This window comes from Strix aluco, chromosome 1 (assembly GCF_031877795.1).
Source record: "Strix aluco isolate bStrAlu1 chromosome 1, bStrAlu1.hap1, whole genome shotgun sequence".
Taxonomy (NCBI): Eukaryota; Metazoa; Chordata; class Aves; order Strigiformes; family Strigidae; genus Strix; species Strix aluco.
In genome coordinates, this window is record NC_133931.1 from 49,083,557 (window position 1) to 49,227,735 (window position 144,179).

At 36.2% G+C, this 144,179-nt stretch overlaps 1 long non-coding RNA gene across 1 annotated transcript; it reads right to left on the bottom strand.

The window, feature by feature from the left end:
• Nucleotides 1–17,551: 17,551 nt before the first annotated feature.
• Nucleotides 17,552–86,996, bottom strand: LOC141933197 (uncharacterized). The gene is made up of 3 exons (XR_012626022.1): nucleotides 86,896–86,996; nucleotides 22,438–22,516; nucleotides 17,552–17,686 (listed from the first exon to the last, which is right to left on the bottom strand). It is a non-coding gene; the product is annotated as an uncharacterized LOC141933197 (long non-coding RNA).
• Nucleotides 86,997–144,179: the final 57,183 nt, after the last annotated feature.

Sequence of the window (144,179 nt, forward strand, 5' to 3'; positions counted from 1 at the left end):
AGATCGTCACAATGGTAATCTCTTCTTTCAGAAATCTCAGCCCACGCAGTAACATCCAGAGAGAAACTCTGCCTCAAGAGTTGAATCTAATCAGAGACCAAGCCAGAGAACAAATTCTCCTGCTGCTCACACAGCTATTTCTAAATGCAGAAGCTTATGTGACAAAACTAGCTACAAAACAACATATTTTTCAAAGTCTGATCACATGCTAAGGAAAATAACTTGGAGGGATATGTAGAAAAGCCTTGCTGCTGCTTGTTATTGTACTGTAAGCACTGAATCTTGTTGCAAGTATTATGTACTGTAAGAAATGTCAAACTGTGAAAAAGCCTAGGAACCAAATGAGAAAACACTCATGTAATATAAGGGACATTCCTATAGTGAGAATAACTTTGTCTTTATTTTCCAGGCTGGCAATACTGTACTTCCATTTCATGGACCTTTTTTGTGTTCTCTTGGTCTCCTCCAGAGTCTCTGTAACAGCATTTTGTGCGTGGTATGGTTGTTTTGAGGATTCCAAACTTTGATCAGCTTATGGCACTGTGACATACTATTGCCTTTTAGCATTGGTGGGAGTTAAGGGCCACTGGAGTACAAAACATAACTGTGAGGAACATCCTTTTCCCTCTGACTCATACAATATCTATAATCATTGCATGTGAGTTATGATGTCATCCTCATCTTTCTGCCCAAGTTAAAGGGCTTCCACTAGAAGTGGAATCTTCTGTCAAGTAAAGGTCCACCGCATTCATGTTTAAAATTTATAATTCAAATTAATCTCTAGTATGCTGCTATCAGTGTCCAAGCTTACGGTTTCTTTTTATGGAAATCTTCTCCTGAGCAACTGATTATCAAGGATATCCCACCTGTGTGGTCATTATATTTTAAAGAGCAGACATGAAGAAACCTCAGTTATACACATAGATCTAAATCCATACTTTACATATACACATATATATGTGAGGATAGGTATATACATATGCTTATATAATATATGAATATTGTAATATGAACTCTCATCTGTTTGCTCAACTATATCATTGATAATCCAGAATGAATTTGAGCCTTCTGGGCTATATAGATAATGATTCCATTCCGACATCAAAAATCTCAGGACAGAGGTATTTTAAGACTTCTTAAATGATTATGCCTTAGCTGAAGTAATTTTATTAAAAGCCATTTAAGTAAAACCCAGAATGTGAGCTTTATCATTTAGAGACTTATTTAAAATTTAGATAGTAACAATTCAAAGGAAAGGAGAAACAGCCATCAGGGATTTCTAAAATTCTTTTTATTCAAGAAAGGGTAAATTCTGGAGGATACTCTGAAAACCTGCAACAAAAAGAGCATTCTGGTAGTGTTGTTTTTCCTACTTCTTGTAACATTCTTAGAAATGACATATAATGAGAAACGAAGAAAATCTTGGTAAGGGCTTTCAAATCCTCCAAAGAAAAATGGAGACATAAATATTCCCAAGAATATTTTTTTCATCAAATTTCATTCACTTTCTCTGTATTTTAATAGCTTATCAGAATTTCATACTTATGATAGAATATTGGTACCATCTGAAATGAAAATTTAAATAATAAGATATAGTTTGAACAATTTTTGAACAAAGGGAAACCTATATTAACCAAATTTTTAAAATCTATTTTCTTGATGAAGGATACTATTTCAGAGCACAATAATTATACCGAAAAATACTGTATACAAGAATGTGATCAAGACAAGGCAGATTATCAGTAGTAGAAGCAGTAATAGCAGTAGTAGTAGTAGTGGTTTTAAATTATGATTTGATTAGCCAACAGTTACACTTTAAAAAAAAGGATGACAAACTAATGAGTAAAATTTCACTGTTATGCAAGTGAAGCACTAGATGATTCTTTTATGGAACTGTCCCTAAGATTTCTAAACAGTGGATAGTAAGGGTGACAGCCAAGTCTCAGTTGTAGATGACTTGAGTCAGCACTCGTTCCCTAAAGGCTCTTCTGTTTTCTTCTTGCAGACAACTCAGCTGATGATGACTCAGGAATGTCATCAGGCAAACAGCTGACTGTCAACTCTTGAACACTGAAGGTGAATATCAGCACACCAGCTTCTGTCTCACACTCACCGTCTGCCAGGCTGTCACCTCACTCTTGCTGAGCTGCAATGAGATATTGCTCGCTCTGTCACTCCACGTGCCAGGCATCCTGTGACCAGGTCCCTCTGACACTTAGGTCACTTACAGGAAGAGGGAGCTAGGGGTTTGCTACTTAATGGGAGAGTACAGTCCAAAGATCCTTGGGGAAGGTCAAGACAGCAGTATCTCAGACCCACCATGTAATTCACCTGAATTTCACCTCTCGTCATATGGCCCAGTGCTGGTGACTCAAAGGTTGAGAGAGGAGAAATTAGGATATCTTGAAAGTGTGTGCTGCAAGTTATTTCTTTGAGAAGTACTGAAATGAGAGATAGGACAGCATACTCCTGTGACCTTAGAAGCAGCATGTTTAAATATTTCCATGAAGCAACTTGTAGATTACTAGTTTAATATATTCAAATATGATTTTTTTTTTTAATGATGCTGTTTCTTAGTTTGTGGGGTTAGTTTCACTTTTTTCTCTACAAGTCACAATGTGATTTTGTTTGGTTTTGCTTTTTGTATTGGTCCTCAGCCTGTACAAACTACACTACAGAATCAGAACTTGTTTTTACAATGACTGCAACCTACAAAACCGGGCAATTGCAAACACTTCTGGAGTCAGGACTTGAGTTCTAATCCAGTCTCATCATTGAATGTGAGAATTATTCATGGGTATTCACATATCTGGGTTACTGTTACTTTTGTCAGCTTTGTTTGTTTACAACAGAAGCTCACTAGAAGAATGATTCAAATCTGATTCAAATCTCCTTGACTCTAATAGATTCCATCTGGAGGGACTACATGCTTGTAAAAGATTTAGTACAATTGGGAGGACCCTTTATGCAGGTACTTTAATGTAGCCTTCTGAAATCTTTAAACATTTCCAATACAGGTCTCTATTCCATTCACTTTCAAATGAGTTATTCATTTCAGTGAGATTACTTCAAGCCTTGCAACATCTTTTGCATGACAAAAACTAAGCTAGAAATCCAGATAGGAACCACATCACAAAACAGCATAATGTTTGGTCTAATGATTAAGCTAAGAGCCAGAAGGAGCTGGTTATGCAAGCTCAGAGACAATGAGCTCTCACTATTCAACATCCCACTTCTTCCACTGATTTATGGCAATAATTCTGTTATTTGGTTTTCAGTATTGCCATTAAATTTGTCCTCAAAGTTGGGCAACAACTCCTGTTAATTTACTGCAGATGGGGTTATTGCATGTGCAACCTTGCTTCTACATATCCTGGATCCTGAATAAAGTATTGACTTCATAACCACACTGTTCTCTTATACACTATATCTCTATAAACGTGAGCTTCTTATCTTAGGACACTTAATAACTTGAGACATACTTAACTCTCTTTAGTTCCCTGAGGGTTTAATTAGTTAGTGCATCACAGGAATAATCAAGTCCAAGACAAGAAAATCTAAAAGCAGGGAAACCATACAAAGACAACAGTGTAACAATATAAAGATACCAAAAAAAAAAATCTTACTCTCTGAAGTAAGAGTTTAGGATTTTTCCTGTGATAAACAGATAAATAAATATATAAATAAATAAGCCTGTAATCCAAATACCTGAAGAGCCTTACTCAGACCTATAATTTTTTAACTCACATATTTGACAAATACTTTTAAAGACTTACACTTAAATAGAGTGTTGTGATTCTCAAAAGAATTTTTGATTAAGTACTTCCCACCTGCTTTTATTTTTTTCTTATAACTAGCAGGTTGCATTCTATCTGTAGCTCAAGTGAGCTCTTCAGATCTAGAAGTGTCAGAATTTAAATCAAATTGTTCATTTCTGTTTCCTTCTCTCCAACAGCACAAATAAGTATTCAATGTGAAAATATCTTCTTAGGCAGTAGTGAACCCTGACTGAGCTGGAAGAGCCTGGAGTTGCAGAGGAAATCACATCAGTCCAGAACACCTAGGGTTTGCAAAATACAACCAGCCTCTACATATCTCTGGAGTCCTGACTTCTGACTTTCCAAGCCAGGAACCTTCTCAAGAGTACACTGTGACTTCTGTCCAACCCTTTTCTGAAAAGAGAAGAGGTGTGTGAACAGAAGGACTGGCATGCATACTGATATTAAACGGATATGGAACTGGGTCTTGTCCAGGGTGTATACCCAGTTCAGGTTCTCAGCCTTTTGGAGCCAGTCAAGGTCTAGATCTGAAATCACCAGTCCCTGAACACTTGTGTTGCTTGTTCATGACACGCTTAGATGGTGCCAAGAATGTACCAAGGACATGTTTCAGTCATGGCATCCCCCTGCAATGGAAGGATTTGGTCAGAATGCAAGTCTGAATGAGAGATTACTAATATTGGAGATTGCAGCCTGATGTAGAAAAAATTGTCATGAAATGCCTAATCCCTCTTTACCTGTGTTGTTTTACCTGTCAAGTTTTATCAGTGAGATTATGATGGTTAGACTTAAAAATGTGTGTTTATATATGTTATGAAGTATGTGTTTTGATCAACATTTGATTGCCTGTGATACTGTAGCCTCACTGACTATGTCTAGTCAAAAGCTAACAGCTATTCTGGCTACTGTTAAACACCAGCTCTGTTTCACTGGTTGTCTTCCAGTAATTACCTTTCTGAAACCTCTAATAAACAGTACAATCAACGTTTTGTATAGTATCACCACAACTCTAAACATTTTGGGAACTATTGCTTTGATTTTTTGTCTTGACAACTAGAACTATTCTACCTTATAAACAAGCCACAAAAACTGATATCTGTGTAAATGTTCTCTAAAATTTAAGGAGAATTGAAGGAATTGTCCTTGATAGACTTCTTTCGTATGACTACAGAAATAAATGTGGTCATTACTGCACTAAGAACATTGCAATTATTGCCCTGTGTGGGGGAAGTGTTCAAGTAACATTTATGGATACAGATAGACATACACATAAACACACATATATAAATCCATATTCAAACTATATACATATATATATGTAATATGTACACACACACAATCTGGTTTTGCAGAAAACATCTGTTACTGGTTGTGGTTTGACTTGCTTCCATGAGGCATTAAGTTCTTTTATCATAACCATCTGTCATTTTTGCCGTGTACACTGAATTAATTACAGAATTTTAAACAGCTCATTTAAAACAAACCACAAATAAAATTACTATCTGGTGAGAGCAGTTTATGAATAATATGTGTATTCCTACTGTGAGAACAGTAGCCACTGTTAAAATTCAGTCATTCAACTTGTCTCTGAACTTGTAGGGATATAATATTAAGTCCTGTAATGTAAAGAAGCTCATGCTGTTACAAGCAAACCCCAAATCCTTGACAATTGCAGAACTACAAAAAAATCAATGTAAAGGGAAAATAAACTTAATCCTTAAACTCCATTTCTTCATGCAACAGTGGAACATCAAGCCTTTGAATGGTACTTTGATGACAAATTAACTTTTGGCATAAGTAGGAATAATCCTGAGTCAATAGAAGTATACCGTTTGCCTTTGCTGATGTAGAGCCCTGGATTTACTTTAAAACTCCTTTTTCAGCACAGGTACAGGAGTCTTGTTTTTAGAAAGCTTTCCCATTTTAAACCTCTGTACATTTTAGGATGATTTTAAGTCTTTTTATTATCTCCATCAATGCTATAATATCATGGGGGAAAGAAGCATATTGGTCCCTGTACAACACTTTTTCATTCCAGTTTCATGCAGGACAAAATGGAAGCAAATGCAAGAACTGTGACTGTGTCTTCTATGTGTGAACATTCTTGACTGTATAATAAATATTAGAAATGGTCAAGCTATTTTGTTAAAAGAGAAGACACATCATTCTACATTAATTATTTCTGAGAGAGTACACAGTGGAAATATTTGAGTAAGTGCTTGCCAAGAGTCAGGGTTGAACAGTCTAACTCATTATACTAATTGTGTTCTTTATTCCTTTGTTTTTATAGTCTGTACCAATTACAGAGACATTAGTAAGATTAGATGTCCCCAGTTGTGCCAGTTATGCAACAGTACATCCTGATTTTTGATATGAATATGGTTTCAGTTGAAGAACATATCTAGTGGCTGTTACCCTTCCACTTTTCAAGACATAGCCTCTGACAGGCTATAAACATGTGGTTGGGCTACTTTATGTCTTCATTTTCTCTCTTATAAAAGCTCTCCACCTTCCCACAAATTGCTAAACAAGTAATTGTTTATCATCTGCAATGTGCATTATAATTTCATCACTTTCATTATGAATTTTTGCTGAAAATCACGGGTTCCTTTGATCTTTGAGATAAAAGTAAAATTCTTAGTAAGTATGCCTTTACTGGCATCTTTCCAGCTTTCTTTTCTTGTTCTCTATAACCAAACAACTGCAACCCAACATTTTAAAATATAGAGCTGTCATTATTTTAAGTACTCAGTCCCATTTGCTCTTAATTATTACACATTTAAACTGAAAATTCTCCATTTCTAAAGATGATATAGGCTTGTATATATTCTAATTAGGCAAACTAAATTGATTTTGACTACATAATAAAGTAAACCAAACAAAAATAATGCTAAAGTAGGAAGTAAGTGCACAGAAAAAGCTACTTTATGAGTACATTAAGAACTTTTAATACTAAAAAGTTAGGAAATGTCATAATTGAAGTTGCCTATTCAACAAATAATTTATAGTAGTCTTTAATTGCATGACCTTACAGTACTTTTTCTGCAACTGTGGGAAACACACGCCTTGAAGATATTACTCTGATTCACCTGTTAAAGGCCTGATGCTGTTTATTCAGTGATGCAAGCATATTTTTGGAAAAAAAAATAGTGTGACCATGTAATTAAAAATTGTATTGTAAAGTGTACCACAAAAGCACAACCCTAATTTAAACACCTCCTTTTTTGAATGACCTCATAACCCTGACAGCTGTCATTAACAGTTTTATTCTGGTATGTACTGTCTTTATTTAAGACTCTCCTTTTCAAGACTGATATAAAATTCTGTCATATAAAGTTCTATACAGATTACAGGAATAGTGTGAACTTTTATAACCATTTAAACTATGGTCGCTGATGGCTTACAAGGGTGTCATTGTCTGTGTAGGACATAATCAGATTTTGCCAGAAGGTGTCAGAAATATTTGCTCATTAGAGAGCAATTCCACTGGCTTTTCTTACACTGTTTTCTTATAGTACTTTTATCATCACATAGAGGCCAAGTTCTCTTGCTGGCTTAGTCAGTCTAGGTCTTAAGGTTCACTCAGCAATGTCATGAAAACGACATAGCTATTCCACCTGAACATCCTGACTGGTCCACTGTGCCATCCTGTGCAGCCCATAGGCTTCATGGGTGTGTTCATACCAAGGAGTGTTGCCAGCAGGAATTTTCCTGGACTGTCCACGCTTATCCCAGGAATCGGGTCTGTGAGGTTTACAACACCTCATCTTCACATTTCAGTTTTTTTGAGTACATGGCTTATCTGTAAAGCAAGCCAGCTTCCAATGCCACCAAAAGCTTGCCAGCACAAGCAGCACTCCCAGACCTTCCCATTTTCTACACTGCTTCTTCTGTCACAGCAGCTACAGGTTTCTTCTCTCCAAAACTCTTCCACATGAGACCCACTAAAGGAGGTGACACATACCCACAGAGGACAGAATATTTGTAATCCTTCTCCCAGTGGTTTAGCTTTTATGCACTGCTTTCATCTGTAGCCTGTGGTCTGACTTTGCCTTTGAGCACTGTAGCCACAAATACTGAGAGATTCAAAGTTACCAGGCAACACTGGTCAAACACAATATATGTGCCAGTCAGCATCATACACAAACACTATAGCCCTTAAGCCAGATACCACTGAGACCCATGGCAGCTACTCAACAGTCCCTGCTGTACCTGCCCAAGCCAGTCTCTCCCTGATGGTAGATACTGAACAGCCCAGATGAACTAATTTTTAACAAGCAACAGCCCACACCTGCAATGGGGACCCGCTCTCCCTCACCAGATGTACAAGAAGAGAATGGTCTGATGAAAAGCAGGAAGAAAACTCCTTCCAGAGTGTGCAGGCACTGCTGCCAAAACCCCAATCCTATGTTAACAGTGCTAATGCAAGCAATCTTGTGCTAACAGTGTTAATGCCAGCAATCCTGTACTAACACTGCTGTTGATACAAGGAGTCAAGCAGAGTCCTGAGGTGGCACAGGAGTGGCTGGATGAACACTGAGTACCGTAAGAGGCTCAGGAAGGCTGAAATTTCCACAGATTCTGGTACATAAAAGACAGCCAAAATATAGACTAAACATTTTCTGAAATGCAAAACTCTCCTGTCTGACTATTCCAGATGAAAGAGTCTCTAGCTTGAAAGAGGGCACCTCCGAGGAAGTTGAAAACCTGACTGACTCCATCTCTCTGTGTTGTGCAAGACTAAAAAGACCATTCTTTCAGACAAGGGCAGCCACAGTACAGTCGTGTGCATGTGGAGCATATAGTCAGCTATAAAAGACAATGGTAATGGAGCTTTTTAGCCAACAGGTCATTATCTGTGCACACAATTAATATAATCTGTATGAACTGTATATTAATATAACCACCATGACAGTGGGTTGTAGTTACAGAAGAAATATTTGCATTTTTAACTGACAGATAAGTAGTGAAGGTCTTCACCTAGAACTGATTTTATTTTTCATGTTCTATTTATTTATAATTCTGTTGAGATATATAGTGCATAATGACTTTACATTTTGCTCTCAGATAAATATATTATGAGGCTGCACACTGACATTTGTACAATTTTATACCACATGGCACATACAGAATAGACTAGGGAAATTAGTCTCAGATTTATAAACAAAACTTCTTACACAAGTGACTCATTTTAGTTGAATGTGAATGGTCTTTAATGGGAACACATATGTTTATGCTAAATAACCTGTATTACCAACTGAGGTGGCACAATTCTCTCCACCATTAGGAAGATTGATTTTGCCTTGGAGTGCCTCTACTCAACAGAAGTACCCTTCAGGTAAGTTGAAAAAGTTATCAGGCATGTAGTGTAAATGAGCAGTGGAGATTCTGAAGATGGATGAAAACTGTAGCATGCCATTAAAAAGCATTTTCTGTTCCCTAAGATGCTAAACATTCAGACATTAAAAAAAATATAAAAAAATACTATGTAGCTGTGATGACTAAATGTTTCTTATAAATTGCCTAACAATTAAGGCATGGAAGAAGAATTCTGAAGTTGAGAAAAAAACAAAACAAAACAAAACACCAAACCTCAGAAATACTGAAATTTAACCTTTCAAATCATAAAAAATAGAAAGTATTTAATGACAGGTATAGGCAACCATAGGACAAGATTAATTCTGCTAAATTGCTAGCAATACCCCACAATGAATCTCACGTGAGATCAGATTAAGTTTAGATTAAATATAAGGTAGTTGTCAATATGGAGGATCTTGGAAGATGGTTTTTGGTTAATAAAATGCCTAAATGAATATGGAAAATTTGACAACATAATTTTTTTGGAGTTGTTTTCAAACACTGTAGTCTAGTTTCAAATAAGACACCTAATAATCATGCAAGGTCAAAATTGCTAACAAAAACCATAGGAAGGTAGAGAAGAAAGAGAAAGGAAGGACTATTGTACTATTTGTTTTTCATTTTTATATATTTAAATTAAGTTATTGGATTCTAGTTCTTGCAACCACTTTCTCAGAATCTCCTATGTCCAATCTTATCTCTCTGAGACCTTTTGTGAATTCAAAGGATGAAGTGTAGATACCCAGAGGGACTTGATATATATTTATACATACATATCAGACACATCTTTGAGATATAAATGTATTCCACAGGGCTGAATTACGCTTTTCTGTATGGAGTTATCAGCACTTTGATTCAATAAACTTCAAACTCTAAACTAAACTGTAAACCCTCTGTTAAGAGATATGTCTGAGGTTTTATTTATTTATTTACTTACTTTTACCCTAAAATGTATGCACAAATTAAAATAGTAATTTTATCTCACTACCCTGTTTAATTTAGGTCCATGAGGTTTTGGGTGAGAATGGAGGAGCACATAAAGAGGTAAAAATCATGTTCAGGCATTAGTTTGTTCAGACCAAAAAAAGTGTTTTCTACTCTTTCAGAAAACAGTCTTTTCTTTTAGCAGGTAACACTATTTTTTTTTTTCCTCTGTTCTAAATTTTTGAAATTGTTTTAACTTATGTTAAAACTAAGTGGTAGGAAAATAAAATACTCCACAGGTCTGTCACATTCTAAGAAAGTAATTGAATTCTGTGGAGGCATTTTTTTAGTTTTCTTGAGACATAGAAACCATGTATTTATCCTATTGCAAGAAAAAATTCCCTTTGCTTCTTGTTTTTCCAAGTATTCTCACAGAATGAAAAGGGATTGGGGTACAAGAGCAAAGAATGGGAAACTTGATGCAATCCCACAACTGTCCAACACAAAAATAAAGATCTTCTGTCCCAGGCCAGTTAAGTCAAACCTTATTAATTCGTGAAGATGGACTGTAAAGTCTACCTGTTATCAGACAGATCTCAAAACTGAATATAAGTCAAGACAGTCTCCATAAACCATTTATCATATATTGAAGAGCATGATTATTAGTTCAAACATAGACACCAAATCCACTTAGTGTTTGGAAATGTGATGGATAGGAGAAAAAAAGGTAATCTAAGCAACCAGGAAGCAGACCATATCAGATATTGAAACTCAGTTGTCAAACTTTGTAATAATAATAGTAATAGTAATAGTAATAGTAATAGTAATAGTAATAACAGCAACATCCTAATATGTCGGTGTAGTCTTTGAATGGTACTGTAATGTATTCCTTATGCTAATGCCTGTAAAATGTTGACTGCTAACCATCAGTCATTGGCATGTTCATTTAAGACACAGACATACAGGACAAGGACAACAGCTCCGAAGTCAGGAATAGGGACCATCTATATAGGGTAAAAAATAGACATAACAGAATGACAGATTTTTTAAAAAATCTTGTTTATTTGTATTAAAGAGGAACAATCTTTTCCAGACATGGAGGTCTTCACGCTGTACTGCTGATATTCACTTGTTATTTATTTATTTAAATCAAAGTGTGCCTTTGGACCTAAAACATATCTGCATCCATACTATCTTCAAGTTTCACATGCAAAAATATGTTTCATTTCTAAAAAGGCAAAGTAGCCAAGAAATTAGCAATAATTTGCTGGACACCACTGCTCTCCTCTGCACCTCTTTGTTGAAGCACACATCAGAGCTCTGCCCTTTTGGAACTATTCAAAGAATTGTTCACAGAATTGAATCTGTATGTAACCACAGTCAGTCATGTAAGTAGCTGCCTGGCAATTTCAATGAGTGAATATTATACAATATATTTGTTATTATTTCTCATGGAGACTTTTCCTCTCATCTTCTAAGGGGATTACTCACATTTTTACACAGAACAAGACAAGATCTGTGGGTAGGAGTATGATCCTTTCAACATGCAAGCTTCATCTTGTATATTTCTTTAGAGTATTCCAAATACAAACAAGTCTTCAGAACCCAGTGGAGCATTGCATTAGAGACCTCTGAGCAAGCTGGTATGTCTACACAGTGAACTGGCATGCTGAACATACATATTTTTCAAAACAGCACAGCAGGATCAGCACAGTGTTATGTTCCAGATAAATAGATCTGCTTGTTAGCAAGGCTTATTAGCTCTGAGCAATCACAGGCATCTATGCATTTAAACATCTTGCAGCTCTGGAGTTTAAACATCTTCTACTAGCTTGGGGACCTCTGTACTGCAACCTGCAGCAAAGAGTAAATGCACCAATCTCCTTTGTATGGCCACAGAGCTCTAATACAGAGCCTGCAGAGCTCAAAACGCAGAAGCACCTCAAAATTTCCAAGCTTATTTCCCCTGCCAACAAAAAGCAATTTAAAGATCTCCATGATTAACGAACTCCAAAGACTCAAGTTAGCAAGTTGCTAGTCCTCAAGTTACAGCCAGTATTTTGCAGTGTATATTAGAAGTGCTACAATGTTTAGATCTACATATAAGATGGTGATCTGCTAGACTAATAACATTCTCTCCCTGTGAGACATCATTTTTCCATCCACAGAAAATATTTGATAAAAATGTGCAGATATCTACCATAAACAGCTATACACTGATTGTGTCTAGAGGAAATTCTACCTTTAATAATTATCCTGTATATAAATGTTAGTTCTAAAGCTCAACTTAGCATCAGAGAGGACCTTGGGTCCTCCCACAGTTTTTCTTCTACATCTATAAAATATGGATCTAATATAAAATGCATTAGAAAAGTTGTATCTCCCGACTCTATATGGCTGACTTTTACTAATAAGATTTTTTTTACCCTTAGCTCTTTTGGTTTAGCTTTTGGAAGATAACATGATGTACTTACTGTTATCATTGCTTAGTGTGAAAAACTTACTCCGCAATTTCAGAAGCAGCTATTGAACATATCAATTAATGTGCACATTTTATATCTGTATATTTCTGGGTCTTTCTAGTTGATTTATTCAGTCTGCACTCTGCATATCTGCAAGGAAATTGTTTTTCAACAAAGACATGCACCCTGATCCTCTGAACAACCACAGTTCAAAGGATGTGGGCCAAAGACAAGGAGCTTCAATACACAGTTGCCAGATGTGCAAGTATTTTCAAACACAACTGCTGCACTTTCACTCATTGTTAGACAATTATCTCAGAAATCTGCACTAGTATGTATTAAAGAAATGTAGTACCTTTCATTCAGTGTTTTTTTTTTCTGTATCCATGGAGTAGGACTAGACAGATACTGAAATATTCAACTTCTCTTGCTGCTTGAGTAGTTTCACAAATACATAACCCAGACACAAGAGCAGTAAGCTATTTTTCTTTCTGAGAGCACTGCCTCTGAAAGGTATCACTTGCAGGAATAATGTAAAGAGAATGGGAAATCTGTTCTGCTTCAACTACCAGCTCTAATTCAGCTTTCTAGAGCTATTGCTTTGATAATGCATTGGGATGGTGCTGGAATGCTGAGCCCAAGTCCCCTTACTGCCAGCAGTAGACATTACTGTGGCAAGTTGGTATTCAGTTTTGCTCAAAAACAGCATAATGAAATTGAACTTTTGGTAGGCAATGTGAACAATGTGAATGCTGATGAGTAGAGGTAAAGACTGCAAACTAGATATTTCTCAGCAAAGGATGAATCTATAAGATTGTTTTTACACTTCTTCCTAAACTAGAATGGAACAAATTAAGTTTCTAAAAGTCTTTTCTAGAAACATAAATCCAGTGTTCAAAGTGGCTATTCAACTGTTTTGTCAGAGGTTATAGTAGAAAGACCTGCACATTAAAATTATTGTCTTCAGTTTCAGCAGAAAATATCCAAAAGAGAATTAAGTATTTGAAAGAACTTTCTGTATTTGACAGTAAAACAGATGCTGAAGCCAACTATGGCAGTATTTTTACTTCTCTAACTCTGTCTTGTTTAAAGCTCTTCTCATCTTCATTTACTGGCATGGCCCTTTGGGCGTCCGTGAAGCTCTACTGATTTAAGTGACAGGCACAGAAGTCCACACTAGCAGATCCAGAGGCAAGATCAGGGCACAAGGTGGTTCATAAATAAATGTAGGAAAGTCAGGTACCTCTTGGGCCTGTGAGATTTGCAGCTACCAGTTTCTCATTTGGGAGAAAAAGATAAGTCTTAGCTTTCAGTAAATACAGAAAGTTAATATAACTGCTCTTCACAAAAATGTAGGTATACAACATAATGATGAAAACTGACTTTAGTCAGTGTGGTGGTTTGACCTTTGTTAAATGCCAGGTACCCACCAAGTTGCTCTATCACTTCCCCCCCTTCCCCCTTTTTTCTCAACAGGGCAAAGAGGGGAAAGAAAATTAGATAGGAAAAAAAAAAACCAAACCAACCCTTGTGGGTAAAACAAAAGCAGTTTTAATATAAACAAAGCAAAACAAAGGTCCACGCGCGGAAGCAGAAAGAAAACAGATTTATTCTCTGCTTCCCATTAACAGGCGATGTCAGGCCTTCTCAGGAAGCAGGGCTCCAATACATGTAGTGGTTGCCTCGGAGGACCAAGGGTGACCCTGCTCCCTTCCTCCTTTTTCCCAGCTTTATACTGAGCAGACGTCATATGGTCTGGAATATCCCTTTGGTCAGTTCGGGTCAGCTGTCCTGGTTGTGTCCCCTCCCAAGATCTTGCCCACCCCGTCCCACTGAGGGGGGAAAATGTCAGAAAGAGCCTTGGTGCTGTGTAAGCACTACTCAGCAGTAGCCACACCACCAGTGTGCTATCAACACCCTGCCAGCTCCCAACATAAAACACAGCACCATGAGGGCTGCTACAGGGGAAAACCAATTCCAGCTCAGCCAGACCCAGTACAATCAGAATGAGCTAATTATATGCTACAGTTGAATAGGAGTCCTGGACACTGAGGCTGTGACCTTTCAGCAGGAACTGTGCTGTAAGGTACACCAGCCCACCCTCACCCCCCAGGCTGTTTGTGCTCCAGGAGCACCTGCTCAGCACCAACACCAGTGTTTATGCAGCCACAGAATGGATTGGATTGATTAACTAATTTATCCTAAATTATCTCTGCAAAAAATGTTTGAGCTCTTTTATAGCTGGATCAATTCCCCAGTTTGCTGCATAAACAGCTGGATGCAACTGTGAGTAGCAGCAAACACAGAAGCCAGCTTGATGGTGGGAAAAAGCGCCTGGCAACAAGGTCCATATTAGCTTACACAGCCATGTCACAATGTGAATCTGCAACCTAGCAAAAGAGAAATGCAACCTAGGAAATATATGATAGATTAAGAGGCTGCTGTGATAGAAAATGTGATACATCATAGCTTTTTTAAATTTAGTTATCTTAACTAAATTCTAAAGTTGCAACTTCTTTTGTAAATCTTAAAGAAATTTAGGATTAAGTTGGATTCAGTCATCAGCCATAACTACTACTGTCTGTTATTTGTCAGGTAACAATGGCTACATAGCATCATTCAGTAAATACAAATTTAAACATATAAAAGAAAATTGCATATAAATCAAGGTATATTAGGACATAAATATTTATATTACTATTTGTATTTGCTCCGTAATGTTACATATAAAAACAGTGCATTTGAAAAGAAAAGCAAAAAAAGGACAAAAAAATCTTCAGTGAGGGAAGCTGTTTATGGTACTTAAGTAGTAATGTGATAATTATCCATGCATAACCACTCCATTATAAATATGGAAATATTTAATTAATATATTAAATTAATCATAACACAGAAAGATATCAAAGGCTACATTGCTGAATATAGCTAGAACTTTGTGGTTTGTGTACAGTTGCACTGATCCTGGAAAAATTGAAGGTCAAATCATAACTAATGGTACTACAACTTCTTATCCAAATCCTCCGATACAGAAGGACAGTACTGAGGCATGTGTCCCCTCACACACAGTGTTGAGGTGTTTTATGTTGGTTCTGAAGGGAGATGGGACCTTGGCTTTTCCAGATTAGTTAAACACTTGCGAAACACTTTTTTTTTTTCTTTTGTTTTTCATGTTCCCAACTGTGGGAATGCTGATTCCTCAAGGTCCTCAAGAAGAGAGAAGTTAGGGTAAAAATATTCTACATCTTCCATACCTGATGCTTCTGCAGGGAAATCAGGAGAATGCTATGAATGAGCTATATAAATGTTATTTACATTGTTCTTACAATTTTAGTGAAACTGATTGATTTCTGCTCTCAAAAAATCTGCAAATACTCATTTACATCTTGAAATCAATCACTGTGCCTCCACATTTGCTTCATTTGTATCTCTGTTGCTGTTCTAACTAATGATTTTGTTGGAATGAATATTCGTGGAAACAGAGTTTTAAGTAAACATTAGGGAAAATTATAAAATTTAACTTTGTATTCATACTTGTACGCTTATCCCGACTGTCTGATTCCAGGACAGTATTGATTCATATCCTCTGACCTGTCTAAATTGACCAACTAAAAATTTCACTATCAAGACCTTACAAAGAAATGCCAAAACAGACACTTCAATAAAAGATGTCACTGCCAGCTGGTATGTTGTGCTTGATTTGGGTAGTGCTTGCATGAGACTGGTTCTTTAAGGTGAACAGGTTTCCTGAAGCTCAGCCAAGGCAAGACTGAGGCAAGAAAGCTGAGGCTGGAGAAACAGGATGGGAGGGAGAAATATTGCTCTCATTGATTTAATAGTTAATTACCATGTTGTAGTTAATATCAGGAATTACTAGTACTTACAACAGAGGCATGATTTTAGACTTCCAGCTGGCATCTGAATTGTTATACAAGTGTTCCAGTCATGTTTTTATCTTCTGCAGTTAAGTTTGTGATACAGATTCAGTTTCACATGCTTTTATTTTCTATACATTGTACAACTGCACTGTACAAATTATACCATGCATTTAACACACTCTACCATATAGTTTATGTATTATTCTATTACACATAGTACAGATCGATACTAGAATACCAATGTAATGGAAGTATGCCAAACAATGTCTTTGACTAAAAACCACCCAGCACTATACCATACCTTAGTACTATTCAAAAGGTGAAAATAGTGAAATGCAAAACAGATGTTCAGAGATTGTCAATGATTGTCCATTCATCTTTTCATGGAATATAAAGACTTGGTTATGATATATAGCAATTTGAAGTGGCCTGAGATTAGTTTATAAGAGAAATCACTTCACTCTCCCAATACTATTACCCATTGGGTCAGCAGAAGTGCTTTAGATTATTTTCTTTCTTAATAAAAGAGCAGAAGGTCAGTAGCTGGAGCTTTATGAGGCAGACTGGACTTTTGAAACTGCCTTCCTTGCTTGAACACAGTCGTTCCAATATTGTGATTATTCAGGAGAAAAAAAAAAAAAAAAATAGCAAGTGTTGAAGTGTTGAGGGTCTGTTTAATAAATTATGAAATAAGGATAATGATTTGCAAAGTTCCTACAGAACAGGTCATTTTTTTATTTCTGAGATTTACACTAATTATACTTATTCCACAATGACTAACAAGTCTTCATTATTACAGAAAGTAAACAACTCAAAGACATAAATACTAAAACTTAATTTAAAAAAGATGAGATTTGATGTATTTTTTAAAGTTGCTAAATGATTCAGAAGCCTAAATCTTTTCCTGATACTGCTGTTGAGAGTTATTTTCCATGATTTGCAGTAAGATTTATGCCACAAATTGAGTAAGTCATATGTCAGAATAACACATGGTACTTTAAGTCACATAATTTCATTTCTTATCATAACAACTTATGAATTTCAGAAAAGATGACACTGCTTGTTAAAGTCAGAAATTGTCTGTAGTAGCAGTAGTAGCAGCAGCCATTGCTATGACAGCAACATTGTCAACTTTTGCAGTTAGTTTCATGTTGTTAGTAGTCTGCTATGCTCTCTTCAAACCCTTCTGGGCCACCAAGCTGGGGCCATGATATGCATAGTTGTGTATCTGCCAAAAGAGTGCCCTTTCCAAAGAAGGATGTGTGAGTCTCGCTTTACACCTTTATTGCTGGAAAAGAAAGAAAAAAAGTAAAAATCATGTAGAAATAAATTAATTTAATTTGATTCCCAGACCTCAGAAAAGCACTATGAATGTGTGATCTTCCTCATCATACTGGTCTGATGATAGGCAAGAGGTGAAAGTCATAGTTATCTAATATGCTGTGTAACAATTTTTAGAGCATTCCCATTTTTACACAGGCCCTTCTTGAGGACGCTGGTTTAATAATATCATTATCTATGATTACTAGAGTTCCAGCTATACAGAGAGAGCACTAATAGAATCCTAATATGATAATATAAATCAAGGCAGCTATTAAGGGAACCTGCACTTTCCTTCAAGAAGAAATGAGTTTATACATATGGTGACTGTGTACCTATTGGGTCCTACAGAGAGGCAGGGATCTCAGGGGGATCTGAGATGGTAAGGTGTGGATAGGCAGCAACCTCAGGGAAGGATCTATGGGAGGGCCTAAAGCAACAGCCCTACAGGGGATAATCTCAGGGTCTGTGCCAGTCAGATCACTAGAAGCCCTTTGGCACCATCAACTGCCAGTCACCTCTTTCTCCATCAGGATCTTCACCTCTACTAGGCCAGTACATGGATGACCCTTCATTAGGGTAAGCAGACCAGGTGAAAGTACCTTTGTTGCACGCCCTGGCTGTAAATTCATGCTAGAGGTTCCAGTTGAATACTGTCCATGAAATGATATATGTCAGTGACATACTTTTCAGACAGGCATACATGAGGCAAGATGTCAAAACCCTGTAATTTTTGGTGTTGAAAGGTAGCTCTTGAATTGTTAACATAAATGTTAACAATACGTTACATTAAAATGCATACATGTTACACGTTACAATAAAAACCATAAAGACAAATAGTTGTCTGTGGTAAAAAAAAAAAATCAGTGCTAAAGAGATGAAGTTTATGGAATATTTTCATTGCTACAGATTTGTGAAAAACAAGTACAAGTTCTCAGTCCACCACATAAGATATTATTGTGGCTTTTTGGCCTACACGCAACTTCAGTGACAGTTTTCAGGCATTTGTACTTCAGTACTTGCTAAATTAGGCTGAAACATTCAATAGCCTTAGTATAGGCTACCTGCAGTTCCAAATTCTTACAATGTTCTATTTTAATTATTTAAAAAAAAGTTATAAAACCATGTAAATTCCCATGTTTTGCTGTATGTGGATGGCAGTTATCAAAATAAAACTGTAGTCTCATTACCCTCAAATGATCTTTCTCGAACTAAGTACTCCCAAAAGAAAAGGGTTTCAGTAAAAATCACTCTATTTTCACAGTGTTTCCTTATGCATGTAACTTGCATTACTTGAAACTCATTGAATCCATATTCAAAAGCTGTGTTCAGAGCAGCATTCAGAAAAATTAGAATGCTACATGAGAAGATGAAAACTCTACATGCACTGAAAATAATCAACCAGTCTGTGGATACTGACGTGAAATTTTCTGTTGTTTAATGTACAAGTTAGAGATGATAGCAAAAATGAAGACCAAAATCTGATATTCAAAGAAGTCATAAATAAGAACACAATTAATATAAAACCAAAACAAAACAGAAAGCAAAACAAAAATATACACCAAAAAAAACACACACACACAAAAAAAAACAAAAACAAAAAAAAACAACCAAACCACCAAACCAAACAAAACGAATTGGGATTTTTTTTTTTCTCACTTATTTTACGATATTTTGAAAATTGTACTTCTTGGAAATTACAAGTATTATTGGGTTATAAACTTGTAAGCAAAAGACCTTCGTTTATTCATATTCATGAGAGATAACCAAAGAAAAGAAAGTTAATACCATTTCTTGTACTGAGTTGTCTTAGTGTCATCTCAAAGCTGGAAAGAAATCCTAATTTTCTTTATCTCAAAGAGTAAACACATTTTCTTTGATTTTTCTCTTATCTGAATAGTACTGAATACCCTTAATGGCATACTATGATATGGATTGTATGAGATACTTGCCATTCTGCAGTTATTTAAGTGTGTCATTATAACTCTGAAATTAGCTGCATTAATCATATAAATCTTAGAGAATACAACACTGTGATATGTACATTATGTTATATGTCGATTAGCTTGGAAACAGGGCCAATGACCATTTGCATAGTAATGAAGCATTCTTTCATAAAGGTGTCAAAAACAATCTAAAAGGCTAATGAAATTTTATTCAAACCACCTGCTGGTCACCTTCACTTCAATTAAATGCCTTTGGTGGAAATGGGAGAACCTTTCTTATTAAACACAAATTAGAATGCAGATAAACAAAAGGCAAGCAATAAGTAATGAACAGAATACAATGTGAAGAAATAAGACCACTTGTGCTGTATAGAACATTAACCATGATTGCCCTATAACAAGAACCACATTTTGTTATTGTTGGGGGATTTAAAGAACAGTAAAGCCACTTCTGTGTGTCTTCTGTCAGCAGCATCACTACAAAAATGGCTAAATCCAGAACAATAATTCTGTCATCCTGGATTTTGCATTTCAAACAGGATTTTTGGTTTCTGTAAATGGGTCAACGCCAGATCACAGAAAAGTACAAAGAACAGCAAAAGAAAGAACAGAACAAACAAACAAACAACAACAAAAATATTGAGAATTCAACCTTTCCCTTATAAACAAGAGAGTGTTTTCCTGGCTAAGACATTTTCAAGGACACAGATATTCAGAACTACAACATCTTATCACAGCCCATAGGCTAAGAAAAAATGTTGTGTACTTACTGTGTCCTTTTAGAGATATTTAGATTTTAGGTGGGCAGCAACATCAGTAATTTCCCATCGTCATATACTACCATCATGAGTCAATTTTCACTCAATATGAATTTTATCTAGGTATTTAAAAGTACATCATATCTTAACACTGAAAAACTTTGAGCAAGATCACTCAGTAAAGGTTCTTAAGATTTTGTGGATTAATAGTCAGCTAAAGGACTTGGGAAGAAAGGGGTAAGTAAATTATCACTTTTCAGGCACAGCCCACAGGGATTTGTGCCTGAACTTTCACTGTTCACCATATTGAAAAATAATATGTAGAAGGGTGTAATTAGAGATAACAAAGTTTCCTGGTGGTTCAAAATTACTGAGGATAATAAAAACAGCTGGCTCTAAAGAGCTACAGAGAATATCATGGTATCAAGAGACTAAGTGATTAAGTGGCAGATGATATTCAAGAATGATAAATTCAAAGTAACATACCTGATGAAAAGTAGCCCTAAACATATGCACTGGGTGACATGGTCTAAGCTACCTACTTTACACAGGAAAAAAGTTGAGTAATTGTGAACAGTGTTAATCCAAAAAATGGTCACAGTGTAAAAATTATTCAGAAAAGAATAGAGAATAAAACACTACACATTATTATACAACTGTATAAATCTGTGATGGCCTGTGTCTCGAGTGCTGAGTAATGACAGCTTGATCCCCACCACTTCCAGGAGGAAATAATTGCCTTTTCATAAGTAAAGATCAAACTGGAATAGGATGTTGAAAAATGAACAGTGAAGGGGAAACAACTATATAGTCACGGCAGGTGTGCAGAAATGGAATGATTATGCAATATTTCTGATAATGAAAGCACTAAAATTAATACAAAGAAATCATTATGTGGAGGTTTAAAACAAAAGCAAGTACTTGTTCCATACTGCAGATAGACTGTGGAAGAGCCTTGTAGCAAAAGGAAATAGTTAATGTCAAATTGTAAACAGATACAAAAAGCAATTAAACACATTAATGAAGGAAAAATTATTTAAAATTTTAAACAAAAAGATAATATCCATAACTTAAGAAGCTTCTAAGCCAAAGAGTGCTGGAAGATGGGTAAGCATTACTATATATTTTATATTCTTTGCTTGAGGACTGCTATCGGCTGCTGCCGTAAAGTAGATAACAGCCTTTCCTGGTCCAGAATTACTTATTTATGGTTCTTTATACTAACAAGTCATACGCCCTTGAGAAGAGAATTTATATATTCTTGTGGGAAGCAATTGTGAAAGAAAGAAACAAAGGGCCTCAACTTTATACGATCATGGAAAAACGTTTTTCTTCTTTTTGTCATTTACCTTTACACTTTGGCCATTTCAGAATTTTATCCTGTAACAGTCTTTATGAGTACTTTTAAAGTTTAACATCTATTACTACTGTGTTATTATTGTTTATATATAGAAAAAAACCCACTTATTTTAAGTCTTAAGTAGTGAAGTACTATAACATTTAGGGAAGCATTTGAATATGAACATTTTCCATGTTCTGGCTATGCATTTATGACTGCAAAATAAATAGCACGTGATTCAGTTAGTTTCCTTGTGTGCTTAAAGACCTATTATTTACCTATAAATAGTTTTAGTAAAGAGATGCATATCTGAAATTTGTGTGTGTAATTTGGAGATCTGGAACAATTACATATTTGTTCTTTACTTTTTAAGTAGTTTGAAAATTCCTTAATCTGAATTTGGAAGAATTTACTGTAAACTTTTTCAAGTTATTTTGTTTGTTGCCCTGTTTGAATACATGAAAAGAAACAAAGCATTCCTTAGAATTTTAGAGAGAGCTTAATAAATGTGTACTATTATCAAAGGATTCTAGCCATGATATCAGACATGAGATTAAAATAATTGAGAATTTATAAATATTAAAAGGACAAAATTGATCTTTTCATGTTTTTAAGACACCATTACAATTAACAGAAAATGAAAAAGTGTCAGCTTGTAAAACAAAATGACTTTTACCTGGAAGCTTGTTCAGTGCTCCTTGAAGGGGAAGGAGAAGGAGAACATCCTGTCTTATAGGAGTTCTGAAGGTTGGTATCTGCATGAAAAAAATATTCGATTTTGCAGGCTGTAAGCAGAAGTTTAGGTGTACTGGATTTGTCAGACTACCATGCCTTGACATTTTGCCCAGAGTTCAAGGGAAAGTTACCCCAGACTAAAAAAGTGTTTTAAAATTTCTGATGGAAAGAAAAGAAGAAACCAATGATTCTTTCTAGCTCTATTAAGGCTAACTTCAGAAGCGTGTAAAGAAAGATAAGTACTTAAATCTCCTTTTGCCTGTTTCTTAAAGTACTGTCCCGATAACATAGAAATTATAATAAAATTAACATAGTAAATGGCATATTTAGTGAGATAGTTTATTGGATTGGTTCAAGTATCATTTCCAGTTCTTCTTTGTTTATTTTAAATTGCTTCTAAGCAAGCATTTAATATGATCCAATACTGTGTCCAGGCACCAGTTTTCAGAGCATTCCCTAAATTCAAGTCTGATCCTGAGACTGAATTACTGACAGGAGAAAAGAAGGGGTGTTCCCACCATTTCCCTTATCCTGTCATCTCTGCTCAGCAGTTGCTCCTTAATGTTGCTTAGTGTCCTTCCATGGTTAACTGATACACACACACACCATCTGAGGCACCAGAATACAGTTTTCTTTGTCACAAATATTCTCTCACAGGCTTGTACAAGTTTCACTACTTAGTAATCTTGCAGCCAAATCATCGTTAAGCACAGTCCATTGATGCAAATGCCACCAATTTAATTCACTCTATTTGCCCACTATGAAAATGTCACCATAATCATATTGTGATAGTGGAGATATTTACAGAATATCTATCTACATTACAGCCTACAACAGAATGGAAACTTTTCCCTCAAGTATGGAGAACACTGACCAGAAAATACAGAAATCTGTGTGCTCATAGCATTATAGTTAGTATGCCTGCTCTGTAGAAAAAATGACATTCTTCCTGTCTACGTTTATCCAGGCTTTACAAATGCTTGCTTAAAGCAAAGGAGAAAGCACATAGTAACTCACTGGACTTTTGGTAAAAAAAAAAAAAAAATCCACAGGATTTATATTCACCTGAAGCACAGCAGCACATCTCTCCAGTTCAGTTGCAAAATATGTAAATTCCAGGCAACAGAAAGCGATTGGGAGATGCTGGGATTACCCGCATTATGAGCCTACTGAAAATTACATTAAGATAGACACATCGGTGGTGAGGAATATTAATGGATTTACAAAAGAAAAATACTACATATTTCCCTCAAAATTATTCCTCAGTTTAACAGCTCTGAAAGGAGTAAGAGAAAATATAGACACAATCCATTAAAAGCTGATCACCAATATAGAAGAATATTTAACTATAAGCTTCTATCTAGCACAGAAGTTTACTGAAAACAAGCCTAATTAGCACTGGGAAAGTTTTCTTCCCTAGAGGTTACTTACATTAATGGAAAAAGAAACAGAGATATCTGGAGTATTCTCCAGAAATGTTGCTCTTATCAAAAGAGCAACAAAATCAAATTATGTTGTGGTTCAGTGACTGCAGAAACTCTTAACTAATCTTTAACATCTGTTTTACCACTGTCTCTTCCAAGGCATTTTTCAAAGCCTGTTCTGCTCATTCTGAAAGCTGCTCTGAAAACAACATGAAAGACTCAGTCCTGAATTCATCAGCTGGATTCTCTTCTCTTACCAGTTTTACATCACTGTAACTCTTGTGATTATACTGGGGTTGGTTATGAATTGAAAAAACATGCAGACCGAACACACTCTGACATATTTTCTATTTCTGTTCCCTTTCTTCCTCATATTTGTTACATTACTCCAAGTGAGATGGGGGATTCCCTTCTCCTCTATGTACGGATGGAAAAGAGACAAACAGTATACTACAGATTTTACTGTCTGAGCACATAAAGGGTGCTGGAAAATGCATTACCAACATTTAACAGTTTTCTATCCAAAGCAGAGATAAGAAGCTAGATAATTTTTAGTGATTATTTAGATGCTTACTTTCCACTGACATTTCAATATTGGAATAATTTTAAATTTGAAATTAAAACTGAACTCAGATCACCTAATGTTTCTTCTCTCAATATTTTACTCACCAGAAGTTTTCATTAACTAGAATGATGACATAGTGTATAAAAATATCTTTCATGGCAGAAATAATTAAGGAAGGAAATAGAAATATTCCAGCTTCTTCATAAACATAAGCTTTTGAAAAATTATGGCTTGGCATCTAAATTAATTTTTGGAATAGAGAGACAACAAATAGATATAGAAAAACATTTGAAACTGACTTTTTTTCTGCACTGGATTCACCACATAAATAGTATCTCCATATCTTACATGTTTTAGAAATGCCAATAAATCTTAGGCTTAGTTGAGACAGATTTGCGTTCTGTGGTTCTACCTCTGTCATGTACTTCCTTTCAGTACTGAGCACTAACCAATACTTTAAGCCTAAAAAATTGCTGCTGATGATATCACCATTAATCAGGAATGATTCAGTAATCCTGGCACCTTCACTCACACAACATCGTTGATCAAACCAAAAAGGTTAGACGTGTAGCAGATGAAAAGAAGTATGTTTCCATTGCATTAGACAGACACATTATCTACAGTAGCAATAGGTAATATCATTACCGTCTTCACAAGGTAACATACTATCTTCTTAAAAAAGCCTGGGAGTTTAATGCTGCCAGTAGTCATTGCTTCCAAGGACATCCAGTTACTACAAGCTGGTTTGACCCCAGCTTGTGAAACCACATACTGCTTATTGTCTGGGAGAAGGATGTATGTCACCACTAAGCATTCAATTTCTGGTTCACAAAAGAAGGATCTTACAGTGTATTCACATACTAGAAAATTACATGTTAAAAACTTGGCTGGCAGCACCTCCCTTTTTGATCATTAACTAATTGCAGTGTCTTTCTTTAAGGAAGGCCTCCTACCTGCTTTTTGCTTGTTTCTTTGCTTTCTTGGTTTTTAGCAGAGAAAGAAATTCAATGTTTTCTTTCTCTTTCAGGAAATAAAGACTAACCTGCAAGTTATGCTCAAACAGGCCTCTATATCTGTACTTGTACAGTGAATGAGAAGGGAGCAACTTTTATCTGCCAGATAGTTTAAGAAGTTCATGGAGCTTAATGCCTGATTATCCCATCATTTACACGTTGAAGATCTTAAATTGTGTGTAAGTGGTGACACACAGATGGGCTACCTTCATGTTAAATCAGTGGGTCTGTGTAGAAGGACCATTGCTTACCATGCAAACAAAAAACAGATGCAGTTTTGAAGTTTCAGTTGTATCAAGGAAGGGGATAGAAAACGGAAGCCAGAGTTCAAAAATACAACCCCTGAAGTGAAAAGTCAGTGGGTGCATATATATGTATGTATGCACATGCATGAATTCATGTGTTTACACAATAATGAGATGTAGTAAAGTTGACTCATTATATAAGGTGTGCATTATTTTACTATAATTCACAAACTTCAATAACATCAAGGAAAAAGCAAAAACAGAATCACGTTTTTCTATCATATTAATGAAAATAAACTCCATCACAGAATCCTCAGGAACACCTATCAACGACAGGTTGCAGACTTCTTACTCCTAAGGAGCTCCAGTTAGGGTCTGGTGTGACAGAGTAGCATTGGCTCAGCCTGGGGCATTGTGGGGGGGTGAGCACATTTCTCTTCAGGTTTTTCCAGATGTATGTCCATACACATATGTTTCTTATAGGGTAGGCTTATGTTTTTCAATCCAGGGTGAAAACCTAAGATGACAAAAGAGAAAGGTCTTCCCTTTCATAAGCACTCCTAGTGTTGACCTCCGACACTGAGAGGCACTTGAGGCAGGACCCTGGCCAGCCCAGTGACTTCCCTGGAATAATGAGGAAGCAAGAGGCAATCCCAGTCTGGTTCAGTCAGTGTCTTCTGTATCCTGGCACATTTATGTGGCCCTGGTGTGATGTCACCCTGTCCTCTTGTCTTCACTATCTGTACAGAAATCTAGAAGATTTCAGATTTCCCACCTCTAGCAGGCAGGATCCACTGCACGAGTAGAAATGTAGTACTTCAGCTGCCTGTTGCCTATGTCCCTACCCCTACACCAAAGAACTCTACACAGTCCAGCACAGTACTATGCACAAGCTGGGAGCTGGTTGAGAGTCAATACACAAGCTGTAGAGCTGTTTCACCATATAAACCTACAGCTTCTTGAGTATACCAGCTATAGGGTGATCATTTAGGTCCCTTGACTCTACATACAGTAACCATGTAGCATGTAATAGATAGTAAATCAGCTGAAGGTAGACTATTAAACACACAGAGGCCCTGAATTCCTTTACACCCTCCTGAGAATACACTTAGGCAAAATGCTGGAGTGGAGGAAGAAAAGGCCAGGTACAAGACACTCCTTGTAGCCATTTAGTGTGGGATCATGTTTCTTTCTTGCTCAGTCTTCAAGTATTGCCAAATCCTTTACCAAATTCATTATTTTCTTCTGATTTTAATTAATGCTTTATCATGAAACACACTTTGTAAATTTTATGTTCTATTAGTTAATGTTACTTATTACTGTTTATTACTGTTGAATGGGCAGCATTTTATTAGACGCAACAGATCCAATCCTGCAACTACTATGGCCATGAAAAAGATAAAAAGGGGTTTAAGAAACATGCCTGCAATAACAGAGGTCCTCAGAGGAGAAGGTAACTAATCCACCTGACCACTTGCAGTTTCTTCCAGCTCATGTAGGTAGAGAAGGTATAACCATGCTATGTTGCACTCTGACCATCCTAAACAGTAGAAAACATATTAGGGTATATATAAAATACTGTTAAACTTGGAGCTCAATGCAGCTGATCTGAATTGCACTGATGGTCAGATCCTGAAAATTTAGAGGCTCAGTGGCATGTGGGCAAAAAATGGTTTCCGATCATCTACTTTAAAATTGCATGTATGTAAAGGATAATAATTTAAATTTGACAGCAGACTTAATTCTGAAATTTCCTAACTTTAAAACATTTTACAACCATAGTGTTCATTTACCGTTCTTATCTTTTTGGTAAATTCTAAACATAACAAGAAATGTTCTAGCCACATATACAATGGCACATGAAAAACTGCAGCACTGAGCAATATTCTGCTCTGCTTTACAGTATACACTCTACAAGGAGAAAGCAGTAAGTGCTCGTTAGCAAGTTCTTAGTGATTTATGATAGTATGCTTAAGATGAGAAAAAATAACAACCCTACAAAACAGCTATCTGCCATGGAATTAAAAACGACCTGTTCATGAAAAATAATTAAGGCACTTTCTTATTCTTTGTTTCTGTGAAGTCATCTGAAAAATGAAAGGACATATCATGTATAACAACTTACAAGGGATTCCGTTACACTTGCCACAGAGACACTCTCCAGACAGTCTGGCACCTTCATAAAATGGTGACAAAAACATCCGAATGGCACCTTTAACTGGGGGTGAACTGGGGCACAACAGACACCAACACCCATAGACCCACACTCAGAGAAAATGTTATCACCTGGAAAATGTTTTGTGTCACAGGGACGTCAGTCCAGTCCAATGATTTGGTCACTCATTGTGCCCAATTTCTGGAGCTGGAACTATCTTTTTGCTGTTCTTTTTGAAGTCTTTGTTCCACAGTCCAAATACCTAAGGATTAAAGAGATCAGGAAATTTCTCTATAAATGATTGATGATTTTCTGACATTTAGGTCTGTGATACGCAGTACTATCATTTTCTCTTTCAGCAATATTGGTAAATGAAAATACAATATTCCTTAAAAAATTCATTGCCATCTTTTTGGCATACATCCATTTTTTGTTTTAAAAGGTTGCTTAAAAATTTTAAAAAGTTAATCTTAATTTCTAGGGATATGTTAAACTATTGGAAGCATTGCAGTAAGTAAGCAGAATTTTTATATGCTTGCAAGGTATCCTGCATCAAATTTTGATGCCACCAGGCACATAGCAGTCTGACATTTCCCAAGAAATGGAAGAAAAAGGCTTCTTGCTTATAAGTCAATTTGGGTTTGGGGCTTTTTTTGGAGTGGGGATTGGTTATGTTTCCATGATGTGGAGAAAAAGAGAAGAGAAAGCTAAGTGGAAAAACGTAAACACTCTTTAGAGTCCCATATGGGCTTCTTTCTTACTGTAAATGATAAATCTGGGAGATTTGTAAATATTGTACAATTTTCTTTTTTCCTTTTTTTTTCTTTTCTCTATGGAATAGCTAAATCTTTAATATGTCAGAAGTACATGCACTTTCCCACAAAGAAATAAGCATTAAGCTTTGAGTACATTTACAGCCAAAGCATTCAAAAGCTATGACATGGAGTAAGAACAATTATCATGTTAATGATAATGGTGTAGAAAGTTTATCATGTGTCTGTGAGTGGTGGAATTTTAGGACAGACAAACACCAAGTTATCTGCACGAGACTAGCCTCTAAGCCAAATAAATTCCTTTGTATGACTTTACTAATATTAATGGAGTTGTATCAACAGTGAATATGATCCTCTTTATTTTGGTGCCTCAAGGTCAAACAAAGCATCCTTATCATGCAGCAGACACAAACTGTATTTCCCTTGTTTGTGAAATTTGTGGTTTGCTTTTTCTCTATACTTTAATTTCCTTGCAATCTTTGGATGCTGATTCTCATATCTGAGATATAGCTTTCCCAGGTACTATACTAAATTTTCTCAAGCTAAATCATATGGAGCAGTGGAAGTTCAGGCTGAAATGTAGTAGAACAAGCAAGGGAAAGTCGAGTAAATATAATTTTGTAATTACTAGTAAAAGGCCACAGGCTTTTACTAACATTGCGGGGTGTCAGGACTTGTACAGTAGGGCTGATGGTTGGACTTGATGATCCCAAGGGTCTTTTCCAACCTGAATGATTCTATGATTCTATGATTCTATGACTTGTTGGGCTTATCTGGGTTTGAATTCTTTTTAGCTTGTTTTAGCCATGACAAGTGTGCAGTGGTTAGATGACTATTGTCTGCCCTTGTTTTAGCTTTGGGCAGTTATGTGGTGTAACATCTTGTTAATTACTGGATTGGAATAATAAGTAGTTAGTCAGTGTGGAGCGAGCTGTCTATGAACCTAGAACAAAAACGCAGTGCAGGAAAGCAAAGATGCCACATGATACCAGGGACCCCAAACTGTAAGCACAAAGCACAAGTGGTCAGTTACTGATTGCTAAAGGAGTACAGCCTTGTAGGCCAGTGACCGTACATGGACCCAAGTGTGAAGGAGAAGAAATCCCTGTCATATTTCTCCCAGCAAAGGAGTCAGGATGTTGATAACTTGCTGTAACTCCCATCCTACTGCTTCTTATTGAAGCTGTTGACTTTGAGATCTAAGGAGACATTTAAAGGGTGAATTTACACTGGAGGAAAAGATTAGATACCTGAAAGCTTATATATAGAAATCTTCAGTGTATGATTAGCTGTAAGAGTTAGCATCATTGTAATTGTGCTAATATTAACTGGTAAGCGATTTGGTTAAAATGTCCAGACCTTATTAGACTAGCAATAAATTCTTGGATGTGTTCCCTTTTCCCTACACAAGATCAGCAGCAACTTCTAAATTCTCATACGCAGTAACTGTCGTAAAAGAACTGTGAATCATATCAGAGGATACAGAGGAAGGCAGAGATAATTCAGTGCACCAGAGGTCTTTATTTTGTACAGAAATGATGATAGCAAGAATGATAATTTAGGTATATATCCACTGTCTATTTCCATCTAGTCCTCCTACTCCTTTCTCAATTACTGTAGTGCTTTTCTGCTTAAGGGTTAGTCACCCATTTACCTAGTTTTAGTTAGTTTTAGTTTAAAAAAAATTTCATCAGCTCTTCTCTGGATTATTTTATGTAATGTCAGAAGCATCCACAGTGCTGAAGTTTAATATGTTTTGTACTTTCTGTGTTGATATAGCATGCTTTTTCACCTGCACAACCATCTTTAACAATTTTGGCTTGAGAGAAAGCACAAAAACTTAAAAAGCTATAGAGACAGCCACACATTTTTATACTTACACTCCCCTTGAGACAAAGGGAGATTGGAGGAGTCACAGATATATGAACTCTGGTTGTACCTCCACAAGGGATCCATATCAAATTTGGAACTCCTTAGGTTCAACTCCCAATGGCCTTACCAAGACAGTGAGGCAAGCAGAGATATCAAGGGGCATGAGCCTGAAGAAAAGAGTTTTTAACAATAAAAGGTTTTATTTTAAGAAACAATGCTGACAGCAAAAATGTATGCTAGAGTTTGCCAGTGGTGATGGTTATTGCTGCTGCCTGTTATAGCTACAAGTTGGCTGTTTCTCTCCCAGATCTCACACAGTGAAAATAACATCACTTATTTTTATGCAGTGTGCACTGCAACTACAAAGGAAATATGGACATAAACGCATGTTCCTCAAAACTCTTTGTAGCTATGATGCTCACAGAAAAGCTAGATGATGATTATTTGAGTAATTTGCAAGTATTGCTGTTATCAGGTTGATCAGTATTAATTTAATATTTTCTTGTGCTTCAGCACATGTATTTTATCCATCCGTTGTCAGTCATTTTTGGCTGAAAGGTTTTAGAGGAGGAACTGTCTTTTGATAATTTATTTTCATTGGATCTTATACAATGAAGGTACTATTATCGACTCAAATAAATGATAACACTTCCAACATCACTGAAATAGCTGTTACCCACCCAAACAGACTGCAAACAAGTCTTAATATACCAAACTACATATTAATCTACAATTTGGCAGCCTGAAGAATTCTTCGTATTTTTCTGCTTACTGAAATGCATCCTGATGTTTTTCCTTATGCTTCCTAGCTTAAAGAGGATTCTGTACAGAACTGCTACGTTCTGCTATGCCAACAAATATTGATAAATATTTATGCCATCTTGCCCCTTCCCTCATTTCATAGACTGGCCCCCATGGTTAGCAACCATTGTGTCATTGGTGGCTGGAATCACTGAGACTGAGGCTAGTCATCTCTTGTCCTCCTTTTGCAGAAGCCTGTGTTGATAACATCAATAGAAGATTCCACTGAATCCAAAATGATTCCTCATGTGAACATAGGGCTGAAATAATCTCTTAAACTAAGTTTTCCTTAACTTTACTTTACACAGTGTATTTTTGTTCTTCCATAGAGATATCACTCACTCAATTTTTTCTCTTTATCTGTCAAAATTCAAATGTGTTATATGTTTTAAAGAAATTAACTAAAGCATCCTATTTAATTTCCCTAACTGTGTTTCAAGGCTAAACAAAACTCCCAGTGTTCTCTTTTTTGATCAAAATTATATTTGTCACTGTTCCCCATAGTTTCCTAATCCAAGCATCATGAAAAATCAGTCAAGATTTGACCAGTAGAGTTTACATCCTGACATATAAAAATAAAACAAATGAGCACTATAGATGAAGACTTTTACCAAGGTAATTGAAAAGTGTTGAACTCTGAAAGTGAGAAGCTAACCCCTAAACATTTACGTGCCTCATTTTCCTCCTTTTTTTTTTTTTTAATAGTAATAAGATAAATTGTTACTAATACCCTGACATCTTTTCTATCATACCCAGAACAACAAAATATTCTTCTCTAAATAGTTTTTTCAGATGAAACTGAATGATGGAGCACCTCAATTTTTTTTAAGAGCGCTTAATTTTGAATGTAAAGAATTCTTGGGAAAAAGTGACTGTTCCCCCAAGATGCATCTTGCCAAGCTCTATGCACACAATTATTTTGTCAGTCAGAATTCTACTATTTTCAGTATCCACGCTTTAATTGTGGACAAGACCCTGTTACCAATCATAGTTTATTTTACAATAGCTGTGTTGCCCCGCATGTATTATTGTATTATACTGTCAAATAAGTACATCGTGTCACAAACCCATTTTCAAATTGCAGACAAATTGCTATCTTTTGGACAGCATCACAAGTACTGTGGTCTGCAGAGACTGCAATTGTGGAAGCAGAAGAATATATGTCTGCATTACAGTTTGCTCTCTTTTTTTTTTTTTTATTCTGTGAGCACTGATGACATTGTGGCTGAAGTCAAGCAAGCTTCAAATGCCAGTATTGAAGTTTAACCAGTGCTTTGATTCCCTGACTATCACACATGGCACATAAAACAAACATACAATATTAGCTCTTTCAAGCTTTTTCAAAGGATTGTAGAAAGCCAAAAAATGATTGCTGAACAGATTCCAAATACACAAAACAAAAGTAAATAAAAATAGAGCTGGGATGAGAATGACTAACAATTTACTCCATTGAGAAAAATGATATTTAAATAATAGTTAAACCTCTTAGAAGAAAAAAACAGCCTAGCTAGGATGAAGTTTGATATACCTGTCTGAACTGCTGCTAGGTTTGAAATCATAAAAAGAATGCAGTGTAGCCCAGTTCTCTCTGATTTTTCGTATTCTTGGTTAAGAATGATTATTAGGCACTCTATGAGATGTTTTTGAAAGTCTCTATACTGGAAGAGACTTCCTTCTCATTAAGAGGTTCACAGCCTCCTGAAGTTCTTCATTTTCTAAATACATTCAGGTCCATTAACAGCTCTTGTTTTATACAGCTACACTACTACCACAGTTGCAGTATAGAAATACTCTAGCTGAGTTTTCTCTAGATAGTTTGGAACCAGTATGCAAGCTAGAATCACAGAAAAGAGATGAGTTCATGATATTTTAACATAAATATTTGCAATTTTGAGTCAACAGTCTGTCTTTCATTCTTCTAGGCTGTATCAGTGCTGAGAGGAGTCATTGGATTCTGCAGTAATACGAAAAAGGAGCTTTTCCTCTTGTGAGGGTATTAATAATATTAATAACAGTTTTTCTGGTCTCCTCTAACCTGCATTCCATATTCCTGAAACTTACAGAAACTCAGCATCTTTTAGACTATTAATGTGCTCTGAAATTTGGTTAAAACTAGCAATTTGACTTTAAAATTATGAAATGCAATGAACAGAATGGCAAACGCATGAGAAGGTAAAGAGCACATCTCTTAGACTTGACTAGAGGAAGGCAACAAGTTAAAACCAGCAAAGGGAGCAATATGCTGTGATAACAGATCCTTCAACCAGAAGCACCTGATCTGCTGAGCTGAACACATTAATTAATAAGATATTAGACAAAGAACATTAGCAGAAACAGGACATGTAATTTAACCTACCCCCATGTGTTCTGCAATTTTTAGGAATTTGTCTTTCTGGTGTATCAGCAGTGACACATACTTGTGTTTGCATTGTAGAAGAAGAGAATGGGGGTTTGATAAGAATTCCAGATTTCTGAATGGCAAGCACTCATCTAAAAAAAGGTCTCAAATGCACTTTATTTAGACTTATAAACTTCAATATCCACAAAGGGTTTTGAAGATGAACACTGCTTGACAAGTGAAGCTCTCTATATATGTCATACAGCTGAGACAAAAGAGCAATTCCATTTCACAGAGGACTTCAGCATTCCAGAAATTGAGCTTCATGTTAAATCTGAACAAAACCTCTCCAAGATTCCAGAAAGTGCCTATTCAGATTTACTTAAACTTTAGGAAAACCAAACCAAACCAAAAATCAAACACACACTTAAACACACACAATATACACTTATCCCATACACTTTTCAACTGTAATTTCATAATATAGTAAAATACCTGGGAAAAAAGCTTACAAAAATTTTTCCATAACAAACCCCTAAACTCTTTCATTCTGAATATGTCACAAAACAATACTTATGTATGTTTTATGGCAAATTTGGCATATTTTTACAGAACTTTTTACCTTTGACAAAACATTCCATCAACATAGCCACAAGCAGTTCTAACAACATGGACCTTTCCTAAAAAACTACATGATAATTTACTTTTACAAACAAAGACAGATAACCAAGCTTAACCATTTTATCTCAGAATTTTCTTCCTAGTTTTAGGATGTTTTCCAAATCAGTTCACATCCTACAGCTTTACCGATGCTGTCACTGGGAACAATTGAAGATACTATTGCATGATAACACCAACCTCAGATTATAGGGTGATTTCAATAGGTGACTATTGAAATAAACGATACATTTCTGGTAAACAATTATGACCTAATATAAATAGAACTAAGCTCACTTCCTCTCTTAAACATGTCAACAAGACTAAAGTTGAAAACAAATGAAGAAAATTGAAGGGTTTTGCCTGTTAAAGGCAATGTGTCTTGGAGTGCTTGTAGGAAACAAGGCATGATTCATAGGATGACATTTTGTAGCAATGTCTCAGAACAAAACTGTATTTTAGAATGAAAATACAAGTCTATCTGCAAAAAAGCATATCATCCATATAATCATTTTACATGCTGGTATGGTCTCTATAGGCTTGTAGTGAAATCCTTGGAGTGTCATCATATCACTTTGGAACCAGTAATGGAACCATTGCACGGCCTCTATGGATTTGCTGTGAAAGTATTTTGCTATTGCAGCTTCATATTGTAATGGTTTCATAATGGAATCCCCTTAGGGTGATATTGAAATCATCTTGCCATCATTAGCTCACATTGTAAATGGCACCATAATAGGGTCTCCATTAAAGACTTGCATTAAAATCTTATTGAAATTGTTACTATGTTATAGTCCCACCAAACTGTTTGGGGATATAGCTTGGAAAACTACTAGTAATGTTCACTAGTTAGTTTTCAAAATGACCTTTACTGTTTTTAATACAACACATTTTGTTTGCTCTTTTTACTGTTTCTGTTATCACTATAATTTGTATTGTGCCCTAGTACACTTTAAAGACTTTGTCTTTTGTTAAAATAGTAGCGGCTGTTTTTTTAAACCTATCTGTAATTTTTAAGTGGAAGATGTTTCTTTTAAGAAGCACCGATAACAGTCTTAAAGAAATATAAAGGAGGTTTTCAGAGTACTGTCAGAAAAGCAAAGCTTTGTATAATTCTTTCTTCTCATTCATGTGACTGAAAAATGTGACAGTTCAAATCCAGTTCTGCTGAAAGAGAAGAAAAAACCAAAGCAGTTCAACACAGACAATCTCCTGAATCCCAGACTACTGAGCTGTTTGTTTTTATATTACGGTAGTTGCAATCCTGCTGTTAAAGAGACACCAAATCTCTCTGGGCTTTGAAATATTTGAAACATCCTTACTGAAAAGGGTGTGGCAACCTTGTTTCAATTAATGGTGCAACGACCTGAGTAGTAAAGGAGAGCAAGAAAGAACCATTATTGTAGATATAGCTAGCTGAGATACAACTATGGAGAGACGAGAACCCCAGCTACTCTACCTACATAACTGCTACTTGAATATAGATTTACTAAAGGTTGAAGTGAGATGTTTACCCATATGCTTTACATACAACGTACAGACAGATATGTTAGCAGTTTCAGGCCTGGGAACAGAGGGTGCAAGATAGGGATCACAGTTTTATTTGTGTCTATGTTCAAGTACATTCAAAACTGTACTGCTGCCAGGCTGGATGGGTTGGGGTCAGGGCATTCCTCCAGCTGTGTCATAAGGCTTCAAGTGTTTGACTGACTTGATGCAGTTCCACATCCACAGGCGTTCCAGTTTTCAGTGTCAAAGAGGCCTAATAGCAGTACCTCACTGGTGTATTTTTCAAGATGTGCATTCATGGTTAATATTAATCAGAAATGAGGAATGTCCCAGAGGATCCAGTATTAGACCTTCTTGTGAGGATTAGTTGTGGCAAATTACTCAAGGGATAAATAATGCATTTAAATTACTTTAGATCTGAGTAGTGGTAGGGAAATCTTAGCGCTCAGTAGCGCTGTCTGGAAATATGTAGTATAACCTTCTGACTACTAGAGGTAAAAGGAGGAAGACACTGGAAAAAATCAGAGATGCTAGTAAGAAAGACAATAAGCACTACATTATTCAGGTTTTGGTGATGCTTTACTGTAGGTGGAAATTAATTAATGCTAAATTACAACAGAATTCCTAAGGGATTACGTTTTACAACCCCATGAATACCAAGAGAATTCATCATGATTAATGGTATTACTGTAAATACCAGAGAAATGAAGAGATATTTGTTGCCTGTTGCATAGCTTTGCAATATTTCTTTCATTCCATTAGGGGGTCTATTTACAAATACATACACAGATATCACACAAAAAATATGTTTGTGCACATATATATATAAAGACACACATATATATACATACATACTTATGTGTGTGCATAATATATGCATGTATGTATATGAAAGAGCTGTATTATTTTTATTTATATTTAGTATATGAAGGAGGGGTCTTATTTTTATTTATATTTAGTTTTCACATATTTCTAAATGACAACTGTATCTCCAAAAGGAACATATCATGTTATACACACACTTCCTCGTCCTATCAGTCAGTCCAAAAGTGATTCTAGCAAAAGCAAGTGTTACTAACACTTTTAGCCCTGTGTTAGAGAAAGGCCTGCTGGTAGCATGAAATGACTGATCTTGAATATGACAGCGTGAGAGAGCTTCTGAAACTTTTTGTCACACAGCCAGACCTGGAGATTTGGGAGGTGGAGGAGAAAAATCTTGTAACTCAGAAAGAAATTCCTGGAATCTACACCTCAACAACCTGGAGTTTTGAAGGAAGAAAACAGGATTCATATTCAGAACTGTATATCTTTCATTTCTTTGCAAAACCCATCTGTCTAGAAACATGAGTTTTGGTTCTGCTTTTAACAATGTCTTGAGATCTGTTCTTAAAAAAATAAATAAATAAAAAAAACCCCAGACAACCTGCTCACCTTTATGTTCTTAGAGTTGGTTTCTGAAATTTATTTTTCTAGACAGTATTTTTCAATTACATTTAAAAAAAATTCACAAAATCCACTATTTTATTTCCTACCAACCACCTCTCTTTAATTTTTTCCTCCCTTGTCCCCATGTTGTTAAAGTGCTGTATAGTCTAGGCTTTGTGGAATACCCTCAGCCAGTTGCGATTTCCTGTCCCTTTTTTTTCTTTTTTACTGCTTCATGATAACAAGGCTGGTCTGAAGCAAACTAAGTGATTTAAATAATGATTGTTAAAATTATTTCAACAGTGAAAATTGAGTTACAAGAATTTATCAGATTTGCAACATGAAATGAATTCTTTCTTATGGGGTTTAAACCGAATTAAAACACAAATGATATAATTTTGGTATGCTTATCAGGCAGAATATTAATTCTGGTTTTGGTGTCAGTATTCATTTTTCATTTGTATTCTTTACAGAGCATTGGGCTCAACAGATACTTTTCAAGAAAGAGACCCAGTTGTGTGATACTTGTGCACAGTGGAAGGAGTCAAAATGATGAGGGTACAAGCTGAGGCTCTCTTGAGGTACTTAGCTCATCAGCTAATAAAGAGGTAAAGGAGATTATAAAGCTCACTTGTTACTTTTGTTGGCTAATTAACATTTAGAAAAATTTTATTCCCAAAGGCAGGTACAGCAATGATTAATTATCATATTTTGATTAAGTCAATGATATGATGTATTTTCTCATTATATGTAGTAATATTCAGCCAGGCTTCACAGTTAACCCCAGGCTAAGGTCAGAGACCAGTTACCTCAACATGGATAATACTTGTAACCTGTATTCAGTCTAACATATCCAGATTACCATCTTTCAGTTTTGTTTAAAATTTTATTTTGCAAGAAATAGTTAATTTTGTTTTTAGATTTTCATTTGAAGTCATATGAGTTTCTCTTGCAGTGTAGATAGGTTTTCATCGAGCACTGACAAGATTATAACAAGATTATACTATGATTTTTTGTTTTGCTTTCATGAAATTAGACATGGCTCTAATTTTACAAAGTCTGTGATCATTTGGACACTTTCTTAGCTATCAGAGTTGAAAAGTGCACTGTTAAAAAAGATCCTTGGCCTTTCAATTCTTCTTGCTTTAGAGCCCCAGGCTGGTCACAACTGCCATTATCTTATCAACCATGAGATTATTTTCAATATTTTAGCTGGTAGGACTAGCAGTGGATTTTTTTAGCCCATAGAAAGATTTTAATTCAGCTGAACATAGTGGCAGCTGCTACTTCTGCCTTCAGCTACAATTGCTTTAGCCCTAAGAAAGTCTTTTTTGCATGTTAAATATACAACATGAGTGCCAAGTTATCTTCAGCCTTTAACAAGGTTTTAGTTTTTTCCCTGTTTATTGTAGTGTAATATAACTCTCCATACAAAGCAATATAAGCAAAGCAGAGCTATGAATGGTATCTAGCCAAAATCATGAACTTCCATCATGCAAATGAGAATACCTAATTAAGAGCCAATGGTCAAAATTTCCATAATGATGTAGCCAGATGAAATGTGTTCCAGGTTCCCGCAGGAATCTGGATAGTCTGTCTTGCATTAATGTTGATTACAGAAAAGCACCTTGCATGAAGATATTTCTTTATAACACTAGGGCTAAGACTTCTTTCTGTTTTCCTGGATTTTATTAAGTAAAATCTTTAAAAGTTAGTTGACTTCTCTCCCTGAGATCTACAGCAATCTTGAAATTAATGAAATGTCAACATCATTATACAATAGGAATGACTAAATGGATTCATCAAAGCTGTTTATGTATTATGTAACATTTTAAAATTGTGTAATTTGGCAACTGGAACAGAATATTTTTATGCCTTTTTAAATTATAGATTATTCCTCAGAGTGAACTATTTTGGATATTGTATCCAACAAAGGTTATCAAAACAAACTCTAAAAGAGGCAGTTTTAAATTAATATGTTAAAATTGAAAGATTCATGCCAGTGAGATAACATAATGATTTAGTGAACAGAACAAATGACTATGACCGTATCCAATATGAAATCTTTTCCAGATCTACCACCCTTCATTAATTGTAATGAACTGAATCATTTGAAGCTGTGATGTAGACCATTAAGTGATTTTATGGAGCTCCTTCAGGTCAGTGTAGCAGTGAACATTTTATATTATCCCACACTTAAAAGCATGTGCCTGGAATCATACATATAAAAATAATTTTGAATATCTATTAGTTCTGTGTTGCAGTGGTTCATTCATATAAACATAAAGTTTATACACCACCACCCACCCACTCACTCAATCAACCCCCAAAATTATAGAATCATAGAATCATAAATAATTTGAGTTGTAAGGGACCTTTAAAGACCATCTATTTCTAACCTCTCGGCCATGGGCAGGGATATCTTCCACGAGACCAGGTTGCTCAAAGCCCCGTCCAACCTGACCTTGAACACTTCCATGGAGGGGGCAGCCACAACTTCTCTGGGCAACTTGTTCCAGTGTCCCACCACCCTCGTTGTAAAAAATTTCTTCCTTATATCCAACCTAAATCTAACTTCTTTCACTTTAAGACCATTGTCCCTTGTCCAAAAAGCCTCTATCCATCTTTCTTATAAGCCTCCATTATATACTGAAAGGACTCAATGAGTTGTCCTCAGAGTCTTTTCTTCTTGAGGCTGAACAATTCTAACTCTCTGTCTTTATAAGAGAGGTGTTCCAGCCTTCTGACCATTTTCGCCCTCCTCTAGACTTGCTCTAACGGGTCCATGTGTTTTTTATACTGGACACCCCAGAGCTGGATGGGTGGGGGTCTCATAAGAGTGGAGTAGAGGGTCTTCTTTTTATGCAGCCAAGGATACGATTGACTTTCTGGGCTGTGAGCACACATTGTTAGCTCACATCCAATTTTTCATCCACCAGTATCCCCAAGTCCTTCTCCGCAATGCTGCTCTCAATCCATTCATCCCCCAGCCTGTATTGATACTGCTGAGTGTCCTGACTCAGGTGTAGGACCTTGCACTTGGTCTTGTTGAACTTCATGAAGTTCACATGACAAACATTTCAGGTTTTCTTTTTCAACATATTTACTGTGGGTGTTTGTGTGAAGGATCATTGGATGCCATTCATGTGTTATTCTCAGTCTGTTAAATTAAATTTTGGAAATACAGGAAATAAATTAATGTGATTTGCAAAGATGTCTCCTCCACAGCATAGAATATAGATCTTGTTTCCAAAGCCTACAAAACTTCTATCTATTTTCCCCATGACCAGAGTCTAGGGGAGTCACATGCATAACACCACATGATTCAATAAAGTGATAACCGTAAATAATTTATTCTCTGTTCTAGTTACTAATGAAGTAAAGGACTGATAAGAAACATCAATCATATTATTTGGAATCATAGTAGGTTTTTTTAATTACAGAAGACAGTAGAACTTTTCCTCTGTAAAATATATATCAATCTATCATTACATATTAACAGTATTACTACTGGTGTTGTTTATAGAGCCAGTCACAGACCATGACTGCTCTAAGACAGAGAACATAAAAAAATAGAAAAAACTGTCATGAAGAATTTATTATCAGTATTTGTGAAGCTAATACACTTACATGGATAAAGTAGCCCATGCTGATCACCATTTACTCTCAGCAGGTTGTTTCAGGTACTTAAGATGGCTGTGCTTTGCAGGCAAATTTGAAATATGAACAAGAGACAGTGTGATACAGAGAAAAACATGGGATGCTCAGAAGACAGTGATAAGCAGTGGTGACCCCTGCCAATACCATAATGTATGCCGAGTTTTGTTTGGGGCATTTCTGCAAAAGTGTCCTGCAGGAGAATTAAAGGAGAACAATGAAGTAGTTTTCCTGATGTTTATGATGGTGATATTCAGGAAAAATGTGTATAGAAATGTATTTGATAACCCTGCTAGACTGAAGCTGGCAGAATGGGCTAAACACTGGTCTCCCAATATTTATGTGAGAGATAAGTAAATAAGGTAGTACTACGTCATAAAAGACTTTGAAAATGAAGACAAGAAGTTATATATCCACTGAAAATGTTTACAGAAGTTCACTGAGACTGTCACTGTATGTGCTGTTCAGCACATACAGCATGGAAAATTCAGACATCAGAACAGTTAAAAATGTGCTCGCAGTGGAATATTAGAGGAACTATTTAAAGATTTCTCTTTCCCTCCTAATCATGTTGTAATATACAAGGAAAAGAAAACCTAATGACAAATACAGAAGGGCTGATGAATATAACAGTAAAGCAGAAGAACATTAACTGCGGGAAAAAATAAAACAAAACAAAAACCACAGGTATATCTACTAAGACAGATACACTTCTACATACATGGATAACAAAATTGCAAAAGTTTCTTATTCTTTGGCCGATATCTCTTTTGATTTAAAATGTACTTCCATACAGTATTCCAATGGCTGACTGTAAAGTTTCTGTCCATATAGGCTGCACTTGAAATTGATGTTTTTAGCATACAAAGGCATGGGGAAGAAATATATTTCTATGTATTTAGGCTGAAACTGCAAATCTCTAACAATACACATCTTAATTTTACCACAGTATTTGCCAAGGTTTTCTCTGTCATTGGCTGCATCACTATTATAGTGTTTACTAATAGCTCTATAGAGGAACAGCATTTCCATAGCAACAAATGAACAATACTAGAGATATTAATCATTTCTACATTATCTGTGTACGGTTTGCTGTAAAGCTACATTTTGTAGTTTGATAATTGCTAGACTGGAGTGATTGTACATTATGAGATGATTAGCATAAACACTTAAGAAGATGAAGAATGCCTGTTGAAAGGAGAGAAAACTGAAGAAAAAGAGGTACTATATTGCAAATATTACCATTAAGAACCACCAAGAAGAACTAGCTTTAACATTAGTCACTTCCTTTGGCATTAGCCATCTGCTATGGACTCATCCATGGAAGAAGATCTTTCCTAATATTCACAACATGAAGAGATACATCTTATTCAACCACCCAATTTCTCACTGAAAATATCTCTTTCAGTGGAAAAAAGTCAGTAGCTGTCCATCTTGGTGAACTCTTTCTGGTATTAGGGCACTTGAAGACACAGAGTCATCAATCATACATTATATAACTGTAATCCAGGGCCTTAATATGTGATATTCCACAATAATTTTAAGTGACTTTAATTTTTTGTAAGCAATCCATAATACTGAAACTAGCAGTGTTGTGAATACAGGAAGATACATACTTCTAAGGCTATATTTTAGGTTTGTGTTTCTCAAGATATTTAATTGGGAGCACTGCACCAAGTATGTTTGATATCATGACCTTAACGCTTACTAAATATGGTGGATTTCGCTGTAGTGTGTTAATGGTAGAAATATCTAAGTTTAAATACCTTTTTTTATTATTATTTATACACATCTGGAAAATAACTATAATGGACTACTGTAGAGATTAAATGCAAACTACTACAAGTTTGAAAAGAAATACTGCAGTCACAAATACGTAGTGCTGCAGAGAGAAGATAATTTTAAATGATCCTACCGTGATTATTTTAATGTGGGCTATGTTAATTACTCAGGAACTTGTTAGCTGTATTATCTGAAAGTGTGGAACAATGAAGAAAAAGGAAGGGAAGGGAAGGGAAGGGAAGGGAAGGGAAGGGAAGGGAAGGGAAGGGAAGGGAAGGGAAGGGAAGGGAAGGGAAGGGAAGGGAAGGGAAGGGAAGGGAAGGGAAGGGAAGGGAAGGGAAGGGAAGGGAAGGGAAGGGAAGGGAAGGGAAGGGAAGGGAAGGGAAGGGAAGGGAAGGGAAGGGAAGGGAAGGGAAGGGAAGGGAAGGGAAGGGAAGGGAAGAACAAAAGAAAGAAAAAGGAAGGAAGGAAGGAAGGAAGGAAGGAAGGAAGGAAGGAAGGAAGGAAGGAAGGAAGGAAGGAAGGAAGGAAGGAAGGAAGGAAGGAAGGAAGGAAGGAAGGAAGGAAGGAAGGAAGGAAGGAAGGAAGGGAAAGAAATAGCTCTATAAACATTCTGTGTTTACAGGTTTGGCAAAATGACTGACCAGTATTAACAATGGCCCTCTGGGTACATGGAGTCTTAGGAGCAGATGCAGCAGATTTGTAAGGCAGTTCTCATATCCTTTATAATGGTGCAAAACCATAGCTCCTGTGCCGTGATCAAGAATATGACATGATTGAAAGGGAAGCAGAATCTGGACCATGTATTTTATTTTTATTCTAATCAGCATTGTTTATTAAAAATAGGGTATTGGGGTATAATACAGAAGAATAGAATATTGTTCACATGCAGCTGCTAAGTAATCAGAGCCTCATTGTCTGAACTACGCTTGAAGATTTCATATGTATGTAGAAAACAAGTGTGACATGCTCAACATTTAATAGTTTTGCAATAAATATCCTGCCTGGGTTTTTAAGTTCATTAAAACCCAAGCCCAGGATTGATTTAATGATGAGAATTTAATAATGAGACCAGTTTAAGTCTATAGGAACTTCGATGATTGTAATGAGCCCTGCCAATGACCAGAATAAATCTCATACAGCAAAGTTAGAACAGTTTTCCAGGTGCAAGTTAACCCTACTAAACCTTTCTACGCAACAAATCACCCTTTTATCATTGCTATCTATTGCTTTCTAACAGAGCTCTTTAAAGACAAATGTACAAAATCAACTGTGTTCTTTTAAAAATTTACATATTTTTTATTTACTGTCTTTGGTTTTGTGTTCTGGATTGCTTCTGTTCTCCTCTCTCCTGCTCTCACTGTGATTTGTATAAAAGGTCTGTGACTCTTCCCATCCCTGATGCACTTCTCCCATCTGCATTTTGCTCCCCATGAGTAAAAATTTTCTGGGAGAGATGCATCAGTTGAAACTCTCTTCTATGTTACTAACACCTTGAAGAATATACAGTTTCTAAAGTCCCTGAAACTTTTCCTGCTCATTAAAAGAAAAGGGATAGATTAGGGTTATTTGCCTATTAATATTCACTGTTTTGATGAGAAAATACAAAACATTCAGTTACTATTTATTTTCAAAGATACAAAAAATAATGCTATATGGCTTGACAAGGGTTAGCTATTTAGTTTAAACAATCAAACAACAAAAGCAAAATATAATTTTAGAAAATACTTGTTGATCTCCTTTTATAACTGGGGAACTAAAGTACGTAACTGTGAAATTACTTGTCCATGGCCATTTCAAATTACAGAGCAACTACAAAATGAAAATTTACTTCTGATATCATAAACCTAAGATGATATTTTTGTTTTCACAGTGCCTTAGAGCTGTCCCTTTCTCTTTGGAACATCTCTAGCATAACCTATGGTTTTAAAGCATTACCCAGGTTCCCTATATAACAAAACAAAACGACAAAAGAACCCCAACCAACCAACCAACCAACCAACCAACCAACCAACCAAAAGAGCATTCAATAAAGCATCTTCTGTTTCAGGACTAGCATACAGAAAAGACAAAGTAGAGGTTAAACATCTGGCCAACAATATTTAAATCTCTACCTGATGTTAGTACCATTTAAGAAAGTTAGTAACTGAGGCTTTGAAAGGTTAAGAAAAGGTCATGAGAATCTTACAGTCTTATTTCATTACCTTGTTCAAATGGAGCTATCATTCAATGAAATAAGTGTCATGAGGATGTAAGTTTTGTGATCAATCCATTGTTCCTTTCATCTAGTCTTTTGCAGACAGTATTTATATGAAAGTTTTATAAAGTTTTTTATCTGAACTTTGATATCTGTCTACTATGTGACATTTTTTTAAGCAGCTCATGTGACCAGAAGTCTGATATTACTGTGCACTGCAAATGCCTTTATGAAACCTGGCAAAAAGATGTTCCACAAGGAGCTACTCAGTTAGGGACACTGCGTGTTGACTACATTGATACAGGTTTTCAGGTGCTGCATTCAGCCTCACATTACAAAGTCAGATTAAAGGGTGGATTTTCCAAGAATAGTTTGATCACTGATCTAGCTGGCTGCATGGATGAGTGTATTTATGCTTGCTGCATTTTTATTTGGGTTCCTCTGTCTTTCACAGAACTGCTAAGCTTGGGATTTTCTTGGGCTGTGTCATCAGCTTCCTTCATGTATGTCTTTAGTTTTCAGTACAATAGCTGGATACTATTTTAAGGGCTACTATAGTAGATATTAAAAACCTATCAGCTGTGTTAAACCTGTGAATAACCCCTTTCACATACTAGAAACATGCAATTTACTGTAAAAATGTATATGGATACATAAGAATCATGCAGTGTAACTTAATTAACTTTTGTTTATATGCCATAAAATTTAACTGTCAGTGTACATTTACACTCATTCAAAGCTGCTGTATGAGAGAACTATAAATTTGTTTATCTCTTCAGAAGTCTCACATCTCATCTTTAGTATATATTTTAAAGCTAATTTTTCCATTTCTTCATGGTGCAATTTTGCCAATACCAGAACAAATTTATTTTTTTTTTTTTGCAATATTATCCCTTTAATTGATGTTTCTTCTTTCACTTATAAGCATTTTACTGATTCACTGAGATTTTGGCAATTCCCAAAGTTATATTACATAATGCTCCCCTTACCTTCATACCTGATGTCATTACAAGATATCATTGACTTTTAGCCTTGCAGAAAATCATTTTTTCTTTTTCTCTTTTTTTTTTTTTTTTTAATATACTTGTCTTTTAAGGATCAAAGCTTTCTAGTAACACAGTTATGCAAAGATTTCACTAAGAAATTTGATAGCTTTTCACAGCAAATGATGCACTAAGGCATTGATTTGCTTTTCTCACTGCCATATGTTAAATTAAAGGATAACTAGCTGAAACTGTGTTTTCTTTTAACCATTGCTGGTAGCATCTGGAGCTGTTCCTATGGTGTTCAGAATCTAACCCCTTCTCCATGGAATCTGGGACTCCCCAGTGGTACCTCATCAAAGGCTTGTTCTTCTACTTTTGAAAATTTTCTTTAAAGCTACTTATCTGCATTAACACAATTTTAAACTAAGTCTTCTAGTATATAATGTCAAATCCAAATATCATTAAGAAAAACAGCATTACACTTTTGGGATTTAATGCACATTTGTCAATGTTTAACTCTGCAAGAAAATAAAAAAATAAAACAAAAATAATATTTATAATAATTTAACAAAATCTATCTTGTACTTGCTCATACCCATACTCTTTATTTCTTCCTCTTTCACCTTCTTACTATACATCCAAATGGATCCCTCACCAAAGGCACGAGCTGTTGTCCTAATTTGAACCTCCCATCTCCCTACACAAAGACTCCAGTCCTAAACCCTCACTCTCAAACAGTTTATCCCTCCGCTAACTCAAAAAATGTATCCTTAGGATTCAAACCTTATCCCAAAAGACCTTGATACCTAGCATGTAATATGGAGAACAGCTGATCCATGCACTTGCAGTGTGTGTATATTCAGAACAACAAAATCACAACTGCTGTAAACAAATTCTGCATTGCCAGAATGGTGATCCCAATTCAGAAAAATCATGAGTTTTCCATCAAAATAGGTGTCTTTCACAAAACTCTTATTTTAAAGAAAATGCACTGAAAGACAGGTTTCAAATTCACAGATATATTTTGATTCGAAGCATTCATATGAACTAGTTCCAAGTCAGAAATAGGCATCACTTCAAAATCTGATTATATTTTAACTTTTTCTTAAATATAAAGCCCTTAAAATAGAAATTTTAAAAAGTTAAAACTATTGAAATGATCAATTTCAAAAAAGCTTCAAAAAGCTCTTTCTTTCATGTTGCTTCCTTATTAAGCTTTGAGATTTTTTTATGTTTTTATGATTTGGAAATGAAAATATTTCTGAACCATCCATAGCTGTCCTTATTATATTTTTCTAACCACTTTCTGTCTATCTGTTCAAAAAAATATAAAAAGGTTTCATTATTTCTTTCATTGTCACTTTGGAAAAACAACATTTAAATTAATATAAAGAGACATCAAACAGCTGTAGGCACACCTGAAGCCTGCTTTTCGTATGCATTTCCATGGCTTTCCAAAGAAAGCTTTATTTTAGTTAACTGGGTGATAGAGTAGTAGACCTGTGCTGTAGAATCTCAAAACCAGTGGAAACATTTTGAAGGACTTTGGAAAAGTAGGCACAATACCACTGAAGTTAATTGTCAAGAGAAGTTTAAACAACCATGATAACACTGCTTCAGTAGCTGAATCATCTAGCAATTGTTTACTGTCTACTGGCAGAAATACATGTTATTACAAACCTACAGGAGTTTCATTCTATCTACAAATATTGCACTAAACATTGTACCATATTGTTCTCCTGGCCAATGCCAAGACAAATTTTAAAAAAACCCAGTATCTCCAGTCCGTTTCTTTTCCCCTCAGTGTGCCTTTTCTACCCACAGCTTCCTGTTTCCACAACTGTCCATGGAAAAAGTACTTACACGTCCATCTACAGCCTTCACAGATATGTTTTCAACTTACAGTATATCAACACCATGTAGTCCCTTCTTTCCACACAATTGTAAAGATTCATACTGTTATAAATATTTACAGCAGAATAAGTGCCATTGCTGACTCAGTCTATCTGGCATTTTACTTGTACATTCTCTGTGAAAACACAAATAAGTTCTATAATCATGCATTGCTTTGTTAGTGCAAAGAATAATTCTAAATTCCCAACTATTCAAGGTCTTTTAGAAGTCCTGTTGAGCTGGCAATGCTTCATAATGTGTTTTCCCCCTCCTGAATCTAAATATTTTTATTATTACTCTTTAGAGACATTGCTGCTGGGTTTTGTTGTTGTTGTCGTTGTTGTTGTTGTTTCTGTTTTATAGTGATGCTGAATTTAAAATGAAAATAGATTTCATTATTTATTCATAGGATTTGATTCACCCTGATTGTTACATTATTTTCAATGTTGACAGTTGTTGGTGAATAGTGTGGAAAGCTAGAGGGCATTTATTTGACCATGAAATGCCATAAACAATAAACTGATGTTGTCTTGTCTTCAGCTGGGGTTTTTCCATCTTCAAAACAAGAAATTCAAGTAAAAATAATTAAATGAATCTTTGAGTTTTATACTGCCCATGTGAACTTCATGTCTTGCTATACCACCTGTAGTGTACAAATATTAAATCTTACTAGGGGAGTTTGGATAATCCCTGTCAAGATGCAAAAATAACAGAAATTTGATATCAAGACTTATCAGTAGATTTTTTTTTAAAGTCTCTTCTGTCTTTTTTTTTAAAAAAAAAAATGATGCATGGACAGGAAGCTTGGATAGTGAATGCGGAGAATTAATAAATATATGTAATAAAAAAAACAAACATAGAAGTCAGGAAAAATAACAGTGTGTATATTAAACTTTACTATTTAAGCAAAAGGAATGGTTGGTTTCTGTTGGATAAATAAAATGTGACTTTAAACCATATTTTTATTATTTCAATGGATAGGGAAACAATACATGTAAGCTCCAGAATATAACTTTTGGACTCTAGCCAAAGAATAAGTTGTTCAGCAATACAACCACACAGTAATATATTTAAATATAAGAGTTACATTGTTGATTGGTGGTTTTAAGGATGAATGAGACTACAGGACACTTTAAATTTTGTCTCAAAGCCACTGCTTAGATTTGAACTTCCTATTTACATCTGTCATGGTCAAAAATCACTCACGTAATTTAAACCAAAGCAGTATTTTGAATTATTAATGACACATACTTAACAGGCAATCAGTAAACTGTACATTCAGGACCAATGTAATATAGCAGATAAACCACAACGCTAGACAGTTACAAATCATGAATAAATACTTATGAATTTCTAAATGCCTTTCTTTAGCTAATCCCAGGTGGTACTTGTCACATACACACACGCAGCCACACACACACACATGCACACCCAGACACATTCTCTAATGGGCAGCCTGCGCCACAAGCACCCCTCCTTGTTGGGCAGTGTGGGTTCCCCGACTTGCAGACCTGCCAGGGGCCATACCCAGAACCCCCGCATCATGCCCTGCGCTGCCCCTCTGCCAGCTGGATGCACGTCCCCTCCTGGCAGCCATGCTGGTGCCACAGGGCAATGGATGGCAGTGCCAAGCCACAGCCAGGCAGGGGCTTCTCCAGCTGCTATGGCTGGTCATCTTTGACACGGGCAGTTTTGACCAGACACCTTCTCACAGGGTTTTGTTTACCTGATCCACATACACTGTTTGTGCTTGCAGTTGTAACTTAACAGTATGGGTTTTGCCAGGGTTAGGCCATAAAAGCACCCCTGTAATATCTCTCATATTTTAGGGTGTTTGTAGTCTGAAAACAGTACCCTTTTGTGTTGCAATACAAACTAAGTGCCCACAATAAGAGCCACCATCAGTAATCATTAATATTATGAAATTACACTGGTAATAAATCATGAAACAGAGCTCTTTTATGTTTTGTTTTACCAGTTAAAAATTCTAGGAAAGCTGTTAGGAAATGCCATAACTCTGAAATTCTCCACTTGGATGATATGCTCAGACACACCTGATGCACAAATAACTCCTGGAGGAAAAAATCCCAATACTTACATCATTCCATGTGGAAGCATGTTTGTTCTGCGTAGGAGTCTTGTTAGTGGAGGGCCCATATCAAAATATTTCACCCTGTGGTTTGACCCTGTCTTGTTGCAGTGCAACTTTGGCTTCAGATGAAGTTGCATAATTCATGCACATTTTCTGAAGTGAATGGTGGATTTAACGTGCCTGGTAGCCTTCATCTCAATGAAAGGTAAGTTTACAAATGTGGACACCTGTAAGTAGGCTCCACCTACGGCTGCTCAAAAATGTTTCAGCAGAACAATGTTCAACTTCAAAAACGAAGTTTTGTTGAAATCGAGTTCTTCTAAAGGAACGTTTCAATTTTGAAGAAATTTTCCACAGGAAAATGTCAAAATGAATCATTTCATCTTTCTTGTTTCATTCTGATAATGCCAAAACATTTCATTTCAAAAGTATCACCCTGTTTCATTTAATTTGACATTTAGATTATATGATAATATTAATTTTAAGACAGTGTGTTTATACACTAATACATACACACATTACATATTTTTAAATATGTCTGTATCTGAATTTCTGACATTATAGCATTTCTATGTTATCAAAACAAAGAGTTGGGATGTTGTAACTGGAATTTATGATTTATGTGCTAGAGACAAAAAGATTAAAAAAATAGGAAAAAATATTGCTATCTCCAATTTGCTGTGGTAGAATTTTGCAAAAACTGTAAATTGATATTTCTGACCAGTGGCACCAGAGAAGCCCATTTTTTAATGCAGTGGATGCTGGCAAAACCCTTGCAACGAGGTAAACAGCAAGACAGTTACATCTGCAAAGCATAGCACAAAGAGAACGCTTTGGGTCAGTATGTCTCAGTTTAAAATAATCTGCCCACAGTGACCAGTCACTTTTAAGTCATGGGGAAAACGCTCGATGTTTCATCAAATTTCAGAGCTTTGTAGATCCAGAAAAAGGATGAATTCATGGACATCATGTTTGTTTACCTTTCTCATTAGCTTAGCTAATTAGGTTCAGATGTTAATATATATTAAATTATCCTTTTTCTTTTGAATGCCTGTGAAGAACACTCAAGAGACATGATTAGAGTATGAAAGCCTTTATGCACAAAATGTCTGCGGTCATGACCACAGCAATTCAAGCTCACACATATCAGCCATCCGGGGAATCTCACAGCTGCCTGACAGGGATCAGGCAAGAGGATGTATTAGGCAATAAAATCTCAAAGGTATATTCAGTCTTTGGCTCCACTCCCTCTGCCAACAAGAGTGAAAATGAGTACTAGTTCCACTGTGGTATACATCTGCCCACTGGTTTCATAAACAACAGGTCAGAGAATAGCCACCACATTTGGAGGATTTCACTGACTATCTGCTTGGAGCCAGTTTGTCTGCTGATACACACTACAGCAATCGAGATCATAATTAAGCTTTTTTTATAGTAAAGATTTTACAGTTAGTTAAACAATTTGGAAACTGCCTGATTGATTGTTTAAGGTAGTTGCTGGAGTGCTCTGACGTCTCAGATGAGACATGACATTTTTATGCTCAAACCCAATGAAAGTGCTAAGGAAAGTTCACACCACCCTGAGTGTTACTTTCTTCAGTCTGACTTAGTCACAGAAGGAAAGTGACTTGCACACAGTGTAAGCTGCCGCCAATTGCTACATCCTCCTGAAAAATTAAACTCTAGCTAATATTTTCAAAGGCCATAGCAAAACACCTCCCCTTTAATTCCATGGCTCCTAAACTATTGACTAATTCTTCAGGTACTGTGGCAACATTCAGCCACTCACATTTCTTAAGCACTGCATTCTAATTGGGTATACAAATCAAATACATTAATTTTAAAGTTTGATCAATCAGATTTGCTTGTGTAATAACTAAAATGTTTCTCCAAATAGCCACGAGGCTAACTCATGGAGCAAGTTAACCTCAGCAGCAATTCATGTTTAATTTCTCTCACTACCCCTCCTAACATTGTTATGAAAGCTATTAAATTAACAGATTCCTGTGACAGTGTTTCATTTCTCATTGTAACTAAAAGACAAGCAGCTAACATTGCAGAATTTTCATCAGCTAATGCCTTGTAGTAAATCCATTAGAAAGCCATTGGTACCTAATTGCCTAATCACAGCAAAGGCCTAGGAGTGACATGACTGTAATGGGATTAAAGTAGATTGTAGTGCACTGCCTGCATTCTCTGATCCAGACTGGAGATAGCAACAACCTTGCAGGTCATTCCAGTTAATTTAACCAGACTCGAAAGAAAAGAAGGGAAAACTGTTTTGATTAAATAGGTAAAAAAGTAGACACTGGTATGTTTACACCTGGAAGAGATAAAGTGGACATTATGGGTGGAAAAATACACCATTAACTTGAAAGTAATCTAACATATCAGTGAAGAGTTATTGACAGAATCGAAGTTGGTTGTGTACAAGGAATGGTTGCATGTGGTGTGGTGAAGCAGGCAAAGTTCTAAGTGTGCAGAAGACACTGAGTTATCAAGAATGCACCCCTTCAGTCCAGAGTAATTTGGCCTCATGATCTGTAGCTCCAAGGCCAGAAGCAGCCTTCTGCCTGATGAATGCCATCCTCTAAAGTTATACAAACTGGAAACTTAAGGAAATGGACTTACAAACATTGATTCGGTGACTCTGTGAACTATTAGACTTCCTTGCAGTGGATGCTATGGAAAAATGGGAGCTGTTGCTTTGTGGAAAGCTTTTCAGGCAGGAACAGTGCTTTGAAATCTGTTGTGCCAAACACAGATGGATGCTCTACCCTAACCTTCTTCTTAATATGATAAATATTCTCTACAGACTTGCTGAAGATGCCCAGAAAATCAATTTGCCCCTTTCCATCAGAAATCTCTTTCGGAATTTCTCTTTAGTTACTAACATAAGGTGACTGTGTCATGGTCACCAAAATGTGGAGGATACGTGTGAGCAAGGCATAAGTGTATGGCTGAAAAGTCACAACAAATGTGCATATATTTAATTGTCGTAACTACAGACTCTTGGTTCAGCTTCCTAGTGTGGACATATCCAAAGTGATCTGTCAATGAGGCATTATTATTCTAAGAACTGGGAAGAGACCCAATCTTAAAATAAAACTGTGGTATCACATGGTGACTATTCAAAATATTTCAATTTATTTAAGTGAGGCTGCAGTGTTTAAGTTAATTACTGAAATGTATTATAGTACTTTCAGAAGAGGAGCAGACTACAAATCTGTCTTTCAGTCTGAGCAACATTATTTAGACTTGCTTCTTATTCCTTTTGCACTATAATGGCAGCTGTGCCTTGATCAGTGCTAGTTTCAGAGCCTGCTAAATAATATTTGTAAAAATATTATTTTGCAGAATAGGAAACTAATTTAAACACTGGCCTTCACCTACATAGGCCATGTTCAGATCTTTTAGGCAAATGTCACCATTGTTTCTAGCACATGTTGTACTAATACCCAAACTGAATGTTTCACTGAGTATATTTTTCCATTTTTCATATTGTACCCATCTTGGAAATTCAGAAAATCACAAAATAGTTCAATCAGGTCATTTCCATTTGATGGAACACATCTCAAAATTTTAAAATGTTTTTAAAAGGTGAAGAATCAATGTTTTCTGAATTTTTGGCAGGCCATTTTACTTGGATCCATCAGATAGTGCCTTTAACCATAAAGATTCAGTGCAAAACTTGAGATTCTCCACTGGGCAGAAATTATTTCTTTAAGAAAATACTTTTCTTAAAGTATTTTCTTTAAGAAAATCAAGCACTGAATGTATTTTATCAGCAATGCTAGTCTATGATGAAAGGAGTAGAGATACATAGTGGTTTAGAAACAAGGAATTAAAGGCAAACAGTGGGACAGAGTGAGACATATACAGAATATTGTCTTTGACAGGCTGTCTCAAACTGGGCATGTCACTCCTGCAGCTACTGGGACCTTGTGAGAGCATGTCTTCAGAAGGAATTCCCTCTTCTAAAGGCTGTGGGACATGTTAGACCTATTCTGATTCCACGCTGGTGTAAGTGACATCAAATATTTACTCCTCATGCAATAGTCAAAACAAAATTACATCTAATGAGTAAGACTTGACCAGGTTGCACCTGCTGGAAATCTGCTTCTATAGTTTTAAATTACTTCTTTGTTTACTTCAGCAACTGAATAATCTAAAACAGGCACTCTGGAAAGAAACATGAAAGATTTAACTGTACATTTATGTGTTCATCTCCAGTCTTCAAAAGCTTGAAACTGGAAATTTGTGTGCAAGACTCAGTGCACTTCTTCAGAGTAATTGGTTGTACTAGATCTGAAGAGTCCAGGTGTCACGCAGTGTAATTTGTGTCTATGGGTGATATTATTGACTATGCTTATGCTCTAAATACAAACTGAAGTGCTGTCTAATGCTTTTATCATGACATCTCTCTTCATAAATGGCCTCATTATTTCTTTTCTGTGCTTAAATATACAGAAGCGATATCCTTAAGTGTACTTGTCCAGTAATAGAGATTCCCATACCATGGAAGGAAGAGACTGTTTTCCACAATTTATATTATTTTATTTAATAAACAATAATAAGAAAACAATTTTTAGGTTGTAGCATATATTAAGATGATAAACAATAGTGGTAAAGCCATCTATATAATTTTCTTACCTTTCAGAATAAAAAAATTCAAACACTTTTAAACTTTCCTCCTTACAATAACAATTTGGCAGTCTGACAGTGCCTCTGGATTGTTAGAGATATAGCTCTGAACACTGACAAAGATGTACCTCAAAGTTAATCTGAGTAGACATCAAAATATATTATGAGCTCTTTATATTTCAGAGGTATCAATAAACTATAAGCAATCCTCCAGCCCTACAGCTCACTATCAAAGGCCTCCTCACCAAGCAGAGAGTAGTGCTATCCAGTATAGGAAAGGATAAAACAGGGCAGCTGGGCTTGGCTTTGCTCCCAGTGACAGGAGAACATAGAAAAAACATTACCATTTTTTTGTCTCAAAGTCATTTGGGTCACAAAATAATAACAATTTAAAAAATCCTACTGGGAAGCAATTAATTGGACTGATTTCAGCCTTGGGAAAGAGATCTGTGGAGATGCTATTTCAGAAATCTGGAGTTAGCAGATAAAGATACAGGCTGGTAGCAGAGTTGAAAATAAATATCTGCATTTCATTCAAAAGAAGAGAAAGGAGATGAGAGGAGAGGAAGGGGAGAGGGAGAGGGGGAGGGGAGGGGAGGGGAGGGGAGGGGAGGGGAGGAGAGGAGAGGAGAGGAGAGGAGAGGAGAGGAGAGGAGAGGAGAGGAGAGGAGAGGAGAGGAGAGGAGAGGAGAGGAGAGGAGAGGAGAGGAGAGGAGAGGAGAGGAGAGGAGAGGAGAGGAGAGGAGAGGAGAGGAGAGGAGAGGAGAGGAGAGGAGAGGAGAGGAGAGGGGAGGGGAGGGGAGGGGAGGGGAGGGGAGGGGAGGGGAGGGGAGGGGAGGGGAGGGGAGGTTAAACTCCCTGGAAAGTTTATCATTATGAAGAAAGATATTCAATCCTTTGCTAGCCTTTGAAGACAATTAAATAGTTCCTTAGCAAAAATTGTATGATAAAAAGTTATCATTGTTGCAATTATGTTTTTTTACAAAAGATATGTAATTAATTCTGAATATAGGAGGAATCTTACAAAAAGGTGTCCCCCCACTGTGAAATGTAAAGCACTTTCATCCTGAAACATCAAGATCTTACTCTTGATCTCAGCACAATAACTTCTAATTGCCTGTGCAACATCCAGCTCTCTATTTTCACAGTTGCCATGTGCTCCTTCTTACTCGCAGATTTGGAAACTGCACTGGGAAAAGATACTCTATCCAGGCTGCACAAATTTCAGAGTTAATACACAAATTCCCTTGTTTTGGTTGGTGACATGCACCTGCATTTTGCATCTATGTTTAACATCAGTAGTGACTGTGACCATATCCACCAATGTATTGTAACCTCCACAAAAGAACTTCATTCCTTCTTCCCATTTTTTTTCAAAATCATGACTGAAAAGGTATGCTTTGCAGCATGCTGGGGAGGTCAGTAGCTTCAGTCACAATTACCCTGGAGACAAAAATTAAGAGACTCTGATGCCTTACTGAGAGTGCATATTGTTAGCATTGTCATTAGTTCATGGACTTGCAGGGGAGATCATACCCTTCTGTGTAAAGTCACATAACTGACAAAGAGCCCCCAGCCTCCTCATACTCTCTATACTATATCACTGTGTTATTCATTCAGCAGTTCACAGCTGGCCTCTGCCGAATATCCGTTAGCAACTAACCAAAGGCAGCAAGAAGAAATCCTTTTACGGTATCCCAAAGTTTTAAAGGTTAAGCACCATTGTGTGACAAAGAGAAACAAGACGGAGACAGTATGAAGGTATAGTGGAAGTGTGCTTTCTGACTAATGGACTACTATATTTTTCACTAGCTGGACTTTTAAAAGTCATTCAGGCAGAATGCCAGATAGAAATACAACGAAGTGTGAAAGCAAGGAAGTTACAGAGAGCAACCATGAGAATAGATGTTGCAAAGGCAAAAAGATTGTGTGTCATTTAGTCAAAATATCTCAACTGGCCTTTGGGAGGTTCTTCCATGTCAAGTCTGTATTGGAGCTTTTAGTGATGATGGGTCTTCAGTATGACAACAGATAAAAAAAAATATAGGGGAAAATAGCTTTTAAAGAGAGGGAGATATTTTTATTTCCCTTGGGCACCATGGTAAATAAATGTTATACAACATTTATTTCACTCACATTACCTACCATCTTTTTGGGGGGGAGGGGGGGGTGGGGGGGGAGCTTGGGAGCTTACAGTCTGTTGTCTGATGAATTCCTCTGTCAAACTCCACTAACATTTGTCCAAGCACAACTGAGGCACAACATAAGAGCAGGAGACTCACAGGTTGAAGGGAGAAGGCAGGACTGATTAAACTGGTACTCTTACTAAGGGAAATGTCCATGTCCCCATGGAGGCTGCTAGTAGATGACTAAGTCACTAGACTTCTTGTAGAAGTCTGAAACATGAGATATATTTACTCTTTTTTAATCTTTACTATATATTTAAAACAAGATGAGCAAAACAAGGTAGAATATGATCCAGCTAAGGAACCATCATTGGTAATGGAACTGCTGAATCTTTCTTAGCAAGGAACTTATATTGCACAAGCAAAGAATCAAAAGAAATTACTCCAACACATAGTTTGCAGGGAGTCAATATTGGTCCAAAAAGCAATCAGCTGGCAGTTTGTTAGTCACTGTGGAGTGCCTGAAGTCAATCTAACCTAGATATGTTATTCCTCAAGAATTTTATTTAGCACCATTTTCTCAGAAGTGAGAATCATCTGAAGGGCAGAGACAAAAGATTTACATATAATGAAAGTCACCAACATATGCAAAGCTTAAACTGCATATGAGCCTAGGAGGACTATAAAGTAGGAGGTGGATTCAAAGAAATGTAATTTGTTCTTTCTTATTTTGTGATGAATAGCTAGACAGCAGTTAAAATACTCTACAGAACAGAATTTAAGATTTCACTTGTGGTCACACTTCATATTAAGCAGCTGTAAAAGTAGAGTTTATAACTGACTAAGAGTAATAGATAATTCAGTAAATTGGCTTATCAAAGAACAGATTTTATAGAATGTTTATAATTACTATGACTTTTTTGATATTCTTAAAGAAACTCTGAAATGTCTGGAAGATAACATTGGTTTATTATCTCTGGAACCTTAACAGAAATGGTAATCTTTCTTGTTAAACCTAATATTTTTATAATGAGCAATATTTTTAAATGAGTTTAGAATTAGCAAGGTATAGTCATTATCAAATAAACTACAATTAAACATTTCCAAGACAAGCCTGTCAATGGTCTTTGTTATGAAATGAGGGGAAAATTGTAAATATATTCTTCAAAGCCTAATCTTTCAGCAATTTTTCCCCATCAGAATACTCAGAATCAAAACAATTCCTCCCACTCACCCCCCCACCCCTCTTTCCTTCTCAAAAAAAAAAAAAAAAAAAATCCTATGAAAAACAACCCTTTTTATATTCCATGAAAGAGAAAAAGAACTAAAAAAAGTTAATAGCTGAGAAGACAGTTGGAAATTATTCAAGGTTTTTAAGTAAACAATTATTATTTTCTAACTGAATAGATTCATTCACATTTTGAGGAGGGGAGAAAAAAAAAAAGAAAATGCAAAAAATACATAAATTCCTATTCCCAATGCCAGGAGGCTTTCACAGTAATGCTCTTTGGTCTCAAGAGTTTCTCATTCTTTTAAGACATATTTCTTCATGCTTCCTGAAACCTTCTCTCCCTCCTTGCCTAATTTTAACAAAATGAGTTAATATACTACACTGAAACAGTGTCATTTATCATATTGAGAATAGAGAGGGATGTAATTTCTATTTCTTGAGTGTGTTTTCAAATAAAAACCAGTAAGGACAGATTTGCCCAAATAAAATTTTCACTAGGTTATACATTCAGAGGTCCGGAGGAACATAAAATTAATAGAGAAGACTCAATGAAAAGACATATAATAATATTTTTTTTTAAACTACTGCACTTTTATAGTCTTCTTTTGACTGAGAAAAAGCCAGTACATTAATCTGAATAAAAGACCAAGAATTAAGGGCTGTGGGAAACAGAGGAAGGACCATGTGAAACTCTTTCATAAATGTACATGCCAGTGAAACTATAAGAATGTTACTGAAATGAGAATAGTGAATCTGCATCTGCAGTGACTGTGACATTACTTCTGGTTCTTCTATCTCAGAAATTACGAACAAAAGGTGCTAAAAGGAAAAAAAAATCCACTTTAGCACTGAGGAACCCTTATTCTGACCTTGGAGGGAAAGGAAGACAAGGGCTACATCTTCACAAAAATGGCAAATGCTAAGGCTGAATGATAATTTCCCACATCCTGTTATAGCTTCATTAACTTCTGTCTCTCTTCCATAGTTATGTTTCAAACAACCTGAATGCACACTTTCTTCAGTCAATCTCTGGATTCAGAGTGGAAATAAATTAAAAAGTATGGACATGTTCTTTTGGACAATTTTTGTTCTACACTTATGAATATGTAAGACGATTCCTTGGTTCTCTGTAATCCTGGAGTTATTTTAGGATCTGTCGTAAACAAATAGGGACCTATGAATAGATACTCTGAATCTCACACCATGTTTTAATTCTGAGTGCAGGGACCATTTGACTAATTTTCTGTCCCACATTTTTGGTGAGTATCAATCAACAACTGCTGATGGAAAAGCAGGCTGAGCCTTTTCCCTCTAATAGAGGACTTCGTTTCCCCCTGTCAAGCAAATATTGGTAGCAAAGGAAGAGAAGCAGAAAACTTCCGAATGTTGGAGGAATTTTGTTTCATTTCTGCATTCTGCAGACAAAATAGTAGCACCTCTTTCCTGTTCTTCTTCATATTCTTCAGTTCATTCTCCTATTCCTGTGACATGGAGAGTGAAGAAGAAACACCTGCAGTATTTGCTTCAAAAGGCCTGATGGAAAGACCTGTAGAAGTTTTGAGTAAAGCAGTTTTGAAGATGATTGGAATGGATTGATGGGATTTGATGTGCTCACTGGGATCCAGAACTGATATACATAATGCCCAGACTGGAACTGCAACAATTTTTTCAGCTATGAACCTAACCCAGGCTTGTTCTTTACAAAGACCGATCCTATGTAAGAAAACAATTTTGGAGCTCATTCAAGTACTGGAACCATAGTTTTAATTACAAGACTGTATCTCTGTTAAGAATATCCTTATACTGCTAGATCTTGAGAATATTTATCATAATCCAGACTTGCCTAAAAATATTGCTAGCACTTTCATGGTTCTTTTAAATTTACTACTCTATCTGCTTTCTTGCTTTTTCATGCTGCACTGCTGTTTCCAAGAACACTCCTTGTTGCTTTTGTCACCAAATATACTCAGTTTAACTCATTTTCTGATATTAACTAATTGTAAGAACATTGTAGGAATTCCCACAGATCTGCTGACCAGTTTGAATTAAGAAACTATTCACATTTTTCTTCAGGACTAAAACATTCTTGTATTAGACCTCAGGAGAGTCTCCTGTGAGGAGGAGTTCAGTAATGTAATGGTTGACCCTACACTACATTACAGAAATATCATAATGATTTCTTTTACCTTTGGTGCTTATTCCATGAGAAAATTTACCAAATGAGCAGAACCTCAGAGGTCATGACGTCTACATCAGAATATGAGCTGTTTCCTGGATTTCTCTCTACAATAACACACTTTTTAACTGAAAATTATTGGTAGTAGAGACATAAGCTATGAATGTGGTCCAGGGAAATCTGCTTATACAGTGAACTCTGCTAGCCATGTTGCTGCTTTTCAGTGTCATTCTAGCACTGCAGCTTTATAAAATTTGAATTTTTTCTGCTCAGACACTGTCCCACAAGTGGCAATCATACATATGTTTTTCTCTATCCACAAAAGGCAGTATTCATAGATTTATACCACTCAGACAAAACATACAAGTGAGCTAATCGGAAGGAGATATTCAAGAATAAAGTTGTTTACTAGAAAACATTGAGATCTCCTAAGCTCTTTCAAAAGATTAGGAGACTAGGGACTTGAGCAGGATCACAAAGCCAAAAAGACTGAAAAAACCTCTCTTTTAAAAGGACATTTGTGCGCTAATATACAGAAGGAAATTGCCAAAGAGTAAAATATAACCCTTGTACCAGTAGCTACTCTTCATATCTAGCATCTAGTGAGTACACAGGCTTTATCCTTCTCACATTACTTAGCTCAATCATTTTTTTTTTTCCCTTTGGGTTAGGTTTGCCTATTTTATTAGTTTTCTTAAGCTTTTGTCTTCAAGTCTAGTGTCACTACATGAAGTCAGAGAGCAGCAATTTTCAAACTCAATAGTAATCTTTCCTCTCTTGAGGATTCAAAATTTCTACTAATGGAAGCAGAATAATTTCTGAGGGAATATTTTGAACTGTTTAACAAGAGTAAGGAATGAGCTGATATTCATTAACTTCCAGATTTTTCATTTGAAAGTAAAGAATATAAATCACTTACAGAAGATAGATGTGAGAAAAGTACTACACAGGAAGGTACTTAAACTCAGAAAATTATTTCTAAATGATTATGCAAATTATTTTTTTAGAAAAGAAAAGCTATCTATCTTGTAGCATGCTAAAAAGGAATATGCTGGATGATATACATTAGACAAAATATTATTTATTTGCCTTGATATAGATTAGATGAGTCAAATACAGATAAAAGCATAAGTAATCTAATATTCAGCAAAATAGAAAACCCAATACCACTTTGAGCATCAAAGAATGCAAATGCCCATACAAATGCATAAAAGATCTTTTGTCTTTTGATTCCATAGTCTAGAGAATTTGGTGAAGGTACAAGACCTATATCAAAGTGGAATAAGAGAAAACTGGACAAAGGAAAAGCAAGAATTCATATGGAATGTTTTTTACAAATCGCAGATCTCTTTAAATAAAAGTTTGGAAGACAAGTGAGATTGTCTTTTTCCGCAATTGCCTCAATTACAGCCAATTCATTTAAGACAACTAGATGCATTTTTGATGGTGTTTATGATCATACCTGTTTGTTTAAATGGCATTTGTTCATGAAAAAAGGCATTTTACTACGATCTGGTGATACAAAGACTCATCAGCCTTCACTTGGTATCTGCAGAATGATGGAAGTGCTCTGTCCCCATATATAAGTTTTTGCTCTGTCACACAATAAAATTGCCTGTTTCTTCTTGATTGAGTTTTAGATTCAAAATAAGAAAAGTTTTTGTAAAAGGACATCACAGACTCATACATTTCAAAAAGGCTGTTTTGAAAAAGTTGGGTAGGAAATGTATTAAAAGTCAATGAGATGAAGAGTCCTATGTGGATAAGACAAAAGATAATGATCTTTGGAGACTTTCACCTTTCTATCCAGCAAATCTGAATTCAGCATAGTTCAGTGAAGCACCAAAAAATGAACAGTTGTTTACCGGGCTACATAATACAGGTCTGTGTCTCATCAATGTTGTGTAATATTTTTATTACCTAATCCACCAACTTAATTGGTAGAGCTGTTGTTGGTTGCCTCAACAATGTCATGTCCATTTCATACTGTGAAGTTTGCTTGGAGCTGTTCTGCAGTTCTCAGTTTCCTCACAGCAGAAGTGTTATTACAAGTGTTTCCCTTGAGGGAATTTCACCCTAAAAGTGCAAGCTGAGTAGCAGGAGTCCTGTCTCTTGTCCTTTCCACACATCTCCTTCTCCCCTAATGCATTAGAGTTTGTGCATTACTCAACAGATATAACTCATACTCAATCCTTTTTATAGCAACTCATTTCCAGTTCAAATAGGGATGCTTGAACATCAATTGCAATATCTTATCTCAAGTCTATGAAAAATTTATCAATCATTCATCAAATTGTGCCTATATTGAGGCAACTTTTACCAGCAGCACATAGAAAGCAATATGTGGTTTGTTTCTCTGTACAAACATTTTGTCTTTCATTTCTCGAATACTCATCAAATTATTTAGAAAAATGAAACAAAAATTCTCTAGATCATTTTGACACCTCATGAACTGCAGCGCAAGATGATAGGATGCTCATGAGATTGTCTCTGTATGTTTGCTCAACAGGAAAAATATTGAATACACTTTCTACATTACTTCAGTAGCAAAATTATCAGTGATGTCTTTCTTGAGACATCATTGCATGAACACTGTATACCAAATTAAATAGAAAACAGATCAGTACTTCAATTTCTCACACTTCTGGTGTTGGACTGGTATGCATGTTTTCATATTTTACCTTAGCTATATGCTCAGTTCTCAAAAGACTCAAAGACTGATTATTTCATTAAGGTCATAAAAATACAGCTGCTCCTGACTTTCCATGTATTTGAGAATATTCATGTATCTTGTTGCTTCTCTTCCTGTGACAATTAAGTTGCCAAGCTCAACAAGTCTGACAAATGTTCTGAGGTGATGTTGCTCCATTTATAATTCTGAATTTCATTCCCAATTTATTGAGACAGTATAGAAAAAAATAACAGTTTGTTTCTCCTGTTTTACTTTCCTAGTGCTGAGTTGTTTTATGGGCATTGAAAATTTAGAGAGATGCTCAGGGACAAGAAGCATCAATCAACCTAAATGTCAGCCAGAGTACACATTCTGGGGCCTAAAGCCCCCTGAAAACACAATGCCAACTTTGGGATACATTTACAACAGCAAGTATAAAGCACCAACCCAACATATTTACAGCTGCTCTTCCCACTATTGTGCACTTGTAAAACAATATTCAACTAATAAATTTTAAAATTTCTTGAAAATTAAAAAAAAAAAAACAACCACAAAATCATGTAATCACATTCATTCAACAGTACAGAAGAAAAAAGTTGTTCAGACCTTTTTTTCTCTTGTGTTTTTAAAATGTCAACTATTTTTTTTGTTTCCGTGAAATCTGTTCTCACACTAATAAAAGCAAAAACAATGCTCTTCAGTAAATCTGAATACTGCCTTTTAAATATTGCAAACCGATGACCTATAGACAGGTGAGCTCATGCTGCAAATCTGTAGCCTTTTACAAACCTTTATAAACTCTTCTGAATATACAGACTGAGTATTCTGCTGCACATTGACTCTGCAACATAAATTTTTACTTTTTGAGGGAAAGGATTTATATATATTTACTTGGACTGATTCATTAATTGATCTGGGTTAATACAGCAAGGCTTCTTCTGACTATATATTTAGTGAGAACATATTGCCACACACAGCATAAGCCCTGAGAGAGATGTATTTATAGAATAACAGCCTTCTCTACCCCATTTGTTATACAAAATACATCCACACATATACAAAAACCATGAAATGCAGAGAAGTATGAACCCCATATATTTTAAAAGGTTTTTCCAATGTAGTAGTTCTAATTTCCTATGAACTTAACATTTACAGTTCAAATATTATTACTGTGCTATGTTCTGGACAGTTCTAAAAGCTTGCAGAGGTTTGATGGTAGATTTATTTATTCTTTATGTATCTTCTGATAATCAACACAAATCCGCATTATAAATAAATAGCATCTTACACCTTTAACTGGGAAAATTGGAAATTCAGAGTAATGTGTGCCTCGCAGTCTACCAACAGAAATCATCAACAACCATGCTCTAGTTTCCAGAAGAAAAAAATGCTTTAGCCGTTGCTAAGTTACACTGAATACCCATTGAATTACACATGAAACCTATGTTAATTCCAAATACAGTCATTATGAGTGGCAGTATTACAAAGAATACTGAATAGATTCGAAATAATAGAAAACCAAATTAAAGAACTGCCATCACCTTTTCCTACATTTTCCTCAGCCTTTCTGGACTGTTTTCAAAGATAGTTTAGCTGTCAGGTGAAACAAAACAAAACAAAAAAAAAGTAGTCTCATTGGTTCTTTTACAGTACAAACCAGTTCTCTGTCTCTGTGGTACAGGGAGCAACTAAAATTTCAAAGTACAAATCAGAGAATGAAAACAAGGAAAAACAGCTGGGCTATGCTGATATATACACTAAATTCAACCACAAAACAGCTATATTTTTCTATGTGTTTAAAACATGTTCTAACTTGTCACTGTTTCTTCTGCCACTGTTGCAATTACGCCTTGGACTGAGACCAAGGAAGTTTTAAAGTAGGACACTTCTTACCAAGCAGGTGATGGTAATTACTCTTCACTGCTATAGCCCTGATGCTCTCATCCATGGCTCTGTGATTTGGAGCAGCACTGACACTTCTGCGGCAGGCCAGAGCTGCACTCACTGACAGTACTTTTCTGTGTAGGAGAAATATTGTATTTAAAGAACTCAAGGAAAAGAAATCTAAACTATGAAATCTAATCTAAACTAATCACAATGAAGCTGTAGAAATTTGTCAGTGGGATTACATGTCGTAGTTGCTCCCTTAGTATGGTCTGAACTTGATGACCAAGGAGATCACATCCAGGACTGTGCCTCATGCTTTGGTGGCTTGCCTAGATATATCTGTTTGGACTGCCCATAAAGCCAAGTAAATGACATAGGACATTTATAAATTGCCAAATGCATATTCTTAGAAACATAGCTTAGAACACTCCCGCTGGGAGCCAGAAGTGGAAGGACTTCCTATGCTTCTCGTAAGGGAATGATGAAGGTTGTTATCCAGCTGTATATAAGACATGTCCTCTGTAAGTACAATAGCTCTGGAGATGACATTACTAATGCTCTAGTTAATAACTGCATCAGTGCATATCATATCCTGTCTTCCTCTTCAGCTAAAATTCTGTTGTAGCTGAATTGAACATTGCTATTTCCCTCGTAAGTGACACACCAGCATCTGTGATTATTATGATTGTGTTGCTGGCAGCAAAGCTGTAGCCTTTATGGGGTCTGCCCTCTCTTTGCATGATATTTCAGACCACAGTTTTTACTTCCATGGACTACACATAGCTGCATGAGTAAGAGTGCTGTCCAGAGCATAACAAGTGTTAGAAAAGACCATTGTCTAATAGTTTCCATAAGATCTCTTGTGCTCTACCAATATAATTGCATCGTATAAGGTTGTCACTGATCACTCACATGTTAGAATAGAATAGACTATTTCAGTTGGAAAGGACCTACAATAACCATCTAGTCCAGTTGTATGACCAATTTAGTGCTGACCAAGTTAAATCATGTTATTGAGGGCATTGCCCAAATGCCTCTTAAACACTGAGAGGCTTGGGGCATGGACCACCTCTCTAGGAAGCCTATTCCAGTGTTTGACCACCCTCTCGGTAAAGAAAAGTTTCCTAATGTCCAGTCTAAACCTCTCTTGACACAGCTTTGAACCATTCGACTGTGTCCTGTCACTGGATTCCAGGGAGAAGAGATCAACACCTCCCTCTCCATTTCTCCTCCTCAGGAAGCTGTAGAAAGCAATGAGGTTGCCCCTCAGCCTCCTTCACTCCAAATTAGACAAACCCAAAGTCCTTAGCCGCTCTTCACAGGACATGACTTCCAGCCCTTTGATAAAACTTCTACAGCAGCCCCTCTTCTGAAAAGTGTGAGTCTGATACTTCTTTCTCATTCTATCAATCACCCAGCTCCATTGTACTATGTCACAATTTACAGCTCTTGGTTCTTAAAAGACTTGCAAAAGAAAATCTCTGATTAGACCCCTCTCACTCACAGCAGTAAAGATCAGTCTCTGTGCTTAAGGAGTTTAGCAAACAGAGGTTAAGGCTTATCTATTTGAATATAATATTCAATCAGGCCATTGGTAGCACAGCTGATAGCACAGACTGCAGATGGCAGATGTGCAAATCCAGTTACTCCTAAATTTTTCAAAATGTACACCAAAGCATGGCGTAGTCCATGATTCAAAATGAGAATATCATGTCTGTGGAAATTGCCATAATTTGACTCACTGCAGTGCTGACAAACATACTGCTTTGTTCAGGTATTTAAAAGCATGACTGTAACAAGCTATCAGCAAATAGAAGTTTTCTCTGTGCTCAAGTCAAGCAGCTGCCAGTTCTTGTCAGAGCTCTCCGAAGTGCAGCACTACCTGCCACGGGTTCTTCCCAATCCTGCCTTGACTAGTTTGCACAAATGTAACATTTCCACTTGCATGTCTGTATTAAGTTAATAAAATATGTCTCTTGACCATTTTTAACATTTTACCATAATTCAGAAATACATTTCAAACTGATTTCACTGTTAAAAGTCAGACACAGGTTTTTTAGGCAAATCTGTCTTTTTCATTCAGAAAATCTCTGAGAACTTGCCTTGGGGCAAGGTATCCTGACCTTATTTTTGTCTTTGAAAGGCATCATTTCTTGCTCTGTCACTCCTTTTTCTCTTATTCTATGTCCTGACTTATTGGCAGACACTAATAAACACTATAGTATTTTAAACACATTTGCTCCACCTCTTTTGTATCACCTCCCTCTGCAAAAGCTTACAAGATCTCCAGTCAAGGTTTATCTTTCACACCTGTCATTCAGTTTGGAGTGACTCTTCTGAGATTTTAAGATGAAAATCTGAGGGCTTTGTGTTCCAAACACTGAGGTTTTGTTAAGAAAACTGTAGCTTTTTCTGTCATTTGTATGCAGCTGGACCTATCTAATTGCTTACTACTAGTAGCTTATGATGCCTACTAGTAGTAGCAAAATGTGTCTTTCTGTGCTGTTGCCTTGACATCTCTTGAACTCTTCCTGCAATTATGCTTGTTTTATAGATGCATAGGAAGTGTCTATCAGCACTTTGGTTATTATTATATTCTTTTTTCACTGAATTTCACATTGGGATTTTGTTTCAGAAGCAATGGTGTCCTTCAGACTTGGTGCAGATCTGAAGTAACTTATTTCTTGCTTTCTCTTCACTCTTTCAGCACCTGTCTTTCCATTTCTCAGAGATGCTCTTTGGACTTCATTAACTTCAGTGTCAATTTTAACTGGTCGTCCTCTCAAACAAAACTTCTAGTTCTTTTGGATGGTGTGCAGACTATTAAATGCTTTATTGTTTTCATTATTTTGGATCAGATTTAATGCTTCCCTTTTCTAAGGAATGATCAAAGTAATTCATATGTGCTACTCTGATTTGCATTTTGTTGTGATATTCACTTTTAGCTGACATTTTCTGCATTTGTAAGCACTGTGATTAAGTTCTTTTGTGCACTTTTCTTGTGCTACAATGTACTAAAATGTCATAAAAGTTACTTTGACTTCCATCAGACCTTCTAGCATGTCATTCTCTGGAATATCTCTTGTGCAGTTGAGAACTGTATGCTGAATACTCTTTTGAAGTGCCATCTTTGGAGTGGTGAAAGTGGTTACCTTGCTACTTTCTTCTTCCTGATTTATCATTACACTTTGAGTCTGATTAACTTGTTCATTTGGGAATGATGTTGCAATGTAGCAAAGGAAGACTGTCTAGTTTTTGTATTATCTTGTTTTAAAGGTCTGCCTTATCTAGTACTTAACTTCTTCAGTCATCAATCTTACCTGCCTAGATGGTTCTTCCATTTTCCTAGTAATAAATACCCAGATACCTTTAATGCCAGAATTTCTTGTCCTCTTTGGCCCTAGGTATTTGTGGCAATTCAAGTATTACAAACAACACTGGCACCAGAGGTATAGAAAATTTGACTCGTCATTGTTCTGGTACATATCCCATACCACATAATGCCTTGTCAAAGTATTATTTTGTTTATTTTCATTTACTTATGTTTATGGATACCCTTTGTAGACTCCATGAACAGATCCATTTTTATTTACTGACTTGATTTCAGGGTTGGTTTTGCTACATACTTATTATATAGATATCTAGTTATCAATATTTTCCTTGAATATAATATTATAGTTCTATGTGGACTGAATACACAATGAATGTGCCAAATCACATCAATACAAATGCTAGCAGCAGTGTGTTGTGATCTACCTTTTTTCTTAGACACAAAATGTTTCAAAGACACAATTACTTTGATATTTTGAAAATCCTGAGGTTTTCCCATTTTAAGATGGTAACCCATAACTTCACCATTCTACGTTTCTTAATCTGCCTTGCAGCCAAGAAGGACATAGCATGGCTGTTGCTGAGTTCCTCTTCTGCAGTGCATTCTTCAGTTACATCCCACTGCATGCCTTGTATTATTCTGTATATTTGTACTGTGATATATCATGACCATCTTCCCTAGTTTTGCACTTGGACAGTAAGATGACACTGATACTCACTACAAGCCTGTCATGTCACTGCCTTTTCTGTACTTTTGCTTGGAATACATATAGAATATTATACTGAACCTTTTGCTCCCTTCTATTTTCTGTGCTTGTTTGCTCATAACACTATATGCATGTCTTTACTGGCATTAGCAAGGACTCTCATCTGTTCTTCAGATGCCTTACGTACACTTCTGTTTTTGAAAAAAATTTTGTTACCAGTATTTTTTTCACAGAATCACAGAATCATTCAGATTGGAAAAGACCCTTGGGATCATTGAGTCCAACCATCATCCCTACTCTACAAAGTTCTCCCCTACACCATATCCCCCAGCATCTCATCCAAACGACCCTTAAACACATCCAGGGATGGTGACTCCACCACCTCCCTGGGCAGCCTATTCCACTGTCTGACCACTCTTTCTGTGAAAAATTTTTTCCTAATGTCCAGTCTAAACCTCCCCTGTTGCAGTTTAAAGCCATTCCCTCTTGTTCTATCGTTAATTACCTGTGAGAAGAGACCAGCACCAACCTCTCTACAATGTCCTTTCAGGTAGCTGTAGAGAGTGATGAGGTCTCCCCTCAGCCTTCTCTTCTTCAAACTAAACAGTCCCAGTTCCTTCAATCACTCCTCATAGGATTTATTCTCCAGGCCCTTCACCAGCTTCGCTGCCCTCCTCTGCACTCGCTCCAGCACCTCAATATCTCTCTCGTATTGAGGTGCCCAAAACTGGACACAATACTCCAGGTGTGGCCTCACCGCTGCAGAGTACAGGGGGACTATCACCTCCCTACTTCTGCTGGTTACACTATTTCTAATACAAGCCAGGATGTCATTGGCTTTCTTGGCCACCTGGGCACACTGCTGGCTCATGTTCAGCTCTTTGTCAATTAGAACCCCCAGATCCTTTTCTTCCAGACAGCTCTCCCCAGCCACACTTCCCCAAGCTTGTAGTGATGCATGGGGTTGTTGTGGCCCAAGTGCAGGACCTGGCAGTTGGCCTTGTTGAAGCTCATCCCGTTAATGTTGGCCCACCAATCCAATCTATCCAAGTCTCTCTGTAGAGCCTCCCTATCCTCATGCAGATCGACATTCCTGCTTAACTTGGTGTCATCTACGAACTTACTGATGATACACTCTATGTCCTTATCAAGATCATCAATAAAGATGTTGAATAGAAATGGTCCCAACACTGAGCCCTGAGGAACACCACTTGTGACCGACCACCAACTGGATTTAACCCCATTGACAACCACTCTCTGGGACCGTCCATTCAGCCAGTGCTTGATCCAGCAGACCGTTCGCTCATCCAGGCCATGGGCAGCCAGTTTTTCTATGAGCATTCTATGGGGAACTGTGTCAAATGCTTTTCGAAAATCCAGGTAGACAATATCCACAGCTTTTCCCTCATGCAATAGTCAGGTCATCTTGTCATAGAAGGAGATCAGGTTTGTCAGGCAGGACCTGCCTTTCATAAAACCATGCTGACTAGGCCTGATTCCCTGGTTGTCCATTATATGACTTTTAATGGCACTCAAGATGACCTGCTCCATGACCTTCCCTGACACCAAGGTCAGACTGACAGGTCTATAGTTTCCTGGATCATCCTTTCTGACTCTCTTGTAGATGGGTGTCACATTTGCCACCCTCCAGTCCAATGGGAGCTCCCCAGTTAGCCATGACTTCAGGTAAATCATGGAAAGCGGCTTGGTGAGCACATCTGCCAACTCTTTCAGCACCCTTGGGTATAACCCATCTGGTCCCACAGACTTCTGTGCATCCAAGTGTTGTAGCAGGTCTCTGACCACTTCCTCTTTAACTGTGCTGACCTCATTCTGCTTCCCCTCCCCATCTCCCAGCTCATGAGGCTGGGTGTTCGGGGAACAGACAGTTCCACTGCTAAAGACTGAGGCAAAGTAGGCGTTAGCACCTCAGCCTTTTCTTCTTTCTTTGTTACTATGTTTCCCTCTGCATCCAATAAAGGAGGGAGATTTTCCCTAATCCTCCTTTTGTTGTTAATTAATTTATAGAAACATTTTTTATTATCTTTAACAGCTGTAGCCAGGTTGAGCGCTAGCTGCACTTTGGCTCTCCTAATGTTCTCCCTGCATAACTTCACTACATCTTTATAGTCTTCATGAGAGACCTGCCCCCTCTTCCAAAGGTCATAGATTCTCCTTTTGTTCTTGAGATCCAGTCAAAAGTCCCTGTTTAGCCAGGCCAGTCTCCTTCCCTGCCTGCTTGTTTTTCGGCACGTGAGAACAGCCTCGTCCTGTGTCTTTAAGACTTCTTTCTCTCTTGAAGTATATCCAGCCTTCCTGGACTCCCATATCCTTCTGGGCAGCCTCCCAAGGGATTTTGTTAATCAGTCTTTTGAACAGGTCAAAGTTAGCCCTCCGAAAGTCTAAGGTGGCAGTTTTACTAACCCTCTCTTTGTTTCTCCAAGGATCAAAAATTCAATCATCTCATGATCACTGCACCCTAGATGGCCTCCAACCTTTACTTCCCCCACAAGCAATTCCCTGTTCACAAGAAGCAAGTCCAGGAGGGCACCTTCCCTAGTCGGTTCACTCACCAGCTGTATGAGGAAGTTATCCTCCACACATTCCAGGAACCTCCTGGATTGTTGCCTCTCTGCTGTGTTGTGATCCCAGCAGATACCCGGGAGGTTAAAGTCCCCCACAAGAACAACGGCAAGTGACCACGAGATTTCTCCCAACTGTTTATAGAAAGCTTCATCCACCTCACTGCTTTGGTTGGGAGGTCTATAGCAGACTCCCACAGCAAGATCCACTTTATTGGCCCTTAACCTAATCCAAACACCCTCAACCCCATCATCACTATACTTGATTTCTGAGCTCTCATAGCATTCTCTAACATACAGGGCCACTCCACCACCTCTCCTTCCCTGTCTATCCCTCCTGAAGTGCTTGTAGCCATCGACAGAGGCACTCCAGTCGTGTGAGGCATCCCACCACGTTTTTGTGATAGCTACTATGTCATAGTTCTCATGTTGCATCATGGCTTCAAGCTCTTTAACACTTTTTGAGTTTGATTTCATTAAGTTTGATCTCCTTTACTATTTTATACTAATCTATGAAACCTATGCAGACAGGTGTCCCCTTATTAAGTTTCACAATAGGCCTTTGTTCCCTGCACAGAAAACTTTTCTTACTAAGGATGGCATTTCTGTTCCAGTGAGCTTAACTTTAGACATTCATTTCTGCAGAGATTGCTGTCTATTTGTCCACAAGGAACTAAGCCACAAATGCTCACTCAATTACCTTCTTCTATTTGGATCATTTCTCTTAAGGGGTTTCTGATCTCTCCTTCCATAAGACCCATCTTTGATGGTTTCCCACATTCATGGTATGTTTGGTTGGTTTGTTTGCTCCTGGATCTTCCTCTTTCCTTTTATTTTTTCAGCTTTCTGAAAGAAGTATTGACTTCCACAGGACAAGGGAAAATATACATTTTTTTTTCTTAAAATTATTCAAATCAAGTTCCTTGTTAACTTCACAGAGGTACTTCATTCTAGAAGACTTTGTGTTAGAAACAATTATAGAAGCAACATTACATTTTGCTATGCAGTTTGGTTTGTTTTGGGATTACTAATATGTCTATATCAAATAGTTTTTTCAAATGAAGACCAGATTTATGCAAGACAAAGAACAGAATATGAGAAATTAGAAAACTGGTTGATGAGAAATTATCCAGGTGATTCTCAAAATGAGAGAAAGTAAATAAGGAGATGCAGGGGGAATGTATAAGTGAAGGAAAGAAATGTTAAAAACAAAACCAAAAACAAAGAAAGAAAGGGTATACCAGCATTAAGGACGAAAGCTGTTCATATGTTCTGGGTACTCTTGGTATAACCAAAAAAAAAAGCCCCATAAAGGAGATGTTATATAATTTGGTGTAATTTATAAACTGAAACAGGCTACTTTAAAAGATCAGATTATACTGCAGGGATTTCCTGCCATTCCATTTCCAATCTCTTTCTAAAATATGTTCTTATTCGACTTTTAAAGGCCAGCAAAAAAGGACCAATTTAGTGTTACCTTTAGCATTTGATATTTTGTTGCCACATGATTTTTACATACATACTAAAGTGATCTAAGAGTATTAAGTCCTGCATTTTACTTATCTCCCAAATTGTCCAGACAAATATTCCCACCACAAGGAAAAATAAACTAGACATACTAGATTGTTTCACTAAGTCAAATCCAGAGAAATTAGGCTTTCTCTGTCCAACTCTGGAAACCTTTATCCAGTAGAGGTTATAACTTCCATTATGACAAAAGATTATTTTTGAAGTCCCACAGAAAATAGCTCATACATCATACTATGGGAAAAATTTTACAACTACAATCTGTCGACAAAGCCTGAGTGCAGCTAAGGGACACTTCTATTTTCACTATTGCTTTCAGAACAGTAGAAAGAAGTTTTCGGGTAGGTACAATATATAACATTTCAATATACTTCATATTTAATCTAAGGTTATCAAATTAAAATCTTAGTTTTTTAACATCTGTCCTGCTGTGCATTATCATTTCTTTCAGCAGATGAGATCCTTGAAGGGAAGCTTACTTCCTTACATAGGCCAAATAACTACCTGTTGTCTGTTTTGAATGGCATGTCAGATCATGATCTTTGTTTATTCATTATTCCTCAGATTTTACAATTGTGATTAATTTTTAATCTACCATTGTCTGAACAAGACTAAAGACCAATACTTTTTCTACTTCTTAAGTGACAGAAATGTCTGAGTGCTTCAGACTAGTGCATTTATTGAGTCCATTTGTTTTCTACCATCCTGTAAGAAATACCTTTCTTTTTCACACAGCTGGGCATTTCAGGAACTACTGTATCAATAAATAAATAGTCACACTTCCCGCCCCCACCCCCAACCAGTCCCTCTGGGTTTGAAGAGTTGCACATAACCTCCCTGTAATAACTGAATTTCAAAACATTGCTATTATAAACCCTGTTTGCTTTTTCTCCTTAGGACACTGACACATGCAATTTCCCTTTCTTGATTGTAGTCATTGTGTTGGGGTGAGAGCCAGAGCACAAGCAAGAGACTGCCCAATAAAATATCATCCTTCCTCTATCATTCTCACTGTCAAGAATATCTGGGATGAGTGCCTTGGCTTTGTCTTGCAGAATAAATAACAACTTGATTCTTTTTTTAAGGGTATATTTTCAATTACTTTTCCCAGGTATTATTAGAGAGAGATTTCCAACTCTTCTCAGCAAGGCAGAGCCAGAAGAAAGAGAAAACCCCTAGAATTATGAACATGAAACTGTATGTTATTGAGCAAACAAACACAAGGCATTGCAGTTATTGCATGAGAGTCAGAGAGAGAATGAAGCATTGAGTGGGATAATTTGTGGAAATGCCAAGTAGTAACTCTCTACATTCATGACCTTATCCAAATTTTAGCCCTGGCAGCCACTTCTGTGAATGATTCAAACCCCAGCTCAGATTCATCAAGTTTTAAATCAGTGTATCAGTGGGAATATAATCAGCACCCCTTCTTCTGTCACCAGTATTTTCAGGCTCCTTGCTTAATTATCCTGATTGATGTACAGTATTAAAACTATTTTTGTGTCAAGATCAAGGTTTAATAACTGTAATTTGACCATTCTTTGAATACCACCAAATAAGATGCCTTTTTTTCCAAGGCCGATTTGCTGTCTTACTATCCTACTGTATCATGTCCAATTACTCACACAGAGACAGCTCTACATGACTGCAGCTAGGATTAAAACATATTAAACAACATCTAACCATTTGTGCTATTACTTTCCAATTTGCCAGGTGCAACATAAAAATGCACGCATATTGAGAAGTGTAAGAAGTGATGGCCAAACTATGAATCCACAGCCTTGTTTGATGTTTTCTCAGACATTTGTGTTAAACAGGACCCTACTGCTAGTTTTCATAAAGGACATTGGGATGACAGATGTCTTTTTTCTGAAGTGAATTTCCATTATCTTTTGGTTTTTGTGCCTTTGGCATCAGTTTAGTGCATGACAAACAGTAAAATGGAAAACAAACTTGGTCAAGAAAAGAACACAAGAAAATGAGAGAATGAAAATGTGGAAGAATGTAGAAAGGGAATAAATGGGAAGATAAGCATACAATTCAAAGAAAAATAATTCAATGAAATATCAGAAATTAAAATAAAGGAAAAAGAAATTTTGAGGACTGTGAAGAGCATTTATTGAGGAAACAGTAAATAAATTTGGCTCACCCTGAGTGAATTTCCCAGCATGGTGAGATGTCTTCACTGGATTCTACAGGAATTTCAGGCACAAAGGGATATCACAGGCATGTTATCACAGCCAGAAGCTTTTCTTTATCTAGACTTTGGGTGTCATGTGTCTATTGGCAGAGACAAATTAATTTTTTCTAATATTCTTTTCTTTTTGTTGGTACTGGTTTGCAGAGGTTCTTTGCATGCCACGCCCTTTGCTGAGGACACTCATTCATTTTCAATAAAATTAATGAAAAGCCCATGTCTTGAAAGAAAAATATGAAAGTACTATAAAATATACAGATATGTGTTTTCATGTCTGTATGTACAGGTATCTGTACTCAAGGATAGCAAATGTAACTGTTGCCCTCATTCCTATTTTCATTAGCTGCCTGTTTGTATGTCACTTTCTTCTTGCAAATGTTTTCTTCTCTTCCTTGTCTTCTTCCAACTTCTGGTCATTCTGCCTCTTTAAAATACCTCTGACAGGTACCTTTACCTCTTTGGAAAATATTCCAAACACTTTTGAGTAATATTTTTGCACCAAACAAATAGTCTCAAAGTCACAGTGTGGTATCAACATGGGCACACTGCAGCCTGTCTCCTTTCAGCCTGGAATTTTGTATTCCAGAACTTTTGACTTCCACAGCCTCATACTTACTTAACTTGTTAATTCTTACCTCATAATTAGGTTCCACTCATCAGGAAAGACGCTTTTTGGAGATGTAACTTGTGAGGACTTCATGAGTCACTAAGATTGGAAAACAGACTGTAGAGAAAGAAGATTTTTAGTCTATGTTGTGAAGAGTTCTCCATGTATGTGAACACTACCCTCCAGGAAAAAAAAGAAAGAAAAAAGGAATGAGATACAAGCATGGAGACTCAGTGGAATTGTGACCAGATAATGAGGTGGCTGGTCTGCACAAGAATGGGCTGAAACTACATTTACATTTCCCTAAGGATATAAGAATACACATTTATTAGAGAGGGTAAGCTGTCTGTTCTGTCTGCAATGAGCAATTTATGCACCTGTAACTAATAGAGAAGTATGAAACACTCCATACATTTGCATTGGTAAGGTAAAATTCTGTCATCTCAGTTGAACAACTTTTACTCTTTCAATGTGGTAAACAATGGAGTTTCTTGGCCTGTTAAGAAAAGGACATGTCTTACGTCAGATTCTGTCTCTCAATTAGAATCTTACTCAGAGAAAAACCTTTCAGCAGAAGGTACTACAAAAAAAAAAAAAAAAAAAAAAAAAAGCCTAAATGCCTATAGCGTTTCATTCTTTCCCAAGAAATTAGTATCTTGGTGAGCAATGTCACTAAACTTGAATTTTGATTGGCATTAGACACAACATTGCAGACATAAGACTATGTATTGAATGCAAATTTTGTTTGGATGGCATTGAAGTAAACTCATAACATGCTGTTATTTTGTGATTTATCAAAAGTTACGCACAAAATAATTTACTCCATTAATTCAATATTTATCACAATAAGGTAATTATGAACTTTAATAGGCATCATTTATTCATGGAAACAGATTTACACAGAATTTTATTTCCTTTGATGGAGACTACTCAGGTATTTATTTTTATTATTATTCATATTGTTCCCTTGGAGGTAAATTGTGCTCTGCATTGTAATTTAATACTACATCTGTGATAATCACATTGAGAGGATCTACATTTCAGGCTGAGATAGATTATTACAGGAAAAGCAATGAACCACTTCCTGTAACAATTCCTTTTTATATACAACTCTTAAATTTTTCAAGAAAAGTATTGACCTTAAAATTGAGTTATCATCAGTATTTACCTAGTGCTTTTTATTCTTAAACTGTTTTAAACATCAAACAAGTTATATATGGATATATATGGACAAATTATCTGTGGCAGAATATGTTTAAGTTGCTCAACATGACCTTCAGTGGAACAACCAAAAAAAAAAGAATTTCAGAGGTGACATTTGCCAGTATTACTTCCTAAAACTGACTTTATTCAGATAAGAATACCTAATTTTAAATCAGATCTTGAACTTAACCAAATAATAATAATATATTTATTTTCTTCATCATGAAAGGAAATATCCTTGACTAAGGTAATCTTATTGGGAAAATCAGTTTAACTTCTAAACAGAATACCATGAAGTCTCTGACTGCATCTTGTCTATTTTAAGAGAAGGAAGAGAAAAAAGGATAATTTCTAGTAAAGGGAACAACAACAACAAAAGAAAATAATCCAATTTTCTAGAAAGGCTGATTTGAAAAGGGTTGCTCTTCATTGTTCATCATTATAATTTAGTAAACTGGTGATTTCTGAGACTAACACAAAGAATACTTCATGGCATAAATGCCATCGTGATGTATTCTTGACTATATGCATCTAGTTCCTGACCAACTGTGAGGGAAGATCTGTGTGAATTAGTGAGCAGCATGGAGTTGCCTAATACTGTCCAGGAAGCCTGAGGCAAGTGTGGGGTGTGTTTATTCAGCCATGTTACTTATGAAGCACTTAGTCCACAAGTTTTCTTCAGGAAACAAGAAGACAACACAACACCCCGTGTTGTGTCTCCTGTGCATGTTCAGTGTTTAGGTCTAAAACCCTGAGATAAAGACCACTGCAAACAGATACCTTGACAATAATAGATTATTTGAGCACCCGGAAGAAATCGTTTGCTCACACTTTGCAGAAGCTGGTGATGTTACTCTCCTGAAATCAATCTGTGTTCTGTAAATAAATTGTTAATAAACACGCCTGCTTATTGGCATCAACCAGAGAAACAGATAAAATCCCCAGCCAATTACTCTGCTGTTCTAGGAATTGGGTAGTTGGCTGATTTGCAATCAGATACACAGGCTGTCTGTCCTTCGAGGGTTCTTTGTGGGAATGCTTTCTGAACTGCATACATATCACCCTATCAGAAGAAAAAGGAAATAAAATAAAAGCACCTCAGCAAGCCGCAAGGATCTAGCTTGCAGAGTGTCAAAGGGAAAGGCTCAAGGTGCCAAACTTTCATGCTCACTTTCCTGAGAGACAAAGAATTTGCTGCTACTAAACCAGGTCTGTCAGAAAAGGACAGCTCATGAAAGTGGAATGAGAGAACAAGTCTCTGATGGCTTTCCCCAACCAGTTGAAACAAAGTGTTTGATTTCATCATTTATATTGACAGCAGTTTACACGACACTTTGTAGATGGGATTTCCTGCTGAACCATTTCTATGCAAGGTTAGCAGATTAGCAGGAGAAAGCTTTTATTCCTGCAACTGCTTTGCTTATGAAGAGACAAATATGTGCTGAAATTATGTTGCAAAAACTGGAGCTCAGCTTGCTGGGTGTCTTTATAGACAGTTTTATAAGAAAGTCAAACTTTCTACCTAAAGAATTTTTCCCAGATCTACAAGTTCCCATGGAAGTCTTGTAAAAAATACATTTTATTTTGCTACCATACTGAGAGAATGATTCACTATGAATCATTTATTAAATGAGTTTATCCTCCTTTTCTGTCTGCAGAATGTCTACAAACGTATCACAAAATTCTTGCATATATTTGTTATTCTAAATTACTCGACAGGTCTTTTGTGTGTGTGAATTTGTTTACTCTGTAGGTTGCAATGTAGATTGTGAGATTATAATTTACCTATCAATTTGTGACTGGTTATCTAAATCAGGCAGCTTTCTTTTGTTTCCCTGGTTGTCAAAGTGTTCTAGTCTATGCAGGACAAGTCTCTTGGTATGGACACTGCTCCATCTGAATTTAAGTGTGCAACTTCTTGCACACATGATCAGTCCTCCAGAATAGAAGCAGAAATCTGCTGTGAAAGCATATGGTCAGAAGTTTAATATGGTGGGGGTTTTTTTCTTTAATTAAATTTTTCTAAAAGCCGATTACATCTTAATTTGCTACAGGTAAGAGGATCAGAAGCCTTTTTACATAAAAATCTGAATACTATTATTTTTTCATTATGTGCTTAGAGTCTCTGTTGTTATAAAACTCTGTAAAATTCCCTATGCAAATAATCTGGTAGCTAGTGAATTCCAAGTACTGGATGTGCATGCTTGAGGGAAAAAAATAAAGGTAAGTGATTTCCACCTTGATGTTAAGCTTCTTCTGAGCATAGTTCAATAAAATGCTAAGGGAAGTTGATTCATATCATGTCTTAGATCAATGGAAACAGATGGAATCCCCAGTGTCTGCTGAGTCCCTTTTCTTTCTAGCATCGTTACTTAGATATTAGTCACAGAAATAAAATATTTTTCATTAATCTAAAGCAAATAACAGTATTTATAGTAAATTGAAATTCTGGATTCATCATTTTAAATATTACTTTAAAAGAGTATTTTATATATAATAAACCTGCATTATCTTGCTGTGTGTGTCTGAAGCACTTGGCATAATTATGATCCCAAATTCCTCCTTGAAATCTCTGTAGAACTGTTCATGGAGACTGTTAAGAGTCTTATCCAAAAGCCAGTGAAACTGAAAGTTTAAGAACTGAATCCCATTCTTGGTCTTTTCATACTGATATGCCACTATGGATTTTAGCGGATGAAAATCAAATGAGAACTTCATTTATTTTGTCAGTGCAAGCTTTAACTTGACACACATGTGCAAAAGAATGTTCTCATTTACCCCAGGGAGGTAAAAGACTTTGTGGTAAGAGGAAGCAAAGAAAAAAATCCTTTATCACTGTGAGATATTTATCCATTGTCCTCAGAGACACTAAACTGACCATCACAAGCTGAGCATTCATATATTAAAACTAACAAAATGTTCATTTTAAAAGCTAACCTGAAACAAAGGGAAAACACCTCCGTTGAAATACTGAATGGATTAGCTGTGGACATGAAAAGAGTGGGAGCAATGCATTGTTTTCTAGCCAGGGATTTAAAATTTAAGTGCACACTTAGGCTGTGGTGGTTTCCAGGTCTCATTTGCACCTTCACTTCAGGAGAAGGAGGGCTGTCAGGAAAACAGGCCTAGGAGTATTATCCACAGTAATAATAAGCATAGGTTGCCCCAAGGAGAAAGAAAAGGAAATTAGGAATATAGCATACGTTAGAGCTCGTGTATACTGCTGACTGAGAATTAGGCACTGACAGGCTGCAACTCCAGGGGAGCTGTCAGTAGCTCCACTAAGATTTTCTAGCAGGTGTCATTGTAAAATAGTAGCATCAAATAAACTGGAGACAGGTTAGAGGAAAAACTGCAAAAGCTGCAAAATGGAGGAGATATATTCGTGTGTGCATGTGTGTCTGTGTGTATGTAATATCTTTGTTGTCTGTGCTATCTGATTTAATAACTAACCTTTCTTTCTATGCAACGTCTTCTTCCCATCAGGAAGTAACTTGAGGCACAATTCCAAGATCTGTGGGTTTTTTAATCCATGATGGAAGATGCAGAATTAAACCACAACAACTGCTGGTTCACAGACACCTTCTTTGGTACATAGAAACATCTTAATGACACAGAGTGGCCTAGGGGAGCACAGTGAGCATTTGGGTGTGTAAATGCATAGCTGGGCATACGCACCAGCATGTTCTTTCAGCCCAGCCTTGATATATCACTACTGCTGAGTCTAAACTAAAGGCAAACCATTGTGGTACTGTTTCAGTAGCGACCATGTATATGGCTTCAAGGGACAGGTTTGTTCTATTTTTAGGCTCTATTCCTCATTTTCTAATTTTCTCTCATTGCAATATAATTTTATTGTGTAGGTTTTACACTTCTCATTCCTCCATTACCTTGCCCTTTAGACACTATTTCGATTTGTGTTCTGCCTGACTGGATCCACAGTATCAGATGCCTTCTTGTCAGACAGTCAGTAGAGACTCCAGTTTTATTGCCCGTAACAAATAAAAGTTATCTTTCCACTTTAAAGCCTATCTGTGACTTCAAGAGTCTACAAGTTCAACAGCACACTGTTGGTGGAAGGCTATAATACCAATGAGCAGATGAGACAATTAGACTGTAACCATTTTTTTAAAGGATTTAAGGTCTCTTTACAGCCTCTGTGAGCCATTATTAGTATTTTATGACTTTACCTTGTGATGGAAGGACACATGAGACAAAAGAGAGTTTTTCAGAGGTTTTTTTGGTGGAAGATCTGATAGGAAAATCCACACAAACTTATGAAGTACCTGTGTCATGCCTGTGAAGCAGATCCTTGCTTGGAAAATATTGCCTAATGAAAACAGTCCGTTCTTGTCTGTTTTCTCAGTAGTAAACAATTTTATAATCCAGAAATCTGTGTTGCAATCGTTCCCTTAGAAATTGTACTCACAGGACTCCTTTCAGCTTTGCTGAGAAGTCACATGTATTTTTTTTAAATTAAATTAATTAAAAGTCACTTTATTATCTTCATCTTGTGTCTTTTAAAGGAAAACAAATTATGTTCTCAATCCTGGGAAAACGGGCGGAGTTCAAGAGAGAAGGAGAGATCGGGTGAGAGAAATAAATGCCAAAACCAAAAAAGAAATAGACTTTTTAAAGGACAGAAAATCAAGCAAACAGTTTGTATTACAGGCAGCTAAATCTTGACTGGAGCTCCCAGCATCTGGAGGACCCTAGTCAAAGGTTGCAGATAGGCAGGTCAGGGAGGAAGGTGTTTTGAGTCAGCACTGCATTGTGTTTCCACTGACATGTTTCAGTATCTACGGACAGCAAATTGTTCAGATAGCCAGCTGTTTATTGACACATTACAGAGAATTCACTTTCATTTTATGCCTCCTATAAGGATATTTCCAAATAAAGCAACAACATCCTGCGGGTTACATGGGGTTCTTTGGCTCATAGGCTGCTCCAAGAAAATTGTACATTTGAGGACTCTGAGATGTTCAGAGACTTGAAGGCAGCTTCACAAGCTACAGTACCATTTAATGTTATTTTTCCCTTTAATTTATAGGCATCACAAACTCCAGAGTTCAAAGCTTGTTCAAGCTTTTCAGCTTGAAATGTTAAGAGCTTTACAAAGCAAACATGTTTTCATCCTCAAAGAATGACATTTGAAAAAAAGTATCTTAAAGGCTAATAGTACATTTAGATTTTTGCTTATATTTCTAGGCCAAATAGCATAGTATCTATTTTCGTAGCACAGTGACAGAGTGCCAGTGTTTTAATTTATTTATTTTTGGGTAAGAAAAATTGAAGATAATAATTTTACAGTAAAATATGCAATCATAGAATGACTGAAAATCTGATGTTGAGAAAAAAAAAACTATAATTGCTTATTATCTTACAATGAAAATTGCCATTTCCTGATACTTCTAATTACTACAAGTAAACCTATTCAGCTCTTTCGAATAGCTGTGTTAGGGCATTGTAGTGTAATATCTCAGTAATTAACATCATGCAAATTAGGAGACAGACAATTAGGATACTGCAAATAGTATGATGGGCCAAAAAATACTTTTTTTAGGGTGTGACAGAAAAATTTGCCTGGTTTAGATTAGTCAATTGTTGTTCAGAGGTGGATGGTACCATCAAAAGGAAGAAAATGGATAAAAAGTCATCTTATACTATTGATTACTAAGAGTTAAAAAGTTACCAAGAAAGGAAAGTAAAACTAGATGAATTTAAAGGGATAAAGTAGCCTATCAACATCATTAATAGATTCAAAATATCCTTAAAGTTTAGAATGTTTTAATCAGAATCCTGTTTCCAGTACAAAAAGGAAGCATCACCTTGTGGGAATCATGATCCATTTAAAAGAGCTATTCTCATCTGCTAAAAGGAGAAACTGAGAGGAAAAAGGAAAGTTCTCTAAACTGATAAAATATCTGAGCTAAAATGAAAGGGTGATCTTAAGGGACCCTTGAACTGTTCATTCTGTAACAGGTAAATGAGACCTGAGACAAACTCCAATGCATTTTCAACATCTCCTTAGGCAAACATACCTGCAGACACCTTCACCCTTTTAGAAACAACCTTGCTCAGCAAACTACATAACCAAATTTTGTCCTAAATTGGCACTCAGGGCAAGCTTTAGTAAGTCTACTGATTTCAGCACAAGAGATGATAATCTTTTACTTGAGCCAAAAGACAGCAGCAAGATGCTACTTTGCAGACCCACTAATAATATATATCATTGACCAAAAAGTTGTCATAATTTCACATCAGCTGATGGCCTGTTTCTGATGCTTTTAGAAGAGTGAATTAGTGGAAAAGCAAATGAGTAAGTGTGCATTCCCAATAGGTATAATAATTCATGGAGTGCTTGGAGAAGATGAACAGCAGCGAGTGTTTATTTTGAGTGTTTTCATGAAAAAACAAAAAAACAAACAAACAAACAAACAAACAAAATCAGAAATAATGTTACTAGCAATGGTATCTGACAACAGTAAATATTCTAACCCACTTGTCAAGGGCTGAAATGGCAAGGTAAGCTTGGGATGTGTTTTACTATGATATTTGTTTTCAAAAGAAACAGAACCAATGTTTGATGACAGGTGAACATTATTTAGATGATTTACTGAAAGAAAGAGCTCACAGGAAGAGACTGGAGAAACCTATTCCGTGGAGATCAGGGATGTCTGGTAAGAGAGACAGGAGATGGAATTTTTTTTAAAGAATCCATCCACAGTGAGGTTTATAGTATGCGGGGAAAGAGAGGAGTGATGTCATATAGACTATTTCTCTGCCTCATGGCAGGGTCAGCTACAGCTATGTTATTCCAGAGAGATGTTTGACTAAGATGTGTAATGGATATTTTGCATTAATCCTAGACCTTCCATCTCAGTAATTGGTTATTTTTGTCCTTTTTTTTTTTCTGCGACTGGAATCTTTCTTGTTGTGCTGTAAGACTATATGTTATTATCCTACACATAGTAGACCTTGAGAATAATTTATCCCCTCCATCTTTACATATCTGAGTACCTTTTTTATATAACCTTTCCAAATAAATAAACCCATTTCTTTCGCCCTTTCCTCACAAGTCATTTTCTAGACTTCTAAAAATTATTTTCATCCTGAATTGCAGCATGTTAAAAAGCTCGTACTGCTCTAGCACACGCCACTAAAAACAGAGGCGAAAAATTATTTCACAAATTTTACAAAGGACACTCATGTTTATGCACTCAGGGCTGACACTTCCACCACTGCATGTCATCACTAATTCCCGTCTAGTCTATGGTCTGCTGTAAAGCACAAGTCCTCCTCTGGAGACCTTCTACATAGACCACCATTCAGCACTCTCTACTGTTGCAGCTCATTATTTTTGCTACTTGGTACTTCCTGAATAACAAACTTTTTAGTCAATTTTTACAAAATCTTAGGGTCATGTAAAAACCTGTTCTTTTCCTCTGAATTTCTTGGTAGCCCACTCACCATGGTATCAATAGTAAACCTTGCAAGTACCATGTCTATTACAAATTTTAATGAAAATAGTGGCAAGTTCCACTACCTTCTAAGTATGACTGGGACATGACATACTGTTGATCATACAATACTGATAACTAAATGGCTTTGAATTCTATGACTACACAGAACACACATCCATATTCTTTGAGTATAATTTTACAAGTGCCTTAAAAAGAAACCCAAGACAGAAACACATGCATGTTTACTCACACATTGATATGTATGAATATGATCCTGTGTTTTCTTTTTTCCAGCCTTCTGGAATGTCTTGATATAAAAGAAATAAAGTCCAATGGTTTTGAATTGTTATTCCTTAAGCATATAGGTTAATGTTAATGATGTTTTAACATTTATTGCTTTTCCCAGGGAAGAACGACTAGAACCAAATTGTTTTGCCATTGACTAAAAATGAGGACAGATTTCAGCTTTAAAAACAGAAGGCTGAATTTTCAATATTGGCTTTTAGATTTGATGAACGAAATTTTGTACTTTCAGACATATAGAGTTGGTACTTTGAAAATGTGACTTTTGAGATATTTTTGATATCTAATCAAGCTTGAAATTTGTAAGTGAAATGGCTGCAAGAAGGCAGAGAGTAAAGGAACTTCCATATTTTCTGAAATTCACATAAGCATGGACTTAACATGAAAATATGGTTTTGGTCTAAAGGCTAATATAGGAAAGTACATGTCTTTTTCTAGAAAGACATATTTGGAGTGGGGAAAATAATGGAAATCTCATACCACACAAAATTTATAGACAACTTATTTTTTTTAATTCTGATTTAGAATGGAAATCAAAAACTCTGAAAAAAATTCCTCCATTCCTTTCCTTCCTATAAGTCCTCTTTTAATCAAATCAGTTTTAATTTATTTTTATATGTAGTATGAATAAAAGCAGATAAAATTTGTTCTACAAGAAGAAAAAATCAAATAGTCTTATTTTTTAAATTCTGTAAAAGGCAGAGTTGAAGTTCTTGGAATGTATTTCCTTCTTTTTCTTTAAAACTTGGTTATATTGACTTTGTTCTTTGAATGATTTTGAGGCATTTAAATTTCATTTTTCCTAACGGAAACTAGCTTTTTCATAAAAGTTCTAATCATATCTTCTGAATAACCAACACAACAATATTCCAGCACTGAAAAGACAAGAGTATTTTAGAAAGTAAAAATGGGCTGAAGATCAAATCAAAGAATCTGCATTAGAATTTCAATTTAGTTTCTAAATTGTCAGAACTCAGATCAACCTTCTTTTACATGATGATATAAGAAATCAAAGCACACCTTCCAAACTCTTGTCTGGGAATTATATAATTACTATCCATGATATTTAGAGGAAATTTGATAAAGAAGCCATTTAAAAATAATTGTAAAAATGACAAAATCATTCTTCTGCATTCACAGAGCATGCTAGCAATGAAGAGAAAATTAATTTATATGAAAATCAGAGGAACTCCTACTTATATAAGCAAGAAATTAAAATTAAAGATCAGCTAAATCAGGATATAATCTTATTAAATGCTTATTTTTGGACCTTTTAAGTAACAGGAAAGGATAAGTGAAGAACTCATTTGAAGAAAAAACTATCAGTAACTTAAAGAAAAATGGACTGGGTCAACTGCAGTCACCAAACAATCACAGCAGATTCTCTCCTGAAAATCAAAAGAAGGGGACAAAAAAGAAGAAACAATTTCTAAGTTAAAGTCTAGGGTAAACTAGACTTTAGGTGCACAAAGAGAGACGGAATTCGTCTTAACTGACACTGTATTTATATATTTGGCATTTGAAAAGTAAATGGTGCTGTATTCATTAAGTGGGATTAACTACCTGTCACAATTTTCAACAGCTTGATATTGTTCTGAGAGTCAGGGGGATTAGAAGTGCCTGTGACACCAAACTCCAAAATGTGTCCTCTTATGTTTCATTTCCACATTGTCATCAGATTATATCTCTGAATAGGATAGATTTTTGAATAAAAGACCTACTGTTTCCTTCTACCTTTAAAAAGCTATTGCAAAAAAACCTTTCAGTTTTGCAGTAATAAGAAGCAATCACCTCACTGCACACCCACGTACTTTAGTTACTCTATCTATACTGTTAAACTGGCAAGCTTTGACAATGGTCTACAAAAAACTGTATATTAAAAGCCATTGTTTACTTTTCTCATCACTTTTATTTTATCTGTATATTGGAATTCCAGAAAATAATATACTACAACCACAGGCTGAGATAGATCTTTCTGATATATACCTAAATTGGATTCAAAATTCACGACTGGAGCAGGTCAAATGATCTCTCTGGAGGATGCTGATATCTTCGAGGTTATTTCTCATTATTTCCTATGGGGTTGTCTTCAAGTGAGTACACATTCAGTTTTAACTTTAGTGTTCACATTTTAGCTTTTTACCAGTTCCAAAAAGGCAGGAAAGAAAGAATCATTCTTAATCAGAGTCACTTTGCCTGTTTTTTCCATAAGACACAAACAATTTTTTCCTAATCTTTTCTCTTTTGGCTGGAAATACAGCTTTGTACTTGTTAAGAAAACATTTCTTGACTGTAAGAAAATGCAATTTGTGTTGACAGATAAAGAATAAACTCCACTAGCTGCAACAGTCTGGAACTTACCAAATCTCAGTCTGGAGAGGGAGTCCAGAGAAAGCATTTCAATGTAATCATTCCATCTTGGAGATGAAAGCCTATATGCTGCATAAGAAATTACATCTGTGGTCTAAAAGCTGCCTTGGTTTTAATATTTTGGTCCGTTTCACTGGGATGAAAATAAATGAACAAATAAGGCACAATGGTTCATCCTCAAAATGTGTGATGCAGCAGTTCAGATCAGGATAGTGGTGGTGATCTGTCTCCGTAACGCAATATTTAGCTGAAGTCATCCAGGTCTTTTTTTAGTCAGTAATGCTCTTGAGAATACATTTCATCATGAGATTTTCATTATGGCTTTGGATAGACCAAAGTAATGAAACAAAAGACTTCTTCATAGCATAGCCTCGAATTATCTTCCTACGCTGCAGGAAGTTGAAAGACAAGTTACGCAGAACTTAGTGTATTGTGTCAGGGAGGTTATGTAAATATTTGCTTAATAGCTATGTGCCATGCAGGTTTTGTAAATATTTGTTTGGGTTTCAATGTGACTTGGTGTGGACCCTCTCAGCTGTAACAACTTGTTTTGAGAAAATATTTGTGTGAACTCTACAAACCAAATGCCTGTTGTGCAGCTCAACTTCACACTTTTTTCTTGGCCAGACCCATGAATAAGAAATATGGTGTTGCCTGGAACAAGGCTTGTCTTGCATTTCTTCAAGTATTTCTGAAAAAAGCACTGTGCTGGAAATGTTACAGAAAGGTAGGTAGACTTTTAAAAATAAACATGAGAAAAAATGTGAAATCTCAGACAATGTGTTTTACATGAGATTAACCAGAACTGTCATTATGAAAACTAGAATTACAGATACTTTTACTTAAATTACTTAGATTATAAATTGTAATAGGCTGTCTTTTGTCTGGTGTTCATAAATCACCTAGCACAATACAGACCCTGCTTTGTCCGTCAACCCTTAAATACTCACAAACAAGTATTACATGGCAGTGTAAACACTCAAAACATTACTGATTCATTTTGGGTTTTACAAAAATAATTCAAACCACATGGATTCTAGTTTCTTGGGACACCACTTTCTGGCAGTTCCATGTATTAGGGTGTTAACAAAGGCAGCTGTTTGAGGTGACTGAGGAGATTCAGAGCACCAACAAGACTGAACTGATTTGAGGTAGCCAAGATGCATCAATTATCTGAGTTAGCTCAGAGAAGCCTTACTATTTCTTTCATGATTTGTAAGAAACTACTGAACGAAGGAGAAAAAAAAGTCTAATTTCCACAGGTAGAGTCAATCAGTTGAATGGCTGTGTATATAAGATATTCATATGTTCAGAATAACAGAATCTGTCCAATTTAACTTTCTTCACTTTGCAAATGATGTGGGTACAGGTTATGAATTTTACAAATATATTTTTCTATTTACAGTTCCTCAGTAAATAGCTTGTGTCAATAAATTTTAACTCGTGATTCGTTCATCAGCTGATCACTGAGAATATTCATTATTTATAATATATAATTTGTCCTCTAAATTGCATGGCATTATTTATGTTCCCCAAACAGGTGATTTATAAATAGCTTTATAAATAAAATTAACTGTATTTTCCCTTATCAGATCAACTGCAAACTTTACTAGCCATTCAAATCTGTCATCCAAATAACTACCTGCAAATTGCACTGTTGATCCCCACAATTCCGATAAAATTGATGGTGCCTTTGTTGTTTATTTTTTATTTAGAACTGTTGAAAATAAGCATTTATGTGTTAGAATGTAGGTAAATTACTGAATGAGAGAAATTACAACCAAAATAGTCTGAGGTATTACAAGTTCTATTTTTATAGAAGCAATAATGTGGCTCTTGTACTGAGGTATGTGAAAACATTATAGGGGAGAAATATAGGATAATTTGAATGAAGCTTAAGATTTTCAGGGCCGTTATTGTGTTCACAAAAGCAAACATATTTCTCCTCTTAGTTTACTTTGAGAAAGATACTTTTTTTTTTTAAAGTGTGAAACATTTTACAAACAAAGAAGGGGGTGAAAAGTTATTGTGGGGAGTTAAAAATCACATAACAACAAAGCCTTCAAATTACAGTTTTCTTTTCAGTGCTGCCTAACCCGTGAGCAGTAACAAGCGATGCACAGAACAGCAGGGTTTAATCCAAAAGTCACTGGTCCTGGGGATAGCAATGTCCCTGAAACAATGAGAGGAGGTGGCACAGCTGTAGCATTTCCCTCAGACTTTCATTTTGCAGAGGTATTTAGAGCAACAGTAACAGTGGCATCTGGGCCCTCCACCTCAACTGCACAACACAGTAGGGGTTGGATACAAAAAAAGAAATGGGAAGCAGTGTACTTGGTTGGAGCCCCACATCTCCCTGGCACTTAAATACCATTGCAAGTGCCAAAAGCCCATTCCTTTGGGATTCCCTTAAATAATAAAAACAACAAAAACCCTCACTATGAAAAAAAAAAAAAAAGTTTTAATTTAATTATTTTTCTAACAAAAAGGGACAATGAAACAACAGGGATGGAAATGCAACTAATTTGTTGCAGGGATGTGCATTATTGAAATCACCTTGGGTGCAAGGGAAGGCAGCAGCAGGAGCAGGCTGCTCTACAACGGGAAGTATGCTGGGAGCCAGCAAGGTCAGCAGAGTAGTGCCCTCAGTGACAAGGGGTGCAGTCCCACAATGCCCAAACAAGAGGAGCAAGACAGGTTTGGTGACAGTAGCCAAGTAACCTACAACATGTGGCAGACTCAGGACCAGAGCTTAAAGGTGGTGCCTGAGCCAAATAGCAGAGGATGCATGGGCAGAGATCCCAGATGAGCTCCTCACAGCTTCTTTACACAAGTTAGTTCTTTTAACAGAGGTCTGATCCAAAGTTGCGTAGATAGATGCACCATATCTTAGCACACTGTTGACAGTGATGGTTACAGGCAGGTCAGGGCATTTAGAGTCCATCAGTGTACTCAGGAGTCTGGCAAGCACAACCATCTTCTTGTGTATTTTATTATGTAATTTTGAAATCAGGCTTTGTACTGAGTGCTAAAGGAGCTGGGCAAAATGTTTCAATATTTGATCGCCTTGGTAGAGTCCCTTCAAGTTCTTTCAAAGGTGATTCTTTTACTACAGTTTGGGGGCTGCTGAGTAAACCCAATTTGTTTTCTGCCCACCTGGCCCAGACCTCAGCAAAGTAAGTTAACTGTCAGAAATATGGTGAAAAGGAGACTTTGCTGAGAGATGGCAGGCAGGCAGTAAGGAAAAAATAAGAGGCAAAGCTCTCTCATCTATTATGATCATGAATAATGTTCTTCATGAATATGGGCAGACATTGGGATGAGAGATGGGGAAAGCATTGCCCTCCTCAGACTTCCATATTCCTCAAGCCAGTGGAGAGACCAGCTCCTTCCCAAACATAGAAATCAGCTCTACCTATGACTTCCTTTGCTCCCAGATGCACAGATATTACGAATGATGAAGCTGGGTTTTGAGAAGATTAATCTTTCCTCTCACCAGTTTAATGTCGAGTTTCATGAATGCACCAATGGCTGATTATGTGTTCTCTTATGACAGGTAAATACTTTGTCATGATTCTCTGTCTGTATCATTGCGTACTGAACTTTGATTCCGTTACAGAGAAGAATTACAAACTAATTTTAATAGACCAATAGATGTGGTTGGGGGAAAAAAAATAAAAATCAAACAAGCATGGGTGATGTAGTAAAACTATTCATGCTTTCTGCATCTCTGAATGTATTATTTCTTTTGTGCCAGGAGCTATGAAGATAAAACACCTCTGTTAGCCACTAAATATCCTGAATTAATAAGAAAAACTCTCATCTTTAAGGTATATTAAATGTCCTATAGAAATGTTGATTAAAATCATGTTTGGTGACTGGGAAGCTGATCATATAAACCAACAAAACCAATTAAAAATGTAAAAAAAAAAAAAAAAAAAAAAGACAAAACAAACTCCAGCACTGAGTAAGGAAATTACAGCATATTTGCATATTTTTCTAGTTACTATCAATCCAAAAGGGGGGAAATTGTATTAGAGGTCATTGCGGTAGAATAACAATGCAAAGGTTACTATTTAAGTAATACACAGAACACTTTAAAAATGATCCAAAGCAACAAAACAGAGGCAAATTAAAATCATGATTATAGGAGAAAACAAATACAAAAAGTCAAACTGAAGCAAATATTTCAGCCTACTGTGTCCATTGGAAGGTCATGGTAATTGGTTTTGAAAGGTTCTATCAATTTTGCTTTTAGGGTATAATTTTTCATTTGATACTGTAAACCAATGGTATGCCACAGCCCACTACTGAACCTCTGAGGGGCAGATCCAACTTGCCTCTTGGGTTGCAAGAATTAGGGGCTGCAGCACTCACTCATTCCCAAGCACAGTACCTAAAAGCCTGGTGATCTAAACAGTTGTTCCTATAGATAAACTAAATGCAAACAACACCGCATTGGGTTGAGCTTGGGAAAGGGGGAGCAAAGGTGTTTACCCTATGTGTTTAACTGGCTTTTTTTCTGTTTCCCAATACTTAAATCAGTAATTAAATGTTTGAAATTAAGTTAAATTCCCCAAGTTGAGCCTGTCTTGTCTGCAATCATAATTGATGTGTGATTTCCCTGTCTTTTTTTTGATCCACAAGTTTTCTTGCTCTTGCTATTCCCATTTTCTTCCCTATCCCACTGTGGGGAGGGAGTAAGTGAGTGGCTGTGTGGGTGCTTGACCGATGGCCAGGGTGTATTGGGTTTGCGTGGCAAGGTTTTGGTAGCAGGGGGCTACAGGGTGATTTTAGTGAGAAGCCGCTAGAAGCTTCCCCCATGTCCAATAGAGCCAATGCCAGATGGCTCCAAGATGGACCTGCCACTGGCCAAGGCCAAGCCCATCAGCAACAGTGGTAGTATCTCTGTGATAACATATTTAAGAACAGGGGAAAAGAAACTGTGCAAAGGCTACTGCAGCCAAAGAGAGGAGTGAGGTTATGAGAGAAACAACTCTGCAGACACCAAGGTCAGTGAAGAAGGAGGGGGAGGAGGTGCTCCAGGTACCAGAACAGAGATTCCCCTGCAGCCCCTGGTGCAGACCATGGTGAGGCAGGCTGCGCCCCTGCACCCATGGAGGTTAACGGTGGAGCAGAATCCACCTGCAGCCCGTGGAGGACACCATGATGGAGTAGGTGGATGTGCCTGAAGGAGGCTGTGACCCCATGGGAAGCCCACGCTGGAGCAGGTTCCTGGCAGGACCTGTGGACCCATGGGGGACCCATGCTGGAACAATCTGTCCCTGAAGGACTGCACCCTGTAGAAAGGACCCACGCTGTAGCAGTTCATGAAGAACTACAGCCCGTGGGAAGGACTCACATTGGAGAAGCTCATGGAGGACTATCTCCTGTGGGAGGGACCCTACGCTGTAGCAAGGGAAGAGTGTGAGGAGTCCTCCCCATGAGGAGGAAAGAGTGGCGGAGACAACATGTGATGAACTGACTGCAACCCCCATTCCCCATCCCCCTGCGTCACTTGGCAGGAGGAGGTAGAGAAATGGGGAGTAAAGTTGAGCCCAGGGAGAAAGGAAGAAAGGAGAGGTAGGGGGAAGGTGCTTTCAGATTTAGGTTTTATTTCTCATTATCCTACTCTGATTTGGTTGGTAATAAATTAAATTAATTTCCCCAAGCCAAGTCTATTTTGCCTGTGACAGTAGTTGTTGAATGATCTCTCTCTGTCCTTATCTCTACCCACAAGGTTTTTGTTATATTTTCTCTCTCCTGTCCAGCTGAGGAGAGGAAGTGATAGAGTGGCTTTGGTGGGCACCTGGCATCCAGTCAAGGTCAACCCACCACACCAGGGCCAACACACCACAAATACACATTTTTTAATTCCTGAGCCACCTAATTAAGTGTGTGGACATCATTCCAGACAGAGATCTGCTGCTTTTGCACATTCATATTTTTTTTCCATAAAAGCAGAAGGAGTTACAAGGAAGATGATGTTTACATGGTTTTTTTCTGGTTATAGAGGCAAATGTAAACAAGACACAGGAAGGATGAAGGAAGTCATAGGTTCTGGAGCTTAGTTGTAGCTACAGGCATCTGCAGGGTGAATGATGTTAAGTCACATGTTTGAAAATTTGACTCTTCTGCAGGAGCTACTTATTTCTCTCCACTGAATATGTAGGATACCTAGGATGACTATTCCACTACCTTGCACACCTCAGGTGCTTAAGCTTAGGCACAAATAGATTATTGAGAAGTGCTGACCTACAGGAAAACAATAGCAATGTGATCAATCTAATAATCCAACCCCTTGAGTGTTCCCTGGACTTGTTAGGAAATCCACTTGGGATCCTTAGTCCAGAAATCCTGAACTGAAGAGAGGTAGTAGCACAAACTTTCCTTATGTGATCACAGTAGGAATAAATTTTGCCTCTGAAAACATAACTGGTCCTTTTCTACCTAATATCCTAGTTACTGCAATATTCTGCTAGAGCATGAGATAAACCAGTTCAATTAATTCCCTTAATGTCTTACAACATACCAATTTTACTTGGAAAATACTTTGGATAAAACATTGGTACTGTCCTGGAAACCAGGACACAACAAAGACCTCCCCAACAAGTTGGTGAATATCCAGAAGTTTAAACTGCTGCTTATTCTCTCTGCAACAGTTTAGCAGAATTTTTTTTCCTCTAAAAACTCTAAGCCTGTCTTTCCCACATATCTGACTTCTCTTAATGAGCACTAAGCTGTGTCCTTATAACTTACTGGATAAAGAAGAGACACTCTTTGGATTTCTGTGCACACCCACAGTAATGAACCACACAGTGCAGCTGCATTGGGATGATGAGACCCTCAGTTCTCTCTTCCCTGGAAGCAAGCCCAGGCGTGCATGCATGCACTTGTAAGTGATCCCTGGTGCAGGCAACTGCAGCTTGGAGACTGTGGGGTATACTGCAGAATGCACTTATGTTGTCATACAGGCACAGCCTTTTAGGCTTAAGCACTAGCTACACCTTCATTGCACAAAGGAAGCAAAACTGCCAGCTACTAAAGTAATTTGAAGACTGCAAATCCTGAGACCTTAGAACCCAAATTTGATTTGGAACTCCACTTTTTAACCAGTATAAACTTTTTTAAAGTACACTCATGTTTTGTGGTGGGTTTTTTTTGTTGTTGCTTTTTTTTCTTTTTCAATCTGATCTTCTCCTTCATCCTACCACAAGTGATGTAACCCAGAACTAAGGTTCAGTTTAACAACTGCTTAACTGTATAGGCAGATAAGGCTAAAAACATCAGCGATTGAAAATAATAGTCTGATAAGTATTTCAGGCTAAACAGCTATAGAATATCTGGGTAGATACAAGATGTTATAAGTTTTGAAGTCAAAGTATAGAATTTGATTCCAAAACCAAGTTGAAATATAATTATTTTCTTCAGTAAACAGTATTAGTTAAGTTTTTCTACCATGTTGGTTTGAGTTTTAGGTTAAGAGGTTTTCCTCAGCTTAGAGCATCTGTTATAAGCAATTGGAATGAAATGAGATTTTCAGACTATTTTAATAAAATTATTTCTTTTAAAAATGAAGACAAGTGGAAAACCCTTGAGATCACTTCATGACAACTAGAATTATGAGAGGGGAAGATAGCAAAGGTAAGACAAAATATTCACATTATGAATGATTCAGACTTTAGAGACCAAAATTTAAATGCAGAGAGATATAGCACACAAAGAGTTCAAGCAGAGAATTTCACTTAGTGCTATTGCCAAGTAAAGCCATCAAAGCAAATAGCTCAAATGAGTTTAAGAGACAACTCTGCATGTCTGAGCAGGGAGGGAATCAAAGGATATAGTTACTAAGCAAGTAAATGGGTGTGAGATAAACTTAAAGGAAATGGCTTATTGGGTCAGGTGTCCTTTTCTCTCTCTGGCAGTGGCTTGTGTCCTTGTTTCCTAATCTTTCATAAAAGGAGGATTGAAAATAGTTATAAGGAAAAGCCCCAGAAAGACTATAATTAAAATGTACTGCAAATGTTTTAATCTGACTGGCTTGTGTTTTGATTTGGGGGTTTTACATTAATTAGAAAGACTATAAAGGCTGCGACAACCATTTCATCAAAGACAAAGGCTTAAAGAAGAGCCCAAGACAGAGATTCCTTCTTAACGAAAACACCATCAATGTGTGAACTAAGAAAATTTTGAAACTGTGGGTCTGAAGAAGGAAAACTACATAGAAGTGAATAGTAGAACATCAAAACTATAGTTTGGAGAAATTAGCCTAAACTACATAAATCAGAGACTAAAGTCTCCGTCAAAATCCAGTCTACCTGAAGAAATACTAAGCATAGGTTGAAATACTAGATATTATACATCAGTATATAACTTTTAATTTGCATCCTAAATGAAACTAATTTGCATGTTATAATTACCTTTCCAACTGTCTTTTGGGAGATAAAAACAGAGCTATTAACAAAATTTCAATGTATCAGAGTTTCTAGACTAAATAAATTTGTTCTATGGTATTGCCTAGCAATCTTTCCTGAAAGTGGCAAAAAGCATAAATATGCTTCATTAAACAAAAAGAACTGGAAACATTTGAGGTTTAAAATATTAGCGCTTAAAGAATATTTTGTACCAACAATCATTTAAATGGTTTGCTTTCAAAAATAAAACTGCAGCTTTATTTAATAGCTTGATTACATACTTGCTTGCAATGTTTGGGCTGTTATAAGCTACACTGTTTAGTGCTTACCCACAAAGTGCATTGAAAACAACTTATTAAACCTTGGAATGCTTTCACAAAGGATAATCTGTGGCCATCAGTACTAAAATCAATGTTGCTCATGTAGCCAGGTGAAAGTGGGATATTCTGGGATGCTAAGGGTTCTAAAAGAGCTTGCTCCTTAGGCTGAAGCTAACTGGGATCTATCTTTGAGATCACCAGATCATTTATAATCTTTTACATCACCTACTTTAGCCATACAGATTAGAGACACAAGACTGGACATAATTGTATAGCAAGGGCCTACATGATTTGAGATTAATTTCTGAATTGTAGATAACATTTTCTGTCTCCTGTGTTGAGTTTTAGTAGTTGGAGGGATTAGACCACTGGAACATGTGTCTTGCTTGCTAAACAGTTTTTGTGTGTGTATGCAGAATATAGTTCTTTCCTGCTTCCAAAACACTGAATTGCAGAATATTGTTCTTTACTGCTTCTAACTCAGAAGAGAGAGATAATCTAAACCACAGATTAATTTTGCAGCCACTCAGTTGGGATCAGATGGGATAGTCAGACTGACAGACACAGGATTTTTTTTTTTTTTTTTTTTTTTTTTTTTTTTAAGGAATAGAGTATTGTGTGTAGAAGACATCTATTGCAGAAATTTTTTATCTTAGTGGAACAAAACTCAATCTGGTTAATAATCAGGATATTTGTGGTTTTGGTGGTTTTTTGTTTGGGTTTTTTTTTTCCCTGGGAAAGAGAAAAGATTTCATTTCTGAGATCTGCATAGAGAAGTTCAAAAAAAGCCATGCGGGAGGCTGAGGTGCTCTATAGTGAGACAACTTTTAAAGTACATTGGTTTTTTATTGACTAGCTAATTTAATGGTTCAGGCTTACTAGAGATGTTCAGAGAAAGGTAATTTTGGTTTATGGGGATTTTTTGTATTTTGCTTTTCCTCAGGACTGCAAAATTCATCAAGAAACACAGAGCATCAGGTTTTCCCAACTGGAGCACCAGTCCACTTGACTGAAAGCCCTCAGTGTTGATATTGGGAAACCGGTCTTTTAAAAAACAGCACAAGTGAACTGAAAGAAAGTAGGTCTGACTGATAAATTGCTATCTTTCCATAATACCTTTGTCAGAATTAGTGTCTGCAGACTGGTTTGATGTTTACGGTATGATATTCTCTAACAATACTTTGAGAAAATACAACCAATTCCAGACACACTGTGCTGAATCTTGCTATCGTGATTTAAGACGGTAACTTATGACCCATGCAAGAGAGGAGAAGAAAAGCATACTTGAAGCACTCCAGTCAGAGTCTAGTGTAATCACTTAAGCTGCCAGCAATGGTAGTTTGTTCTGGTATGCCAGAATGAAACAGATGAAACATGCTCACAGACTCCCTTTTGCCAGCTCTGCTATGAGGGTTTAACCTCCAGCAAATGCATGAGGCAGGCAGCAGAGCAGTGGTAATATCTTAAGTAGCTACAGTGATCTGCTTCACTGAGCATGAGTGAGAATCTTTAGCTCATAGCCAGGCTGAGTATTTTTGCTGTTGGAAGTATGCAATTCTGTGTGCAATAGCTGATGAGGGGAGAACAGAAGTATAATTTTTTAATTAACTTCTTGGTGGGAGAGTAAAATGAGACCACAGTATTTTCCTTATTTTCATTTCGGATTTGAGATAGGTTTGAAACTATGCCTCTACACATACTCTAAATGAGTGATGTACTAATTCCCTGTGCTGGCTAAAAGTCCTCCAATCCACATGATCTGATCTTTTGTAAATATAATTTGTATCAAGAGAACCCTTGAATATCATATGCTTGCATTAAAAATTGCAGTGCGTTACTTGCTCTTATATCTCAACCAGAGAGAAATACTGGGTAAAATCTAACAAGGCACTTTACCACAAAGTAAAAGTAAATATATATTTTTGTCCGTGAATAGATTAATCTTCACATATTTTTTTTTCCAAATAAGCTTTTTAGTTTAAATCCAAAATGCAAATGTACATGAATATATTAGAACTTACTTTGCACTCTGTGTGGAAAACTCAAATTTCTTTCATATGGATTTGCCTGTAAGTTTAAAATACAAGCCTTTCTCTTTTCATCTGGGTTGTCTCATAATTCCCTTCTCCAGTGTCTGTCTCAAAGATATAATGTAAATATTTTCATTCAGGTTCCTCAAGGGCAATGCTTAGAGATATGCAAGCAGATCTGTGTTGCTAACTGTTGTTATGAAGCTTTATGATGTTACACCTTCAGCCCAAAGAGGCTAGTTGAAGTCATATCAAGTTTCTAATTCTGATGCCAAAAAATAAAAATAACATTAAGGAAAAATACTTTGTCAGCTTATACTGAAAATGTATATGATATCTCTAGAGAAAAGGTCAGTTTTCATTTCTTTGTTCTTCCAAGCTCATATTATTTGTTACTGTTGATAACACTCTAAAGGTATTTTGAATCCCTGTGGCTGTGATTTCCTTTGACAATGCATGCAAAGCTCAGACAAGACGATTCAATTAAACAAAGATCTGAAGCTGTCAGTATAGGAAGAATTTGAATAGTCTTTCTATATAATTAATTGTACATCTGAAGCAAACAACAAACCAGTCTGCAATATAGGAATATGCTTTTTTCTTTAATACAATTGTTTTGTTGAGAAGTTCTGCATAGCTCTGTGAGATTCAGTACATCCAAGAAAATGTAACAACAAGACAGATAATCTATTTAGGTTTGGTCTTTTGTTGTTGTTTTATACCCAACAGTATACAACTTTGTTACTTGTTCTATAAAGATTAGTTGTAGAAATTTGAAATCACCTGAAACCACAGGGTCTATAAGGTTATACCACAGACTACCTCTCTTGTTTTTGTACTGCCACTACAGAGCAGATGGAAGAACAAAGAGGATAGAAGAACACAAAAGAAAGAAGATCAAAGAACAAAGTGGAAATATACCTTTCCAAATATATTGAAAACATGATGTCTTTCTTCTCCCCACAGTTGTTCAAGATGTGGGATACTGCACATCCCACTTGAGGATAGAAATATCATAGTCAACATGATGAGAAATACTTCTGAAAAACATGGGAACATGATAGAGCATCTGCAGGCTCCAGGCTGTCCAATATCCATCAGTGCTCTCTTCATCAGCAAGCAGTGTTGCACATTTGTATATTGAAACAGTGGCACTGAGGACCCAAGAACTGCAGCTTTGGGAAGGGTCACCTGAGACAGGCTCTAGCCCTGTCTCACACACTGCACACCCGCCAGCAGCTGCAGCATGTTACATGTGCTCCTGGAGCACAGCTTCCAGTTAGTTTAAGTGGAAAGGAATACAGCTTGTGTGCTTAAATATCTCTCTGGGATGTGAACCAAACCAACTGGCAGGCTTTTTCACGTGCATAGTGTTACTCCACATGAAAACATGAACATCCCTTAACAGTGCCCAGTACTGCGAGGCAAGCTGGTGAATCTTGTGGGATAATGTGGCTGTTGTTAGGATGCGATGCAGGTGTTCATACTGGGTCACATCAAAGGTTCAGTTAACCTAGAGTTATGTCTGTGAAAGTGACCACAGCAATCATGCTTCCTTGACACACTTGCATTTCACTGCCTGCAATGGACATTTGCACCATAAATGGCCTAATTGCTTCCTAGACTGCTGTAAATTCTTGGTATTCACAATAGTCTGTGGCACTGAATTTCAGAGTTGGAGTGTTGGGTGAAATTGTGACACCTTTTTTATTTTAAACTTGTCATGCAGCGATGATTTAATCTGAAGCTTCCTGGATAAGAAACAGTCAACCATCATTTTTACATGCCTTCTCATGGTTGTACAGATCCCTATCATGTTCCCCCTTAGCTGTCTATCTTTCAAATTAAAAGATCCTAGTCTGTTCAGCAGCCTCTTCTTGTACGGAAGCCAATCCGTAACACTGATTTACCTTTGACATCCTTCTCTAAACTCTTTTTTTGCTAGTTCTGTAGGAATTCCTAACATTTGGTATGCTTCTTTGACTGCAACTACTCATTCAGCCAATGCTTTCATGAGGCTGTTTTTTATAAACCCTGCACTTCCTTACTGAATATTAGTAACAGTTTCAGATCCCCTTACTGTACATGTAAGGTTAGAATTGTTTTTCGACATAGTCAGGTTTTTATATTTATTGAAATTGAACTCCATTAGCCTTTTTATCACCCAGGAGATTTGTTTAGTGTAACAAAATGCTTGACAATCATTTCCAGTTTTCAGTGCCCTGCAGGGTTAGTACCAATAACCTCAGTCCTTGTTCATGCCACCTTGATCTCAAAAGTCAGAACCTGACTTGAGCCTTACTCAAAGAAGATATTGCATAAATATTTGTTTACAATGATGTTTCAGTGAACACTGTGTTAATTATTTCCACTGTTATTTTATAATTTTTCTTAAAAGACATCTTCTGGTTAGGATGTGATGGGGCAGTAAGAACACTATCTTAATATCCTTTCTCTAGAGCAGCTTTTTATTTATGTTATAATCACATTATTTCCTTTCAAGATAAACACTTTCAAGACTCTTGGCCTTTCATTCAGAGATCTTTTTTTTCTCATACAATTTCTGGCACAGAAAGAAAATGACAAGCTCAGCCACATTTACTGCATTTTGTCATTGTTATTGCTTCCAGACCAACTTCTTCTGAGTGAGAAATTAGAAGGGCAGATTCACAGCAATAGCTGCACAAATCAGAGACCTTCAGTTCTGACAGTTCTAGGGTCTGAACTTAATGCACACTGAACTACATCATTAAACGCTGTAAATGGGCATGTCTCCATTGAAAGCAAAGGAGAGATGTATCTGACACCTTAAGACTGTCTGACTCATATTGATGACATGTCAGATGTCACAGGACTCATCCAGAAAATAGCTTGTCTTGAATATACTTGAGAGAATATGGTAATTTTAACTAAAAATGTAAATTCATTTAAAAATAGTTTGGGGAAATGTCAATTTCCAGTTGGTGATGAGGTAGTTGTCAACTCTGAATCATGAATTAGTATGGAATGGAGACAAACTATCAGAGATACATTTTTCTTTTATATGGACACTAGCTATATGGAATGTCAAACTGTGTGGATTGTGGTTTGCTCCTGAGAAAGAATGTAGTGCTAATAAGTCCAGGGCATCATGACAGCTCAGTTCTCAGGGCTTTCAGAACACTCTTGATGAATCCCTACAAGTATCAATCACTCTACACCACTGGAAGTTAAATGTGCAGCAACGAAAGAGGTTGCTGTTCAGACTCCATGAAATAATTTGGTATTCTTGCTTAAATCACTCTGACTATAAGCAATACATAGAATGGAAAGAGACTGCATTAATTTATCAGCCAATTAATCTGCCAACAAAAAAGAATTTGGGCAAATCTCATTCCTAATTTGGGAAGCTTTTTTATTTGGTTATTTCTCATGTAATAAACATGACCCTGCAGCAATGTCCTATGGTGTCGTTGGTCTAACATCTTGTAAAGCCTGTGGGAGGGCAACATAAAGAATAAACAGATGATGCTGCCAATAATACATTTTAGACATAGAAGAAAGTAGCTGTAGTGACATGTTCTTAGCCTGCTTTATAAGTGAGTCCTCCTCTTGGTATATAGGTAGATTCACACTGCTAAAGGGTAAGGAGGAGCTATGACCCTATGGCTGATGACAACTAGCTATTTAGAAAGGCTGCATTTGACTGTTTCCAGTAGCTCTTGTGATTGAATTTTATGTATTTATTTCTGTTGTTTCTTACTGCTTGTCTGCATTACTCTGATGCTGATGTACCTGTGTTGTCTTTATGCTCACGATGTGCTAGTTTACATTGTAGTTGACATATGTTTATTTCCATTGGGTGTCTGATACTCTCTCCTGTTTTGCTGTTAATTTGCATGCTTATTTTCTGAGATTTCTTTCTACCTGTACTACATTGTCCTGATAGATTTCTCCTGACAATATAATTTTCTTGGGCCTTTAAAAAAATACATTCCAATATTTCTTTTGATACTATTGTTCTTTATTACATGCCCCTGTTTCAGCTAACGCACCCTGGTGCACTGTAGGGAAAAATCCTTTTGGCCTATTGTATATACCTTTTAAATTCTTATGGAAGGTGACCGTGTCCTCCTTCTGATGTAATTTCACTGAGTTATTTAGCTCTTTTAATATTTCCTCATAAATCAGCCTTCCCATTGCCTTTTTATTGCTCATATCCCAAGTCCTTCTCAAAGCTGGATACAGTTTTAGCCACAGTGAAGAGAAATGTTTACCTTTCTATTTTTTACATTATGCAATTTGATTGCTTTAGTCTTTTTCTTTTTCCCCACCTTATTACATTGCATCTTCACCCGCAGTCTTCTCTAAATTTGGGGATTAGGTCCTTCTAAATATTTCCCTCTCCATTAGAAGTCTATATGAAGATATTTTTTTTTTTCCCTGTAAGGCATGAAGTCATCTTTTTCAGACTGAACTTCCTGCCTCTGACCCTTTTTGATTAATTTCTTTGGCCTCCTTGTCATTTGTAACATCTCACATTAAATAGGGTCTGAACATTTTAATTAATGTGCTGTTTACTGCTTCATCCAATTCAGTAATAAAAAATGATGGTTAAGATGTTAAGACTATTCTTGACAAAGGGCAAATGTATTTCAATACTAATGTAAAAGACTGAAGCTCAGGAAAATTACTACACAGCAAAAATACATTTTGGATCAGAAAAGTAAAGTGGTTTGCCAAGAGAGGCTATGAGCCTTTGTTTCTTTCTATATAGAGTGAAGAAAACAAACAAAAAAATTCAAGACCTATTGGTAATATAAATCAGTTAGAGCAATGTCATACACTATCACCTCTTTTATCTCACAGAAATGTGAGCTGAAGTAATGAAAGTAATGAACAGTGCAAATGTGAAGTATTTATAGCGGTTTCTTGGAAGCCTTGCAGTAGTATCAGGATGGTGGTACAAAGTATCAAGCAGCATTACTTGGCAGCTTGGAGAAACCTGGGTCTCAGTGCAGCGTTACTACTTCTAGACTTCTCAGTAGCTAAATCTCAGTATCCACCATAACAATATCAGAACTTATTTCCTTTTTTTTTCTTTTATCATTGTTATGAATGTCCCTTTCTCTATTATCATCAACCTAAAATATCAGTGTCACAATAAACCATTCTAATTCCCAGCCTCTATCATCTGGGCATCAGTAAAGTCATCACACTGTTCTCCCTTCTGCCTTTCTAAACCAGTCTTTTTTTTTCATTCACTAATATAAATCCAGCTTTTTTTTTTTCCCCTTACTAAGCTTTTTTGGTTTCTTTTGGTTTTGGTAGCATTGAACTAAGCACTTAATAACGGGGAAGGAAAAAGGAGAAAAATATGGTGGTGTCCCAGGTTCTTCTTGGTTTTAGAATTCTTATTAAAAACTCAGTCATCTTTTTGCCATGTTTGTTATACCTCTGCAGACAAATGAAATATAAATGTTGTCTTCATGGATATTAAACCAATAGCAAAGTGTCTTGATTGAACTTAGGTCAAGTCTGATCAATAAAACCAGAGAGAGTTCCAGCATTCCCTCAGGTTTCATCATGTACAAATATATGCATCATATTAATCCATATACAGAGAGATATATGGATTTATATATTACAGATGTATACATACACACACACATACTTACATCATGTACGGACTAAAATCTTCCCCACCTTGAGGACAATGATTTTGTCATTGTGGGCCTTTGGGCAGGATACTCAATTGATGTAAATTGCTTTGACTTCATCGCTGATCTGATGCTTCCAGAAAAGAGGCAGTGGCTGAAAAGCAGCAGCCAGCAGGTAATGCATGAGAGACTGATGTGTTCCCTGACTGTTTTACATGAACAGGATAAACCTCCATGGACAACATCAGAGCTACTGGCATCTGTTGGTTTAAAAAAGGTTAGACAGGTAAAATACCTTTAAACTACATACACAAACCAATGACTTCTGTGTGATTTTTGATTTCTTTGAAGTTCAGAGTAGTCTCAAAGTTCATGAAACCACTCACACCAATTTTAAATGACTTTCTTTCTTGAGGCAGAAAAAAAGAAACAAAAAAAAAAAAAAAAAAAGAAACACTAGAGTACAGTTCCTTACTCGTATACTATAGCACTGAAACAAACACATTTTATAAAATGAAAGCCATTCTAAAGAATTCCCTTGAGGAGATAACAGCCACACAAGGCAGCTATTACTTGTACTCACAATTGCATCAATCTTTGATCTTTATTGTTACGGTATTATTTCTATTCTGGTGCTATAAAAATGTTCCTTGTGGATTTTCCTTAAATAATAAATGTGCCTACCCTAAAACTGCTTGGAAAAAGAGACAGTTGCAGATCAGTGCTGCAAATAAAAGCTAAGGAGCCCCTTTATTTAATTTCATTCAGAAATGACTGTGAGATTGCTATCTTGAGAGAGGAGCAAAAATTAATTTTTCACAATTTCCTTTTTTGATGACAATCTGTACGATGCAGAATAGATTTTATGCCATTTCCTGTTCTTACTACAACTTTCATCCTGAGAATTGGGACTGTGATAGAATTTTAATTTCCAAATACATCATATGAAATATTAGTGGCCTGTACTTTATGACATTTCCATTAAGTTGTATTTTAGTTTTGATACTTTGTTAATTAATTTACCTAAAGCTTGTTAGACACTATAAATGAGGGTAAAATTAGAATGTAGAAGGAGAGAAGGCTTTTCTTATTTAGCTTATGTAAAAATTAGGGTAAAAACATTCAGAAGATTAACAAAAAGATGGTGAATAATAATACAGAAGAAGATGAAATTCTTACTGTCCACTCAGCTTACAGCTTACTGCCAAGTAGACACAGGAATGTTTAAAATAGTCTTCTTTATAAGATATTACATTCTTCTGAGGACTTAATTTTACACTAATTTTAGGAAATAGAAAAACAAAGATCATATGCATGCAAAAACCATATTTTCATAACTTTCTTCTTTTACATACATCTCATTGTTCTATAGATTGCTTTGTATTTACAAATGTTTTACAAGGCACAAATTCTTTTCTGTATTTCTTAATCTACATGAATTTAATGATTCTGGGAGAATTGTACATTAACACACTACTTATCTGTTCATTATTTCCTGGTTTATGTAATGCACACCAAAAAAAATGGTTAGAAAAAGTGACAGCCTTATGAATTTAATCTGGGAATTTTCCATGTAAAATGCATTATGAAAAAAAGTATCATTGTAAAGACACCAATATACACCTTATTATAAATTCCCCCCCCACCCCAAATAAGTTTGAAATGCAAGCTAAAATGATGACTTTAAGATTCACTCTACTACTGGATGCATGGGCAACATCAAGTCCCATAGATACTTTAATGCAAGCCTTGTTTGCAGCCACTTCTGGAGCTGCTTATCACACGGATGTTCTTAGTGGTATGCAATCTAAAACATAAGACTGGATATTAGGAAGCATTTCTTTACAGAACGGGTAGTTAGGTGTTGGAATGGGCTGCCCAGGGAGGTGGTGGAGTCCCCATCCCTGGAGGTGTTTAAGAGTAAAGTTGACTTAGCGCTGAGGGATATGGTGTAGTTGGGAACTGTTAGTGTTAGGTCAATGGTTGGACTGGATGATCTTCAAGGTCTTTTCCAAACTAGATGATTCTGTGATTCTGTGATAAAATGACTTCAACTGCATAAGCAACAAAGTCTAGTGTGAACTGAGATCAAGGTTTTGCATTGATTTTCCTCCATTCCACTTCCACTGGAAATACCAAGACACAAAAATCAGAACAAATTATATAAATTTCACACTCCCATTACTTCTCCAGATTCAGTGATGTTAGTTGACTTCGTTGGGAGGAACATCAAATAGCTGAAAATTTAGTTGTGGTCCCATACAACAATGGATGGCTTTAGGACAATATGGTTAACAATACCTAGTTGAACATACGGGAGGAAAAATAATCTTCTAATGTGAAATATTCTCTTATCAGACTTCTTTTCATGCTGTCCAAAAGGACACATTTACCTTGAAAGATCCCTAATATCTCATTTAATATTATATCAGTCTCTTTTCCATTAATAGAAGGGAATCAGTCTCCAAAGTCTTCAGTATGCCAGTTTTATCACTATATAGCTCTTCCAGTAGGAGGTTCTTCATTTATGAGTGAAGAGTAATCTCTGCCAACATGCAGAGAGATAATTTAGGCCTATTTAAGTCTCAAAATGATGATCCAACTCCATAAAACCAGTGTGCGCAGAGTGGGATTCTAACTGCTTTAATAAAAAAGGGAAGTAATTTCTTGCAAAGGCCAAAGGGCCGACAAACGGCGGACAGGCAAAGGTGTAGTGTTCCTACATTATTTTAAACATTGGTGGGGTACACCTTTTTTTCTCTTCCTAACACCCCTCTCTCACTGAACTAAAGTGAATAGATCCCTCTTCTTAACTGAAGCCTGTTAGTTTTGGCTCCTAACAGCCTCTCTCTTAGCAGTTCACTTTGATCTGTGTAGCTCAGACTCATTATCTAGTCATTAAAGTAAATAAAACTGAATTCCTCCCATATTCAGAGTGCAAAACTGCAGGATGCTGCTGTAACATTAGGCATAATGGTACAGAATTATCGCTGTAATATTTCAGTAATGTGCTACAGAGCTGTCACAGTCAGGAAAAAACACCAAACTGAGATGCAGAAAAAGAAAGCAGATCCAAAAAGTTCAACTGTAAATGTTAGAAGGACTTTTTTTTAATCTTTCTAAAGGAGTGAAACTGAAAAAACTGAAGTGGCAGACTGAATGAAAATTTAAAGTTTCCTGTTTTAGTTTTGCATTAAGCATTTGAAAAGTTCATTGACTAAAAGCAAAAAGGAAAAAATATTTAAACTTAAATTGCCCTATTTTGTACCTAATAAGAGAGATTACACTTTACATATGCTGGATAATATTTACGACAATGTTTCAATCATTGTATTTTTGGTTTTAGAGCAGATGAGCAGAGGACCCAATTTTGCACTTGTGCTTATTGGCACAATCTGGAACTGAGCTTGAGAACTTGCATAAGAATTGCAAGCAGTGTCTATAATAGTTACATCTGCAAAAATGGAAGTTTCATTAATGTCAGGAGGAAAATCCATCCCCTTAAAAAAAAAAAAAAAAAAAAAGGTGTGTGTGTATATATATATATATATAGGTCATAAAAATATCCCAATTTACCATGTCCTTCCATGATCCTCTAGATACTCAGTGTTTAAATATATCTAAAAAGATGTAAAAATACTTGGGTAAGTTGATATAACTGCTACATAAAAATGGATAACAGTTATATCTCATTTCAAAACTTTCATCTAGAGTTTTCACAAGCTTCTTTTACCAATGTTTTTGCACTACACCAGCTTGTGACCTATCTACACTGTGTTTTGCCTCAGAAATTCCACACTTGAAATGCAATATAACATAATGTTTCAGTGTTTGTTTCAGAGCTGGATACACCATCTTTCTGAAAAAGCCTGCTTATAGGCTGCTCATCTAATATACACTTAGTAGGCTTTTCATTTTCCAAAACCTGCCACAGGAACAGCAATGGATATTTATGATAGACAGACTCAGAAGATAAAGCCTCAGACACTATGTGAAACTCTATGTGGGGAGACGTTATCTCCCTGTAAGAGATACCTGAGCAGTCCATCTCTTTTACACTTCAGCGACGCTTCTGTATATCTTGTCATGCTAATAAAGTATCATTGACTGCAATTGACATCACATACAAAGCTGCAAAAGGACAGTAAGAATAAAAACTTCACTTATTTAACTTCATAGCTAGCAGCTTGCTAATGCAGTACTTTGAAGCAGTAGGAAACAGCACATTTTCCAGAAAAAGACAGGTGACATTCAGATTCAGAGCAATTTACTGGTAGTCAGAATGCAATTTTTCTTTGTATGAGGACAGGCTCATAGTCATACCCTCTGGCTCCTTGTAATATATCTCTGCTAAAACACTGCAAAGGAACTAGGAGAAATTAACATCCCATCATCCCATACATTGTGTTCTTGCCTGTATGCATATATATATATAGGCACAAGAAGTAGAGTGATATAAAACAATGCACAAAAAGGAGAACACAATTTTCAAAAAAATTATGAAAGCAACATTTTTTAAGTTTATTATGTAGGAAATTCCACATGAGAGCACCAATTCCCAAGTGGACTGAAAAGTTCGCTTAAAAGTGCAAAAATGAGTTGGTTCAGGGGAAGAGAAAGTAATATGTGGTAAGATACTAATGTTTTCTATTCTAATTTATTCTATGATTTGAAACTAGTTTAGAAAGGTTTCTCTTTATTCTCACTTTAATTCCCAGTGTGCTTTTCTGAGCCTCCAGAGGCTTGAAAAAGTGTGATCTGCTTTGACAAAAATAGCAAGCTACTTTTTCAAGGGGTTTTCATTTTTCTAACTTCCATTTTAATACATTTTGCAAGATATGAATACAATAGCTTAATAAAAAAAGCAAAAGCCAGTAATCTTTTTCTATTCAAGTAGTGTCACTCATCCCTTTAAAAATGAGGAAAACCCTAATGGTTGAGTTGGAATTCATAGATTCATGTAACAAGAAAAAACATGATAATGTTCATATTTCCTTGCAGGTAGACATTAAAAATTAAACCAAAAGACATTTGTCAAATTATATCAAAAAACATGCTTTAAATCTTATCATTATATTAAAAAGGATGCTCAGATAAAACATTGGAACTTGATTGTTTTGAATGAAATTAATAGCACGACTGAGACAATTACATTGCACAGGCATGCCATTTTGAGAAGTTGAAAAGATTTTTTTTAAAAATGTCCTGAAGAAAGTAACTGTCCCCAGGTCCACTTTACTGCTGCAGAGATCTGTTGCAAAGCACACTTTGCTCTGCTGCCAATATGGAATCTGAACTTAAGCTCAAATTTTCATACAACCCATTTTCAAACAGCCTAGAAAAAAGTAGAGTACATGCCTGCAGTAACACTTAAGCATTGCACTAAATGCTACACCTTCTCCCTTTCCTTCCTCTGAAAGAGAAAAGTTGTTGTGGTGATTTACTGTTGTATCTAAATTAGTTGTCTAATGCTCCTACAGTGAGTGGAGTGGAGTGGAACTCAGACTAGAGCCTTCAAGCCCTTCATTATAAAATGATCCAATTTGATAACAAACGAAGTATAGCAGCTTGAAATTTATTATCAGTTGTCTTGCTTTCTGAGGTAGCTGCCCAATAAGCAGCTGACTGTTTACATGCACTAAATTTTGAAAACATAATTAGTACTTTATCATTGTGAAGTAGTTTAGCAACGCTTTGTCTTGCAAATTCAAAATCCAGTTTCCATTAGATTAAGAAAAATACAATAATATATTTAAAAATTTATCATTTCTAAGAGAACATAAAATGTTAACAGACCTTCAATGTGACAAAATAAGAAATATTGCCAACATAAGACAGCAATTTAAAAAAAAAAAGAAAAGGAATGACATGCCATTACATTATTTTTATCTAATTAAATAATAGAGTTATACTGGCATTCTAAATCTGCTTATTCTATTCTTTTCTGGTACACTACTGCTTCTTAAGATTGCATTGTTCATGCTCCTATTAAATTACATAGAAATATGTTAAACAGGAGTAGAAGTTTTGGCAAATGTTTAATAGGTATAAATATTCCAGTAGATTAATAAATTGCATATATATTATTTATCACCATGACACAGAAGAGTTTAGACAAGTTTTCATAAATTTGCTTATAGCATGCATATGCACATGGTTATAATACCTATAATGATACATCAATAGAAATTTTTAATTCTATTATATAGTTTCTCGTTGCTTGAAATTTATTACAAGCATGATATAACCAATGCATTTCACAATGTACATATACATATCTAATATTATAAAGTAAAAGTACTCTTTTTCTATTTATACTCAAAAGCACTCTGAAGAATTGAAATAATTTAATTATTTTCCTGCCAGATTTCATACCATTGTCATGAATAACTGCTCTGTCACCTCTATGGCCCTGATCTGTTCACATTCTTTTTTCCCATTGTACAAGAAGCATTCTATCTCATATTCAGGAAGTGTTATATCAGTTTCTGAAAGAACTGAGAAACTACGGAGACTAAACTGTCAACAAAATATACAAATTATACACATTCTATATTATGTTTCTGTCACATAGAAAACACGCTCTTTTTGCCTTACTATGTGAATGATCTCCTTGTTAAAAAACAATGAGCCAAACAAAAGAAAAAAATAGCTATACTGAACAGTCTGAGCATCCTTAACTCTGAACATTTCTCTTGGATGTAGTTTCATAGCAGTTTAAACCCACATAAACTGGCACTGCTGCTGCCATCCTTGGATCCTTGTCTTGTACTCTGTCCTTTGCCAGCATTAATCATCATCTGGTCTTATCGTGATTCAGTATAGGCAGTTAAACAAACACAAAACCACTCATTGTTTTTTCTTGTAAAGGTTAGAAGAAATGAATCTTCAGACCTGGACTAATTTTGGCTTTTTCTGTGCAATCTGAAAAACAAAAATATCATGACAGAAATAACTTCCTCTACTGTACACCACCTTCTATTATAATTCTGGCTTTTAGTCATCAGTGCATGTGATCTAGTCTTCACAACCACAAGTCACTGTGTCTGGGACTACATAAAACCGTCTGGACATACTTCCTGGTGTAAATGAAGGTGTGTGATCAGCAGTTGAGGTTACTACACAGTTACAATCCCATGATTCTGCATATTATATTTGGGGTAGGATTTGTTTGCCCAGGCATAGGTAACTAGTGCCACCAGGGACATCCTCATCACATATTCCTTAAGACACCCATGCAGGTTTAGCAGTTATGACACAAACCTGTGAAAGCCGTTCCATCCCTCTGAAATATCATGTGGGATGCCATATGAAGTCTAAAATGGTTGTAGACACCAGTGTTTAGCAACTAAATCCTACCACACGTCTTATTGAAGATGGGAGTGCACTTGACAATGCTGATGAGAGTCATGACCCACTCTTCCTCCAAAATCCCAGCAATTGCACACCATACAATGATGAAAATATCAACCATTGGAAGAAACACTCTGAAACCAGGGAATTCATTATTGACGGGTGACTGAAGCTGAAAATAATGATCAGTGTAACAATCCACATGCAAAAGAGAAATTCTAGCAATGGTCTAACACTGCATGCTCCCATGGTCTCTTCCAGAGATTAGAGAGCATCCAGTACAGGGCTAGATATGTTGGACAACCCAGATTTATCTGCATTCCAGAGGGAAGGAAATAGAAAATTTGCCACTAAATTTGGCAAAAAATTCGGAAGCCCCTAAACCAAAGGAAGCAGGTACCGGAGACCAATGTGCACAGGTAAGCATATTTGGCTCTGAATGTTTGAAGGCACATCATGCAGAGTCAAAATACAAGCTGTTAGTGACAGAAATGAGATATCTGAAGGCAAGAAACTCAAGACAGCAAAGTAAAAGGAGCCAAAAATATTTCGAAAAAGTCTGAGCCACTGCTTGGTTTTACAAAGAACAGTCAAAAGAAACAACAACATAGAATTAAATATCCCTGAACAACAAGGGATAGAAGTACATCTCACAGTGAAGCAAAGATGTCAGCACAAGGTTGGAGCTGAAGATCAATACTTTGAAGGATTTTGATGTTAACTAGGCCACACAGTAAAGCCACATGTTCATGGTAAACTGAATTCTGGAAAGCTCTGGACCTACCCATTAGTAGAACTTGTTAAAAGCAATTTATTGACTTTGAGCAGAGTAACACAGGTTGCAAATGAATGTTAAGGCAAGAGCCAACAAAAGTTGATCTTGTGAACTTAGTTGGAATGGTAAAAACAGTTCTTGTTTCTTGGAAAATAATTCTCTTTGAAAGAGAAACAAGTTTTTAAAATGTTCAGTAAGACTGAAGTGCTAAAATGGCTATCTAACAGTGGCTGCACAAGTTTCTTAAAGTCTGTAAGTCTTATAGAGATAATTACATTACTGTATATTACAGTATCTGAAACTGGACTAGATACTGTTGCTTAAGCAAAATTAATACTGCCTGTAACATTCTTGTTATATTACATAGCATTAGCAACATGCAGCAGTCATTAAATTCACCATTGTCAGAATTAAAGCCTTTTTCCTATCCCTCACCCCCCAAAACTGAACAAACACAACTTCATGAGTCATTTGTCTCTCACTCACAAAGAAGAAAAAAGCAAAATCAGGCAAATGCGCATGTCATATCCTTAATGACATAATATTTCTTGGAAGCTTTAGTAGTTCTCTCCATCTCTGATGTTGAAGATGCACACCACTTGCTGTACCTCACTTGTTACTTTTTCACATCTAGTCAGCTACCCCAATTTCCTTCCTTCCTACTTAAACTGGCATTTCTAAATACTTAGTATACTCTTGAGCCAAGATCTTTTTGGAAAGAATAAAGTCCAATATCCTAGTGAGAGCAAAGCCTGTTGTATTTTCCACTTAAAAGCTTCCCTTTGTGTCCCAAGGATCCCGGGTGATCCATACAAAAGTACATTATCTCTTGCCATTGTTTTATCTCCTAGTGTTTTGTTTTTTAAAAAGCCTTTGGTTTAACTCTGTGCATTCAGGCTTGATAAGATTGTACAGAAAAGTGGAGGTCCAAATAGTATTTATAAAAATATTGTACATAAAAGTGGAGGTCCAAGTAGTATTTATAAAAATAATAATAGAAATGCAGACTGCAGGAGTTCCTTAAACTGAGGACGAAAATTTTTTCCTCAGAAACAGATTACAAAGAAACGAAAAGAAAATACCAATATTAGATTAAACACAAGCAAGTAGAGGAAGTATGGGTAAGAAATGGGGTGGCTCCCTGCTTTACAAGGGACTGTGGGCACAGTGTGGGGGAGTAGCTGTAGGACCTGGAGCATGCAGAATTTAACAGGTAATGTGAAGCCAAAATGCATGCCCTGAAGCATTGCCACCATCCAGCACACTCTGCTGTACTCCAGTTTAATCCTCTGGGTCTGTTCTCAGAAGAGCTTTTTCTGAGCAAAAATGAGCATTATATTGAATTCTGACCTTTTTTGTCTTAGAAATTGCATAGATTGACAGTACCCTTTTAATCCCTAGTTATCTTTCCTGGTTTTCTGAAAATAAATTTCAGTCTATGTATTTCTGAACAGTCATCTTTTGAAATTGTTGTATAGCTAGAACCCATCTGCCTTTTCACCCTATGAGTGAGTCTTTTCTGGGTTATGTTGCTATGAATCAAGGCTCATTATTCTGAAAGGTCTGGAGTCACCCTGGTGTAAAGCAGTATAAACTCAGGGAACTGGAGACATAAATTCTTTCTCTGATGGCTGGCTAACTGTGACAATAACAAAGACAAAAAGTATGCAAAACTACATTATTTTGATCTTTTTATGTAGCCTGCAGAGTTAAAAGAAATTGAACTAAAAAACAAGACATTTTTTCAGATAGCTTATACATTCTTTCTCTGAATCTTTCAGCAAACCTGTCTCATAGCAGAAATTAGACTGTTTTAGATCACGATATTAGAAACATTCAAAAAAATATTATTTCGCCCTAATTTCACTGAATAATTGTATATGTGAATAATAGGGCATCTTATTAGACTGGTTCTCTGCCACAGCTCTGCTCAAGATTATTTTTTTTCTTTTAGGAAGTCTCAGATATGAACAGTAAGGCATACTCTCTCTTTTCCATTTCCTTCAATTGGATTGTTGGCAGAGGCTATAAGCCAGGTTTTGCGAGCCTTGTCTTGATGATGGAATTAATCACTGTACTATGATTGTTCCAGTGTCAAAGAAGTATGTAATGTGAGGCCACCCTCTCATTCACTGAGGTCTATTGACACCTTATATTTACTCATATGACTTCTAGGAGTCTTTTTAGATAGACATGGCAATGGTCATTTTATACTACATGTCAAAAATTTGGGAAAGGGCAAGCCTAAAGTTAAATTTGGCTTAATTTGCTTGGTACATGCCAGTGGTTTGGATCAGCTGACAGTCCCAGCCAGGATGTGGGCATATGTCCTGGTTTAACCAGGATAGGGCTAAGTTTCCCCAGAAGCGTGGGAGGAAGCTCTAGCCAGGTTATTCATATGCCATGCTGACGTCACGTCCAGGGGCCAGAGCGCGGGAAGAATCGGTGATTGCGTGGGGTTCGCACCGCTGGGTTTTTCTCTCACTGCTATATTGGTAGATATTTTGCCCTCTTCATTGTTATTACTATTATTCTTATTGTTATTGTTGTTGTTTGTTGTGTTGCTATTGCACTGCTGTATTAAACCTCTCCTTATCTCAGTCTCGGGGCTTTGTATTTCACTCCTTTTCTGGGGGAGGGGCAGCGGCCAAGTGGTCTCAGACCCCGGCAGGGGCTGAACCACCACAGCATAAATAAGGGACTGTTCCAAATAGCAGCAGAGGTAATTCTTCTTATAATGAGGCACCAGGCCAGATTTACATTCCTAGTGTGGTAAATTTAACTGGAATTAGAAGTTTAAACATTGAATAAAAAAGTCTCTTTGCACAATAGACTTCTTAAACTATGATTTCATTGCAGCTTCTTTGATTCCTTTGTTTGCTGCAGCAACGTGGCATCATTCTTCTGGGCTTCTCAGAAACACTGTGAGAAATGGCAGTCTTCAAGGTACTGCAGAGGGGAACTAAACTGGGGCTGTTATTTCCAGAGTCTTGGTTTTGCCTGTCACCCACATAGTTTCCTTAGCAATAGGTGGCTCTCAATTCTGCAGGAGAGGTAAGTCTTGAGCAATTCTTCCTAGAAAAACTCAGTAGTAACAAAGAACATGTTAATGTTTGGCAGCTTTGAGATGCCAACCACCTGCATGGCTCCTGGTTTACTGTGTAAACTTCAAATGTGGATATACTCAACAAAAACAGCAATGGGCCTATCAAAGGGATTACAACAAAGCTAAATGGCTTGAAATTTGGATGCCACTGTGGTATTATTACATTAAGCTGTATCTGAAGAGTGCTCAGGGAATACTACTTTAAGATCATCAAAATAGAATAGAAAATAATACTATGATTTTTATAATCAATTTTTATATATGTTAACATTGTGGGGTTTAGTTAGTGAAACAGTATTTCACAAAAGAGTACTAGGCAGTTATGTAGAGTTTCTTTGTCATATTTATGGAAGAAAAATGGAAAAGGTGATGAAATTACCACTAGTTTACAGGGCTGTGACATTGGAGCAAGGGAAAAATTGTGGTGTGTCTGGCTGTCTGAGGTAAGCACGTTAGCTGCTGAATGTGTAAATTGCAAAAATAACTTAGAAGCCAAAAGTGAGAACAAATGAGCAAGAAAGTGATCTAATCTCTGTTGGAACACATCACCCATGTGATTTGCAGGGTCCATTGGAAACAAAGCAGCAGATGAAGCAGGAGGAGCATTTGTGATATCAGCAATGGAGAAAAATCAATAACAGATACAGTCTGAGTGTCAGCAAAACAAAGGAGCTTTCCATTACTCTCTGAAAAACTGACACATTGAAGCAGGGAAAGCCTGGAATCTCATTACAGTAAGATTCTTTGAGCTCTGTGCACTGCCCACATTAAATGTTTAGTTACTGTCATATGTAGTTTTATTGCAGAAAAAGCTTAACTGTAATTCTTACATTTTTGAAGTAATAGCCTTAAAAAGGAGTGTCTATTTTGGAGACAAAGATGTAAATGTAAAACATTGCCATTTGTGGAGCAAATCAGAGATAAGAGACATGCTTGTCTTGTAGATCCTGAGAAAATATGAAATCCAGAAATAGTCTTATTTAGGACACAAACTGTTCTTCCTCTCACCAGAGCAGCCGCTCCCTAAGTGCTCCCTAAGTGCTGTTGCAATATGAGTTACAGAGTGTAATTAACTGGATTTCACAGTCTGCTAGAACTGCAGGCAGCCAGCGCTTTGAGCTGAAGGAAATGGACGTGGCAGTCCTGAGCACCTCCATGAAATCATGGTAATGAGACCCACCTGTCAGAAAACCTTCAGTTTCAGTGAAAGAGGATATATGGGAGAACCACAAATAAAGCACTTTTAAAAAGATTTTGGACTGGAAAGGCATCTCAATGTAAGCCAGGTAACTCTCCATGTGAGCATAGGTCTTTGTAAGAACATGAAACTCTTGGCTTTGTTGGTCCTGGATAGACTGGAGACACTTGCATCTGACTCATCCATTTTTGTTTTAGGCAGTGGACAACAATCACATATTTGAACCCTGTACACAGTTGTTTTCTTCTATGTTTGCTCTCTACAAACCTAAAAGAAAATAACAGGCAGAGTGATAGACTTTAAAAGTAACATTTGCTACATAATTATCTTTCAGCTATGTCTGAAATCACTACACTGGAGATGTCTGTGATAATTGATTAGGGAAATATTGACTGTCTGTTTGTTGGGGTTTTTCCTTTCTTTTATGTGGAATACTCACAAGTTTACAGCATATTTCAAATTAATGTCTCGACTAACAAGCTCAGCTTTAAACCTGAGCATCCAGCAAGTAGTACAACCAACAAATAGAGTTGGTTGGTTGTATAAGAAAGATACTGAAGGAGATGGCAAAGGTACACTGAATCATGGTGAAACAGAAGCTGGGATTAGTTACTGGAAGTCTCTCCAGGGATTAAAAAAAAAAAAAATATATATATATATATAAGCAGAGTGCTACATTCACCTTAGCAAGAATCAAGTGGGTAGCAAGAATGAGATATGGAACTACAGCTAGTGGTAAGAACCAGGACAGACCATTACAAGGCCTGAAATAAACCCTCTGTGCAGACTCAGAGATTCATAAAAGGTATCTACTGGTACTGAAGAGGTTGAGCAAACTACTATCTTATGGAATGACAAAGAAAATTGGTTTACAGTTTTAGAGAGCATATGGTGTTAGAATAACAGGCTTACTGGGCTTCACCACACTAGAACCTGCCATTTTTTGACCTAACCCTGAAATGGAGTAGTATCTTTATAGACAAAAATACTATGACTAAAGCAGATTACAGTCGTGAATCCTATCTCAAAATCTGAGACTGTCTTCAATGTTGGTCACTGTTTATATTTTCACAGAACCTGGAAACTGTTGCTATCTATGGAGATACAATTTCTTTCAGCATTATGTGTAAACAGTGGTAAAAGATGATTGCTGTAGGGTTTGGGGTTTTTTTCAGAATTTACTGTTTAATATTACATACTACATTTGAACTCAGGAAAAAATGTCTTTATGCAGTGGCACCTTCTGGAAATATTAGAACATTAAAACTCACAATTCCTCTGAGGGCCAGAAGAGCCATGATTTTTCAACACCTATTTTCTTTCGGCTGGGACCAGACTTGAGCCATTCCAGGTGCACTGTAGCTGTTTTAGACCACTGCTAGCTTGTGCCTCCAGAATGAAACCTAAGAGAAAAAGTGACTCTCAACTGTGGAAAAGGAGAGTAGGGGTTAAATTTTTCTCCACTGTTAACCAAGCTGAAAACAGCACAGCTCTTGATAGGTGTATTTTTTTCCCCCCTATGACTAGCTTTTTGTGTCAGAACTTGTCCCACTGTTTGTGTGTTCACACAATTTCAGGGAACAGCTACCTGTGATATAAAAACATAAGCTTGGTGCTTATTTTCTAATTAAACCTCTTTAATCTGACCCAAAAGTTGCTTTCAGCACCTTTTTGGCAGGAAACTTTAATTATTTTATCAATCATAGGCACAAATCCAAGATATAAAGTGTCATGGTTTAACCCTAGACAGCAATTAAGCACCACACAGCCGCTCACTCACTCACTCCTCACCCTTCCCTGTGGGATTGGGAGAGAAATCTGAAAAAAGGTAAAACTCATGTGTTGAGATAACAACAGTTTAATAACTAAGATAAAGTATAATAACAACAACAATAATAATTGTAATGAAAAGGAGTAGAACAAAGAGAGAAGAATAAAACCCGAGAAAAGACAGGTGATGCACAATGCAGTTGCTCACCACTGACTGATGTCTGAGCAGCAATCCACCCTCCCAGCCAACTGCCCCCAGTTTATATACTGAACATAACGTTCTATGGTATGCAATATCCTTTTGGCTAGCCTGGGTCACCTGTCCTGGATATGCTCCTTCCCAGCTTCTTGTACATCTGCCTTGGGGGCAGAGCATAGGAAACTGAAAAATCCTTAACTTAGAATAAGCGCTACTTAGCATCAGTGTGTTATCAGCATTATTCTCACACTGAATCCAAAACACAGTACTGTACCAACTACTAGGAAGAAAATTAACTCTATCCCAGCCAAAACCAGGACATAAAGTAAACTGTATTCAGATTCGAGTAGCTATGGCTACAGCATGATATTACTTTCTAGTAATGGGATAAAAATTCTAAGCACCACATAGGAAAAAAGAACACCAAATAGATCCAACAAAAATACAGTCATAAGTATCCCCCTGGATACATTCCTGATCTTTGGTATAGGTAAAATAGGTTATACCCCCAGTTTAGGTAAAATAGGTTACACCCCCAGTTTACATAGATTGTGTTGTATATTTTTTTCTCTGAATTAGAAGATGGTTTCCAAGGCTTGGTTATCAGCTGTACGTCCTTCTAAATGTGAAAGTGGTATGAAAAGAAGGCGTTGTAGTAATGCTGAAGAACATGTGCCCACATTTTTTGTAATTATGCTAGATTATGTGGCTTTCACAATGATTGTTACTGAGGCCCCAGAAACACCTGCAAACACAAAAGAGAGTTTACACTCCAAGTTCACTGCAGGATGACTTCAGTGTATGTACTCATAAATGGTGTAAATCAGTTAAAAGCACCTGAGCTGTAAGAGTGCAGTTGATAACCTTTGTTTTTTCCTTTTCATTTTCCCATCAGTTCATGCCAGGTGGTTAGTGTTAGAGGTCACAGCCATAATAGATCATCTCTTGTTTCCTGCATACATTTTTTTGTCCTTCATCACAAAGTAAGCATTTGATGAAACTAATAATGTTGCAAATAATGTACTGCTGATTCTTGAGAAGATAATTAAAAGAATGGTACAATGACTTTTACAGTTCAAGGAATAGACACACTGATAGCGTTATAAATCAAATCACCACTTGGCAAACAAATGTAAAATAGTAAAATATTGCATGAACAGGTATTTAATATGTGTGCACTCAGAATATCTGAGAGGCAAACTGAAATGTGTTTTTATTACAGTTATGGGAAATGAAAGCTACTTTTTGAGAAAAGAAAAAAACCTCACAATGATGTGAATGGAAAGCCCCCACCCTCCCATAAACACAAGAACAATGGGAGGAAAAAAGGTAGGATAGCCTGAGCTTTTTTTGTTTACCTGATTGCTGTCACTGCTTTACTTCCACATTTTTAAAAATCTTTTCTTTGTTTCTTGCAGTTATACTGGATGCATCATCTCTGAATCCATATGCTTCAAAGGCAATGCAGGCATGATACGGATGCAGGAGGAATGTTATCTAGACAGCATCTTCAAATTTAAGCTACTAGTTAGGCTACAGAGAAAGAAGTCCTAGTGGTCCAGGTGAGGTAGGGTTTGGAAGCAGTTCCCAATGTTGTGAAGTCAGGCCCTGTTACTGCCCATATTCTCATGCAATAAGTTATAGTTTGTCGAGGGAAATCATTACCATTATTATAAAACTCTGTAAGTGCATTTGTTTATATAGATGATATAAATGTAGAGCAAAATGATCTAAAAATCACAGCTACTTTGATAAATATGTATCATGAAAGATTTGATAAAATCTTTTTTTTTTCTTCAGAGAGAGCTATTGAAACTTGATAGAAGAGCTTATTCTATGGGTCATCTACTGTACATTAAATCAGATGGAAATTTGTATTTCTCATGGTATTTTGAATCCCATACTTAACTACCTTGTAGACACATTTAAGACTTAATTATCATACATTTCTGAAGCATTTGTCCATGAATAGGAGAGGGATAAAATAAATGCAAAACAGTTTTAATATAATTTACTACTATATTTAACTTACATAATTTGAACTACACAAAGTAATAACAGTATTGATATTGTTTACATGCATGAATACACATATTTAGGAACTAAATCTGGATCCAATCCAAAAATATTAATACATGAGCCAGGCCATATATTCTGACTTCCACAGCATGCAATTTTCATTCTTGAACACTAGCAGGGGCTTGCAGCAGCATCAGAAGGAACAAGGTGAGAACAGAGTGATCCCCTCCTGGGTACATCCTCCTGACATATCAATTGACTGGTTTAGAACTTATTGGAGAAAATAATCTCATGTGTTTCTATGTGGAATTTACTGGAATTCAAGACAGGAAGTTTCTAATTGCTATTATAAGCTAAAGTACCTTCCCCTTCTTCCCTTTCCAGCCACAGTGCAGCTGTATGTTTTGTTTATGTAGGAATATATCTGGGATCAGAACTCCAGCAGATACACCAGTTTATGGAAGGCAGCTGAAGATCTGGCATTAGGTATCATCTGAAAATTTGGATAAATAAAGCCCTCATATTTAAAAAAAAAAAAAAAGAAAAAAGAAAAGAAAAAAGAAAAAAAAAAGGAAAAAAAAAAAAAAAGAAAGGAAAAGCATAACCACACTTTTTTGACAGTACTGTGCATAAAACTAAATGGTGAGGAAAAGCTGCCTGAGAGCATGTCTTTCACTGATAACAGCATTTGTAAATATATCATATATATAACATATTCTGTAGTGAATATACGGTGGTTAAGTATTTGCACTCCCTGCCATAGAAAGGGTAATTGCAGTTCATTAGCAGTCAGTTATTAGTACAATGAGGTGGACTGAAAAGAAAAATGTAGATTCTGTTATATAAGAAATTTGTCCTTCCCCAGAAACAGGCATGCTGCTTTCATGAGATGAAGAAGAACAAAAAGATTCTTGAGAATTAAAACAGTTTGGATATCATTTTGTAATCACAAACTACCTTGCAGTTGAGAAAAAAAAATAGAAGAAAAGAAAAAAATCCAAACAATATAGTTTCAATTACTTATACTGTTCTGTTAGGATATAACAAATCCTGGAGAAGAGTGTTGGAAGTTATTCTTCTGCAGAGAGTGAAATATGATCATCATCCTCTGGTGTATATCAAATTTATAAGCTGCTGGAGAGTGAATACCAATACCAAACTATTGTTCAATAGAGATTTTCTGAAAATGAATAAAGAGAATTAGGAGAATGCCACGTATCTAAAGAAAGAAATTGAAATGAATATGTTTAAACAGCTTCTTGAAAGTGTGAATTTTCAAAGCAGGCACCTTTCTTGGTACAATCTGATTTCACTGTCAACACACTTCTAAGTGGCTTAAAATATATTGTCCTTTCCATAAAACTGAGAAGTCCCTGAAAGATTATGAAAATCTGAATTCTGTTTCTTCTGACCAAATGTTTGAGGAACAGGAGGTGGGCAAAAGTCAGAATCCTAGATGTGACATTTATCTCTTGACACTTGTTTTGTGAACGGCTTTGGGAGTTAAATCCAATTCTGAATGTCTTATCTCTCCGTTTTAGGATGAATTGAACCACACATTTAAATTTGGAATGGAAATGTTCTTAGATGAAAAAAAATTCCTTATCACCATTACTAGCTGGCCAGCATAAGCTAGACTGTTATTTTTCAGTTAAAAATTCAGACTGGAGAATAAGATCCTATAGAACAGATTCTCCCTGTATGTAGAAGGTAAGGTGGTGTGCTAAGGACAGGGGGAAAATTTTAATCACATTTATAGAAACGAAAAGCAAATAAAAAGTTAAATGTTAACAATGATAGATAAAAATATTAAAAGAACTATTATTTTTTTTACCAAAACAAACAATATCATTCTAAATTCAGATGCTTCAGAAGCAAACTTCGTGAATCTAGGCCATCTCTGATATAAGGTATTGTATCTGAAAGTCTGAGAACATGCTACAAATATTCCACAGGTAAGAGTTGTAGGAATTGTTTGGGGTTTTTATTGGTTACATGAATATTTAGTCTGTTGGAAACCAGTATGAGTTTACTGTTAACTTCTACAGGACCGTATATTTCAATCACATATCACAAATCCTTGCCTTACTGTGCTATTGTCTGAGTGGCTGTTTTGTCCCTGTCTTGCTCTAGCTTTCAGGGTTTAACTAATGTAAGCACCATGCACAGCCATAGGAAATCACTTAAATTATGTATGATTTTCTTCCACAGGTCTTAAATTACTATGTTCACTTTTATTCTATTAAACATGGAAACTAAAATGTCCCCTTTAACACATGCTGCATATTGCCAATTTAGCATTATAGATGATAAAATGCTTCTAGGGAGCTTTTCTACATTCTTTCCCTGAGATTTCCTGATCTAAAGCTCATGTGGTACATTGATTCTATGTACATCTGGCTGATGTGTGAATTTGACACACTTTTAAATCTGTTTTCATTATATATGGACTGAGCTTTGATAACCATGGACTAATTATGTATGTATCGAGCTGACTTCACCCCCAGTGTATCCCTGGGATGTCCATAACCTTGAGAGAAACCCACCTCAAACCTACTTTGGCATAGGGAACTCTGTCAAGCTGTGTTGGCCATGGTACAAGCTGCTCAAAACAGGAGAATTTGCACAACACCTTCAGCAGGGACAACTTTCTTCTCTGTACTGCCTGTTGGTGCAGGTGGATAATGCACCACACGCAGTAAATCACCTTTGGATGGTAAATGCAACGAGTTGTAGCATACTGGCCTCCTGCTGTGAAGCTCTCTGAAGGTGAGGAAGTGATACTGCATTTGTCTTCCTTGTATCATTTGGAAGTGAACGTTTGTAGCCCCTTTAGTGAAGGTTATCTGATGCAATCCTTACAGAAAATACCCTCAGTAATCTGAGGAGAAACCTGTAAGAGGCTTTTGCTTTGTGATGAATTTTATTCCCTGTGTCCTCACAAAGTTTTTATGAGATACATTGCTAATTTGAGAATAAGTATTCAAGGAATAAGTGAGGGGAGACTAAAAGTAGGTGGTGGGATTGTAAGTGGCAGCGGTAACTTTGACATGACATGTGAGCAAGAGCCACAAACTCTTTCTGTATGGCTACGGTCTGTCCATATAGTCACTTCAAGAGTATGCTTCCCCTTTTAAAGCTTCCTGAGTACAATAGGGAAGCTTTGGGAAAGATACAGAAAATCAAGCCTTCATCCCCATATTTCTTTATTCCAAGAATTCCAAAGGACTTGCTGTTTTGATCTTACCTGATTCATCTGTTGATTTCTTCAGTGACGTTTGGTTACTAAAATGACTTTTGCAACACTTATCCAACATGTGCGAAGAAAGAATAAATGGCAAAAGGAAGCTGAGGCTAAAATTTCCACTCTGTTCCTTCCCTCATACTGGGGTGAGCTGCTAGATTCTGAAGTTCTTTGATGATATTCAAATTTGTACCAAGGATTGACCTCTCACCTATACATCTAAGGAGCATTTCTGAATTCTAACCACAACTTCTACATTTCAACAAATGCTTATCCCTGTGGAATACCTGAAATGTAGAAGATGCAAGACTACTGTCTGCTTTAATTCTGACATTGCTCTGTTATCAATTCCAAGTGTTTCTCTTTGAGTGTTTTATTTGCTTTTAGAAGTGAAATGTGAGAAGTATTTGGGATTTTCTTCTGGTTTGGAATGTAAAGTCTCACTCAAAACTTTCTCACTCAAAACTTTGAGAGAACTGTTGTCAAACTGTAGCTAAGTTATGCTCCACAGTCTGATAAAATAATCCTTCTATATCCACAGCTGACATTTGTACAGGCATGAAACTTACCATGTCTTGTGCACCTGAGAACTTTCTTTGCCTACAATACCCTGGCTCTAGGAAAAGGATTCATTTCCTGCTTTTCTTGTCTATCTTCTCTGTGGCTTTGATTATATGACATCCTTCTCTTCATTATGTATTTTATCCACTAAGCATAATAGAATAGGATTTGCATTTTACTATATATATTATTAGAGTATGTAGTTATAGGAACAAAAATACTACTATGATACAAATCACAACTACAATAATAGTATGCCCACTAGAGTTCATAAAGGACAAGCCATTGATTGTTTAAATGTAGTAGGGACCTGCCAATAAACATATAATCAAGCTTATTAAATATCTTTTATTCTTAGGCCACCAGAGACTGAAATCAATCATAATGCACCATGTTAAAATAATTATCTAAAAACATAGCTTTTTCAGTCCCTTTATTGGCATCACCAGAAAATTCCTCTGCCAGCACAATAATTGTCCTCAGAACAACAGATTAGAACCCTTATTTGAGAATTAGGAAGAGTGTGAGGATTACATGGGGAACTAAAGCATATATATCTATAAAAATAATCCTTTTATGGAAGACCATTAAAAAAGAACATTGCCAAAAATACATGGAACTTATTCAGCTTCTGTTAAAAAAATAAGTTAAACTAGCCATGAAAGCCCTATTAAAAAATTTACAAAGTCCTACTTTAAGTCCTATTATTAGCTATTAAATCCAGGTTAATAATTTACATTACTTCCATGTCATTTTATATCCAATACATTTATTTTTTGTTTCCTATTCTAAACTTCTGGGAAATTCAGGTTTTTTATCCATGTGATTGCTTCAGCATTTTATGTAAGGATTATTGCCATTAATTTAAAAATCTGTGGGTTTTTTCCTTGTTGATATAGAATGTTATATTCACTTAATCCCAGAATAAAAATTGCCATATAGGCAAGGAAATGCCAATACAAATACAGTCAATGTTTGCCCATCTCCCTTGAAATAAGTTAAAGGTCATAGTGGATTGGCTGGTAATATCATGGGACTTCTAACCGAAAAATGTATGCGGGACAGAATAAATTTATTCATCTAGGTTAGATTCGCTGCATAATCCTTGTGGCATTTTTAGTCAAAGACAAAAGAGAGAATAAGTAATACCTCTGTGCTAGCTGTTATCTGTGCCAACATCCTTATCTGAGGCAGGTTTTTCTGTCAAGTTTTCCTTCAGAAGAGGAGTCTTGTTCAGTGACTGCACAGTCTTCAGGTTTTGAGATGGTTGCTTCTGACCTCAGTGCTCATGTTTTGCTCCTTACAATGTCAACATTTTTAATCCTTTTTCTAACTTTCATTAATAACTATAAATTTTATTTTTCAATACCTGATTCAAATAATTATTTATCTTCAGTTTGAGGATATATAAAAAAGTTAGGGGTCTTTTTTGTTAGTCATTTTACAAGCCACTTAGTTTTGTTGTCAGTCTGGATACACTCACACTAATAGAATAGACAGGGCCAGGCCACAGGTACAAGCCGTGGCAAGTGATCATCATACAGGTAAAGCATTAGAAAAATCACCTGACAAAGTTTTAGTCCATACCAGCCAGTGTGCTCAAACACAATGCCCAGGTAGGGACTGGATGTAGCTTATCCAGTTGATTAATAAAATGTCATTCTGGATAATAACCTTCTCTAGTGACAGCAATATTTACTACCTAGTTGGTTTTTGTCCAAAATACATGATTAAGAAACTATGGACAGCACATCCCTCTGTTCTAACTCCATTTGATGCCTGAAAAAGATTCAGTTTTAATATCCCTCAGGATGCTCAAACTTGTGCCAGAAAACTGGTTCAGAAAAAACCTCTGTACCAGTTATCTTTAGATTTTTCTTCAGCCACCTCTGAATTTCAGTAACAATTTTATATCATATTTGAAAGTCTATTCCACTAACTTCCTCATATCCTATGATAGGAACTCAGATATTTTTTCAAATTAATTTTTAGTGTCCACTTCTATTTAATGTCTAAAAAAATATTTGGAAATATTCTTTGTTATGAAAATCACTACCTGATATATGCCTCAGAAAAAGGAGTCTGTACTGAGAATTATTTCTGACACAGAAATTTTTTTTTTGTGGTATTTATTGAAGTCATACCCATACTTTGAGGTGCACATCATAATAATGTATGTTTAGAAAGCACATTCATCAGATGCACTGAAGTCTTATCTTGCCTTTTATAGCGGACTGAACCTGATCCTGACTCTGAACGCTTCCAGATATCAATATGGATTGCAAATGGAAGTCCAACGTAGTTTCATTCTATTATTGTTTCATTTGGGGACCTGTGTTGAATTTATACCCACCTAGCTTTAAAGTCATATGTAAAAATGATTTCATTTAATTTCAGGTCTTTTTCACACTCTTGGAAAAACATTAGTACAGAAGAATGTAAGCCAACATTTTTTGTTTAGAGATGTTCAAATGAGTCCTCTCTGCTATTTCAGTTCTCAGGTGTTTACTTCGCCTGAATTTCACATCACAGCCTGAAACTCAAAAAATCTAAAAGTCAAGGCAAAATCAGAAAAATTTTTGATCCAAATTGGGACTGTAACATATGAAATCTCATGGAAAAGACAAACTTCTTATTAGGATAATGTCACTGTATAATACTAAGCAGTTAACTCCAATGTTTTTTATAGAGACCTCAGCCTGCTTCACCCCATGAAAAACAATGAGCACAAGAATTTTTAAACGACTTTTAAGGACTACAACAAAAATTTATGAAACCCATTTACACTGAAAGGTAAAGTATTAAGCAGAGATTCTACTCAGTTCCTTTTTCTATTCACTGATATATTTTTATAAAAAATCCTTACCCTGTTTATAGTCTTATACATGGTATTAATGTCAGTAATTCTTATCCTTTCTTGGAAAGAAAGAGACATTTATTGAGAAGGACTTGAGCAGTCGTTTGTTGCTGGAATTCAGTCCTATTTCCTGAAAACGAAGAAACCAAGGACAAAAGAGAAAAAGGGTAGGGAAAAAAGATAATAAATAAAAAACAAAGGAAAAACAGCTTCAGCTTTGGTTCTTGATTCTTATGTACATGGTTGCTGCTAGAAAAAAAAAAAAAATATAGGCATAAGATGTGGTTTTATCAGCTACTCCAAGATCTGACAAAGTTATGTCAATGTCATAGCATTCAAGGCATTGCTTTCAACTTCTTTTTTGGTCACAGGCTCACAGCAGTACTGCAAAAAATCTGTCTTGGCTGGCAAAGTCAGACTGTTTTCAAACAGAAAGAAGGGAAACAGAGATAGGAAAGGAATAACTGAATGGAGAAGAAAAAAAGATAAATTAGAATGGATGTAAATTAGAAAAAATAAAAAAAAAAACAGCTCTGAAGTAGTAATTCCAGTCACAATGTCCAGGATAACATTGAGGATTTAACCAAGGCAAATATGTGTGTCATAATCCTTTGGTTCCCTTTCATGTTACTTCTAAATATTGGGGTGGTGGAGGCTCATGATATTTGGGGACAACTGTTGTGATGCTAGGAGGTGATGGCAGGAAGAGAGGGACATGTAGCTGGCACAGTGGCACAGCCCACTTCTTGCTGTGCATTAATTCTCTCCAAATCAGTCAAATTGTGGGTTGACAAAGAGTTAAAAGAATTTCCTACATTACTTTGTTTATCATTAAAGTCTAAATGTTAGACTGTCTGATTTTGTCCATTGTTTTCTGGTTCTCTCTTTTATTTACCAATATTGGCCAGTATAAATTATCTCTGAAACTATCAGTGGTTTAGGGACTGCAATGATTTTTGTCTTTCAAAAATAACATGAGAAAGACTGAACTTGGAATTTTTACCTTGAACAATTTAGAATATAGACCTAAAACAGCTGAAATTAGGACAAGTCTTTCCCTTTCAAAGTATTTTACACTGAATAAGACACAGATTATGCTTGGGTCCTAAGAACTGAAAATTGGTCGATTTCTCTTGAATGTTATGTTTTATTAAGAAGATCTGTAGTCACCAATTTCAAAAAGGAGGTGACTTCATAACTGTTCACAGTTATTGCAATATATTTTTTCTTGCTGGTAGAGTCCTGTATATTTCTAGAGCACAATAAAAAATAATAATCCCCCCAAAATTTGGAGTGTTTTCAGGACCTAAAAACAAAGTCATCACAGAGGGTGTGTGGGTCACTTGGCATTTTTTCCTTTTTTCAAATAAGCATATGTTACTAGTTAATGGCCAATAAAAACCCACACTTTCTTGTGGCCATGCACTATTCTTTAAATTCTTTTCTATCAATGAAATCACAGAAGCCTAAGATGGAAACACTGTTCTTCAGAGAACTTAAGGATGAATGTCAGTAATCTAGGAAAGCCACTGAAAAAGCAAGAAATCGAATCCTGTCTTTTCTTAACTCATCCCACCCATAATTGGAGGAAGTTACTGGTGACAGGATGACTCCAGTTATAAATAATATTTATTGTACCATTATGCTATATCACAGTTCCTAATAAAACCTGGGATAAAACTGTTCACAATCTGAATGAAAACCTGCTTTATAAACACAAGCTGGAAGTGCCAGAAAGGTATAAGTTGCCTGCTGGAGTACTGCTGATTTGATGGAAAATTGCTTCAAAGAATGAGCTAAAATGAATATGTTCAAAGTAATCTAAGATGCAAATGTAATGCATTGCTCCAGGAACTCTTTACTTGTTTTTCAGCATGACAGTTCAATGAACTATACTGAGTGGTAGTCAGAAAATGAATGGATCTATTTTAACTTCAAGCAGATCCCAATGGCTGCAACTGGCAAAAAGATGATTCTTAGCAGTTGAAGATGATGTCCTCCTTTTCTGCTTCAGTAAAGCAGAAAGGATTTGGAAAGTAAAAATGAACCTCACTCTATGTATCAGACATGTAAACAGAAGTAATGGGGAAAGTTTTGATCTAGGAGAAATGCTAAAAAGAATGACTTGCAATAAAACTTTGCAGCTTAATGCTAAAAAAGAATTGAAAGCATGGAAGTGGGTAACTTTAAAGCACAGATCATTGATCCTGTATTGAAACAACAACAGCAAAAAAAAAAGATTAAATGCAGACATTTTCTCATTAACAGAACAATAATAAAATAGTCACGTTATGCTTTCATTTTGAAATAGATTCTTATACATTTACCTATTCTCAACAGTATTTATGAAGCTGGTGGAAACAGCAATTGAATATAGTACTAATTAATGTATGTAAAGACTTCATAATGTATCTCATAAAACACACATCCTGGTGAAAATATATCACTTTCATCAGCTACTATTGTATATGACTCCAATTATATTGAAAATACAACCTCATTTCATTGACACTTTTAGGACATACTACCAGTCTTTCTTAAAAATCTTCATTTGGAGTATTATCAAATCTCAATCTTTTCATTTTATAGCAGCTTGTAATCAAGTAACAGGCTGTTAGCTCAGTTTTGTTCACAGTAGGAGTCACAAAATAACAAAGGACTGGATTTACAATCATGAAGAGAAAATCATCAACAAAGATGGAATCATTAGAAAAAATTAGAATACACAGTATTTGAAGTTAAACATTGAGTTTAATCATGGGTACTTTAAAAGAGATTTTATTTCATCTTTAAAAGACTGATCTAACATTCTATATAGAGATAAAATTTTAAGATTGTTTAGGAAAACTTTCATGTGAAGATCACATGTTTTATATAATTTGCCAAATATTTTTATACTTACACTCTAACTTCTAGATAGTATTCTAGTTCTCAGATTCACTTGATTCCTGTGAATTCACTTTTACAACAAAGAACAGTTTCTGAGTTTCATCAGCTTTATTGGTCAAAATAATCTGGCAAATTACATAACAGCATGCTTAAAATTAATCAGCTTGACTAAATCCTGTTAAAAAAAGATGGAAAAGCCACTGAGGCTTTCATGTATATGGAAATGTATTAAATATCTGTCCTGTCAAAGCTTTGTGGTATAGTCGGCTAATTCCCTGGAACTGAATAAAAGCAATTTTTAAAGAAGGCACAACAGAAGAGTGAAGTCGTGCAATGAGACTGGGGAAAAAAGTATAGGAGAGAGGATCAGCTACTTCACCTGGAAGGTTTTGCCTGATTTTCTGCACTTTATTTTGGAGCATGATGACTTCACTGGACCTTCAGTTTCTGATTGTGCATTCCAGATAGCAACAGTAACTTAATTGTGCATGCCAGCAACAACACTTGGCCTGAACACTTACTTGTGATATATGTCTTTATAGGTACAGCAGGAATTATATATGGTGTTTCACCTTCAACTTAATAATGTGTTTCTAAATTCCATTTTAAAAAGTTGTGCTAACTTGAGAGAAAGGAATACAATCTTCTCTTACATATCATTTTTTCTGAGCAATTTTTTTTTTTTCTTGAAAATATTCAGGCAAGCAGAGTTTTACAGTAGGTATGTGAAATACTGCTTGCTATACAAGGGTGGGGGAACTTCTCCCACAGAGACAATTAAATGAGCCAGACAAGAATCTGGCTGTCATCTTTACAGATAGGACAACATATAAACTCTCACATTTAATTGGTGCGAATGTGACAAGAGAAAACTGAACATAAGGTCTCTAGACAGCAAATAAATCTGGCTTGTGTCTTTCTCCCTCAATCAAAGACAGAAACTGATTATTTTTATATCTTGGGTTCATGTACAATTTTTTTCTGTGTGCAAAAGAGGGCAGGAAAGAAAGGTCTTGACTGGGCAAAAATGCCATAAACTTGCTTGTATTCCTCTAATGCCTAAAATATTCTCCAATCCAAAATCCTTCTGAATGGATTAAAACTGCTGTGATTTTTGTTTGATTTTTAAAATCTCCTCCTCTTTATTAATTATAGATCAGACAAGCCAGAAATTTATCATTCTACAGACATTTCATTATTCATTTTTTCTCTTGTGTTAGGCACTGTACACCTCTAAGATAATATATGGTCTCTAAAGGAGCATAACATACACAGGATAAAGGGGAAATGAACGCACATACCCAAAGAACAACTTGCCCAAGGTCAAGGAGTGGTTGTTACTGATGGAAGAAGAATTAAATCCCAGCAGCCCGGCATTCCAGGCCAGAACCAGGACACTGAATGTATCACCTCTTTGTCTGATAAAAGTATGATAAAATTTAAGGAAGCTTGGGAGCAGGAGAAATGCTGAATTTTTGTTTGTTTCCATGATTTTGTCTCTCAGTCTTTTTCAAGCAGCTCATACAAATCACGTTCATGACTAAGAAATGCCTGCTAGGTCAGTTTCTGTTGATTCACAGTCTGTCTGCTCCTATGATACCCCATGAGAGTGCGCCATATTCCTTTTATGTAGACTAGCTTATATGGGGTATCTTCCATGGACACCAAAAGATCTGCTTCTTTCAGCAAGTGTGACCTCTTCAGTAGTCAATGTAGAGTGGGGTAAGGGATAGAAATCTTGGGGTCACCAACACCATCACTGGAAATAAAATAAATCGTCTGTGGAAGTAATACTTTAAGCAATGCATCAGGTAATACTCTATATAACACTCTAATAAAGCTATCTTCAATAGGTTTGGCATTTTCTTTCTCAGCTTAATACACACCAGCTGAAACCTTCGGGCTAAGAGTCTTTGAAGTTTAGTGGTAATGTAGAAAAGTAAGCAAACCATTTTCAGTTCTTCATTTTGAACTTGTTCTACTAGGTATAGATTTTAGTGTCCTTCAATTCAGATTTCTCATTTCTTCTCATGGGATGAAGTGCCAATAAAAGCAAATGGAAATGGAGGAAATGGAAAAAGGTACTTTGGTGAGGATGATGTTAAATCTGTTCAGGATGATGTTAAATTTTGCTAGCAAAATTACTTTTGAATGCACCTAGATTTCTGGATAGCTGTATTTTAAATATTTCAAAATAAATAAAGGTCAATAATTCATAAGGAATAGAAGCAATTTCTGTTAATCTTCTATTAATTATTTAGGCATGCAACCTTCATTTAAAGTGTTTCCAACAATCCTTTCTGTGAGCTAAACAGTACATTTGAAAAATGAGCCTTGAACAAACACAGTAATTTTCATAATATTCTTTTATTCTACATGAACTCCTAATTCTTGTGATGAATGGGAAGTTTTGTAGTGTTAAAAATCATCATGTGAGGTAATAACTGAGAATACATGCTAATATTTTCCTATTCAATATTCATATCTGCAGCAACCATTCCATAAACTACAAAAACTAGAAGGCAGAACTTAGTTCAAACTAGTAAATGAGCAAACAGAAATACTGCTTTTCAGAAATCTTTGACTTAACTATTTCACCACTGAAAAGAATTTCAAGCTAAATACTAGTCATATATTTTAGTAAGAACACCTTAACTTATGTTTTCTTCGCTGTCCAGTTAGCATAGAGGTCAGCTGATATTATAATTTCTGTAGCCTTGCAATTCTACTTCAGTTGCTCAGCTCCTGGATAACCATGCAGTAACAGATGGAAAAATTGTCTCTTGCTGTGGATGGACTGCAAAATTTAGCTCTTGTATTCTCCTGGATGCTGGATGTTCTTGCATGTCTAGGTGCTATGGAACGGAACTCTTATGGAATACTGACACATACTTAAAATTTGTCTATCCTTGGAAATGGCAAAAAAAAATAATTGGAATTTTTACTCACACACTCTCATGCCTTTAAATCAACTCCTCTTACCACATCTGCAGTCTCCTGCAAGAGTAAAATTGCCAGTATGTTGTGGTTTGAACACGGCCGGCGGTCAAACACCACACACCCAGTAACTCACCCTCCCCCCACCCAGTGAACTGAAGGGACACAAGGAAACTCATAGATTGAGGTAAAAAAAAAAACAAAAAAACAAAAAACAAAACAAAACAAACAAACAAACAAAAAAACCCCCCCAAAAAAACCCACCACAGTTTAGTGATTGTAATAAAACAAAACAATAAAAATAAGTACAAATGAGTAAAGCACAATGCAATTTCTCACCACCCACCAACCGATATCCAGCCCACTCCTGGCCAGCAATCCCGACAGAATGAAGATCCCACCATCACAAAACCCAGAAGCAAGAGAGAACCCACCTCCTTTATATACTGAGCATAATGTCACGTCATATGGAATACTCCAATGGCCAATCTGGACCCAGCAATCCGGTTGTGCCCCCTTCTAGCTCAAGAAAAATTAACTCTATCCCATCTGAAACCAGGACACAGTAAAACATAAACACAGGATGTTCAGAATAAATGACAAACAAAAAATAAACAAAAATGTTCAGATCTTTCTCAGCAGGAGGCTGTCTGAAACTAGACGTTTGGCCTAAGTTTCCTAGAATAGAAGAAAAAAGGTAAAGGAAGAAAATGAGGTAAAAAGTAGAACAAGCAAGCAAACTAACAAAGAGCGCTTCAATCCAGTGCTATCAGAGAGCCTGACAGATGGAAAAGAATAGGCTGGTATGACTTATATACAATATTTTTCCATGGATAAGGTATTCTGTGGCAGTATGTGCATTATCAATAGGCAGAAAAGTATCTAAAATCCATATTATCTCCACAGGGAATATAGTTATGAAGTCTCACACTATAAAAGTACTTTGGCTTTTCAAGAACTTGTGTTAGCATTTACCATTTCTGTGAGTCTTCAGCTTGCTTAGTTGTTGTTTGCACATGTACTTGATAATAAGTGATGACTCTGCCAGTATAAATTAATAAGGTTTTACTGTATTTTACTGCTTTTTCTTCCACACTAAGTTTCTATTTTAACTATGATTCAGTTTTAGTTACTTTTTTTAGTATCTTTATATTGGTTCTTAGAACACTTTATTAAATAAAAAAAAAGTCAGAGTAAGATAAAGTACGGACAGCTGAAAAATCCTAATGGATGGCTTGGCCTTGATATTCTGCTAAGCTCAACCTCTACTAAAGCTACAGGTTTTGCATTAAAAACAGTGAAGAATGCTTTGCAGTCCAAGAAATGAAATTGTAACGAGGGTATCTCATAGCTGACATACTGTTTCAGCAAGATAAAATAGGTATAAAGCAAAAATAAAGCAAAAGCATTCCAAGAGGAAAAATATGGCTTTTTATTTTATTCCATCTTTCCATGCTCCATTAAAAGGTAGAATTGACATGCACTTCAACAATTATATTTTAGAAAATTAAATTTACTTCAATAAAATTAACCTCTAAAAAGAAAAAACAGTTAGAAGCGACAGATACTTGTTTTATTGCAATACTTTTATATGGTCACTGTTTGTATAATATCAGCTTTTCAATAAGGATTCTGTGTTACAAGAAAAAAACTGGAGGATGAAAATGTGGTAATGTATTTTTGCAGGATGGTAGGTCATTAAACTAGTCTGTCCTAGAAGCTAACCTCCCAGCACCATTAGTGCACTATTTCCAGTTTATGTCGTTTTGTAAGGTGGACCTCACTGAAACATAAATTTCTTATTCAGTGGGACTCAAATACAGCCATGGAGAATGGTTTTGAAGACAGATTAAATCTCAGAACAAGAACTGTCAAAAACCTGAAGAACCAGGTACTCTGGATGTTAGACGACATGTAGATTCCAGCTCATGACACAAAATGTAAATTTCAGCCTATTTCTCACATCCAAAACACACTCTATTGCTTTGTAATGTCTCAAGTCACGAAAGAGCTGTATTCACAACATCTCAGAAATATCTGGTCTCGCTTATACAAGCATAGAAATGAATTAGAGAGTAAAATGATATTTATTCTGCAATGCCAATGACTCTTGTGCAAACACAAGACACCAGAAACAAGAAATAAAATTTTTACTCGGATATTATGAGTATGAACAGTTGGCTACCTGTCAAGCTGTATGAGCCTTTACATGTTATTATTTATGCTGGCCCATCATGCTGTAGGTGCCCTATGGAGACAGGAGGAACCTCATTAGAAATTGTCATATCTTGGTACCTAATTTGTCTACAGTTATCACTTACCACTCAAGAATCTAGGCCTAAGAATCTGAAATCTGTTTTGAAATGGAACTGACATTTTTCAAGAAGAATCAATGATCTGAGACTTCAAAATACCACAAATTCAGACTAGCTTTTTACAATACCTACAATTTTTTGAAAATCCTACCTGAGCCATCTGCCTGTGTATAGAAAGTGAGAAATGTTTTCCAGTACTGCTGGAAAGTATAGAACATTAAATAATTATATTCTCCCAATAGTGCAGTTAATATTTTCTGTTTACTCAACATAGGAGCTGCTCTAGTACTTCTCACTTAAGTCACGGGCAAGATTTCTGTGACTGAATATATATGCAAAACAAAATAGTGGGAAGCAAAGATCAGGAAAGTGCCATGGTTTCTTTTTTCTTAAAGAAACAACTTCTTTAAGTATTTTGAAATGTTGTCAAACTGGTATTTTGATAGCTGATTCATCCACTGACTCCTGGCTTTAACACTTATTCCACCACCAAAGGCTGAAAATTCCTCATTAACACTACTACGACAGATCATCATAACACATGGTACCACTAAACAATTAAGGACTCATTCAAAGGCTCTTATTTATAATTTATTTCATTAAAATCAAAGTTTCCTTTCAGATTATGCAAAACAGTAATTTTCACTGATGTTCTATTTTGGAAAGTAAAAAATATGTGCAACCATCACACAACTGAGAACACTTACAATAAGCAGAAATATAAATATAAAGAAGCATTAACAGCAGAAAACGCAATGTATAATAAATAGAGCTTGTAAGTATTAATGAGTCAATCTTGCTATAAATTAGTGACTAAGTGTATTACTGAATAAAATGGATATTTCTTCTGTAACTCAAATACTTTATGTGCAAACAAATTATGTCAAGAAATCTAATCTTTATTCAAATCAAGCTGAAGTCTGGTCTTACTCTTAAGTTCAAATATTTTACCAAAACTATCAGTTTTCTGCTTTTGAGGTTTATTGTTCCTACAGTTGACAAATAATTGCTACTAAACATAAGATCTATGTGCAGGGTGAGAAGGGACTGTGTCTTTATGTTCAGTATCCCATATCTCCTTCTCAAAGAGGACTTTTAAAGGCTTTTAAGAAAGCAATGTTTCATAAAGTGAGAGTGTGAACATATTCTTTCTATTGGGTAGTGTTTATGGGGACTGGTAGAAAAAGCGGGACATAAGGAAGTATGCATGTTTCATAGTTAAGTAAAGAAATTAAGGTTATATAGTGCAATTGATTTTATGGAAATTTAGGTTTATCTACAATGGAGACATCTTCATTTAAACATGCTGTCCAAATGTGCTTATAATCAATAGAGAGAAAAGCTCTTGTAAGCATGTTTCATCTGACCCGTTCTAGACATTAACCTTTGGGTAAAAAAAAATTTTCTCTAGAAATGTCTGCTTTACTCCCCAACTACAAAGAGAAGCTGAATAAAGAGGTCAGATGTAGTCATATAGTTTTCAGTCATGTAGATAAAAGAATTCACCCAAAGTTTTGGGTGTGATGAAAGAGGGAGTTCTGGGTATGAGAAGAGGGAAGGTAGAAACATGTCAAGAGCACAAAGATAGAGAGAGAGGGGAGTTATTTTAGTTACTATATAACAGATGTGTGGCACAAACCTGTGGGAGACACATGATCAGTCGTCTTGTCTTGCTGCTAGTAGCTGTACTGCTCTTGGGACCGAGTTACAGCCTTCCCATGGTGGTGCAACCTCCTGTGTAGGTGCCAAAACTGCTTCAAGGATCTCTAGCATAATAATTCACAGAGGGACACAGGGAGATATCACAGTGGGTACCTCACATGTGCAGCTGGTTTCTGGCACTAACTTTTGGACCGAGTAAAGAAAGATCTGGAACAAGATCTTTGACAAGTTAAAACTGAGCTGTTATTTTCTTGAAGGTTAAATCCACTTGCAGCGTGCACAATCCATCTTTTTGCTAGTATTTGTTAAGCAAGTACTAGCTGCACCACAAGACCCTGAGCCAGTATTAGAATGGATTTATCAGCAGGGGGTTGTTACAGGATTGTAGCAGCAGGGAAAAAAAAATCTTGTGATGACATTCAGCTTACTACTGAATCAGAGGTAAAAAAAACCAAACCTCTTTTGAGAAATACCTTTTCAGAGAAAGTCGTCTGGAGGAAAATTTCTTCTGGGAAATGCATCTCAAGACATCCTTGTCAAAAAATGTTTGGGGGATAAAGCAATGCAAAGCAAAAATGGTTTCTTAAATAAATCTAAGCACAACAGACATACTGAAAAATAATTTAAGGTTAATAGCCCCTAAGAATATATGTCCATATTAAGCCCAAAAGCTGGGCAAACTGATGAACTATTGAGTGACATTATGCATCAAAACTCAATCTGTATGATAGGTCAGCTCATGTGAGTTACACATCCAGTCACATGAACTTCATTTTCATGTTTTATTTTTCATCTCTTAAGTGCATATTTCCCACTTGAAATTTGTTTTCTGGAAACACTGCTTATAATATGCTGTTTTCACAATAAAGTACTAATAATTATGTTTGATGAAATATCTTTAGAATTAAACACTAAATTGTAAGGGAAAAAAATCCATCGTTTTTATGTAAATACAGTTTTTGCAAAGACTCATATATATGTCAGGAATTATACTGAAACAATGGCCATATAGAAAACAGAGTATATCAGGTTTTCTTTAAAAAATCAGAAAATTTTGTTCGGAAAAATATAGTTTTAAGTTTTGCATAAACTACTGAGGCTGTAGTTTTCCCTTTCGGAAAGAATTCTTGAGAGTCCACAACAACACTTGTTTGAATCTGATTTATTTTGAATGCCTGATCATGTAATAGAATATTAATCAAAAAGAAAAGCCATAAACCTAAAAACCTACCAATTAAGTATCAAGTTATTAGCAAAATTTTGGCAGAATGCCTAACCTACATGACAACCTTGCAGACACCAGTGTCAATAAATATATTTGAGTTTTAATGACTGGTACTCACTCAGCAAATGGCTATGTCTATGGATGATATAAAGCATTTATATACAGTTGCATGGTAACCCATACAGGCTGTTGTATCTCATTTTACATTATTGCTTCTAAACAATGATCTTTAAAAATCACTAACAAAAAAACTCTTGATAATTTTGTTGTTATGAATAACGTTATTGTAAATTTGTTTACCATGCGTATACAATTTATTATAGCCTTGCAGTGATATTGAACTTTTTATTGGGAAGAAACCAGTAAAATAAAATAATATATATAAATTTTCCTATATTTCAAAGGGACACCAGACAATGACAAGTATTATTTACCACTCCTATTGTGTCTAGGAGCTTTAGACAAATAGCCTGTTGTGCTAAGCATTGTATAAAGACATAAAAAAATACAGCTTCCGTCCCAAGGAATTGATAACATCAATAATATATAATATTAAAACATTAAATTGGAAACAGAAAAAAGAAATATATGGGATTCATAAAAAACTTATTACACAGATCATCGAATTATTGTAGGTATGTCTACTGGCAAACAGGCAAATTTTCATAGATTATATTGTCATTATGCACTCAAGTAGTAACAAGGAGTCATGGAGACATCAGATTAACAGACAAATAAAGTCTTCTAACAGTCAAATTGCTCATTAAAAATATATTATGATTGAATTGCACCACACTTGCATTCAAAAGCCTGCAGAAGAGCAACAATATTTACTTTTATCTGACTCTTTCACTGTAAGTAAAATTGCATAATTTCTACATAGTTAGTGATGCTGGATATTAATTCATTTCCATAACTTAGAACTTTTACCTCTAGGCCTTCTCCCCTAAATTCATTTGAGAAGTAGTGATAATTCTATCATCTTAATCACCTTTTTTTTTCTGCAGACAAATTATATTTTAATTTTTTAATCTATCAGCCTTCTCCCCTGAAAAAATGTTTGTATATCTTTGCCAAAGCAACCTGAAAAGCCAGACACTAGCGGAACTGATGTAAAAATGAAAACTCAGTTTTCAGAAATAACTAAAAATACTAGACTTTGTTTCATTTGTCTTGCAATTGATACATTTTCAGCCCATAAAGTAATTCATTCCGTCCTCTGGTATCTCTGACAGTTTTATTGAGAAAAATGTCAATTAGTGAAAGACGGGGCTTCCACAGGAAAAAAATGTTCACTGATGATTTGATAACTTTTAATCAAGAAGTAGTTCTTAATAAAAAAAAAATCATCACTGAAGCTACTTCTTTGCAAGGAAAAAAGGTCTAAAAAGGACCTCTGGTTTTGGAAAACCAAAAAATAATTAACCAGAATGTTGATAACAGTTTCAAAAACTTTTGGTACTTCTATGCCAGCATAAATATTTTAGGTAAAAAAAAGGAAAACAAGATTTAACACTATTCTACCTTTATGGATGCATTTGTACTTGCATGTCCTACTACATGCAAGTAGCAGCACCAGAGGACTGGCCAACGTGTACCTAACAACTTGTCCTAACTATAGCCTCAACAATTCATGGGAATGTAGGTAGTCTTGAGGTGGCTCCAGGGACATCAGTGTGTTTATGGGGGGAGAGGAGATGGAAAGCAATGATTGATGGAAGCCCTAACTCCACCAGTATGGATGACATAGCTCACAGCATCTAGCCCGTTTTGTCAGTGTCCATTTCATACACCCTTTCAGAGACATATGGAGGCCAGCATCAAATGTTGGGCTGGTATCAGATACTTCTACAAAGTCAGAGTGTGTGTGTGTTTAATCATGCTAAACTCAGATGCCTCTTTTGGTTTGGTGGTTACACTGTCCCTAACTGTGGGTGGCCTTCATCTGACAGTATAAAAATTGAGAGATGAAAGGGAGACATGAGGTTTTCCTTTTATCCTTGTCCCATCCTAAGGAGGATGAGACAAAACAAAGCTGCCTCCTCTCTCGTATTCCAGCTAGGATATATAGCCTTATGTCTTCATCTCCTGATTTTTAGCTTACAAAAGGAATAATAGACCCTGGCTTTTGTAAAGCTGTTTTAGGCTTATTGTAAATAACCTGTGCAGTGCAAAGACCAGTAGATTGAAGTTCAGCCCTGCTATGCTCAGCCTTGTGCTATCCTTGCTCTTGGGATTTCTGAGGAGCTGAGGATCATCGAGTGACATCACAAGACCTCTGCATCAATAGTAGATTGCCAGAGTCCAAACACCTCCCAATCATCCATCTGTCATTTTCTGCTTAAGAAATCTAAGGACTTTCTACAACAGCATGCAGTGATAGGACAATGGGTAATGGCTTTAAACTGAAAGAGAGTAGATTTAGATTAGATGTAAGGAAGAAATTTTTCACTGTGAGGATTGTGAGATGCTGGAACAGGTTGCCCAGAGAAGTTGTGGATGCCCCCTCCCTGGAAGTGTTCAAGGCCAGGTTGGATGGCTGTGGTGGTTTAGTCCCTGCCGGGGTCTGAGACCACACGGCTGCTGCCCGCCCCCCCCACAAAGGGAGTGAAATACAAAGCCCCAGGGCTGAGATAAGGAGAGGTTTAATACAACAGTGCAACAGCAACACAACAAACAACAACAATAACAATAACAATAATAACAATGAACAGAGCAAAATATGGACCGATACAGCAGTGAGAGCAACGGCTGCACAAATGCACGTGCTCACCAATTCTTCCCGCACTTGGGCGCCAGGACGTGATGTCAGCATGATATATGAATAACCCGGCTAGAGCTTCCCCCCCACTGCTGGGGAAACTTAACCCTATCCGAGCTAAACCAGGACAACGGGGCTTTCAGCAACCTGGTCTAGTGGAAGGTATCCCTGCCCATGGCAGACGGGTTGGAACTAAATGATCTTTAAGGTCCCTTCCAACCCAAACCACTCTATGATCCTATGATATACCAAAAAATAACAGTTGCTATATCATTTCTGTTATGTGGAAGGATATTTTAGATGTAAGAGCAATTTTCCCTGTATTCTGGTGATTTTTTTACTCAAACAAAGAATAGACAAAAAGGACAAAAATAATCAGTTCTCGACATGGAAGCAATAAATACTTCAAATTATTTCCACATTAGTTATTTCCTGGCTTTAGTTATTCTTTCCACTTATTGTGTGTTTTGCAAATGTTTGAAAAAAAAGTTTGATAAGATTGGAGACCTAGTCCCCTGAAATAGTCTATAGCCCAAGAAACAGCAGTACTTTTGAATATATGCATGAACACACCTATGTGCATATACATATATTTAAATAGTTTTAAAGTATGTTACACATTTCATCTGGGGCAAGTCCTGCATAAACTAGAAATTTCCTCTGCAATACCAGTCAAGTAAAGTTCTTAAAAAAGACCATCTAACACACAGAATATCTGCCATAACAACCACAAAGAGTGCTTCTCAGGTTGAGAGAAAAGGTTATGGATATGAGAATGAACAAACGTGCTGAAATTATTGTAATTTGCATTTATGATGTGAAAGCCTCCAGTACAGATTAAAATCGGAACCCCTACTAACAGTCACTTTCATAAAGCAGCTTGTGGTATCAGGAAAATGTCTTCTCCTCTGATCCCTAGCTATTGAAAGAATATGCAGAATACACAGAGCTCAGGATTCAGTGTCAATTAGAGAGCAACTCTACAGTTTACCCCTGTAGTAGATGTCAGGCAATGAAAGGTTACCAGCTGGCTTTGGAAGAAAAGAGAATAATGTGCTAATAGGGAAATGTGTCTGCTGTTTAGTCTTTTTCTATATTTAATGAGATTATTGTAATGTGGTTGCTATCTCAGGCTCTTAAGAGCACAGAATACCTAAGGAATATCTTCTTCCCAGAAGCTTTTCTTTTCACAGAGGAGGAAATCCTGACTCTCCATAAAACACCATGTACCCTCTAAACAATAACACAATTGCCTTGGAGTTTCAGTGTTATCTGATAAAAGTCTTTAGAATTTTATATTCTGCAGTGGTGTAATATCACCTTTATATTGTTCTGGAAAAACACCACCCTGAAATGAGAGAGAAGAAAAGGAACTCAACTAAGAAAACTTTGAAGTTTTATAGCTTCAAAGGACTGATTAAAAATGTGAAGCATGCCATTTTTTTTGTTTATTTCTTAAATATGTAGAAATTAGAGATGACCTCTTTAAATCACACAGTTTTTATTTAATTCATTCTTGGATCTGTTCTCTGCCTTAAATTATTTCATGATCCCTAATGTACTTGTGATGTACACATGGCCATGATAAACCCTAGTTAAAGGCTAACAGCTGAAGCACATTAGATGAACATCCTTGGAATTCAAACACTGATACTTGTAAAATCAGAAATTAAATCCTATTCAAAACAACCACAAGTGGATGATCTTGCATTTTTCAACCTGCAAAACCCAAAGGCTCGCCTTGCTCTTAGTCCCTTTACTGAGATCATTATCTAATGGCCTGAAATTGCTTTTTCTATAGTCAGTCTGGTTCAAGTAGTTATAAAATTCTAACTCTGCTAACACTGCACAAAATTGAAAAAGGCTGGCCCATAAAGAAGCAAACTTCAATTAAATCCCAAGAGTGAAGCCAGTGTGTTCAGAAGTTTGGAGGCCACTGTAGGAAGGTATATACTATCTTGCAAGAATAAACCCTAGACAAGAATCTGCTTTCAACTGATAATGCCATGAATGAGAAAGGAATATAGCTCTTAGATAATAAATAATATGTATCTTAATACCTATCTTCTTAATAAACATTAATTCCTAAAAGACATTGCTAAAGTTCTGAATATCCCACCTACCTAAATAAATCATCCATTTTTCTCACTATAAATTGCTCATCTGTACAGTTGCATAAAGTTTAGTTTGCAATAATTAGGTTTTTTGTGAACCACAATTTATTACAACTGATTTTAGTAGGGGAGGCTTCTGAATGTTGGTAAATTAAGGATTGTTTATGTTGAAGCATAAAATATCTCTCCACTTGAACACAAAATCAGAATAAAGCATCAAATAATCTAGCTTTGTATTACATATCATCTGCTGATATATGGAAAATTATGAAAAAAATAATGCAACCTTCAGTCTTCTTTTTTCTGAAGTTCCAGACGTAGTAAGAAGAAGTAAAAAGAACACTTGCTTCTTAAAGAAGTTTACACATCCTCACATATCACATTTACAAAATAAAAAGTCAGCAAATGTACCTACTGCCAGCAGTGTGTCAACACTTTACAATTGGACAGTTGCTGAGTAGATACTTTTCATAACTTGAAGATAGGTTGAAATGGTTGCTCTGTGAAATTACTCAGTCATAAAAATAAATAGTTGAAATTTCTTGTGGCCTCAAAACTTAGTGAAAGAAGGTGGCTTGAATTATTAAAGGATATTTTAGGATGCCTTGCATGTATTATCTTTTTGTCAGTACTGTGTAAATTTTTTTCACAAACGTTTTTAATGGAAAGCATTACAACAATTTATTTATCTTTTTGTCTACTTTCCATGTAATATGTTGGGATATTATTTTGTCCAGGTTTTCTTGTTCAAGTGCCCAAAAATGAAGCATTTTATGTTTCATCTAAGAATAGATTTTGGTTGTACTTGGAAAAGTTCTGAAAGAGCTGCAGTTTAGTAACGTAATTACCTGTGATCTGGTCTCTCCAGTTGGATTTCAATTTCTATGGTGCCAATCAGTTAGTAGTTTTCATGAGTTATCACTTCTTTTTCAAAGCACAAGTTTTGACACATTATGGGAGACAAAGTGCAACCACAATGACCAGCCTTGAGTCCATCAGCTACCAAAAACATCATTAAAAAAAACTCCCAAAAAAACAACAACCAAAAAAAAAAAAAACACAAAAAAACAAAAAAACCCAACCAAACAAAAAAACCCCCCAGATTTTAGTTTAGCAAATTTGTGTGGTTTTGTTTGCTTGTATTCAACAAGTTGCAAAGTTCTGTAAGAAAAAGAAAACAAGAAAGATACAGTATATTTTCACTGCTAAATTCAGTGGTGATCAGAATTCGTAGCCATATGGCATTACAATTTTTTATGTTTTAGTTCTTGAAGAAATGCCAGCACGGTCAGGTTTATTTTTTAATCTTGCAACAGGAGGTTTGCCCAACATTTTGAAATTTTGCTGAGTTCATCTATCTCATTGCTTGATCAGTCTTCTACAGTTTGCTTGTTGTAACGTGTGTTTCTGTAAAACAAAGAATCCCACTTTGAGTTACATTTTGTTGGTAGTTTATAAATTTAATAGATACATCTTTTATAATACAGGCATCTAAAATACATTAACATAACTTTATTGAGGTTTCCTAGATTTGCTGAAATCAGTGGAGAGATATTAATTTACTCCACCTTCAGTTCCAGTCTGATAGCATACAACTACTAATCCCCACCACTCATGTCCTCTGATCTGTAAAAGTAAATGTTCATCTTTCTTCTCAAACCCTCCTAATATTTTTCAATAACAGCATAACCTTTTATTTGGACTAGAAATGTTGTTTCTTTCCCAGATAAGAAATGCAGCTATTTACATTAGAAGCTAGTGAATGAAAATAATTTCCTGATGCTGGAATCCAATACAATAGCGTTGCTCAAAATCAGAGCTCTTCCTGGGCTGTAGGATCACTGTAGATTTTTGTATGTAAGCAGTTCTGACTTGTTTCCCTTTTGA